Below are 128,153 nucleotides of genomic sequence, written 5' to 3' on the forward strand. Positions count from 1 at the left end.
GTTAATTTAATAGCCAAATTCAACAATTCCAAGGAACCAACTAAAAGACATTGGAATGATGTCAAATATGTCTTTCGATATTTTCAGAGTATGAAAGAATTGGGAATGTTCTACTCAAAGAGTTTTATTGAATGATATAATGGTTCAAGGTTACATTGATGCAGGCTACATATCTGACCCCCACAAAACTCTTTATCAAAATGGTCGTGTCTTTACAAATGGTAACACAACTTTCTCATAGAGATCTAACAAGGAAAACATGGTAGCTATTTCATCAAATTATGCCGAAAATAACATTACAAGAAGTAGCTCAAGAATGTTTCTGGTTGAGATCAATTGTAAAACATATAAGAATAACAAATGGATTGCCAGCTAGTACAGACAAACCGACCACCACATATGAAGACAATGCAACATGTATATCTCAAATGAGAGAAAACTACACCAAAAGGTGACCACACAATGCATATCACGAATTGCATTAAAAAAGCATGTCTTCAACATTGGAATTAGAATAGTATGGAATCAGTCTTATTAAATTCAGGGGGAGTATTCATTTAGAATATTGTATCAACTATACGGATTTAACGCGTTCTACTCTTTTTCCTTAGTTCAGATTTTTCCCAATGGGTTTTTCTAACAAGGTTTTAATGAGGCAACATTAAGTGTGTCCAAACACCAAATCTAAGACCTAAAGATTGTGCTCTTTTTCCTTCGCTCATATTTTTCCCACAAGGTTTCTGCCTTTCTGGCAAGATTTTAATGAGGCAATATACTTAGAAATGATGGACATCCAGGGGGGAGTGTTATAATCTATAGGCTCTGCCCAATATGGCTGCCCACCATGAGGTCCAATATCCATGAAGAGAATTGGTTACGTTTCCTAATGTAACTTATTTATATCTTGATGAGGAGGTTACGTTTCCTAATATAACTTTATATATTGGTGATGAGGTTCCCTCATCTATATAAATGTAAACCTCCTCTCATTATTTGAACACTCATAATAAGAAAGATTTTTTAGTATTATCCCCCTACTAGATGAGCCAATTAGGATTTCCCCCAACTAGATGGGAAAATTAGGGTCTCCCCCCTGAGTACACACAAAAAAAAACACCGTGTTTTTTTTTGTGTGTACTCAGGGGGGAGACCCTAATTTTCCCATCTAGTTGGGGGAAATCCTAATTGGCTCATCTAGTAGAGGGATAATACTAATTAACCCTAATAAGAACTCTTCTCTTACTCTCCTACATTGAACTTTACTCATTTAAACATGATATCTCTCCTAATAAAAACGAATTATAGTGTAATTGTATCTCTGCATCTTTTGTACATCTCTGAATAAATGTGGTTTTTCTTAGGGTTGATGTTATTTGTTATCTTGTACAAAATGAGTTTTCTTCTCTCTCCAACCTTAGGGAAAAGGCAGATAAGATTACCTCATTTAAAGTTTCTTTCCCCACATTTTCTCAACAATCTGAGTCTTGCTAACCACTACAAATAGATTAAACGATGTCATTATCGCATTTTTTTTTATATTATTTATATTCTAAATAAATTATTGGGTGAAGTAGATCCAAATATGTATTTATGAATCATTATCTTACATAGACATTCCCCTGAGCAACCTCATTATATGTACCTCCACATTCATACCGTTGCTAATGGATTTCATTGGGGACTCAGTCCTGATCATAAATTCCATGTGACCAATTCCGCTCATTAGTATAAATTTAGAACGTTTGTATCCTTTCACACTTTTTATTGCGTATAAACCTTTGAATTTGGTAAATCAATCTCACTTTGTAGTGTCTATCACCATGTTCTAAAGAGTGGCAACATAGTTTATTATATACAATCATTATTCGTTTAGATTGTTTAAATGAGATCTAGCTGGGCAGCTCTGAATCCCCGTGATTTTTTTTTTTCAAAATTAATCACATAACTGACTATCTTAATGAAATGACTATTTTATAACACTAATGTGGCAAGTCTCTCCAATGAAATATGTTAAGAAATATTAATACTTTCACAACAGTATCTTGGAACATACTAACCTATCATAATGAAACACAAAATCTTGTTTTAAAATGGGATTCAGTGGCCCTGATTCTTGCACTGCTCTTTTACCATCTACTAAACCAAAAACCACAAACTTTCAAAACATTCCTCGCATCCATTAAACTTATTATTACCTTACCTTTTGAAAAACACACTGTATATATAAAATAGGACATTATACACCATAAAATATATACATATTATACATAAAATAGGTTGCAAGCACACAACCTCTTTCAATCTCCAATATCTATTTTACAACATTATTGCATATCTAATTATATATTGATATTGTTAGAAATACATTTTTTTTTTTGGCCTCACATAACAAAATTTCCATTATGAGGATGAAAATGGAGATGTGATTTAGAGGTTTAATCTTTAGAGTGTTGAATATGGCAAGTATAACCTTGCACTTTGTGAACACTAATGAAACTGAAGTGATTGATCAGATCGAGACAATAGGTGGTATGAAGTTGTATATTGAAGAGAATTGTGACGATTATCCATCTAGCTAAGAGCAGATATTGTTTTCGGAATATTCTCAAAAGATATTTAAGTGTGGAACTCTTGAAGTTCATTGTAGCATTGACAAAAGGATGGGTTTGCCAACGCCTTTATGTCCACACAGAACACATGCTCGACAATCAATTCATCAATGAGTATGTGATTAGTCAAGTTATAAAGCTTATACTTAACAAACATGTGCAAGAAGATGACATTGAATGTGATTTCATAGATGGTAGAGTCGTTCACGGCGGGAATTCCTCCCCTAATAAAAAAAATGAAATTTTAATATTTATAATTTAAATTATAAAACGGGAGTCATTCTCTTACTAAAATGAGAAACACACTTCTAAATTAAATCAACTATTAAATCGAGATCCTTTCCCCCAATTAAAAAAGAGGTTTCAAAACACAATTAAAACGATTTGTTAGGAAATTAAAATAGATTTTTAACTAAAATAGGATTTTTTTCATTCCCAATTAAAACACATGATTTTAGCACAAAATTTGTATATGTCATTAAACAAGTTTTTAAAAGAACACATTCCTACTTTCTAGTCTATTACCATAATATCTCTACACTATATGATAGCCGGGTATTTAGGAACCACTCTCCACTGTCGAGTAAACAATTTGTAATTCCCATAGTTGCTCAATTTTGAAACACCTCCCTCACAAAAATTAGAACAAACCCTCTATTTATTAATAATTTAGAAAAGCCTCCATAATATCACTTAAATTATATAATTATTCCCAATTTTCCTCGCTAATATTAGAACAAACCATCTATTTATTAAAAATTTAGAAAAACCTCCCTAATATCACTTAAATTATATAATTATTCCCAATACAATTACCAATTACAATTAGAATCTAAAAAAATCATGTTAACTATCGAACTCGAATGACGGGTTTTAAGACTTTAAGACTTTAGAAAAAAAGAAAACCAATGTGCAGCATGGTTTGCATACTTGTATTATTAAAAGTTCGAACCCATTTCCGAGCTCTATTAAAAATCTATATTTTGAGAACCGGTGTCGAGGAAGTGACAGAAATCTATATTTTGGTACACTTAAGACTGGGTCCTCATCCATTATCCACAAACTTCTCTTGACAGACACACACAACCCAACCCAAGTTTTGGTCGGGTTTTACTTTTTCTAGCCCAAGACTCAGTCCAAAGAAATTGAACCGTGGGCCGTGGCAAACTAAGCCATACCACCATATCTGAATTTTTTTGGACAAATATCACAAGATGCGTGCGAAGTTCACAAAAGATGAAAACATGACTCAACTCTCCCGTTTGTTTGCTTTAGGAAATTAAAAACAAGCAAATCCAAAACTTAAACAAACTTTTGTTAACACCTTTGATCTTTGTACAGCTATGCAAATCAACGAAATTCATCCCCCATTATTGTTTTTTGTGTATTAATGTTCTTGTCATCTACTTTGATTTATAAATGATTAGTTAGGCGTACCAACTTGGGAGAAAATGAAGGAATATGTACATATAGCTTGCAGTCACGTGTAACCCTTCTTATCTTCATTGCCCAAACAAAAGTACAAAATTCATTCCTATAAATAATTTTTACTGTATTTGATTGATGTTCTACTGACAGCAAGATGTGAGCTAGTATCAGCTGGTTATGGGACATTATAAGAAGATTCTACCCCAGTTTTTTGACATTTGGAGAATTCTACGTCCAGCGCCTCAACCCATGCTCCATTTCAAAATGCAGGCGACAGAGATGCAGCTGGACGTACTGGCTCGTCTTTCTTGGAGTTTTTGATGTTTGGAACTCAGATGTAATCATGTATGCACCTTTGAAGTAAAATAAATGAGCCTGTCTGCGTGCCCAATGGTTGGAAAATACTTATTGAAACGCGTGGGAAATGAAACTTGTATTTTTAAAGCACACAAAAATCTGCATTTCTAACGGCTGCAAAATATTTATTGACCTTTTCAACATGTCAGGCTTGAATAAAGTAGAGAGTGGGTATATCAAGTTGAAAATTTAGAATATTTTTAAACCAATCTTAAAACAATTTTAATTTATCTCTTATTCTAAAATTTGTGACAAATCATGTAATTACTACAAATTGTTCAGCAAACCATCATTTGACTACTCCAAAAAATCACACTTTCGCAGCAATCCATTTATCATAATAGATAGAGTTGCTGGTTCAAATTGCATAAAAATAAGGGTAATTTTCCAATTAATAACCCATAATGTCAATCTGTTCTCAAGTAGTAACCATTCTTCAATTTTGACTTTTCAACCTCACTTTTTACACTTTTGACATTCTCCTTATTTTCAAACAATGCCCACGTGGACATGCAACACTCTCTCTCCTTATTTGAAGTGATTTGAAGTGATTTGATGGGTGTGTGGATAAATACCACAGATTATCTTAGAGATGAAGATATGCAAATGAACGGTCACGAACGCATCTGTGGTTTAAAAGCCTCGAGATTCGTAAACATTAAGATGGACGGTTATTGACATTAACACTGTCCATATACTATTTTTATTATAAAAAAATTATTTTTAATAAGAAAAATGTAGAAATAATAAGATTCTTGTAAAAATAACAAGAATAATGATAAAAAAACATGAATAATGGATAAGATTATTGTAAAAATAACAAGATAAAAATCATGAATTAAACCAACCCATGTATTAAACCCTTAAAACTAAGCAAAATCTACACAAAGATTATTCATGACATGTTTTGGTTCTACAACTATCATCAAAAAAATTGCAAAAATACCTTAAACTAAGACAAAACATAAACCCCAACATAAAACCCGAATGAACATAACAATGTAACATAACAACCCTTAATCTTCATCGCTCTTCATCTTTCCTCGTCTTCATTTTCATCGCTTCATCATCCATCATCCCTTGAACCGAACTATCATCATCATGTTTGTCTTCCCACATGTAATGTCGGAGAGGGTCTTCAACAAAATAAGGATCATGCATCTATTATTCTTCTTCATCTTCTTCTTCGATTCGTGTAGTAGTCATCGTGATTAGAATAACTATCCCACATTTTCTCGTATTTTCGTCACTTGAGTAATCGATTGGTTTCACCGCTTGAACATCCATGAAGAGGCATGTTGATAACTTTTGGTAGATTGTAGATTGTTTGGTAGATTGTTGCTAATGAGAAAAAGAATATTATAATGTGAGAGAGATCAAATTTTAGATGACTATTTCAAAGATAAATGTTTGCGGGGAAACGAGGCATTGTAATTATGTGGGGTGGTTAGTTTTCTTTCCACCTCACCGTAAATGGTCATCATGACACACAAACAATGAAGGGACATGCAAGACCAAAATTAATTTAGAAAATGAAGTGAATTTTGACCCTTTGTCAAACCCAATGTAATTCGTTTGTTGCCATATTAGAGGACATGCAAGTATGCAACTTCGACTAAATTACCCGAAATTAACCCATAAATGGACCCAAATGGATTGAATGAATAATTTGGGTACCCATAAATAATTATCAATGTACAAGAAAGTTCTCGATAGTCTTAAGACCACAATATAGTTATTCATTGACGCATCGAATATGAATATCATTATTTTGGCGGGAAATTTGAGGATTGACATGTGTCCCCAATTTAAAGGCAATCAAACCTTTTTTTTTTTTTCAAATACCCATGTTTATTTCATGATATCTAGTGGCAAGCATGCTTCGGCATGTTAAAAAGCTTCATGTAGAATGTTAATCTTTATCTTGAATTCTATGAATTTTTTTTTAACCTTATTAGAATTAATTATTTAGACAATGTATAGTAAAGTTGCTGATAGTTCTAGGGTAGGAATATGTTTGTTCATTTGATAGAGGAATCAACATGGACATCAGTATTTTGGCGGGAAATGAAGTTGGGTACCCAATGAAGTCTGACACGTGGAGGGAAATGACCTTGGAACGTACGTGTCACATTAACCGAAACTTAAAGAAATCAATTGGGAATTAGGGGGGAAAACTGTCCTAGTGAAGCTTAATTAAATTTGGAAACCCTAATTTTTAGTTTCACTTCAATCTCCATATTATAACCCCACCCTCATTTTATCTTTACGGTTCGAATTATTGGTGGAGAAATGAGGAAGCTTAACCTGACATGTAGAATGTCATTAGATAAAATGTAGAAATTATTTGGTGAATTTAGTAAGGAAGAAATGGAGGATTTTGAGAATTCCTGTTTTCGAAGCTTTTTGCAAATCCAAAAAAATATGCATGCAACAACTACTCTAGTTTGTGTCATAGTTAACCATAAAGTTGGTAGACTTTGCTATCGGATTGGTAACAAAGATTTGGTATTCAAGAAGAGTGATGTTGCATTGATTATGGGTCTTAGTGTAAAACTCTTTGTTAACTCATTCTACACCATCGACGTGAAAACAACACATCAGAATTTCGTGCTAGGTTTTTAAAGGAAGCACGCATCGTTAGTGAGACGACGAAATATTAGATGCTTTAGTGGTGGCAAAATCCGATTGGTAGTGAAGATAAAAGTGATACATTTAGGCTCAATAGGTTGTATGTCTTTGCTCCAAGTTGTGTTTCCTTAATCTTCTAGGATTTGTAGATGGAAGGTATGTTGATCTTCTTGAGAGGACCTAGCTGCTTTTATCGGTTTCCATGGGGCACACCTTGCTTTGAGATGTTGGAATCTTGTTTGGATGATATTTACAAAAATGTGTTAGCCGAGAAGGACTCCTTTGCAGTTTATGGTTGTGTTATTTGTTTTGATATTTGGGCATACCTTCACATCCCCTCTTGGGGCTCGTAGGGCATTGAATGGTAAATTCCCAAGAAGAATACTATATTGGTCGGGGTTGCCTCCCAAGAACTTACATCTCGGACACGGAAGAAGAAGCTCGAGCCTCTTAAGCGGTAAGGTTGTTGCCTTTCACACTTTGGATATATTGAAGAAGAAGAAATGAATGAAGAAGTAATGAAGGTGGCTTTCAACCAACAAAGCCCACAAGCGCCGCCGGTTCAGAGGAGATGCTTGAGAGGCAGACAGCACACCTACTTGAAAGGCCTTGTAAACATATGATTGAAACTCTGCATTGTTGATTATAAACTCTACATTGTTGATTATAAACTCTGCATTGCATTGTTAATTATATTCTCAAGAATGGATACATCAAAGAATGCATTTGACATCCTGTTGTATTTATAAGAAAGGTTCTTAAACTGAAAATATCGGGGAAGTATATATTACATTTGTGTGGACTCACATGATAGGTTCTTAAACTTGATATAATAAAACTCTATGGTAGTTTTATGTTAACCGATAAGATAGGTTCAGAACCGGATATATCGGGAACTTTATGTTAGTGCTCATAAGGTAGATATGACTCATAAGATAGGACTCTATGATACACCGGCAATGCTTACTCAACTAACTTTTGAATACAAGGTTAGGGTGGCTCGGAATGACATCAAGTCTGAAATTAGGATAGGTATGGAGACAATATCGCAAAGGGTTTTTTACAGGTGGGAAGAAAAGTGGATTGGGTGAACCATCATCATCCCAGGGGGTTGTGAAGGGACCAAGAACAAAGAAAACAAGGGGAAGAAGCTGTGCCTACACCAATGCTGATGCTGTTGTCAAAAAACCTACTACACGGTTTATTAAGAATAAGGTTAAAGCTGTTGTGGAAGAATTTGTGTCTACCCCACCTTCTAAGAGGAAGTCATCATCCTCTAAGAAAGTAACATTTGATCTTTCACATAAGGTTGAAGAAAATAGAAAAAGAAGAGTGAATGCGGGGTTTAAAATGGTAAGGAGGAGGGCTGAAGAGAAACATAGTATGCAGCAAGTGAGAGTCCAGCCACCAAGGTTAAGTAAAGTAGAGGCTGTAAAGGCTAGCAAAAGGCAAACAATTTTGAAAAGAAGTCAAGTCGATTGAGAAAGAAAAAAAGACATGGAGGCTAAGAGCAAGGAAGCTAACAAACCAAAAAAAAGAAGAAATTTGATTGGTTTAGGTGAGGAAGAAGAAGAGGGAGAGGGAGAGGGTAGTGAAACTGATCTTGTTGCAGCAGCTGATGTTTTGAGAGATATTAGTGAAGAGTTACCCAAGACTCCTCATGATGACCAGGTGATGGGGGAAGACCATGTACATGGTTTTTTTCAAGAACCAGAACATGAACATGAAGGCCCTTATGATAATGATGAGGGTGCTCCAGAGTTTTTAGTTGAGGAGGTTGAAGAGAGGGTTATAAATACCTACAAATGTCAAGAGAATGTGGTTCAGGAGTCTTTGAGCAATGAAGTACAGGAAGAGGGTGTGAAAGAGTCTGTTGATGAGAATGTGGTTGGCCAAAGTTCCCTAGTGGAAGTCTATAATATGGATGTTGTTGAGCATGTGCCATTTATTAGTCCCTTGGACATTGCTCCTGGTGATGGTCCCTGGCCTACACCTAATGTTGATGTTCCCTCCAATGATGATGTTGATATTGATGGGGAAGAAGTCCTGAACTCAGAAATGGAGAAGGTCACATTTTCTGCTTTACTTTCTTGCGAAGATCGACATAACCGATTTGTTCTGTATTGTCACCCACAACCGCTCAAACCTTTGAGGTAGATAGTCGCCTAAAATCTATTGTTGTTATGAAATCTAAAATGATAATGTGATGTTGGGAGAGCGTGATAATGATGTAGATGATGATGATGCCGTTTGTGGGGAAATGGTGGTCCCCCGATGTGAGATGCGATCTGAGTCAAATGGCAAGTGAAATGGAAAAGAAAACTGAAGAAACACACCAAAGAAGAAAGAAAGATAAGGGAAGGGATGCAAGGTCGGGTCATGGGAAGAAAACATTAGACGGGGAATGTGATGAACTAATCAAGTCCGCCTCGCCAAAACATTTATCAAGAAAACTACCACCAAAGGTGACCTCCTCGCATACTACTGTACTATTGGAAGATGTTCACAAGGTTTATGCAGTCCACAAAACTGTTTAGATGCTAGAGTGTTTGGATACAACCAAGTCTATTTCAAAGGCAAAGTTTCCATTCATTGCATGGAAGAGAGTGGGTAGATGGGGAGGTCAAGATTAACAACTAACATATTATCTTACATATTAACTAGCAAAGAACACAACATATTAACCATCAACTAACATATAACCTGCATAATAATGTTTAAAATTCTATGACTCGGTGTGATCACCATATATGTGAAGTCGTTGATCAGGTGGTACATCCAACATTGTAAGGAAAATGACATTCGAAGAAGAAACATATACTATCATTGAGGATGTATACTTTTACGTAAGTTGTATCTCATTAGTTGATGGAATTTGTTTTGTATAGTTCACCCTTCGATGAAGTACTTTATGATTTTGTTGATATAGAAATTCATGAACAGAGAGTATACAAACTTTAATAAGAAGATGGAAGACCAAACCCGATTGGTGCAACTCCCGATGTGAGTAGATAGTGGTGCGTATCATCCACATGAAGTTGTTAAAGAGTACTTAGACCCTTATGAAGGAAGAATTAGAGATCAAGCACACCCATCCAGGGGCAATAGGTCTTATCATTCCTCTTCAAGTTGAAGGTAGCCACCGGGTTCTTGAAGTCTACAATTTTGGAAAGAGAAAAATCTACAACTATGATTCTCTTGGTCTCAAGAAAGTTCGATGAGCAACTTGCTATAGAGACTTGTCTTACTTTATGTCATGGTGTCTTTGATCCATCGCCACCTCATGATTTGGGAGCCCCTTGGGCTCGTAAGTTTGTTACTGTTACTCAACAACCCGGATACAAATAGTTGTGGCCTATTTTGCCTAGCCTATCTAGACGCATCCGAGGGGTGTACCGAGGAAGTAAACAAAATAGATATGCAACCCCATCGAATGAGGAAGAGGATTGGAATGGATATAATTAATTGTGGGTTGAATCCAGATCTTCGTTTCAAAAAAAGCGCACAAGAGCAATTGGAGAAGAGTTTGGAGGATGCTAAAGAAGTCGGTACGTGAGCAGGGGAATCACTATAAAACAGCTTGGTGGATGCTACTTCTTCTATTTTGTGTTTAGTGAAACAAATAACTTATTCTATTTTGTGTTTAGTTGTCTAATTTTAGTATGGTAATATCATTTTGTGGTACCGTTAATATCATCAGCTACGAATTTGTGATGATGGAATTTGTCATTCATTGCTTCATGCTTTCATGGAGTGATGAGTTAAGTTTTTAGTGAAGCATTTTTTATGGAATTAGTTGTTGATAGGTCCTGCAATGCAATATGGTTATTGGAATATAATGTTTCATCAAACATTTGTGTATAGTTTAGGTGGGAAATGTTTTGGGCGGGAATAGTTTGGTGCCAACACCACTTGGGTGGGAAAATAGTATGTTTCCTTTATAAGTACAAACTGGGTTGCCTTTCTTGGTCCATCCCATTTCTCTTTCTCTTTTTTTTCTCGTTCAAAATGGGTGGGGTGAGGATTCTACCAAGAATAATACAAATGTTGGTTCATCATCAACTAACTATAGCAAATGTTTTGAGTGTGGGAAACTGGGCCTTTGGAAGATCAACCGTCCATGGGCACCACGACCGTCCGCTATGCTCAATCTAATATGAGGTATGGTGTAAAGTACAAAGCCACATAGTCAGGGGAAGAAGGTTTCTCTCATGCGGGGGCGATCCATGCAAGGGTTTTAAATGGATAGATCTAGAAGGTGAAGGGACACATAATGCTAAAGCACGCTGCTAGTGAAGCAAAGGTGACAAAGGAAAACCGGTTGCAAATCACCATTGATGGTCCTATTAAAATGAAAATAGAGGCGTTGTTGATGATGTTAGCCTACTTGTAAAGAAACTATCCATTAGAGATCGATATTAATAGTTATCGGTGTTGATGACCATGTCATTGTTATAGTTACCGATATTAATAGTACAAGAAGATGTCCGTTCAAACCAAATTAATTCTGAAACCAAAATTGCCAACCAAAACTATCCAAAATATCAACCCCAAGTAAAAGTTCAAGTAAACTATCCAATTTACCACTAACATATATGCAACTGCAAGTGCCAATTTCAAACAAACAAACCAAAGCTGCCACTATTGGTGATTGGTTAAAAGAAAGATCATATGTACTCTTCATATGCAAAATCTGGTGGAATCCCGCTGAAAAATCAATCCACTCAAATCATCATCATCGGCAACCGTGCAAGTTGCCTTATTGTGTCCAAGACCACCACAACGCTGCACCTTCTTCTTTTTTGCTGGGACTCCCTCTCCTTTAGAGCTTTCTCTTTTACGGGTGGTCTTAGGGCATCACCCTCATCAACGGGTGGGACGGACGATGATGCCATCAAAACCCAAACCCATTTGTTATTTTCCTCTTAATGGTGTCCAGTTCTCTCTATATGTATCCATCATCGTTTCTTTTATGTACCAATGCAAGCAAAAGTCATATGCACATAGTTTACAGTGATCGATTGCCTTCATAGCATGGCTACAAGGAAGACCAACCTGTTGAAAGAAACCACATGTGCAAGTCCTCTCCAAAAGGTCTACGGTGTCAGTACGGTCTAGTGATTGCACAGAGTAAACGTGCTCACTTGCCTTTGTTGCTATGAAACGTCTACTCGAATATCTTGACGAGATGAGCACTTCCTCAGCTGATTTGGTCAGTTTTCTTCAGCTTTGACGCCATCACCCGGTAGTCATAAAAATGTTTCATTATGTTCAACCCGATACCATTGACAAGAGATGTCACGGCATAGCTCTCTCGGAAGTATCATCTTGTTCCATTCTCTCTATGTGATTTGTGTAGCAAATGTCATACCTTCTCATTGGAGCAAAAACACAACACCACGACTCTTTCGAATCTTTACAATCTTTGCATAACCTTTCTCGCCAAGACAATAAATTTGGCTCATAAGTCTTACAAATTCTGCCTGTTCATAAGTTTCAGCAGCTCTCTTCACCTTCCCTTTTGTCTCTTGCTTAGTCATACAATTTGAAATGTGTTGTGCACAAAAGCAATGGACCGCGATTAGGAAGTATTTTAGGGCACGGCTTGAAGAATGCTTAGATGCCTATCGAGAGAAGAACAAAGTTTTGCTCCGTCCCAACAACAAGGTCTCTTAACTTTTCTAAAACCAATCCCAGTGGTCATTATTTTCCTTTGGGACTATGGCAAATGCAATTGGAAACACGTGGCTATCGCTATCCCCGCGATAGCAGTTAGTATGATTGAGTTGTACCTACCTGTCATGAAAGTGCCATCAATCATAATCAATGGGCGAAGACATCTTTTGTAAGCTCTCGGACAAGGTGCCAGAGTTTTCACAAACAAACGTTCAAACTTGTGCTCGAGGGTCGATGACGTTTGCAGCTCGGTGAAACAATTTGAATCCACTCTTTTAAGTTATTTACAATAATTTGGCAACATTTGGTACGACTGACTAAAGCTTCCCCTTATCTGCAAGCAAAAAAGCGGAACAAACATAAGTTAGTTGTTGCTACTATTGCGTTCATTAGTTGCTGATATAACCAAGGTATCCAGCTTGTTTATTAGTTGCAATTGCTTTATCTTGTGAACATGTATGTGCTTCTCTGAAGGTTATAATAACCCATATATCAGAACCAGTGGTCGGTTTTGCAAACAAATGAAATGTGCAACCAGGAGACTTACACTTCATATAAATTCTCTCAGGAGAAGTGCTCGCACGACGCAAATCAAACATGTTTGCTATTGCGTATGACTTCATGTCTTTTATAAGATCATCCCGAAAGTAGGATAGTGTTGTCTACTTTAGGAGGAACAAACTTCGAGTTCACATGAGGAGGAGTTACATCCACTTTAGCATTGGTGTTTTCGGACTATGGGGAGAGCGAAGAGGATCATATCCTTGATGTAAGTCTTACGAATTGAGATCTTTCGCGACCGAATAGCAGAAGCATCAACCATTCCATTTGTTTCAATATCGGGTTCACTTTGGCCTTCCTCATCATTAGCAAATCATAGGCGTGCCTCCCCAAAAACTCTTGACTACGGTTAGAAGTAGACCATACATCACAATCATCATCCAATAATTGAACTTCATCATCATCATCTTGATTACCACCATTTACTACTCTAACTTCATCATCATCACTCCATCCTTTACTTGTACTACTTCTTCTTCTTCAAAATTAACTTCATGTAGTATTTCAACTTCATCATCATCACCCCTCATTATTGTCAATATTTTGATTCATGAAAATTCTATATTCCTCGGGGACGCCCTCATATCACCATATGGATTTTGGGAATCAAAGTCATCATAATCGTTGATCAAGATCCGTACACCATCTTGCTCATCACCATCATTGACCCGTCCTCGTATTATATCGATGGTAATTAGCTCCCACTACCAAAGAATCGAACTATATGTTACCTTTGCAAGGCTATAGAGTGTACCTTCCACAAAACGAGAGAAGGCGGTGACCGTTTTTTTTCTATCTTGAAGGTTCAGTGTAACCGGAGGAAAAACACCCTCGGACAAATATCTATATTTCAATGAACACTTAGTAAGTTCCACACCACTATCACCGACATGTGTAAGCTATCATCTATCAACATATCCCATTGATATCGAAGACTTACCGCCATCACCTTTTCGAGCGATGACAAAGGCGTGAGGTTGAATGTGTTCTTCGACGTCGTGAATCTCCACATCTTCCCATTGATGAGTCCCCACTCTCCCACTCCGGGGTTGGTCGAGGGACTTTTCGAAAACCAAAGATTCATAACTATCGGGAAATAAAGCATGTACCCACCCTCACTAATAATGACCTAACCAAATGGAACTACATTACTTACCAATTGCTTCATCGACAAGTTTAAATTGGTTAATGGGGACAAACCTCGACGAGCTAGCTCCTTCGTTTCGAGAAAAGAGTGTTTCGGGAGAAACAATGCTTGAGAGTCGCGTCTTTCTTAAAACAACTCAAGAGTAACTTCTTTCTTCTTAACATTAGGTTGTCCATTGCTTACCACTTCTACTTCGTTGATAACCCAAACCATCATTGTTTTTCTTGGAGACTTTATTTGTTTCATAATCATGTTCAAATAATCTGTTTCTTCATCAATTCGACGGGGACTTATTCGTCAAGTATCTTATAGAAAAAGTAGATCTCTTTTCGACAACACACCTTCCACGGTAGTCATAAATCCTTCAAATGAAATACCCCCATCACAAACTCTCAATTTCACCTCGCCACCAACATACTTCATCCGGCCATACTTGTCCTTTCATCTCCCCATTGTAATAAATAAGAACATCCAAAGAAGTACCTAACCAAGTAAGTATAAAAAAAAACAAAAAGCGATGATGGTTACAAAGAAGTACCTAACCATAAACCATAAAATGAAAAGTAAATTCAAACATTTAAGCACAAACTAGTTAAACTAACACTTTTAGGACATTTATGACAAAATCTATCTTAAATGCCTTAATATTAAACCCAACATTAAATATAAAATCAACATGGAAACCACCAACATTCTACCACAACTATATAATCAACAAGCATTTATGCGTGGAGGCGTCATAATTTGTCTTCAAAACCCTCTTCCTTGAAAGATGAAACATCAAACAAACAAAACACTAAACTACGTGGAACAAAACCGTAGACCCAAGGCCCTAAATAGCTTAAAAACAACAAACTATACCTTTATCATGTGAATGTGTCATGTTTTCCATGTCAAACCTTAAAAATACAAAAAGAGGAGGGACAATGACGAGGAAGAAGAAGAAAACAACCAAGAAAAAACGAAACTTTGAGCTTTTGTCCTTATTTTTTAGGTTGGCTCAAAATATGAGGTAAAAGTTTGTAAAGATACCGACAACCAAAATCACCGAGAGTTGCCGATAGTTTATTAGTCGATTGCTTATTCATTATAGCAAACACAGATAATACAACATGTTTTGATTAACGTGTTTTCTTGATCAAGATCCAACGGTTGTCCATCACTGTAAAGTCAAACTCATCGTCTGATATGACAGAGTTATCTTGCAGATAGATAAAAGGGAGAGAGAGTGTTGCATGTCCACGTGGGCATTGTTTGAAAATAAGGAGAAGGGCAAAAGTGTTAAAAGTGAGGTTGAAAAGTCAAAATTGAAGAGTGGTTACTATTTGGAAACAGATTGACATTATGGATTACTAATTGGGAAATTACCCTAAAAATAAAATGAAAATCCCTGGAAAACCATGTAAGAATATCCAAATGAAACAAATGAGGCAGGTAAAAAAAAAACAATCACATATTACCTGGATAAAGTATGCTACACGCCTATTAAATATTTTAATACAAGTTTTTTGTCTCCATTAATTCCTTGATTGGTGCTCAAAAAGTGAAAAAAAAGCTGCAGCTGAAACTCAACTCTGTCTTCGAGTATAAGGCTTGTTTCTCTTTATTCCAGAATCCACAGCACACAACACTTACACCGACATGTTTCTTTCCCCAGAAAACACGTTACATTTCTATTCTTCTTCTTCAACTGAACAGTAGTAGTAGTAGTAGTAGTTAGACAGCTTTGATTCAATATACCAGTTGTAACTTATGACTTTTTGCACAAGGTTTTGTTGCTTAAGAGGTTTAGATCGGTGTGTAATTCTATTAAAAAAAAAAAAAACTTTTACTATTTTGTTGATGGGGCTTCATATATTTTTGCTAATTTGAGGTATTGTGCAGGAAAGATCAAGGGAAGAAGAAAAAAGCATCATGGAGAATATTTTCATTGAAGGAATTGCATTCCGCGACGAATAATTTTAATTATGATAATAAATTGGGAGAAGGAGGTTTTGGTAGTGTTTATTGGGGGCAGCTTTGGGATGGATCTCAAGTAACAATTCTTATCCTCTTTTTGGTTTCTGTTTATTTAGTAAAGTTTTAATCTTTTTCTGAAATTGGTGTCTAGATATTTGTAGTTAAATAAATTTTCTGTTAAAATGTTACTGTCTAAGTTGGTAAATGTAAGCCCTATGAAGTGCAAGATGCATAGTTCCTATTGAAAATTTTATGAACGAGTGGTATATGAAGTATGAATAGGTGTTGGATACAGAAACATGTGTGGAAATGGAGTGTCTAAGAAATTTTGCAGCCTATAGGGGCATAGGGGTGAATTCAATTGGAATTCATGAGCTTCATGATGTTTGCCGTTGATTTTTAGATTAGAAATGTTCTAAAGATACCTAACATCTTTGATCCTCTAATCATAGTGATACACAGTAAAGGATGACATAAGTGACATGGTATATGATTATGTATACGGACGTGCTCCCCTGTTTCTTCAGTTCTTGTGCATAGGAACCACATATTGTTGGTTTGCTTATTTAGCAATGAATAGAATGGTTCATTTACAATTTAAAAGGCCTTTTGGTAAAAGACAGGTGCTATGATTCACAAAAAGGAACTCCAATGACGTGCCAAGACGAACCATAAAAACAATACAGATTTATCACGTTGAGGAGCTTTTTCAACACTAAGGCATTTAGGGCCTTACATAATTAAAAAAGCTCTCATTACCTTATCAGAAGTTTTGGGTTAAGTTTTGTTTGATTATCAAAAGAAAATTGGAAGTCATTGGCAAGGAGTTGAACATAACATCTACTCTTTCGGTCTAATAACTTGCTCGTCTGCTCATGGGAGTTCTGGTCTAGATTACACACGTTGTCGTTGGGGTACATTGATGGTACATTGGATTGTCTGACATACATCTCAGATTACTAAAATTTCTCTTAACCTTTTTTCTCAGAAAATAATGGCACGCTTTGGGTGATTGATGACTCTACATCTTTGAGTACAAATGGCTAATGGATTTAAAGAATAAATCAAAATTTTTATGTGGATCATTTTTTGTTTTAATTTGATGAAATTGTTTACAGGAAGGCATATGCTAAGCCGTGGTCTGGAAAAATGTTTTTTATCTTTGTGTGCATGTCTTCAGTATCCATTCTATGTCATTTGGCTCCATCGTACTGTAAGATGAATTTGGTGCTGTCTACTGAAACTGATTTTTGCAGATTGCTGTTAAAAGGCTCAAAGTCTGGAGCAACAAAGCTGAGATGGAATTTGCCGTTGAGGTTGAGATATTAGGCAGAGTCAGGCACAAGAACCTTTTGAGTTTACGTGGTTATTGTGCTGAAGGGCAAGAACGTCTTATTGTATACGACTACATGCCAAACTTGAGCTTACTCTCACATCTTCATGGGCAGCACTCAGCAGAATGCCTTCTTGATTGGAACAGACGGATGAATATTGCAATTGGATCTGCTGAGGGTATTGTGTAAGTCTGAAATACAAAGTCCCTCTACTTACACAAATTGTGCAGGCCCCATTAACCTGTTATCTACTGTGTCCAGGTATCTTCATCACCATGCAACGCCACACATAATTCACAGAGACATCAAAGCTAGCAATGTGCTATTAGATGCAAATTTCAATGCCCAAGTTGCAGATTTTGGATTTGCAAAGCTCATCCCAGACGGGGCAACTCATGTCACCACAAGGGTAAAGGGCACGCTTGGCTACCTTGCACCTGAATATGCCATGCTGGGGAAGGCATCAGAGAGCTGTGATGTATACAGCTTTGGCATTCTCTTGCTAGAGCTTGCTACTGGCAGGAAACCAATAGAGAAACTCAGTCCAACAGTTAAGCTCACAATAACTGACTGGGCTCTGCCATTGGTCCGTGAGAAGAAGTTTAGTGAAGTGGCAGACTCCAGGCTGAATGGACAATATGTGGAAGAAGAATTAAAAAGACTGGTGCTTGTGGCAATCCTGTGCTCACAAAATCATCCTGAGAAAAGACCCACAATTCTTGAGGTGGTGGACCTTCTCAAGGGGGAATCAAAGGAGAAGCTGTCCGATCTTGAAAATGAAGAAATTTTTCGATTAAGCCCAGCTGTAGGTTCTCAAGATGGGCTTTCAGGTGTGGAAGAGAGTTCCGAGTTTATCTCAGATGAGAAGGATTCAAAACGTGAGTTGGAAGAAGTGTCTGGGTCTGGAATAGAGTTGGTACAAGGAAGCTAACATTCGTAGCTTTGAATGCCAAACATCCGAGTGATGGAGTATACAGGGCTTATATATTCAAGAAGGCTCATTTGTTGGTGGTGGAACTGGCAATCCATACAGAACCGTAGTGGTTGGTTTGAGCACCTATACAGTTAAAAGCATGGATGGAGTGGAGTGATTTTGCGTGTAACTTTTCTTTTCTAGTGTGTTCAGAAAATCTAAACTGTATCTGTGTTTTTTTGTGTGGTTTTTAGATTTCAAGCTCTCTCGCATAGCAGTCATCTAGGGTGATTGTAGTGTCCATTTTTTTTTTTTTTTTAATATCGTGGACTGCTGCACTTAGAATCAGCATGTGAGAGGGGTTTGTTTGAATTTGTATTGGAGGTCCACACGACCTCTTTTGTCCCCCCGTATATAATGAATTCAGTACAATTTCATTCATTGGCCCGTCAAACTCTGTTGCTGCATGGTTTTGTGAAGATGAATCGCCATTTTACCATTCACGCAGCGATTAGTATGAAGCATCATCTCAACATCCTTCACAGTAATCCACCAGTGTTTGGCTAATGCCGTTCAAAGTCTGTACGCAATTCACACCAATCTCAATATAGAAGGATTATCTGTCAGGCCACTTTTGGTTAATTTGAGAAAGAAAAAGCCTTCGATACCCCTTGACCAAAGGGCAAAAGCCGGCACTAGAAAGGGCTTACGTACAGTGAATAGACAAAGATTTTGGTATAAAAAGAGGAGAAACCAAAGTATAACTTGGTACTTGACTTGACTTGTCTTTTTTTTTTTCTTTTTCTCTTGTGCAAATACGAGAAAATTGGTCATGGAATCATTCAACTCAACATCAAAAAACATGAAACTCCCGATCTCTGATCCTCCACCACCTTCTTTGAAACACGATGACGATGAGGATAACAAAGGTTCTGTTATGACTAAGCGTGGTGTTTATGCCGCTATCTCTTACATGGGCTGTGCAGGTTGCTTTTTGTTTATTTTGCTGGAAAATTTTAATTCATTTTCTACCCGTAAAACTTGGAAAATTCATATGAAATTATTGCTAGTTGGATTAAAGTTTGCGCCTTTGCATATGTTCTAACTAGTGCTTGTTATAATCATCGTGACGAATGTTATTTAGTTATTGTAGTTGAAACACTCATAGCTTTGACTGATATTAGTTCAACCTTTGAAATTGCAGTACTTTTGGTGATGTTCAACAAAGCTGCTCTTTCTTCATATAGTTTCCCCTGTGCAAATGTCATTACACTCTTTCAGGTATATTCTTACTATACTTTGTTTTTTACCCTATTGTGTTGAAATACATTCACACATTAAATTTGTATGTTAAGATTTTATTTTGAGGGTTTTCCAAATTACTGGTTGAAAGCTTCACCACTTCATCTTGCTCCTGGAATTCTGGTTTCTGGGTGCAATTTATTTCACATTATCATTTAGTCAGTGGTCTGGGATCTTCTGAATTCCTTTCCTGCAACTGAAATGCCATGTACAAATTATTTTGTGAAGATGGATTTTGTGACTAATTCAATAGTTTATCACTCAATAATCTTTCATATATTGCAGATGATATGTTCATGTTCATTTTTATATGCAATGAAACGCTGGAGGATTATTTCTTTCACAGCTGGTGAACCTTGGGCTGTTTCTGATAACTCTGCTGGTCTTGTTCCATTTAAGACATTGGTTCATACCTTGCCTCTGTCACTCTCATATCTGCTATACATGGTATGCTCTTACTATACATTAGTTTGTTGTCAGTTTCTGGAGAATTATAGGTTGTCCTTACATCTGACCCATCTTTTGATTTCTCCAATTAAAGCTTGCCTCTATGGAATCTGTACGCGGAGTCAATGTTCCAATGTATACTACTCTTAGGCGGACAACGGTCGTAATCACAATGATTGTGGAGTACCTTTTGATAGGTCAAAAGTATTCATCCAAAGTCATTGGCAGGTAAATGGCTCTTTTCTGCTGGTTGATTTTCTGAAACATTTGTGTTGTAATAATGAGTTTTAGAATATCTGCATGTGAAACATTTAAATCAAATGCACTAAGGTGTGAAATACTTGACTGCCTTAAATATATTCATTATAAAGAAGCAAACACTTAATCAACTTCAGAAACTTGATCGCTTTGAAGTTCATCTGGTATAATTCTAGCTACGTTGTTTTTCTTGTACAAATTTGTGAGGTTTTTTTTACCTATGGACCATGCATCCAATTCTTTTCTAATAATCTAACTCTATCTTAATGAATAATTCCAAGGGTCTCATCAGTGTGGCGTTGATTGTTCTTGGTGCTTTTATTGCTGGAGCTCGTGATTTGTCATTTGACTCTTATGGATATGCAATTGTCTTTCTAGCAAACATTACTACAGCCATATATCTTGCTAGCATAGCCCGTATTGGTAGTTATTTTCTCTCGACATTATCATTTTGTATAATGAGATTGATTGATTGCATTGTTGTGTAATACCTCTCCATTTTTGGTTTTCCAGGAAAATCTAGTGGCCTCAATAGCTTTGGTCTAATGTGGTGTAATGGTAAGATTCATGTATAAGCTGAATATGCATGTCGATGGTTGATTGCTTTCTAAATTCCTTTGGTGTGGTATGGTGCTTGGTTGTGCTGCATATTGTTTTCCCCTATTTAGTACCTTCGCCTCCATTTTGGGCCATGTTACCATTGTATATTGAACCCTATTATTGAATGGTTTGGTAGGAAACTAATGGGTGGAAACTGGAAAGCAATGTCGTTGTCAAAGGGGGGCATTTAAGTGGTGAATTGAGAGCACCTATTCCATACATCTTGTCTGTAATATGTTCCTCTTATTATGCCTATGACTATATGAGTGTCACGCCCAGGGGTGATTTAATCTTTAAAACCTTTCTGTTGGACCAGTAGTTGGGAGGAGCATCATAGGTACCATCTTATTAGTTGGGATTTCTTGTGCTTGTCTAAGAAGGTTGAAGGCTTGAGAGTTGAGAACGTCTTCACCTTTAGTATGAGGTTATCAGGGAAAGGGGTTGGAGGTTTCATTTCGTGAGGGAAAGTTTGTGGAGGAGAGTAATTATTTTGGGGTTTGGTGCATCTCATCTTGGTTGGACAGGGTCTTTATGAAACTTTTATCAACGTGTTTTAGTTTAAAGGTTTATAAATAGCGTACACACTATGTTACATGGAAAAACCATATTTTGAAAATAATCCGTGTCGGACACAACATGGACACATATTGTATGTGATATACCTCAACTTTTGATATTTCTCCGTGTTAGATACTTCGCATCCGTGCCGGATATGGGCACATGTATCCATGTCACTATAACTTAGCGTACACAGGGTTAGATCGAATGGTCGTGAGGAACATTCCTTCCGATCACTTTGTAGCTAGTATTATGTGTAGAGATTCTTGACTCGAGGTATATGTGGTTTTGATGTTTTGGTTTTGTTTGTTCGTGTGCTTTGTTATGTAGTATCTAGGTTATCTCCACCTACTTTTTATGAGCTATAATAATATATTAGTGATAAAAGTGAATTCCTTCACCTTTTAAACGAAAAGGTTGTTTTGTTTCAGTCAACTAACCAGCAGGGGTTACTAGACCTATACATAACAGTGGACTCTTTGCCCGTTTTTTGTAGGAATCATATGCGGGCCAATTTTGCTGTTTTGGACATATATAAGGGGTGACTTGGGGATGACATTGAACTTTCCTCATTTATATTCCCCTGGATTCCAGGTACTTCATGGTTTTACAGGGCTAGTTGTGCCAACTGCCGATTGAAAAAGTAACTTGTACATTCTGGAATGGTTTTCTTTTGGCTTAATTTACTACTTTGTTCTTTTTGTCTTCAGTCTCATATGAGTACACAGCTGTTTTTCAGGGATAATATCTGCATATCATACTTATTATGGTTATTAGTATTATTGTTGTTGTATTATTACTGTCATCATGTTCGTGATGATCTATATTGTTATTGTTTTTATTCATATTGTTATTACTTTTACTACTATTAGTATTTCGTAATGTACTTCTGCTGGCATGCTATTTACTCCATATTCCTTAACTTATGCTCCTTTTCGTTTTATTAATCCTATGTATTTCTTTTTCCTTTTTACATTTCGAATTGTTTGTTATCATCTTTAGTTTTTCAGTTCCACGTTTCCAAGACGACACTGGCATGTTTTCTGCGGTACACTGACAAAATCAGTTCGCACAGTATAGAATAAGAAACTATGCTTACTGTTTTTTTTATATGTAAAGCAACTTACTGGGTCTAACTTGAAATTTTGCAAATGTTTCCAGGTTGTGATGCTTTTTTCCTGCATAATGGCTTTCTTTTTAAATTATAGTATATTTTTGAACACAACTCTCAATTCGGCACTCACCCAAACGATGTGCGGTAATATGAAGGTATGCTAGCGAACGCTTTTGATCAAATTCTTGGACATATATTTTGTACACTTTATATTTATTTATTTATTTTTAATAGGATCTGTTTACAATTGGGCTTGGTTGGCTGCTCTTTGGTGGACTTCCATTTGATCTTGTAAGTGAAATCATATGTTTATTGATATACACTTTTTCTGCTTATCATTACTTTCAAATCGCTGAATGCAACTGACCACCATTTTATGTTTGCAGCTGAATGTTATTGGGCAGTTTCTTGGTTTTTTGGGTTCTGGTTTATATGCTTACTGTAAACTCAAAGGAAAGTAGCCAGCGTTTTTTGTTGGAGCTATCTTTTTGGAGGTTAATGCTTGGTGAGTTTTGCTTATATCAGGACTCTCTTGCTGAATTTTGTCTTACTAGTTATAGAGATCTGAAGTCTTGAGTGTCTGACAGTCTTAGTGCAATTAGAATGTTAGTCGGTTACATAATACGAAATGTAAGTCGTGTACGACATTCAAAGAAATTATGTGAAATGTTATCATTTTAGTTCAAGGGACATCTACCAAATTTTTAAATGCTACCTTGGTTGATTCTGGCTGGGTTACTAGTTGCTTGTTAAAGAGATCTGAAGTCATGAATGTCTGACAGTCTGACTGCAATATGAATGTTAGTCAGTTACCTAATACAAAATGTAAGTCATGTACAACATTCAAAGAATTATGTGAAATACTGAAATATAATCATTTTAGTTCAAGGGGCATCTACCAAATTTTTAAATGCTACCTTACTTGGTTCTGGCTGGGTTGTCTAGTTATTTAGATGTTGGCATATACCATATGAGCTGAATTGGGGCTTTTAGATGTTGAATTCTTTTAGTTTAACTCGATCAGTCGGTGGGTTCTTAAGGTAGTGACAGAAAGGAATACACTAAAACATTAAATTGATAAAAATGCATAATACAGACAAAAATGACCGCAATAGAAAGATGTAAGATAAGGTAGGATTGATAGAGGTTATAATTCACCTAAATTTCAAGAGGCCTTGAAGATAAAAATTTCAGGATGGTGAATGTAGTCACTCAGACGGACTAAGTGGAAGTTTTGAAGCATAATTCGGTTGGAGCAATATTTGAGTATTTGATGCTAAGGACCACTATTTTACTCAGTTGATTACGTGACATCAAACTGTTTCTTTTCCTACATTTGGTCTTCTGCAGTCCATCAACCATGCCCTTCAATCCAACTTATCATATTTCTGCCAATCTGTAGGACAGACCCTGTTTATTTCTCCGGAATCATGAAGATTTTTTGTGTTTGACGTTGAACTGCACCTGCAATTCCATTATCTGTGGACGATAGTCTATAATGGAGAAGGTCCTCTAACTGTCATGGAAACTAATGAAGGAGAAAGTTATACAGGGAACTTTATGGTAAGTTCCACCGTACCACATTATTAACTAATGTCATTTCATTTGATTTTATGCCAAGTGTTTGGAAGGATGAATATCCCCTCAGATATTCAGGGTATTTTTGATGCGCCGCGTCATTTCCTTCCTTTGCAGTTTGATGGTGGAGGATGAAAATGCAGGACACAGACTTACACTTGTAGTACTGGACGCAGGCTTTTTTGAAGAATTTTGTTGTTAATTATGATTAACAAATAATCTATATTGTAACCAATAAGGACTGATCGGCAGGTAAGTCTCATTTGGCTATGCTTGATGACAAAACTCGTTAATATAAATGAATGAATTTCTTTTGGACCAAAAGTTATTTTCCGCTTTTTTAGGACGTGGTTTATTTATATTGAATTATTGAGTTGTCTCAACTTTAAGTTTGGGTGATTATTACTGAATAGGAACAATTACATTGATCCTAACAGGGTCAATATTGCACACTGAAAATATGGATTATCATGGGAATTATAATGATGATTATTATTATTTATTTGTTTTTCGACTTGTATGTATTTGTTATGTTTTCTACAGTTTACCTTCGGCTTTTTCTTGATTGTAGATAGATTCCCTGTCAACTCAGGCCAAAATGAAATTTTGCTTTTCCTAAACTCATACAGGTTACAGATAGACAACCTCCCCCCACCCCCCATACAGGTTACGAGCGCCTGGTAATCTACTATTTTCTTTATTCAAACTTGGCCTTCTGCTCGGCTCTTCTATCTCGCACCACGTTCCAGAGTCCAGACTTTACTATCATAAGCATATCCATTCTCTGTGAACCGCAAAAGCAGCATCATCTGGCTTATTAAATTGAACAAAATCAACACATTGTGAACTCCTCGGCAATCCCTCACAACCCATGCACATTCAATGTCACCACTCCTTTTGAAAAACTTTTTGAAGAAACAAATGTTAACCTTATCAGACAAATTCCTTACTCGAACAAGTTTCCTTAATTTAGATGCTTCCAACCTCTCTTGTTTGGACGCAAAAGAAGCGGCAGAGAACTCATCCCAATCAGTCAAAGGATGCATATTAGGCATTTTAATTATTTAATATCCCTTTGTGCTTTTTTGAACGCCCTTTGCGATCAGTTGTAACCTTGTATTATAAGATTTTACCGACTTCAGGACACATATCCCTCAAGTCACTGGTCCCCATTGAAGAATCAAACTTCTGACAAATAATTTAGTATTACCAATTTTCGGAGGAGTACTAACGTCTCCACTTGAGAACACAATCCCGATAGGTTTCCCACAAAGAGGTTTATGATTAAATCTAGGTAACTGTAGCATCAGCTAAGTGCTTGTATATGACAAAACAAGAACAAAGAGAAACAAAGAGAACAAATATGAACAGAAGGGCAGGTGCAGAAAACTGAGAAAACTACTTGAAAGTGGATCGAGAAGCAGCAGCAATGTGATGACATTGGCGAGCAACGCGAGTGCTTTTGAGGGGGCCTTTTTCAGTGGTTACGCTCCATTTGGGCTTTGCCAGTAACTCCTCCTAAGTCTACCACTCAGATGCCAATTGCAACTAGCATTCATCCCATTTCTCACATCACAAGTTCAAAACAATCACTCCTTGTACTCTTTGTCGTGACACTTCATTTCTTGGAAAACATCTTGTCATCTAGGCTGTTTGCCTCGGTTCAGGACTCGAACTCATTTTCGGCTCGCAAGAGCTGAACCTGGTTGTCTCAACTCTCAACATACTAATTGGTTTCACTCGAATACCATTCATGTTCACGTTGCAAATATGAGTCGTGCATCAATATTGAAGCTCTACCAGCCCTGGACCGGATGTGAATCTCGGAGTCATATTCTTAAAAACCAAAATATAAAACCGATTTTTTTTTTTCACAATATTTTGTGTTCATTGTTGATGGTTCACCTAGTCACCTCGAGAATATCCTGTATCAAATAAAATGGCTTTTGCAACTTGTCATTTTCACCCGACCATATGAGAAGCACCCCTGTGCAACTCAAATATAGAATATCTATGACATTTTGACATTTTGACTCAATTCTAAAACTCAAATATAGAATATCTAAAATGAGAACTCAATTCTATATTTCTATTTGACATTTTGACTATCTAATATCTATGACTGAAAATAATGTCCCTGACAAAAAAACAAAAAGCAGGAAAAGAATTAAACAAAGCAGCTTCCCAATAACTGTTTCCCCACTTTTCATGCCTTACCATCCAACTGACAAAAACACCCAACAGTAAAAAAAAAAAAAAAAAAAAAAACATTCCTTTCTTCTTCCTTTTCTTCCTTCTGTGAATCAAAGAATCTATCTTTACACCCCACCTATAAAACCCAAGCTTTATTTTCACCCATTCAAGTCATTAAAGACTTCATTTTGTTCTCAAGTGTTGAAACTTATTAGAACAAATTTCTACTATGCCAGTTGGCATAAGTAGAGAGGTTGTTGTTGATGTTGAAGATGGTTTTGATAGCCCAAGGTGTGCTTCTCTTGAAAGAAGAAGAAGCTGTTCATACCCTTTTAATCCATTCAGTGATGGAGGTGGAGGTGGAGGAGGGCTTTCTAGGCTGAGTTTTTCTTATCACAAGTTACCACCTCAGATTATCAAGCTCAATATTCTTAAATTAGATGGTTCTTCATTTGGTATGTTTTTTTTTGGGATTTTTGTGTGTTTGTTATTTTGTTTTGTTTTTGGTTTAGAAGTAATAGGGTGTTTTGGTTTTGGTTTTTATTGTTGTAGATGTTCAAATTGCGGGAAATGTGACGGTTGGGGAGCTTAAAGAAGCTGTGGAGGATGTTTTTATGCAATCACCAAAAGATGGTGAAGGGGATATATCATGGTATGATGTGATTTTCTCTTATATAAGTTTGATTTTGATGAATGTAGTACATTTAAGTTCTAGACAATATGATAAAATGAGAAATGATGAGTTTGTTGATGATATTGTTTGGAAAATACCCGATTGGCCGATTGCTACATTGTCTATGTTTCATTGTTGCATACTTGCATGGTCCTTTACAAAAAAGAGGCACAATCAGGACAGCATTTTAGGCATTAACACGTACTGCTCTTGTATTACTTCGTGATTTTGGTTTCAATTTTTAAAATTTTGTGTCTTCTTATTCCAATAAAAAGTTTTTCTTCACAAATATATAGCTAGAAGTATATATATCCTATTGGTACATGTTTGAAGCATATCATAGGTTGCTTTGTAGAACAATCCATAGCATGATATAGAAAAAGGTTTTGTAAATAATATTGCTATCAAGTATGAAAATGTTTGGGCTTTGCCAATTCAGAAGCTTCATACCGGAGACAGACTCTTAATGCTGTACTTAAAATATTGGGTTTTCTCCAAGTGGAAGGTTTTCTTATGATATTGGAAATGATAATTTTTTTTTGTGTTTTATTTAAAGTTATTGAAACAGTATTAGCTAATATTGAATCTCGGTATGCAGGTCGCATGTGTGGGGCCATTTCTGCTTATGTTATGAAGGTCAAAAACTTACTAATGACAAGGATTGTGTCAAAATCTTTGGAATCAAGGATGGTGACCAGGTCTGTTTATTTTATCTTTCATTTTTGGGCTATCAGTCATTCACTATTGAAGTTCTTAGCGCACTCTTTTTATTTTTTCCTTATGGAAGCATTTAGGGACCAATTAGCATAGCAGCAGAACTTCTGCTTTCTGTTAAGCTGTATTATTGTCGATCTGTCGATGTATAACGCTATAACTATAACCTCTGCAATCAACACGGCTATTTAATATAAATCATTAGCAAACTATTTTTATCTTTTGCTCGTGAATCATTAGCATTTAGGGACCAACTAGTATAAGCAACAGAAGGTCTTCTTTCTGTTCAGCTGTATTATTGTCGATGTATAACCTCTGCAATCAACGCAGCTATTTAACGTGATTTTAACATATTAGAGAGTATTGTTAAATATGTTTCACGACTCATGTCCCTTTAGGATGCCTTTCCCACCATGTTAATCGTCCTCACAAAACATCAGCTTATTCTAACATCTGTAACCCTGTCAAATATGTGGTCAAGATAATTTGAAAAAATATCGACGTCAGCAGGATTTTTTCTTCTTCGGTGTGTGTGGTATTATGTCCCTAGAAACGAAATTTTGTGGCAGATGAAAAGAACTAGCTTGTTATTTTTTTTTATCTGTTTTGTAGTTAGTTTGTGACTAAGAACTTTGTAACTGTGGAAGTTTTCTCTTGGTTAGTTGATAAACATATATGTATGCTTCTTCCACCTGTTGTTGTTAATGTTCTTCCTCCATTTCATTGATGGACTTGTTCATGTTTCTTTAAGATGTAAAATTTGCTCGAATGAATTTTGAGACCTGTACACTAGGGACATAGTTGCATCTGCATGGCTACTGCCTAGCCCTTGTGGGTGCTAATAACTTTTTTTTGCTCTTGCATGCAGCTTCATTTTATTCGGCATTTGTCAATCAACTACAATTTGGTAAAGAGAAGATCAAGAAGGGAGAACGCCACATGCAAAGAGCAACCATTGTAAGTTCTCTTTCTACATTGTATATGGATTGCCGGTTGTAGAGTATGCATGATCACGATTAAGTGATTTTGGCTTGCACCCTAGACCAACCTGGCCCACCCTAGTTGGGGTAAGTCTACCACATAAAAGTAAAATCTCCCCATCATATCCTTTATTATTTTGAAAATTTATAACAGTTTACACCAATACACACTATTTGGCTCTTTCATAATCTTGGGCAGCACTCTTTCTCTGTTGGATCACTGGACCACACCTTGCAGATTTTTGTTCAAATCACCCAAAATTGGATTACCTAGCTCCCTAACCCCTTTATGTGGCATCTTGAGAGATGTTGACATTATCTTTTGACTGAAAAGATTAGTTTTTTGGCACATTGATTATTTAAGTGGAGCCCTGGCATGTGTGCCATGTTGTCTCTGGCTATACTCTGATACACAGTTTTATGGCTATTCCTGCCATTGATTTTTTGTGTCAATAGGCCTTTGTCAGGTTCCGATATCAGTGAAAAAGAAGAGAATGACGATGGTTATGTTGGTGGTGATCAACATGATGAAGAAAGCAAATACTTTGACTACAATGCTGGAGGGGATCAAGATTTCATTGGCAATCCGGAATTTAAACTAGCTCACTTCTTGAAAGGGTGGCTCTCGTACTCCACACTGTGGTTTGTTGGGAGAACAAAATCGGAAGGCGAGCTCCGACCTTCAAGGTTTTCCGGGCAATTTTTAAAATTGGGATCGAAGATAACACTTACACGGTTATAAAACTCAGGCCTACAATCAGAAGGAATCATAGAGAGTTGATGGATATAGCATCTCCTTGCTCACTAATATGTGCAGTCAGAAGTTGAGCCACGTCGATATTCGAGGTTCTGGTTTTTTTAAGTTTCCACATGCTTTTATAGTGTGTTTCAGCTTTGAGAAACATACAGTGATACAACTTCATCAACGTGCTTTGGAGACCGCATCCTGATGGGATGCTGTTAGCCCCAGGATTAGTTGTAGTCTTACTAGTTTTTGCTACCTCTGATTGTTATTAGTGGTGGTTCTTTTTATGAACCCGTACTTTCTGCAACGGAGTAAATACAGGAATGTTCGTGGATGCCATCGCTCTTCATTTCAGTTCAAAATCTTTCAGTTAATTAGCTCCTTTAGAAAGTAGCAATCTCAGTTTGTTTTAACTAATGGCAGTTAAGAGCAGTTTGTTATTCAGATGCATAGAATACTGGCGAGATCTTTGTCTTGTTATATTTTGAGTGTTATCAAAGTGCAAAATACCTACTAACTGATTTAGAAACCCTGACAGCTTACAAAATGCATTTGACATCCTGATACCCAATTTAAATTTTTATGAGCTCAAAAGAGCCGTTGTGCCTTCCAACAAATTTGGTAACTACTGAAGCAGTACTTTTACTCTTCCCCAAATCTAAAGAAATTATAAAATTGGTCCAAGACTCCAAGCATTGATCTATGAGGCTGCTTTAATTTTTCTAAATGCCCACAACAATTATAATTATCGCGACTTTCCCTGATTTAATAATAATCTACATAAAATTTTTCAACAAGACATTGGTAAATTTGTGTGGTACACAATGAGATAGCCCATTTCATCCACTCCACATAACAAAAATCCACAAAAATTTCCCATCACAAAACCAAACACTGAAACAACCAGAATCACAAGATATCATTTTGAGGTCAATCAAAAATTCAAAATAAAACTGATTGATCTAACAAAACAATGGCAAACATGATCATGGCTTCAACCAAAACCCTAATCCCAATCTCCTCACCATCCATCCCAAAAACACCAAAATTCCAACTCCCAATCCTCAAATGTCCCAAAATCACAATTATTTCCTTGAATTCCCTCAAATCAAGTGGCACAATGGCAGCAGCAGCACTACTAGCAGCAACAACAACGCCCTTACCATCACTAGCAGCAGAAATTGAAAAAGCAGCATTATTTGATTTCAACTTAACACTCCCATTAATAATGGCAGAGTTTCTATTCCTAATGTTTGCATTAGACAAAATATACTATTCCCCATTAGGTAAATTTATGGATGAAAGAGATGCATCTATAAAAGAGAGCCTAAACAGTGTGAAAGACACGTCATCTGAAGTTAAACAACTTGAAGATGAAGCTACAGCGATAATGAGAGCTGCCCGAGCCGAGATTTCAGCGGCTTTGAATCAAATGAAGAAAGAGACTAGTGTTGAAGTTGAAGCCAAGCTGGCTCAAGGTAGAAAGAAAGTTGAAGCTGAGCTGGCTGAAGCTTTAGCTAAATTGGAAGACTCAAAGGAGGAGACTATTAAGTCTCTTGATTCTCAAATTTCTGCTCTTAGTCAAGATATTGTTAACAAGGTTCTTCCCATTTAATAATGTTTTAATAATGTAATAATTATATTTCTGGTCTTTTGTCAATTTATTCTATGTTTTTCTTTTCAACACTAAATTTATTCATAGACGAGGAATTATATACATTCACATACATAAGACCATATGAAACTATTACTCAGACTCTCAGACGTCCTTCTTGACAGCTGCACTGTATCCGGTTTGATCATCATAGTATTTAGACCATAACATTATTCCTCCATACTTGTCAGAACCTTTGATTGCAGGAAGCACGTCGGAAGTGAGATCGGTGGTAGGAATGAAGCCACTGCCAGCTGCATCTGGAGCTGCTGGTAATCCTAGAAAAATTTGGGTGGCAGGGATGGATGAGGTCCATTGCTTCCATGCTGCTTCAAGGTCACTGATACTTCCTGAAGCATACTGGCAAGGGGGATTGTTGTAGAATTGAACCCACACGTAGTCAAACAGACCCGTGTTCAGAGCACCTCCAACCCATGCATCAGGAAATGGGCATTGTGGTGCAGCTGTTAGGTACACCTTCTTGCCTTTCTTGCTGTAACCTGAGAGGTACCTGGCAAGGTCATCCCAATGCAGGGGTGTACCTCCTTCGATGTCAAAATCAACTCCATCCAAAACTGCATCGCCAAGTGGGCGAGACGATGAATGCCCTCCTAAGTAATTGTTCCACAAGTAAGTTGCTACCTGCCTAGCATCCTCTGCTGATGCAAGGTAGTAACTTCCAGCACCACCACCTATAGAAAGTATCACCTTAATGCCTTTGCTTTGACATGTATGAATGTCATCACTCAAGCCAGTGCACCCATTAGAATATGGATCACAGTGGCCAGCCAAGTTGATCATTGGAGTCTGACCATTACCAAATGTGGCGAGGAAAGCTAAAATAACAAAGTCATAGTTCCCTGTTCCACAAGTTTCTGCCAGAGTACCCTCATTCCCATTTTGACCCCAGTAAATTGCAATTCCTCCACCGTGACTGGTTATGATGGATGCAAACATGAGGGAAAATAGTAGCCAGAAAGTCGGTTTCACAGATGCCATGCTAGGCTAATTCTGTACTTGTCCCCTTTGTCTATGTAGTGGATATAGAACAAGGGCAGTTGTTAAAGTTTCTATGCTTAAGAAGCCATGACAAGCCTCTTTTTATAGAAGAATTCCCTTTAGATAGTGACCCCTTTATTTAATCCTTATTATTATTATTATCATTAGAGCAATCATAACTGAGAGTGGCGTTTTGGTCACATTTCTCTCTAGTGTCTTTATGTTAATTACAAAGAATGATTACTACATAAATTTGTACCCACGACACGACGTTTGATTTTAATAGACCATTCAATATGGCAATATGATATGATTATATGAACTCTACCATGTCTTCACTGTGTGTTTTACTCTTCTTATGCATGGTCTTATTGCATGGTCCATTTTCATTCCAAAAGAAAGAGATGAAATTATTAAATATTTTTGTTCTCAATTTCTGGATATCTATGCTGCAATTGAACAAATCTCATCCCTTTGATTTTGTTGGATAGTTGAGGATATATATCCTGTGAGTGATAGTGAATATTTTTGGGTGGTCCCTAGGGTGTTCTTTTTTATCATAGTTCCTCTCTCGTTCTGAGTAGGAATGGTCAAGTTTCAGGAAAAAAATGGGCGTCATGCTCAGTAAGCAGGCAAGTGTTAAAAAAAAATCTCCAGCCTGATAATTACCAAGTGAAACTTTGTTTTGCGACTTACATAATAGTTTAATGCTGTAAACTATATTAAGGTTCAAACTTCAAACTACAGAGGGAGTAAAGAAAACGATTTTGGTTTTATTTGGAGCACTCTGATAAAGTAAAACCAAATTATCCTAAATATTCAATTGCCTGTTACACACTCCTAGCACTGTAATATCTTCTTTTTACTATTTGTTTCCCTTTTTTCTTTTTTCTTTTCTATTTTAATTTTTCATATTAGGCATTTTTTCTTTGTTCCTTCTGTTCTCATGAGTTACATATTGTTTTATTTTATTTTTTCGGAAGTACGCACTTAACAAACTACTTAAAGGCCAAATTCCAATCATTCATAAACTTTATTTCTTCATCGTCACTGTCACAGCCTATTTTCCCCCAAATTCACCCTCATTCTCCACCAACATTATATTACTGTCTAGGTAGGCTCCGTAATTGAGTATGAAACAAGAAATTTTGCTGAAGAAGTTTTGAGTTAGTTAGTTGTGGTGCGGTGTTATTTAGCTGAAAAGGCATACAAGAGACATACTAATTAGAAAGAAATATTGTAGAGTGAATGGAGTTTTATTATTGATGAAAAGTCTAAAATGACAAAACTCCGGTATGGATATCCGGAAAACATCAAAACCAAAACGAATAAAACCATCTTAACATCTCAATTCTTAGACAGGGGGTTGTTGTTGGAAGTAGTAGTGTTCTGGTTCATGCCTAAAGTGTTCTTGACTGCATCAGCAGCTCCGGTTGCCATGCTCTTCACTTGCTCTCCAGCTCCTTGAGCCATGCTCCTCACTTGTTCTCCAGTCTAGAATAATACAAGTGTTGTAATGGAAATCAATAACATAATCTTCTTGTGAGGACAATCGTTGATAATGTACTATATCTAGAAGCACTTGAATACCATGTTAAGAAAATGGTAAACCAAAGTTCTTGTGCAAGCCTAGCCATTACAACGTCGTAATTGACTAATTGTAGATTAATGTACCTGTTGGAGGATGCCCCCAGCTTGGTCCTTAGTCTCATTAGCAGAATCCTTGGCTGACTGGGCCGCATTAGAAGCCTTGTCTTGAGCAGAACTCTTGGCAGACTGGGCGGCATCAGCAGTATTAGAAGCCTTCTCATTAGCACAATCCTTGGCCGACTGGGCAGCATTAGAAGCCTTATTCATCACATCATCCTTCTTGGCCTATACATAAACAAAGAAACTGACAAGAGTTTTAGATACCTGGAAACAATGAGAAAATCTTCTCAACACGACTTCTGCATCTCAGCATTGAATATATGAATTCATGTACATTCTATACAGTATACATTATTGAAAAGAAGCATTATACGATATCACCTGAGCTTGACCAGTGACTTCTCCAGCCTTGTTGCTGATATTCTGACTAGTGTTATTGCTTGCCATTTCCTTACCTTCTTTGAACAACAAAAACAATCTGTAGTTAGAGATAGAGATAGAGACTTGAAGCTTCTTATAACTTTGATGGATTGAGTTGCTCCTTTTCAAGGGTATATATATATACCTTTTTAGAGGTATCCTCTTTACGCCACGTGTATAAAGTTAAGACAATTCATACGGACATGTGGCATGATAGCGTAGGTTTGTAGAATAACTGTTCCCTGTGACTTGGGCTATGAACACATGCTGTCGAATTGTGGTGGTAAACAATAAAAAGAACGAATATAACTCCTGATTTCAAGTGGACAAGATGAAGATTTCTTAGTCCATTATTTCTGTCTATAGATTGCACAGATGCAGCGAAGGCAGACGTTGATATGAACCTATTTTCATTTAAATTCGATTATAACATGTTCCAAGGGCCAATTAAAAGGGATATTTTATGAGAAACATAACCATTTGTTGAGTCATGGTAAACGGAATTACATAATAAGCACAACTGACCATTTTATCTAATATTCCAGTTCAAATGGGAAATCTGAAATAACAGAGAATTCTGATATTGTCCCGTTTGCTGCCAGCTTATACCATTTATGGAAAAAATGTCTAGGAATATAATTTTCTTTGAGTTAATCCTTGAAGTTGTGATTATAAACCTCTTTTCTAGTCATCGTTGAATTTTTAAATTCAAGTTTAATCATTCCAAACCACACAATATCTTGAATTTTTTTACCATCTAGAATATCATGATACCGATACTAGACGAGTTCGATACCTGATTAACCTTAATTTAAGGGTTAATAGAGTGAGGATTAACCCATTAAACAAGTATATATCACGTGGGAATAATTATCAAAAGATATATATATATATATATATATATATATATATATATATATATATATATATATATATATATAAATAAGTACCAAATCTAAAATACCTACAACTTCACCTACAAAAATGATTTAAACCCTAATCTTTTTTGTTAAGATATGATTGCTAACTATAAAAACATCTCTACAAAAATTCAACTCGTTTGACAATTTTTAACACCAAGAAAAGATGAATGCAAAAACTAGACATTTTACGGACCTTTTATATATATATATTCAAAAGTGGAAAACAATTTTATCTAAGTTAGAGGATATCAAACGAGTTGAATTTTTGTAGAGATGTTCTTTATGGTTAGTAGATCATATGTACAAAAGATTAGGATTTAAATCATTTTGTAGGTGAAGTTGTGGGTGTTTTAGACTTGGTCCTTATTTAAGGTCCTTTTAGGAGAAATTTATATATATATATATATATATATATATATATATATATATATATATATATATAACTCGGCTTTGTGAATGACGTCCTTAAACGGACTTGACAAAAAAAATGAATCTCACATGGGAAAGAAACTTAGAAACCCACGCAATAAAAATAGGGAAATAAAAGGAAATAACTAACCTCTTATTTTCTCTTTCTCCCTAGTCCTTAATATTCTCTATTATGTCTTTCTCTATCTGGTTCTCTTTCCTCTTCATATTAACAACTCTATATTCAAAATAAAAAGAAAAGAAACAAAATTTAAATTGCGCTCGATACCATTTAGAGATACAAAAGGTGGTAGTGTCATATGAATATATTGCGCTTGCGCAATGCCTCAATACTGTCCAGAACTAAAAAATGATCAACTAAATAAATTTTAAAGCATTAATATGTGAATCTTTTTATTATTATGTCAGCTCCAACATCAGTTAGTGTTGATTTTAGATTAGTGAAAAGTAACAAGATCTGATGGTATTTTATGGAGCAAAGTATAAGTTTTGGTAAACTCTAATTGAGTTATTGAATCTACTTTAGCAGCCACTGCATTCTTTTATTCAGTCGCTGCCATTGTTCTTCTCTTCAAATTTTCAAATTCAATCATCGTGGTTGTTTGCCGCGCCGCAACTCCGATGTATACTCTTGTTTTCTCCAGCCACCATCACCGGCGTTTTCTTCTTTATTTTGTTGCTATTGTGTGCGACCGTTTTGTTACTAAATAGTTGTAGTTGTAGAGGAATCTCTTTTTCTTTTTTGATATTGCAATTGGTTCGCTGCCTACTTGAAGTTTTCTGCTTGGTTCACTGCGTGGAGTTTTGTGCTTGGTAAATAATTGAGTGAGGCTTCATTAAATAAGGTATTAAAGGTCTTGATTGATTCTTTGCACTTAGCTCTTTTGCTTGAGCGTTGGCGCTAATTCTTCAAGCCAACTATATTATTTTCAGTCTCAATAATTCCAAGTTTAGGCAAACCAAACCCAACGAAACTAACAAATCGAAGTCATCCAATAAATCATGAGCAACAAATTGCCATTAGTGAACTAGCTCAACTACTTTGAGGTACTTGAACCAATCGAATTTTCTTTGTAGAAATGACACCCCAAACGCCTCTAAGTGACCACCACCATCTATAAATCCTCAAAACACGCTCAATTCTTTCGAATTTTCACAGTCTAATATATCCACCTATCAACATCAAACACCATTATTTCGTATTTCATGTCAATTTTGTTTGGTAAAAATAAACAATCACGAGAGAGACACGTTATAAAGGGCAAAACTTTCTTTCTGGTTTTGTTAATATGGAGCAAGACAGGAGAGACGAGAGAAAACGGAAAGAAAGAACTAGAAGAGAGAGAGAGAGTGGTGAGAGAAAAGATAGAATATTGGGGGTTTATTTCCATTTTTTTTTTACTATATTCTTTCTTTTTTAGTGCCGCATAGGTTTTTTCAGTTTCTTTCCTCACGTGACATTTCTTTTTGAGTGTGAGTCGTTCAAAATCTGTAGTTCAGAGTCCACTTAAGAGCCAACCTATATATATATATATAAAATCGGGCCGATCTTAAAAATACATACTTATTTTAAGTTAAAATAAGTACGTAACTAAAACTCCACTTAGAAAATAAATTCAAATGTAATTTTTTGTGGATATTCACCATAAAGTTCTAAAATAGACAAAAATTGATGTTATTTTTAAGAAGAAATCTAACGGTCTAGAAATGTCGAGTTTTTGCAATCATATTTTATCTAGGTTAGAAGTTTCTAAATGAGTTAAAATTTTGTAGAGATGATTTTTATGGTTAATATATCATATCCACAAAATATTATGTTTGAATTGATTGTCTAGATAAAGTTTTACTTACATACTTATTTTAACTTAAAATAAATATGTACTTCTAAGATCGGATATATATAAAATCCGACCAAAACCAAAATCCACTGACAAAAATAAAAATAAAAATAAATGAGGGAACGATTCAATACAAGTTCCAAAACAGTGTTCACCTTGTGACAAAAAAAATGGCTAACTTATAAGAATGGAATTCAGGGGATCTCGTATTCAATTTTGTTGCATACGAGTATTTAACATCACTACATTAGTTTGTTATTTGCAACATTATTATAAATTTTTTCCTTTTGCAGATCCTCGTACTCGATATAATTACTTTTTCGTTGTTACAAACTCTGCTCAATTGAAGTAACTGGGGAGGAAAATCAGGAAATGAAATTTCATTTGCAAATAGTTACAACTTAGATCGATATGGTTTTCAGAAATTGCATGGGTAGATAAACATATGCGGGATTAAGAGAAAACTTATTGGACCTGATATATGTATTTAAGACCACATGATACTATGGATCAGACATGATTCTTGATAGCTGCACTATACCCACTTTGATCATCATAGTACTTAGACCATAACATTACGCCTCCGTACTTGTGAGAACCCTTGATTGCAGGAAGTACTTTGGAGTTGAGATCGCCACTTGGAATGAAACCACTGCCAGCTGCATCTGGAGCTGCAGGTAGTCCGAGAAAAATTTGAGTGGCAGGGATGGATGAGGTCCATTGTTTCCATGAATCTTCAAGACCAGCAATACTTCCTGAAGCATACTGGCAAGGAGGATTGTTATAGAATTGTACCCAAACAATATCAAAGAGACCGGTTTTTAGTGCACCCCCTACCCATGCATCAGGGAATGGACATTGTGGTGCAGCTGTCAAGTACACCTTCTTGCCTTTCTTGCTATACCCTGAGAGGTACCTTGCAAGGTCATCCCAGTGTTCGCTTGAACCTCCTTCGATGTCAAAATCAATTCCATCTAAAACGGCATTTCCAAGTGGGCGAGAAGAAGAGTGTCCGCCCAAATAGTTGTTCCACAAGTATGTCGCAACTTGTCTTGCATCGTCAGCGGATGCAAGAGAGTAGCTTCCAGCAGCACCTCCAATGGAAAGAATCACCTTAATACCTTTTCTTTGACATGCATGAATGTCTTCACTTAAGCCAGTGCAACCATTAGAATATGGATCACAGTGGCCAGCCAAGTTGATCATTGGAGTCTGACCATTGCCAAATGAGGCAAGGAAAGCTAAGTTAACAAAGTCATAGTTCCCTGTTCCACAAGTTTCTGCCAAAGTGCCCTCATTTCCATTTTGACCCCAGTAAATAGCAATCCCTCCACCATTTGCGTTCAAGACCAACGCAAACACTAAGGAAATTAGTAGCCAGAGAGTTGGTTTCCCAATTGCCATTATAATACAAATTCTTAGTGAAGCAAGTATCCTAGTATCTCTAACGATTTTGGTGGAACTAAATGTGTTGATGAGTCCCTATGCCTGGAAAGCATTCTTTTATATATAGCAGAAGCATTCATTTGAGATGGCGACTCCATCTTAATCTAACGAAAAAAATAATTGCTGTAGCGTTTTCGTCAAATTGTTCCTCTAAAATCCGCAAGTTAGTGACAAAGAATAGTTGATAATCTATCTAAAACCAACGTGGACGATGTTCATTGCATTATTTTGTTAAAAGATCGACTTGATTTCACACCAATATGATATGAGTATTGCTATGTCTTTAATTTATGTCTCCAACATTAAGGTCTATATAACTGATTGGTACAGACTATATAATGAAATAATATGCTCTCTAAATCCATGTCCCTCTTGTGTTTTTATTAGCAATACAAAATTGTTCCATGACAAAAAGGCTATGCTTGGTATAAGGGAGTAATATTCTCATTAAAGAATATTAATCACGCGTTAAACATAAGTAGAGATTGTAACGAACTCAGGACATCGTCATCCAAGATCGACTTGCGAGCAACTCGCTTCATGTAGGTGATACACTTCAGCTCGCTTAAGAACGCTCCAAGATGACTAAACGACCTAGCGCAGAACGCTTCAAATAAAGACACTTTCCCTAATCCAAGGATAATCATTACCAAAGCCTTACCTGTACTTCTAATTACCGGGAAATATGAACTACTGCACCCACTCCCAATGATCACCGCATTCCTACCAGAACCAACCTAACACACATTCATAATCTCCACCCTACATATGTACAAGAGAGTACACGTGTCTCGAAGATCAATACTCTCTTATGCCTATAAATACCACCTACATGAACTATGTGAGACCTGATTCTTCTCTCCCCTAGAATCGAGAGAAGATACGTAGGCAGCTCGCTCCTTAGTGAACTCGGTCTTCCCAAATCCAAACCCCTTCTTCTTCCTCCTATATATGTGAAGGAAAAACACGCCTTTACATTGACGCCGTCTGTGGTCTTGATTACTTGAGAAACCACTTTCACACAAATCAAAAACCAAAAATCTCAAGCCCACAAAGCATGGCAAGCCTCGAAGCTCAAGTTCAAAGCCTCGCAAACCAGCTAGGTTTAACAAATGAGAGCATTTTCTTGCTCCGGCAGGAAAACACTGCTATTCGCACACAAGTAGACACACAACAACAACAAGCTGGGAACGTCGTTGAGAACGACATCAATGAAGTTAATCAGCAGATTAACGAACTATCGCAAAGAATCGGCCAAAGTGCAGTAAGAAAAGATGCAACTCAGATCGTCTAGAAAATGCTCAAGACGTACCGCGTATCGCCATTCACTACGGAGGTACTAAATAAACCCTCTCCTCAGGATTTCGTTCAGCCACGTTTTTCGATGTACGATGGTAGCACGTTCCCTGGTTAACACGTGGCTCGTTATATTCAAAGCTTGGTACTATATAGTGCACTAGAGTTCGATTACCTCCACTGTCGTTTGTTCCCCGCCAATCTCAAAGATGGTGCACTTGATTGTTTTTTCTCACTTGAGCAAGACTCGATAAAGACCTTTGAGCAACTTACCGATTCATTTGCTAGCCAGTACGTGCATAATAGACATAAAAAAGCTGATATGCATTCGATGTTCCAACTCTTACTTGGCGAAGACGAAACAATTCATGAATTTCTAGGTCGGTTCAAAGCCGAACTACTGTGCATGGAAGCAGGGCAGAAAGAGTCTTTTGCTACCTTGGCATTCTATAACGCTTGCCGTGTGTGCAACACGGCACTAGCTAGATCGCTGATGAAAGAACGCCTTGAGACTTTATCCGAGATGTACGCTCGAGTCGACAAGTATATAAAGTTACAGGAAGGCCTGAAACGTCAAGGCCTACCAGAAGAAGAAGAGGTCGCAGCAATATCAGATGACCCCCCAGCTTCCAAAAAGCATCCCCGATAGCAAGAGCGGAAGCCGGGAAACAAAATGAACAATGACCGAGAGTTCGCCGTCCTGACATGCTCTCCCAGTTACATCTTAGAAAAGATCAAACGAGCTTCATATTTCCGACCTGATGTGCGGCAACCAGTGGACCGACCTGACAAACCGTACTGCGCGTTTCACCGAGCCAAGTGTCACGAGACCGATGCATGCTGGGGGCTAAAGCACTACCTCCAAGATCTCATCGAAACATGGCATATTAAATAGTATACCAACATTGCCGACGGCGACTTACACCATAAGCTCATGGCTCGCCGAGTGCGCAGTAGATCCCCACCTTGCCATGACCACCACAATGTTCAAGTTTGCTCCCGCAGCAGAGGACGTCCCCGAGACCGTGACCGTTCTCGCCATGAATGCCGACAACACTCATCAGATCGCGACAATGCCAGAACTATTCATATAATCACTTTCCCAGATTATTCCGTGACATCTTCCAGAGAGAAACGAAGGCGTGTCGGCACCCTTCAAGAAGTTTATCATTTTTCTTCACAAGTGGCGTATGCCCTGCGAAGTTTAGGTTGCAACGCAGGAGATATTATTTTCACAGAGGCCGACCTCAACAAGGTTTGCCTCCCTCACAACGATGCACTTGTCGTCCATGTCAAAATCAGCGACTGGACAGTCAAACGCTTCCTTGACATTCTGTTCTATCATACAATTCAAGAAATGAACTTACCTAAGTCAGTCTTTATAGATCTGTTTGCTCCTCTTTACGGGTTTAATGGCTCAATGGCCGACCCAATCGGCGACATCATCCTCCCAGTTTCGGTGGGGTCTAGAGAAGACAAAGTCAGCTTCAATACACGCTTCAGCGTCCTAGGCATCAAGTCATCCTATAATGCTATTCTAGGGCGGCGTTGGATTCATCAAATGCAAGATATACCATCCTCGTTGCATCAAGTTCTCTGCTTCCCAGGCCCAAGAGGCATGATAGAGCTTCGAAGCAATCAGCTCGAGGCTTATCATTGTAATCAAATCCTCTCAGTGAACAAGACTGCTGACTTACATACCCACACAAGGAAGGAGCCCACCAGTTACACAATGGCCAAAGACACGTTGTTGAGAGGTCGAGCCAAGGCATCAAAAAAAAGACTGGGGCTCCAAAGAAGAAGGTCCAGTCATCTGTTCCAACCCCAGAAGTCAATCAAACCATTGTTGCTCCACCAGGCAGGACCCCAGAGGTCGCATCAGTTGTTGTCGATCCATCAGTCAAGACCCCAGAGGTCGCTTTCGTTGTTGTTGCTCCACCAGTTAGCACCCTAGAAGTCGCACCATCATGTTTTGCGCAACCAATACCAATTCCAAAGGTCACTCCAGACTCTGTTGTCATGACCACAGAGGCCACCCTAGCCCTTGTTGTTGTCGCCATAGAGATCGCTCCAGCTCATGATGCCAGTTCCACTCTCCCTCAGATCGACAAGGTATCGCCAGAGATTAATCCAATTGAGGAAGCATCAACGTCAAAGACAACATCTCAACATGCAGACCGAGAGCGAGTGAACCTAGGAACTGAAGATGATCCTAAGTTCGTATATGTAGGGGCTAACCTTGACCCCACACTCAAGGCCCAGCTTATAAACTTTTTGGCCATGAATAAAGATGTTTTCGCTTGGTCGTATATTGATGTGCCTGGAATAGATCCTAATGTTACATGTCATAGACTCAATGTGAACCCTAATGCTAGACCAGTTCATCAACGACCTCGCCGATTATCCCTGCGATTCCAGAAAGCCATCAATGATCGACAAACTTAAGCAAGTCGGTTTCATTAGAAAAGTAGACTATCCAGACTGGATCGCCAACATCGTCGCAGTTCCAAAAAAGAACGGCACAGTTCGTCTTTGCGTCGACTTCACGAACGTTAATCAGGAAACGCCAAAGGATAGCTTCCCTCTACCTCGCATCGACAGACTCGTAGATCAGACATGTGGCCATGAGCTCCTCTCTTTCATGGATGTGTACAATGGATACAACCAAATCCCACTCGCTGAAGAAGATCAAGAGAAACCATCATTCATCACAAAACAAGGAATCTATTGTTACAACGTTCTCCCCTTCGGCCTTAAGAACGCTGGCGCAACGTATCAGCGTCTCATCACTGACATGTTTCAGGACATGTTAGGTGACACCATGAAAGTATACATCGACGACATGGTCGTCAAAAGTAAGAAAGCGGAAGACCACCTCACTCATCTCGAGAAAGCGTTCTCTAGGTTGCGCCAAACTCGAATGAAGCTTAATCCTGAGAGGTGCCTCTTTGGAGCGTCCTCCAAGAAGTTCCTTGAGTACCAAGTATCACAAAGAAGGATCGAAGCTAATCCAGACCAAATCCGAGCGTTCTTGGACATGCCCGATCTCCAGACAAAGAAGCAAATTCAGAAGTTGTCAGGAATGGTCGTGGCACTCAACCGATTTATATCAAGGGCACATCAAACAAGTGCCGACCTTTCTTGCAACTTCTTAAAAAGGGTGAGCAGTTCTCATGGAACGATCAATGCCACCAAGCGTTCTCCACCCTCAAAGAGTACCTGACTACACCCCCCGTCCCAACCAAGCCTAAGGATGGCGAAACGCTGGGGATATATGATAATCATAAAAAGATAAAGTTTACCTACGAAATGAACGGTGAAACTCAAAATGTAAGTAAACTAAAACTTGCTTATGTGCCTAAGTTTATCAAAGATTGTTCTACTCTCGATCTATTGAACAGATATAGTGGAGTAGGAAGTTCGTTCCACTCCTAGTCCTTCTGCATGCTGTGTTTTTTAGTCTAATTACTCTACTTTAAGTCTAATGAGAGATTTACGAAATGATAACTAGACTACGATGCAACTACCCACAAGATGCAACTAATCGACTATTTAAACAACTATGAGAATACTACGTCGATTCTATGATAAGGAGTTAGGGGATTGATTCCACCTTAGCTCAACTTAATCCACTAACGAATTTAATTGTCGTAATCCGAATCGAATCGCCCAGAACAACTGGTTATTCCTAATCCCTAATTACACATGGCATTTCTACCAATTCATAACTAGCATGTGAACGATTACACCCATTCTCATGGTGAACTAATCATTTCTAGAGTGGAAAGGAAATTACGACGACTCTACGATAATCGGAATCAAGCTCTCATGAAGGCTTCTCAACCCCCTCTAATGGAGGTTTAGCCGAGAATCATCACGCTATCATTCCCAATCAAATTCGAACAAGACATGATATAAAGATTGAAACTTTACTTGTTTAAACTCAATTCGAAACTACTCATGCAATAATTGAATTAAACTAATAATGACAAATAAGTAAATCTAAGGATTTAAGCTAATAAATAAATAAACATGAAACTAGATTATGGAGAACTAATTAACTTTATTTATCTAATGAATAGCAATAACAATAATTTAATACTAAATTTAAGGCAAGAATAAAAACTAATTAATTAATCTAAAACTACATCTAGAACTAAGGTTTAATGACTACTTTTCTTATCCTAACCTAATTTATTTTCTAACCTAACTATCTACCATTAACAAAGAGCTAAGCTTTTGTTTTTATACTTTTAGATCCAAAAATCGTGCATGGGCTTAGAGCCATGTTTTTGGGCCAGAAAATCAGGCCCAAAACCCAATTCTTTCAGTCCAAAAAGGCCTCTTCAGCTACAGTTGGCTTCAATAGACTTTTCGTCTACTTTTGCTCATCTGATTGGGTCAAGGATTAGACCGTTGGAAAGATTTTTCCGAGCCAGTCGTTTTGACATAAGGTAGGCCCAATTCCGAGGTCTGAGTCCAAAGATCTGACGCCCGGAAGTTCTCGCTTAACTTTGTATCTTTGTTTTACGCCCAGCGTCGACTTTTCAGCTTTTAACCGGGCTTTATAAAGGCTTTGTCTTATTGAATCTTGGCCTTTAATCACGAAACTCCTTAGCAACTGACCTTTGCTCCTTTATCTCGCTAAAGTGGCACATTTCTGCACATCATGGACTTTGAAGCCTAAAATGCATAAAAAACACGTAATCAGTATTAACTCTTAATTATTACTCACATAATTGGTTTAAAAGTATGATGGTTAAAGGGTTAAAACTACAGTTTTGGGCTCTTATCAAACCACCCCCAAACAGCATTTTGCATGTCCTCAAGCAAAGATGAGAAATAAGAATAAGTGAGCAAAAATGGAGTTCTATCTACTCTCGTTTCGCTGAGTGCGATTGCATTGACCATATGCAACAAGGCCTTAAACCACTAGGAATTCCCTAGTGGACGAGTTATAGCCTCATGAGAGTTTTCCAGTGAAGGTACTCACAAACTTCATCTATACTACAACGACTAAGAAATAAAACTATTGTTTCCTTATTCCTCCGCTTCTAAATTAACTATACCTCTCACTAGCGATGCATATAGAGTAAGTAATCAAGTCTAAAACCTAAGCTAATATATGCATAATAATTAATCATCTATAATAAACATATATACAATGAGTAATACTATGAAATGCCTAGCGGTGTTCGTTTTGAAACTTCGGAATAGCGCCCTTAAGTAGGTTCTCACAATAATAGTCAAGATACAACACTGATTTTTCCACTCAAGTTTTTTACTCCAGGTGCAAGTGGGCACACTTTACCTTACAATCTCAATGACAACAAAGAAGCCGGAGTCGATCAAAATCATCTGCCACTTACTATCACACTAACCTATTCCTAATTGAGCTAGAGGTCTTTATTAGGTGTTGCGGGGATTAGGAGATGGTTTAAGAAGGAAGAAAATGGATATTCAAAAAGGACAAGTCTGAGATAATAGAGTCTTCATATTATGTAACTAGAGAAAACCTTGTTATTTACTTTTGCTTCTACACTTTGTTTCCATCTCTAGCCATATATTTTTTTTTCTTTTTCTTTGGCTTTTGACTTCTTTTATTCTATTTTTTTGGAGTTTTTATTTTATTTCTATTTCTATTTTTCTTTTCTTTGAATGGAAACTTCTTTTCTTTATTTTCTGAAACAATTAACTAACTTTTGTTTACACAGGTTTTTCTCTTCTTCTTTTTTCCTCATTCTATTCTCAGACTTATCTAAATTGGGTAGGTTGAATTTTTTTATTTTGTTTTGTTTTGTAACAGGGTAAAGGATTTGTGGTTTATGAAAGGCTAAAGAAAGGCTCAGAGGGGCGACTAGCGGAAAATAATTCATAGGGTTGAATTTCTGGCTATATCGATCCAAAAAGGGCCTAAAATCTCGCTTAGGATATGGCATAATAATCAAGCAAATGGACGTGTGATTTCTCTATCCGGATTTTACTTCTCCCTTGTGTCATTTATCAAATGTTTCGCTCAGATAAGGCTTTAGGCTATATTCTCATAGGATTTGTAGAATAAGTACTCTAGCCTAGATTTCAGAAACTTACTGCTAACAATCATAGATACTCATGTAATATATTTATAGATAGATGCAAAGATTATTACCTACATCTTAACCTAAGTTTCTAACAATTATTATAATGCAAAAGCTACGTGAGACTTCTAGATTATTAAAAGCATAGAGAAAGAAAACAATACCAATATTCCTAAGTGTATAACATAACTTATTTATTTATATTTTTGAATTTTTGAAATTTTAACTAGAAAACAAATGCACATTATACCTATCTATATCCTAACAGATGCCTTAATTACACGTGTTTCTATGCCCCCCCCCCAAATAAGAAACATGCTTTGTCCTCAAAGCATTTAAATAAAGAGGGTAGAAAAATACCATGGAAACGCGTGAAATTCTGGAACATCTGCAAAACAAGGTTAAAACATACTAATATAAAACCGACGAACTCTATAAGAGTTCCACCCATTATGGGGTTAACAAGAATCAAATTGCTTGGGACATAAGCAGACACTAACTAGAATTAAAACTTACCTTATCTCCCGCTTTATTCATCATCATCCTCATCCTCTTTTTCTATAAAGAAGTGAGGTTCCTTCGCGTCCTGCCATGCCATGATAATTTGCCAGGCTTCCCGCCATTTATCATCTATTATTGCTAACCTATTAAGCGCCACTTGGTCCGACGGGTGTAAGGTGCAACCTGATGAGGTTGTATCCTCCACCCTTGCCAAGTCATTGCACGGAAAGATCGAATAATACTATTGGTGGGTCGCACAGTGTTGACCGTAATCCAATTCGTGAAACGTGTACAACAAACAGGAAAGAAACATAACATAATACGGAAAATTAGAACAGGCATAAGAAGGTACTTATGCCTCATGCTATGGGCTCGAGCTAAACTAGACATCAAGGTTCGGGAAGGTCGTGACACATACGTCGATGGGCTAAAGCAAGGAAGACGCTGCAAGTGGCATCATTCACAGAAGAAAAACGCCATTCCCCTAAAATGTTTAGCATGATCCAAAACATAACAGTTCCTATGTTCATGGACAGGCTACCAAAGGCGACGTTATATTCCCCTTGGTCCTCGATACGGAAAATGCCCGCCCCATACGACTCATGCAAAAACTCATAAGTGTAGACATGCATATTATCTACCCAATAGCACCATGAGTCTTGTATTTCAGCTGGCATAGCAAGTCCAAGAACAAATGCTAGCAAGAACCTGGTAATTTCCATTGGTTCCTCATTAATGTTGATGGAGAACAATTGTTCTCCATCCGGTCTCTCAAAGAAAATACAATTATCATAAAAATAAGATGCAAGTCTTTGGAGAATAAAGTTCATCGTCTTACCATAAGCGGTTCCCGGCCCTACGTATGTGATCGCCTCACAAAACCAAGCACCATAAGTAGTGCTTTGGAACAAATCTTCGAAAAGATCGTTCGATATTATTGTAGGGGATGTCATCTCAAAACGATGCTCTGGAACAGCTGCAAATGATCCGGGAACAACCCACAGAAAACTGGAAATTGTTGTGTTTACGGAGGTCAGGGCGCAGGTGCGCTCTGATGATTTTCGAGTTCCAGTGTTTGGCTGAAGTCGCGATCACCTTGGAGTGCAAAGCTTCAGTGCAAAAAATCTCGACGAGACTAGAGCGCAGTGCGCTCCATCAGCGCAGTGCACTCGAGGTGCTGATTTTTGAAAATGGTGAAGAACAACCGGAAACGTGGGAGTGAAAGGTGAGTGATGAAAGTTAGGTGTATTGTGGGTTGTGAGTGTAAAATGAATGAAGTTTTTATAGGTTTTAAGTTGTTAAAACGGATCGGGAAGTTGCCAAAAAGTTTTTACGGCAATTTCTGGAAATACTAAAATTTTCAAACCCGAAACGGAAACAACTCATATTCTTATCGAGATTTCATCCTACCATGATATTTATTTATAGATATGCCTAATCGGCAATATTCTCACCCTGACTCCGAAATAACTTCTAAAAACTAGGGTCATATAGAAATTATGATGGAATAGATAATACCACCCCCAAATAATTTGGGAAGGTGGGATCAATATTAAACAACCACGCACAATGAAAATAGCCGCATTATATTAAATTTTGGCATTAAATGCCCTTTCACTACAAAATTCAAATTACGGAATTAAAACTTACATTAAAATAACTAACAGTAATAAAACTACAAATAAAAATCATCAAGCTATACTATCCCTAAACACGTCGGTACTGGTAGAAGAGGGCACACGCTCAGGAGATGGCTCCCGAAGCTCCCGATCGGGCCGACACCATTCGATCTTTCGGCGACGGACGCCTCGTGCCTCGATGATGTATCCTCGGAAGGAGAATCCTGCCATTGAGGTGGAAAGCGTGCAAGCATATCGCCCAGAACCGGCGCCGAAGCTTCTAGCTCGACCCTCATCACATTCCCACCGCTCATCTCTCATTTGGAGTGCGAATCTCGGTTATGGTGGATAGTAGCCCTGTCGAAGTTCGGAGGTCTTCGCAGATAGTATTGAGTGAACGCATGCCCCGATGAATCACAGCCATGCGTTTTGCATCTGACCAACACCTCTCCAAAGCATCAGCATCAAAACAAGTCAAGTCCTCCTCATCCTCCGAGTCATTCTCATTTCCACCATCCTCCTCCTCCTCTACCCTATCCTCAGGCAACCTCCAAACTCGTTGGACACAATCCTTATAAATACGAGGATTTCGGTGTAGGGTGAGGTAAATCCTATCAGACGTCAGAGTCGCTCTCAACTTCAGCATGATCTTGGTTATCAACACAGGAAGAGGTGCAATAGACTTCCCTACTCCCCTGATCATGTTAAGCAAAAACTCCAAGATACAGAATTCATGCTTCTACTCCTGGAGTATCCATAGAATGTGGAGGCAGTTCAGACCGATGTCGCTGACCTTCTCCTTCCCTAGGATGTTCAACCAATCCACCGAGTCAGAGCCACCGGTTGGTTCGAGGATGCATGGCGAACACAATGTGAGCTTGTATTGTAGTTCCGCCCGGTGAATCAGCGTTCATCAAAGGCTCTACCCCATTATATTGGGACCCCTGTAACGTGGCATCAAGATGGATTCTAGGCGGAATGCCTAGAATCTCAGCCAACAACCCAGCAGTTACTTCTTTCCTCTTCTTTGCCACCGTAACAAAAATTCTACTCCCATCCAACTCTCTCGTGTTGTAAAACCGTCGGACTAACTCTTCGTGGTAGAAAGCGTTGGTGGAGTACCACAAGCTATTCCAATATCTACTAATCATTTCGTCACCGTAAAACGGCGCGAAGTGGTCGCCAGTAAATGCTTGCTCCGGCAAAATTCGACGTTGTTGAGCCATTGGAGTGTTTGGAATGTAGTGGGGAAGCAATGAGGGACAACCTCACAAAAAAACGATGGTGGTGGTGGTGTGATGGCGCAGCAGCGTGAATTTCTTTATTTTTTAGTGGTTTTTGGTGATTTAAATTGGTGGAGGTGGTGGTGGTACGGTTTTGAGAAGATTTGGAGTGGGTTTGGCGGGTGTTTTTTTTTTTTTTAATTTAGGGTTTAAAGCTTTGTTTTTATTGTAATGGTTTATTTTGTCGATTTTTAGCGACTTCAAACTAATTTTTTGTCGATTTTTAGCGCGACTTCAAACTAATATTGCCGCTTCGTTACCGGTCTGATTTTTGCGAATGAGATATGGAAATGATCAGGAGAGAATTTCCAATCCAATGATCCATAAAACACTCTATTTCGATCGTGGATGACATATAAGATAGTGGAAAATACCTCGAAGTGCATGCATAACGTACGTTATGCGAACGAATGAACTCTACATTCATAGATTATGTCAACCCGAATCAGAATACAATTAAACGACCTAAGCAACTCTAATGGGACATAAAACATTCTAGGACGGAAACACGAATACCCCACCCCCAAACAAATTTTTTTTACAACAGAGTTTAGAAAATTTGTTTTTTTAAAAGTGGGTCTTTTAAAGTCATATTCCCGAGACTTCCTAGATTACTATGTTTATTATTTAATATTTTTTTACTTTTATAAGGAAAAACAATAAGCAATAAGGACATAATTCACCCCATAGAGAGACATGACTCAAAAATCCGAGAAAACATGCAAGAGTGGAAAACGTGAATTATGTTAAACGTGGACTTAGGATCCGTACTTACAGCCACACACTCCATAGGGAGGGCCCGGTTACCTTAATGGTGCACTCACCAATATCTGGAAATGAAAGGAAATACACCAAATACAAAAACTGAGTCGTTTATAGTCAGATACTCGAGACTTTATCTAAACATATGTATGAATATGCAGTTTATCATATATCAACAACCGAAATAGTTGTGGATCATTCCATAAATAAATATCACAGAAAATATATCCAAACACAATCAAGCACCAAGATTTCCTATGACGCAACCTAGTGAATTGCAAGCGAAGTCGGATAGACCTATAACGTAACCTAGCATGCACCTTCTTTTTCATTTTTGAACGAGAGGGTGTCCTAGTGAATAAGTGTGGAAAAGTGAATGGTTGGGGAAGATATGGTGGATATAGATAAGTTGTAGAAGAAAAGCATGTAAACAATGAGGATGTGGGTTTAGCACAAAACTCATTCATGGTATAGGTAGGGACTGTCTCAAGTTTGAAAATGAAGGTGTCAAATTGTTTGTCCTTCTGAAGTATTTGTTTACTAGGTGGATTTAAAAAATTATGAAGCACAGGAGAAACAAAAGGATCGAGTGCAAACTCGAGATTCCTTTGAAAGGGTGGAAGGAAGAGAGTCGAGGTGGATGTTGTGCAAAGTAGTTCTTGATAGGGTGAATCATCACCTGCTCTAAGAAACTCATAGAATTCCTCATCTAGATTGGTCATATCCACATTACTATGGTAGTCCTCTATATCTTTGAGAAAGTCATCTATCTCGTCCTCATCCATAATATGTGTATCGACTAGTGTAGGGATAAAAATGTTGGAGTCTGAACTTCCAAAGGAAAGAAATTTGGGCATATGATTATCAGGGAACGTGTTGTTGAAATAATCTCAAGCGAAGCTCTCGATCATGCTAACCTCTCCATTCATAGACGAATCGGGTAAATGTATCTTTGTTTTAAAAACATTTACTTCAACAGCAAGATGGCCAAAAGACATGGACATTGAACCATCGCGGCAATTAATGAGCGTTGGTAGTTGCGAGAAAAAGGACACCCTAAGATGATCGGGACAGAGTCGTTAGCGACTTCAGATCGAGGATGACAAAATCGCGGGATAGTAGAAATCTGAACTTTTACCAAAGACATTTTCAACCACACCTTTAGGATACTTAATAGACCGATCACCTAATTGCAACGCGTCATTTTAGTGGGTTGTATCTCGTCTAGACCTATTTGTCTATACAAATAAAAAACGGGAGTAAGTTAACACTAGCCCCGGTGTCTAATAACGTAGTCGTCGTGATAGGAATCTCCTAAGGTGCATTATGCGATGGGGCGACCGTGGGGTCCTTGTACTTAACAATTCCATTATGTTCAGATAGAGTTGGGAATTGTTATGTTAAAAAGGCGTCTTTTGGTATATTGGTCTTACGCCTAGTAGTACACAACTCCTTAAGAAACTTAGCATGGTGTGGTAGCTTTTTAATAGCTTCGAGGAAGGGAAGGTTTATAGTTAGATTCTTGAAAACGTTCCTAATCTCCTTATAATTTGTATCCCTAGTTAACATGGCTAATTTTTGTGGAAACGGTGGTTTCTCTCTATATTTAGCATATGTATCACCTGGATGTTTAACCTTGACTTTCTGTTTCTTAGGTTGTGTTGTAACTGGTACCTCTACAGTGGTAGGTTCTTGAGTTTCTATTTCGTATCTAGTAAAATAGCAGGTGTAGGGGCTACTGGTGGGGTAACTATAGGCATAGTTACTTTGTTATTAACCACTCTACCAGAACGGAGAGTGGTGATGACATTTAGCTCACCTATATTTTCATATTCATTACTAGTATTATCGGTTACCTCAAAGGTTGTGTTTGTTGTTTTAGGATTAGGTATTGCGTGACCTGGAAACACACCTTTGGGTTGGGCTTTATCTTGGGCCAACTGTTGGCTTAAATTATTAACGGATTGTAGAAGCTATTGGTTAGATTGAGCCATGGTTTAGAAAAGTTTTTGGCTCACTTGTATGAAGGTGTCAAGACGATCCGGTTGTGTGGGTGTAGTAGTCACGGGAACTATCTCGCGTGAATTATTTATGGGCGGATTTTGATAGTTATTATTTACCGGAACGATACCTCTATTAGCATTATAATTATTATAACTACCTTGACCTTGTGCTTGACCTTGTCGAGGTTGCACTTGGTTGTTATAATTATTATAATTACCCTGACCCTGTCCTTATCGTGGTGGAGCTTGGTTATAACTGTGCGTTGGCCTAACATATTGATTATTCTACCCTGGAGGTGTGACGTGTTGGTTATTTCTCCAACCGAAGTTGGGATTTTGTCTCCAAGGGGCGTTAGGTTCACTATTAATGGAACAAGCATGTTCATAGCCTATAGGACGATGGGAGTCGGGATGCTTTCGGGACTCAATGAAAACTACATGGATTTGAATTTACATTCATGCGAGGGGATAGACTTTTGTTGAGCGAAATGGCCTCTACCTTTTTAGTGAGTGATTCGATTAGAGTTTTAAGCTCGGGATCGTGTTTAATTTCAAACATACCCGTGCCTTAACTGCTGTATTAGAAGAACTAGTGGAGCGTGGATATCGTCACTACCCCCGGTTGTTATTTCGCTTAGTTTGATCCTCTAAAATTTATAAGCCTTTGAGGCTCCTTTACTTAAGAAACTACCCCATTTATTATGTCAATGACTTCTTTATGGTGGTGTAGAAGTCCTTTGAAAAAGGCGCGAACTAACGTGTCTTTCGCTAGGTTATGATGTGGACACTCTATAAGGAGATCGGTGAAACGATTCCAAGCCTCCGAAAATGATTCATGAGATTTTTGTCGAAAAGAAATGAATCTTAGAAAGCATCTCATCCGTCTTTAGGGGTGGGTAAAAATGTTCCATAAACAGGTGAACAAGTTTAGCCCACGAGTCCTGAAATTAGGGTTTGGGCAGTTAACCAAGACGCCTTATCGGCTAAGGTGAAAGGGAATACCCCCGGTTTAATTTGTTCGCACCAACCGTAGGATGGTGGAATGTTGTTAGGACTTGTTCAATCCTACGATGTAAGCCGATAAGTTTTTCATGGTCTAAACCATGAAAAGCGGGTAACAAATTAAAATATTTGGGGATTTGAAAATCTCCCATAGGGTCCGCTAGAACGATGCAAGATTTGGGGCTATCGCTCAAGGCTTTGTAGAAGTCGAGAGAGAGGAGTCTCTCATTCTTGGAGAGCATTATATCGGTGGTGTGTGTGAAATAGTAGCTAGAGGTGTAGTGGGTGGTATACTAGATAGACTTGTTTGTTGGCGTTGTCGCGGTAATTACGTTCGGTGTTTTGTTTCGACCGGACCTTAATCTCATACAAGGCTAAGACCAAACTTAGCTAAACATGACAACACTCCAAACAATCGATATACTAGTATAAACCTCTAACAAGAGATCGCGAGGTGTGGAAGAAAGGAATACCTGATTGCGTCCTTGCCCGGCTTATGAATAGCGTCTTTGTTTCTGGCGTGTTCGGTAATATATAACAAGTTAGAACACCGAAAAACTTGAAAAATCGAAGTTTGAATCAAACCTGTGGAAATCCGGCAAAATTCATTTCGGTGCGAGTCGCTCACTTTGAAGCAGTGCTCGGTGTAAACTTCGAAGTTACAGATGTTTGGCGTGGGTCGCTTCGGTTTGGGAGCAGGTTGCACTCGGGGTTCCAGCGTTTGGCGCACAAAGTGCGCTCCGTTTGAAGCAGTGTGCTCGTGTAATTTTTCGATGAACTTTTCAATGCTGAAACGGACAACCACAGTATGAATCAAACAAGGGTGGGTGGGGTTAATGGGACTTTAAGAAGAGTACTTATACTACGAAAATAATGCGAAAGTAAACTAAGATGGCAGTGGCGCCATTTGATAAATCATAAAAAGATATAGTTTACCTACGAAATGAACGATGAAACTCAAAACGTAAGTAAACTAAACTTATTTACGTGGCTAAGTTTATCAAAGATTGTTCTACTCTCGATCTATTGAACAGATATAGTGGAGTAGGAAGTTCATTCCACTCCTAGTCCTTCCAAGATCTTTGTGTTTTCTAGTCTAATTACTCTACTCTAAGTCTAATGAGAGATTTCTTGAAATGATAACTAGACTACGATGCAACTACCCACAAGATGCAACTAGTCGACTATTTAAACAACTATGGGAATACTACGTCGATTCTATGATAAGGAGTTAGAGGGGATTGATTCCACCTTAGCTCAAACTTAATCTACTAACAACTAATCGTCAGTAATCCGAATCGAATCGCCCATGAGAACAATCAGTTATTCCTAATCCCTAATTACACATGACATTTCTACCAATTCATAACTAGCATGTGAACGATTACACCCATTCTCATGGTGAACTAATCATTTCTAGAGTGGAAAGGAAATTACGACGACTCTACGATAATCGAAATCAAGCTCTCATCAAGGCTTCTCAACCCCCTCTAATGGAGGTTTAGCCGAGAATCATCACGCTATCATTTCCAATCAAATTCGAACAAGACATGATATAAAGATTGAAACTTTACTTGTTTAAACTCAATTCGAAACTACTCATGCAATTATTGAATTAAACTAATAATGACAAATAAGTAAATCTAAGGATTTAAGCTAATAAATAAATGAACATGAAACTAGATTATGGAGAACTAATTAACTTTATTTATCTAATGAATAGCAATAACAATAATTTAATACTAAATTTAAGGCAAGAATAAAAACTAATTAATTAATCTAAAACTACATCTAGAACTAAGGTTTAATGGCTACTTTTCTTATCCTAACCTAATTTATTTTCTAACCTAACGATCTACCATTAACAAAGAGCTAAGCTTTTGTTTTTATACTTTCAGATCCAAAAATCGTGCATGGGCTTGGAGCCATGTTTTGGGCCAGAGAATCAGGCCCAAAACCCAATTCTTTTAGTCCAAAAAGGCCTCTTCAGCTGTAGTTGGCTTCAACAGACTTTTTGTCCACTTCTGCTCCTCTAATTGAGTCAAAGCTTAGACTGTTGGAAAGCTCTTTCCGAGCCGGTCGTTTTGACATAAGGTAGGCCCAATTCGGTGGTCCGAGTCCAAAGATACTGACGCCCGGAAGTTCTCACGACTTTGTGTCTTTGTTTACGCGTCGACTTTTTAGCTTTTGACCGGGCTTTACAAAGGCTTTGTCTTCTTGAATCTTGGCCTTTAATCACGAAACTCCTTTGCAACTGACCTTTGCTCATTTATCTCGCTAAAGTGACACATTTCTGCATATCATGGACTTTAAAGCCTGAAATGCATAAAAAACACGTAATCAGATATTAACTCTTAATTATTACTCACATAATTGGTCTAAAACTATGATGGTTAAGGGGTTAAAACTATAGTTTTGGGCTCTTATCAATATATTTAGCGATATCAGACTTTGCCATTAGCTCGGTTCTTTTCAAAAGGAAAACAGCTCAGAGAAACCGATCTATTTTACAAGTAAGACGCTCACTCCAGCTGAAAAGAATTATTCGTACATTGAAAGAGCAGTACTCGCATTGTTATACTCGGCAAGAAAATTCAGGCCTTATTTTCAAGAACATCCAATCAAAATACTGATCTTAGCACTTTTCAGTGTTTTTAGAAATTTACTTATTACGTGCTAAAACTTAATAATTCCTTACTCACTGTTTTTCTTTTAGAATGCCAATCTAGTTTGAGTCGGAATTTCGTTCCAACTTCTAAGACAAGAATATAAATGATCACAAGTGAAATCTACACCTTGGAGAACTAAGTGAGAAGGATTTGATAGATTTTTTTTTTAACACAAGTTATCTAAAATTTGTAAGTTTGTTTTGTAGTTAAATGAAAGAAAGAGAAAGATAGGGAAGGATTAATCCTACTCATGCAAGGCCTAGCTACAAGTCTTTTAGAAACAGGTCACTACCATCTCAAATCCCTAACATAATATACCTATCTCTAAACATATCATGCTAGCATGTGGAATTGAAATGATATTTCATCTCTGAAATATCATTCCAACTCCTAGTTCTACTCTACAACAGTTGATCAGATATTTGTCAATCTCTATCATTTTGGGACAGGATGAAAAATAAAACCTAAGTCTTTTAAGTAGTGATTTTGGAATCCTAAATTTGTAGCCTGATCCTCACATGAGCATCATTAACTCTCCCCTTGGGAGAGTTTTAGCTCATGATCCTAGGATTTGATTAAAACTACAAGTAAAATAAGTAAAAAGAGATAGAAAGAAGAAATGAATACAAAGCCAACTAATTACCTAAGGAAAACAGAAGTTTTTATTCAAGAACTAGAAGGTATAGTCCTCCATTAACAAGTTACAAGATTTTTTTTTTCTTAAAACTAAAAACTAAAAACTAAAAGTAAAGACATGGAAGTAAATGAAAAGTAAAAGTCAAGGAAGTAAAAGCTAGCCAACTCCCAAAATCAACCCCCCTTTACATAAGAGAGCCTTTTTCTCTTCTCCCACGTGAAACACTCTCCTCTCATTTATTTTTCACTTATCCACAACTAACCCCCATTTGACACCTTTCATTTTTTTAGATAAACATCACCTAAATCCAACCAACTCATTAACTTCATCCAAGGTGTCAAATTTGCACCAATTATTTGCAGCTTTTTCTTGAATTGCATGATGACTCATCAAATCTTATGGGCCCGCCTAGTGGTCCCGCGTCGCGATCGATGGCAGTCCGATCTTTTGGCATTTTTACAACTTCCTGCCTATGCGTAGAGTTCATCGCACTGATCGTCGGAGCAGCTCACTCGTCGCATTTGGAGTCCTGGTTCAAGAGATATGAGCTTCGGAAGTTTGACGCTTACGTAGCCGCGTAATCCCGTTTCGATTTGGATTACGTACTATTTGAGTCTTTGGGCTTTAGTCCGGATTTGTTGGGCTTCACATGGGCTTGATCGGAAGGCATGTGTATACTCCCTATTCCGTGCTTAAATATTGGCTTTATCATAATATTTACATTAGTTGCTCCAACCTGCAAAAAACACGAAGATGCGATTATTTCATGATTATTAAGCACAAAATTGACCGAAATGTTATGTCTCTACAGGTTTTTATAATACAGTTTTGGGTGCTTATCAAATACTCACCGACCTTCCTTTGAAGAAAATTCTTCACAAAGAAAACAAGACAACCCGCATGGCAGTATGGGCCGAAGAACTCGGAGAACATCACATGGAGTTCGTTCCTCGCACTTCACAAAAAGGTCAGGTCATGGCAGATTTCCTAGCAGATTTCTTTGTTGATGACCCAAATTGGGAACCAGAAGCAGAGGTCGCACCCACAAAGGAAACTACCAAGTCAGTATGGTCTCTCTTTGTCGACGGTTCTAGTAACCCTGGAGGAAGTGGAGTCAGAGTCGTCTTAGCATCCCCAGATGGAGCCATGGTCGAAAAATCAGTTCGCATCGACTTCGCAACCTCCAACAACGGCCGAAGTCTGGCGTTAATTATGGGCCTTCGCGATGGCATACCGCAAGACTTCGATGTCAAAGAACTTCAGGTCTTTAGTGACTCGCAACTGGTTGTTTGCCAGATTGCAAAAGAGTACACTACCCACGAAGGTAACCTTTCTAAATATCTTCAAGTCGTTAATCAGTTATTTCCTTCTTTCAAAAAAGCCACGATACACCACTTCTTGCGTGACGAGAATCGTCATGCAGACAATTTAGCTTATTTGGCCACTCAAACACCGAACTGCACCCCTAGACAATTACTCATTGAAGTAGTTGACCGACCTGCTTATCAAGTAGACCATGTATTAGAAATCAGCGACCTGTGTCGCTCTCTGACAATCAGATGAGCCAAACATGGATGCAACCCATCATTGAATACATCTAACACGGCACGCTCCCAGAAGAGCGTACCAAGGCAAGACAAATCCCATATCAGGCGCGCCGTTACTGCATGCTCAATAACAAGTTGTTCAGAAAGTCCGCTGGCGGCCCTCACCTGAGGTGTATAAGCCCAGAACAAGGCCAACTGATTTTTGCTGAGATTCATGAAGGAGAGTGTGGAAACCATGCGGGAGGTCGCTCTTTGGCTCCCAAAGCGATCTCCCAGGGATACTTTTGGCCTCGTATGCAGATCGACGCTAGAGCATATGTACTCAAGTGCGTCAAATGCTAGACTTTTGGCCACCACATCATATAACCAGCTCGTGAGTTGATTAACATCGTGAGCCTTTGTCCATTTCACATGTGGGGCATAGACATCATGGGACCATTCATCCCACAAAAAATCACCGGCTTCCGCTTCGTCTTAGCTGCAACTGATTATTTTACTAAGTGGGTCGAAGCTATTCCACTAGCAAATGTCAAAGAATCACATGTCAGAAACTTCATCTGGACCCATATCATCACCAGATTTGGTTTACCGCACACACTGGTGATTAGGGCAGGGATCGGGTCGGATATGGTTATATCCGAATCCGAATCCGACCCGAACCCGACCGAATCCGACTAACCCGATCGGATAACACTAAAAATTCAAAAAAATCCCAAAAATTATATCCAAATCCGAACCCGAACCCGAACCCGACATACCCAAATCCGAATTCGACCCGAATACATAAACGGATACAAAAATCAACTCGAACCCAATATATTCGGTAATCGGGTTGGGTCGGATTTGGTCTACCCGACCCGATTCCCTGCCCTACTGGTGATGGACAATGGCTCCCAGTTCAAAGGCAAAACGGTCAAAGAATTAATGGCCAAGTGGAAGATCGTTCATGCATTTTCCACTCCCCAAGACGCTGGTAAGTAATGGTCAAGTCGGGTTTCAAGAACAAAGCAATCTTAGAAAATTTGAAGAAAAAGATTGAAAAGAACAAAAGCCAATGGCCAAATCAGTTAGAGAACATTTTGTGGGCTCATCGCACCACAGCTCTCTCAAGTACAGGCGAATCGCCATTCTCCTTGTGTTATGGCACAGAAGCCATTATTCCCACCGAACTGACAGTCACTACTACTCGGTCAGAACTTATCAAGTCTGGAGGCAACGACTCCATCTTAGCACGAGAGGTCGATCTGTTGGAAGAACGACATGACCTAGCCGCCATCAGAGTAGCATCCTATCAGCAAATTCTAAAAAAGTCATACAACAAGCGAGTGCATCCTCGATCTTTTCAACATGACGATCTAGTTCTGAAAAAGACTCAAGATGACTCCAAACTAGCACCAACATGGGAAGGCCCATACATAGTGGAACGCGTTGTAGGCAATGTAACGTACTTGATCAAAACCCAAGAAGGGAAATTATTACCACGACCTTGGAACACTTACTTGTTGAACAAGTTTTATCAATAAAATTACATCGTTGTATATTCCATGTTTTCTTTTGCTGTAAATTCAAGATTAATTTACTTATGTTTATTATCTACTCCATTTACTCGCAATGGCAAGTCACGCAATTCGCACCGCAAGCACGACCAGTACACTTGCACTATCGACACTTTTTGAAGTTTCAATGCTCTCAGTGAACAATGCACTTTCAAAAGCCAACACGCTCTCCGTGAGCAGAACGCTCTCTGGAGCTTACAGGCTCCACAGCCTCTCCGAGTCTCGCTAGTCGAGGACCTATACTTCTAGGATTGACTCAGCGAGAACGCTCTCAGTGAGCAATACGCTTTTATAAGCCAACACGCTCTCCGTGAGCAGAACGCTCAATACGCTTTTATAAGCCAACGCGCTCTCCGTGAGCAGAACGTTCTCTAGAGCTTACAGGCTCCACAACTTCTCCGAGTCTCGCTAGTCGAGGACCTATACTTCTAGGATCGACTCAGCGAGAACGCTCTCAGTGAGCAATACGCTTTCATAAGCCAACACGCTCTCCGTGAGCAGAATGCTCTCTGGAGCTTACATGCTCCACAGCCTCTCCGAGTCTCGCTAGTCAAGGACCTATACTTCTAGGATCGACTTTCGAGAACGCCTCGATGAAGCAATACGCTTTCATAAGCCAACACGCTCTCCGGAAGCAGAACGCTCTCGGAGCTTATAGGCTCCACAGCCTCTCCGAGTCGCGCTAGTCGAGAACCTATACTTCTAGGATCGATTCAGCAAGAATGCGCATAGCGGGCAATACGCTTTCTTAAGCTACTACGCTCCCCGTGAGCAGCACACTCTCTTACGTGCACAGGCTCTAGCGCCTTCCCAATCCACCTAGTGGAAAACTCTTAATTTAAGGCTCAGATCAACGAAAATGCTCCCATCAAGTTTTACATCATAACATCATGACCACAAAAGAAAGTGATAATTACGAGCGAAACGCTTCTTTATGCTAAGTCTCAGGCTCCTTAGCCCTTTAGCGAAACGCTTCTTTACGCTAAGTCTCAGGCTCCTTAGCTATAAGCATTCAAACAGAAACATGCACTCCATACACATTCAATAGAAATACTTGGCCAATGCCAAACAACTAGGTCCCTCGATCTACTGGGTCTACCCAGGAAATCCAGATCGGTATTTCTACAATTTAACAAAACATTGAATTGCCACTTTCGTGGAAACCAGTTCTCTATATCAAAATGGCGAACTGCTTAGGCAAGCCTGAAGACACAGCTCTATTGTTAACTCTCATATAAGAGAGGAGAACTTACAAAATATTCATAAACTTTCAACAACTGACAAAGACAAGAGGAGAATTCACAATCAAGAATCAGCCACAACATGCTTATCTTTCGGGGCAGCGCTAGTCGAAGGGGTGTGCCTGGCAGATCTCAACACCACAAGCATACCTGGGTCCTACTCCCCACCATCACTCACCTTTTTCAGCTGGTGATATTTCTCGTTCAGCCCGGCATATTGGACACAGGCCATGGTATACGCATCTTGCACCTTGCGCGCCACCCCCTGACATTGTTTGGTATACTTAGTCACTTTAGTTAGCTCCCCCTGTAGCTCAGTCATAGCAGTAACCAACACAGCGTTCTCGTTAGCAGCATCCCGATACTTCTTGGTCATCACCTCCAGTTTCTTCTTGTCAACTCCCCACGCAGCTCGCATACATCCCAACTCGACATGTGGGTTAGCGTCAGTATCAGTATGCTGCATAGCGTTCTTCAATTTGTCATACCCTGTAAGAAACTACAAGTACAATACTAAAGTTAAAATTGCCCAAGTAACAGAAACAAAAACATAACGCATGAAAAGCTCACCAAACAAGCAGCCATATCCATGGTCCCCAACAGCGTCTCCACATCTTCATCTTCCACCTCAGCCTTGTCACCATCCAACACGATCCCCTTCAGAAGACTGGTCGCTATGGGTGTCGAGTGGAAGCTGCAGTCAGAGCGTTTCACCGCACGCTTCTTCCTCGTCTTCCCCATATAATAGAATTCGCTCCCCACATCACCGAGACGCGGGGATGAGCTCTCACCAGCGACATGGTGACCTTGCCCCAGGTCGCTACGCTCCTCAACATGCCGATCGGTATCATCCACTCGTCGGGGCGACCTGAATACAATGCCCCAGTTGAACGACCTGATCTCCTAGGTCGCTTGTTACCTTTGGCATCTACAGCAATAACTTTTCTTTTACCACGGTCACCATGCACATGGGGAGGGAATTCAATTTCTTCCATTATCAGAGGAGAGGTCTCCCTCAAGCTTCCTTCTCCCCTAGTATATTTGCGGCACCTGGCCGTAGTGCAATCTAGGAGCGAGAATGACATTACGCAAGTTAACAACCAAAACACAAGTTTCTGTTCAAAAGCTGTAGCTAAAAAAGGAAGACAGACATACCTGAATAAGCAGCGAAGAAAATGAAGCACCACAGTTTGAAGAAGAGGAGATACAGCAACAGGAAGAGCAAATGGGAACAAATGCCTTTGCTTTTCTACGAATAGTGTTACTTATTATGCAATAATGTATCTTCCCTAGGTACATCATAATTACATCGAGACGCCAAACGTCAGACCACCTGGCAGCCATCATTGCACATCTCTAACCTCTCACTTGCCTACACGTGTCACGCACGTGCAGAAATGTTTCAATTCTCCAGAACGAAGAACTCGACCTACGTCCTACTATCTCTGCTGTTCCTCACGAGTCGCCAACCCTCGTTACATGCGACCTACAACGCTAAAAGACCTATTACGGATAGGACACTCATTCAAAGACCGCAGGTTACTTAAAGTCAACTACTTTCACAAGGAATCGTCTACGCAACCACACAGATATAACAATATCTCCATTCATACATTCAACCATACAAGATTCATACAAAGCAGATAAGCAAGTAATAAGCATAGCATATAAGCAAAAAGTGAGCTGCTAGGGCAGGCCCAAAACACAGTTCACATTTTAGCCGAGCTGCTGAGTCTACTAAAGAAATCCAACTCGGCTAACCAACATTTATCATCATATGGTCACCCCAGACTGATACAGGATACCAGGTAATCCAGTATTAACAAATAGAAATAAGAAATGCGAACTGCCCAGATTACCCCGGGACACCAGTTCTATTGTATCACAGCTTACAACCGTTTAAATCAACAGCCCTATATCACAACTCGCTAGTTCCAGGTATGACAACCAAACCTCCGGCCACCAGCGAGTCTTCAACTTCAGCTTCTTTCCCCTCGACCACTATTGACACACCATCCAAATCTAAACTCATAAGTACATCAGACACAGCAGCTTCAGCGCGAGGCACAACGACCTCCGGAGCAACTATGGAAGAAGTAGGCGCACCACTGGTATCTCCCTGTACCTGTGCCACTGAGGTACGAGGAGTCCCGCATTCATGCTTCTCTTTCAAAGCTTTATAATCAGCTTCTAGCTCAACAAAATCAGCATCCAGCTCATCATAAGCTTTGGTAGCGTCTTGAGCAACTCCCTTGCAGTGCAGGGCGTACTCATTCAATCTACCAATTTCCGCGCCGTGATTAACGTTCTTCAAAGACTGTAGTATCAGCTTCAGATCTTCCGCCTCAGTATCCTTCAGCATCTTCGCCAAACTAAGAGCTTGGTGCATTTTCTTCAGCTCTTCAAGCTCCTCGCGTTCCATCTTAACAGCGTCCTGAACATTCTTTAGCTCATCGGTCAGCTTCACCACAGTTTCTCTATCTGTCTCAGCGAACTGGGCAATCTCCTTCAGCTTCTGAAATCCACTCACAAGCTGCAGTCGCACACATATACTAATAATCAGTTCATAGCAAGTTTCATAAGCGAACATATAAATTAAAGCGGGACAATTCCACGTAACAGACATTGCGCGACTTCCATCCGCTTTAGGTTATCCCTTCTCATCCAGCTCCTTACGGTTGCCATCCAAAGCTATATGTTCAAGCAGACAAGCCGATACCTTACTCGACCTGAAGCTGCAATCAGTCCGCCTCACAGTTCACTGCACCCCATTGTCATCCAAATACACAAGTTGTGCTTCCAAGTCATCAGTAGTCATATTTTACTTCCCACTAGCCTTACGGGGACCCTTCGCCTTAGCTAGCGGACTAGGCTCTCGCACCACAGGGGATGAGCTCGGCCTAGCTCCAAAAGTAGCCAGGTCCAAAACCTGCTCCGGTCTCGCTCGAGTCTTGCGAGTGGCGATACCACCAATTCGACCACCACCAGAACCGCCCCCCGTGTTAGAACTCTCCCCCAGAACATGCCTCGCAGCTTTAGCAACCCTCGCAACGTCTTGCTTCGACGCGATCGGCTTTCCTCTTTGACGACCTGCTCCTTACACGAGGGTTGAGACCACCGACTCCAGCTCTACAAGAGCATCAATCGACCCACCTTCAGGTCGCCAGCTCGACCCACTTGCCCCTGAGGCACCAGCACCTCCTGAGGGTCGTCTAGAACTACCCAACCCTGGTTCCTATCCTCCCTGGTTACCAAGTCACTTGTACGTTTCTCCATCACTCCTCTCCTAGCTTGACCTCGAGCCCGGTCCTTTTGAACCCTTCTTTTCTCCTGGATTGTTGGACCCCCCTTTTCTACAAAGAAATGAGCTACTTCAGTAACTTCGCTTTGTTTTCAAGGCCGATTCAATTCAACAGCGAACCCTCTATCTCCCTCCGTCGGTTAAGTGTTTTATAGGAAAATCTACAAACAATGCAAAGACACAGGTCAGTTAAAATAATAGTAACTCACCCATTAAAACGACATGTACAAGACACTCCCACCCACCAGAGATATTGAAAATCCTAGTTTGCAACCTACATCTGCTAGAACAGTAGTTGCCAACTAGCAGCAACGGCCTCTTTGTCCAAGCCTCGTTGCTTACCCAGTCAATCACACCAGAACGCGTCGTCATAGTTTGCAAGCTAAAGTTGAAATTACTAGATTGCCTTACAACGAAGTGCTCAGTAATATCAGATACCCCTATGCGGTATTCGCCACTTGCATTCAGCAGGTAGAACACCTTGAACAGCCGCCAGGTGTTACCAACAAACTGACAAGGGGATTTCCAATAATGAGCTAGAAAGTCACAAACCAACTTTGAGAACGATATTTGCATATACACTTTCAACTGGCCCTCACAGATTATTACCCCACCATTCGGTGGGTTGTATTCTTCACTCCGCACATTTTCACTCGACCTTGGTTTGTATATCTCAGTCTGGTATATTTATCCCATAAGCTGCCCTCAGTTCGGGGAACGCACTCGCTGCAAAACGATTCACCGTCCTAGGGGGCAACCCACTTGAAGACGACCCTTCACTACGACCTGACGTGCTAGCCACAGCACCAACAGAGCCAGATCGTACACTACCCTCATCTCCCCTAACTTCCTCACCATGCTCAGATTAATTGCCAAGACTCACTGAATCTTCCTTATCATCCTCATACTCGCCACAACTTAAAGAGACCTCCCGAACCTCTTCAGATCGAGTATCGTCAGAGTCAGACATTTTTACATTTTCTCCTTACCAAATACCCAAGCTTAAACAATAAAACCTAACACCAACCTATCTACTAAACACACAACACTTGACTAAGAAGAAAGAAAATGGAAAACAGAAAGGCAGCAGCAGCAGAAATACTCACCTGAGAAACCTTAGCTTGCGGTTTTGCTGAAGAAGAAAATAGGAAGTAACTTTTTAGTTGTCCCAAGTTTGATTTTGTGCAACCCCCATTCAGTTACCAAGGAGTTATGATTACAACCTACGCCCTAGCCCACACACGTCTCTCAAGGACCTGTCTTTTCACGATTTCGGAAAATGCGGCGACACGTTTCTCTACCAGCTGTTACAATTCTGTCACGTGCTAACCACGTGACAACTTTTGTTTTTAATTAAATCGTCATACAACACAACTCGAACTTTACGGCGTGCCAATTGCTCCATTTACACCAGCCGCTTTTCCACTCATGCTCAACACGTATTGCCGCTTTTTCTCAGCAGATCGCTTCAATGTACATCACAATCTACTGAGAGGGGGCTGTGTAAGGGAGTAATATTCTCATTAAAGAATATTAAGCACGCGTTAAGCATAAGTAGAGATTGTAACGAACTCAGGACATCGTCCTCCAAGATCGACTTGTGAGCAGCTCGCGTCATGTAGGTGGTACACTTCAGCTCGCTTAAGAACGCTCCAAGACTACTGAACGACCTAGCACAGAACGCTTCGAATAAAGACACTTTCCCTAATCCAAGGGTAATCATTACCAAAGCCTTACCTATACTTCCAATTACCGGGAAATATGAACTACTGCACCCACTCCCAATGATCACCGCATTTTTACCAGAACCAACCTAACACACATTCATAATCTCCACCCTACATATGTACAAGAGAGTACACGTACATGTCTCGAAGATCAATACTCTCTTATGACTATAAATACCACCTACATGAACTACGTGAGACTTGATTCTTCTCTCCCCCCAGAATAGAGAGAAGATACGTAGGCAGCTCGCTACTTAGCGAACTTGGTCTTCCCAAATCCAAACCCCTTCTTCTTCCTCCTATATATGTAAAGGAAAAACACGCCTTTATACTTGGCCAAAAGATTGTAAGCGCGACTTTGCAGTTAATTGGAGTTCTGAGAGACTGTGAAAACAAATTTGTATGAACGAAACCTTATAGATTCAGAAATTGTGATGTAAATAGTCAAGTGAAGCATAAGTAGCAGCATCGACTTCCAAATGTTGGGACCCTCTTCATAGATTTCTCGAGATACATCTTTATGACTTTATCTTGTACAGCTTGATCACATGAAAGAGTAGAAGTTAGTTAATATGAAAGTACCTGGCCTTCATATGTCAAGCCTATAAAATAAGTCGGAAATAAAATAGAAGAAGAAGAAGAAGAACAACATCTTATATATATTTTTTACACGCTAGAAGTTTGTAATTATTAGTTTTGTTACATAAAAGAGTACATATAACAATAGAGATATCATAACAATCTATTCTAGGGAAGAGCAATGTGGGGCCACCACAATCCTCTCCGGGAGGGGGCTAGGGTACACCCGGGCATACCCTCAACTTTATTAAAAAAAAATAAAAAATATAGTTATCACTTAACTTGCTCTTACTTTAATCATTGAACCTAAGAAAGGAAACCTAAACAAAAGGGTGCACAGGTACTTGATGTATAGACATAGAATACCCTAAAAAAAAAAAAAAAAAAAAACCACCACTCAAACCAAAAAGCCCACCCATAACCGAAAAAACACATATATAAACCCAAACAAAGAAACCCCTCTTGTATTTATCAAATTAAAAACAGAAAGAAATAAAAAAAAAATGCCTCACGTACTCTACTTCTCCTGTCTCCTCCATTTTCTATTATTCTATATTAAAATTTAAGTCTTCTACTCTGCTTCTACCCAAACAAACACCTTTACACCTACTGATTTTGTGGAGGTAACTAGGTAGCCCTTATATTATTTAATTTTTTGTTGTTTTTTTTAATCTTTTTATACTGATTCCTTAACCATATTATTTAGATTTTTATATGTTTATGATTATTATTTTATTTTGTGAACATCATTGGTGGTTTATTTTAATTCTTGCAATTTCAATTAAATTGATTGGTGGTTGATTTTAATTGTTTAAATAGCTATGTTAAAGTATTTGATAAAAGTAAAAGTTGTTGCCCACTCAACCAACTAGAAACACAAATCATGTTGTTAGTGTTGAACTAAGATCCTCTTCAAAGCGAAGTCACCAAGAAACTGAGGATGGTGGTGTTGATCGAACAACCTATGTCAAAGCGGTTTCAAAATAAAAATCGTGAAGAAATTGACTTGTCTAGTCTTCCGGAAGACCCTGAATTGAGGAATAAGATTTCAAATTATCATCCTAATGATCATGACTCGGTGAGAAGAACATATTTCCTTAGGGGTCCTTGCCAGCCTAATCATATTTTTCCTCCAAGGACAATAGGCAAGAGGAACGGTCGCTTTCAGAAAGAGTGGTATGAAGAGTTTAGTTGGTTGGAATTTAGTATTCACAAAGATGTCACATTTTGTCACTATTGTTATCTCATTAAACCTGATCAGGGGGTGATAAAACATAAAAAGATAGTTTACCTACGAAATGAACGATGAAACTCAAAACATAAGTAAACTAAACTATTTTATGTGCCTATATTTATCAAAGATTCTACTCTCAATCTTATGAGATATAGTGGAGTAGATGATTCGTTCCACTCCTAGTCCTTCCGCATGCTATGCTCTCTACGCATAAGTAATCTACTCTAAGTCTAATGAGAGATTTACGAAAAGGCAACTAGACTACGATGCAACTACCCACAAGATGCAACTAGTCGACTATTAGAACAACTATGGGAATGCTACGTCGATTCTATGATAAGGAGTTAGAGGGGGGGTTGATTCCACCTTAACTCGACTTAATCCTACTAACGATGAATCGTCGTAATCCGAATTGAATCGCGAGAAAACTGGGTTACTCCTAATCCCTAATTACAGATGACATTTCTACCAATTCATAACTAGCATGTGAACGATTACACCCATTCTCATGGTGAACTAATCATTTCTAGAGTGGAAATGAAATTATGACGACTCTACGATAATCGGAATCAAGCTTTCATCAAGGCTTCTCAACCCCCTCTAATGGGGGTTTAGCCGAGAATCATCACGCTATCATTCCCAAAGGAATTCAAACAAGACACGATATAAAGATTGAAACTTTGTTTGTTTAAACTCAATTCAAAACTACTAATGCAATAATTGAATTAAACTAATAATGACAATTAATTGAATCTACGAATTGAAACTAAACAATTAATGGAAATCAAACTAACTTATGGAGAACACTATTTTATTAATCTAATGAATAATAAAACAATGATTCAAATACTAAATTAATAATCTAACTAATCTAAGTCTAGCTATCTACGTAATAAGGGAAATTAGATCTACACAATTGTAAATGACAAGAATCGAAATTGACAAACTAGCTATTTTATTAATCAAAGTAATTAAGAATAATGATTCTAAGAGTTTAATCTAAAACAAGAATTGAATTTAAACTAAACTTAATTTTATTACATGAAAACTAGATTTATAATTATCTATATTTTTAGGTCTAACTAGCTACCATTAACAAAGAGTTAAGCTTTGGTTTTTATGCTTTCAGATCCAAAAATCGTGCATGGGCTTGGAGCCATGTTTTGGGCCAGAGAATCAGGCCCAAAACCCAATTCTTTCAGTCCAAAAAGGCCTCTTCAATTGCAATTGGCTTCAACAGACTTTTCGTCCACTTCCGCTCCTCTGATTGGGTCAAGGCTTAAGCCATTGGAAATCTCTTTCCGAGCCGGTCGTTTTGACATAAGGTAGGCCCAATTCCAAGGTCTGAGTCCAAAGATACGGCCTTCGGAAATTCTACTGACTTTGTGTGCTATTTCGGCCCGCGTCGACTTTTCAGCTTTTGACCGGGCTTTAGAAAGGCTTTGTCTTCTTGAATCTTGGCCTTTAATCACGGAACTCCTTAGTAACCGACCTTTGCTCTTTTATCTCGCTAAAGTGGCACATTTCTGCACATAATGGACTTTGAAGCCTGAAATGCATAAAACACGAATCAGTGTTAACTCTTAATTATTACTCACATAATTGGTCTAAAAGTATGACTGTTACAGGGTTAAAACTATAGTTTTGGGCTCTTATCAGGGGTCACAAGGAGACGGAGATGATTTTTTCTCACACTAATTGAGAAAGGAAATCCAAATTAAAAGAGCATGTTGGAGGACCAAATAATATAATGCTCATAATATTGCTTACAGGGCAGCATGGGCATTGCTAAATCAAGAGCAACATATCGAAACATTTCTTGAGAGATAATTTGACCAAGTTTGAAGGGATTATCAAATACATCTAACTGCAATAATTGATTGTATTAGGCTTCTTTTGAGACAAAGTTTAGCTTTCCATGGCCATAATGAATAAGAGGAGTCAATCAATAAAGGCAAAAAAATTCATGAACTTGTACGATTTTTGAAAAATCATAATGAAGTCATTAAAAAAGTTCTTGATAATGCAAGCTTCTAAAAATCGGAAATTGACCTCGCCTAATATACAAAAAGAGATTGTGAATGCAACTGCTGTGGAAACTGTATGTACCAGTGTACTTGTACCCCTACGAACGACCATCATTGGGTACTACTATAAGCCGCCCACTAATGAGGCGTGCTTGCTTGCCCACTACTATGGCATTCCCGTTTGCCTACTAGTGAGGCGTGCTTGCTTGCCCGCTACTATGGCATTCCCGCTTGCCTACTAGTGTGACATTCGGGTATGCCCTCTATTGGAGCAATGACATTGCCCACTAATATAGCACCCAAGTTATATACAGCAGGTCCGGAGATATGTCAAGGGATTTTTTCCATATAAAGCTTTTGAAAAGATTTCATACAAAGAGGGAAATATCTCATCAAATAAGGAAAGAGTATTTTAAGCAATAAGAAGCTTAACATATTCATTTTCCTATAAATACCCAACAATCATTTCAAACAAAGAACTACGTGCATTTTTGAGACTTAATTCCAGAGAACGATTTGGATATGTAGGCAGCCATTGGTGGTACAGTCTCTCTCACTTCATATCAACCTCTCCAACAAGATCATTGGTGTGTTTGCGTGAGTTCTCACCCAAACATAATTGGCGCCGTCCGTGGTCTTTATTGACGGGCCCTCTTCCACATTACTTCTTCCAAGCACCATTAATGGCGAAAACTACAAGGTCCCAAGCGAACAAGAATGCAAGAACACAACAACAACAACAACAAGAAAATCCGGAAGTGCTAATGGATCAGGAAGTGATAGATCAACCTGCTGCAAAAGATCTGCAAGATCAGCCTTCGCAACTCCAAGTGCCACGACAACCCAGATCTAGATGTCTGCCACCTCAGGCTCCAGTAACTCACCTTCAAGATCTAGATGTTACAAATGCAAATGAAGTAGACCCAAAAAATATGGAGATAGGAGATGAAGACTTGCCTTTAGAAGTGCCGCGTCAGAGGTTCAAAAGAGAGAAGGAGCATAACAACTACTTGCAGAAGCAACTGGGCAAAGGGAAGCAAGTACAAAGGGATAACGCCGATGCTGCATCTTCCACACCGACAAGATCCCCTAGATTTGGTGAAAATTAGAGTGTATTCAACCGACTACAATTTAATTACGGTACATCCCATCCATTGGAGCCTGTCCCTGAGCATCATCAAAATCACTCAAGGTCAAGCAGACATTCATCCCATTCAAGAAGGCGATCCATATCTCGAAAATACCAACAACACTAGGCGTAGCCGTGGTCATAACATGACAAGATAATTAAATGTTGATCATAGCGCATCAGAAAGGTGGACAACATCCACCATAAGATGTAATGTTAGACGCCAAGATCAAGACCTCAGAGACGAATTGTAACATGACCTTAGACATGGATTGAATGCATCAAACCGATACAGATAGGTTAACGACGGTCAGCCTAGAATATGGCGACACCAAAGAAACGGCTCCCCAGTTCGACAACCTAGCCCGTTTTATCGGCATAGGTCTCGCAGCCCAAGGAACCAGCAAAATCTAGAAGTAAGCAACAACTGGGGGCGATCACACCGTAAGATGCAACATAGTGAAATCACTCCTCAAGTCGAAAGTCAAGAGGCCGTAGGAGCAGCATTTACGGAAAAACAAAGTAGAGACATTATCAAGAAAACAATGACTAATGCGGGTGTGGCTAAAACTCGATGGAAAGACCTTGCAATGAACGAAGATGTCGTTGGGCGATTTTCTCTGATTATACAAAATGCAAAACATCAAGACGGCTTCAAACAACCAGATCTTCCTAAGTTTGATGAAGCAGGAGGTGGCCCGAACGATCATGTCATGGAATTTAAAAGCAGACTCATTCTCTGGCATGGAGATGGTCCTCTCTTATGCAAACTTTTTCCATCGACATTAAAAGGAGAAGCTCTCCGTTGGCTTTCTGGCCTGCCAGCTCGTTCTATCACATCATTCTAAGAATTAGCAAGTCAGTTCATAGATCGGTTCAAGCATAATTGGACACATCCTAAGGATATCAACATCTTGCTAAATACTAAGCAATAAAAGGACAAAACTCTGGCAAAGTTTGTAATTCGTTTCCGCCAAGTGTATGCAGAGGTTACTGATGTCCCTGACATAATGATCGTTCATGCATTTAAGGAAGGAATACATTTCGATAAAAATGGAATTTACAATTCCCTTGTTCGAGACCCCTCGCAATCCAAGTCCGATTTGTTTACACGAGCACAACAGTTCATTAACGTCGAAGAAGATGTTATAGCAAAAGCCTCAAGAGACAAAGATTATTTTTGAAGTAAAGATTCAAGCGATAGTAAAGCCAAATAGAAGCAAAACACTGCGGAAGGACAACAACAAAAATCAGCCACGGTTCGCGAAGAAACGAAGCTCACTCCATTAAATGCCAAATATGCAGCAATATATGAGAAAATTAAAGGACACAACTTACTTTTTCCTCCAATGCCCTTACCTGAAAATACAAAGTCTAGGAGTGACAAAAATCTTGGGTATCACTTCCATAATGATTTTGGTCATGAAACTGAAGATTGCAGATCGCTCAGGGGAAAGATACAGAGGTTAGTTGAAAAAGGATAGTTAGACGAGTTTTTACTTCCAAAGACTATGAAGCAAAATTTAGCAATGACGGGCTACAATGTCATCTTAACTGGTTATGCCAAAATTAATGACATTTCATGAACAAGGCAGAAGTATGAGCAACGAGCCAAGTTTGGTTTCTTGCGTGAATTCTATCACGTAAATAATATTGATTTTGCATAAGGAATTTGTTCAGAAACTACCGAACCTGGTCCCTTATGCTTTAGTGATAAAGACCTAATGGGTGTCCATCATCCTCATTATGATGTGGTCATCATCTTTGCTTTCATTGGATTATGGTGAGTTCAGCGTATAATGATAGACACGGGGAGTTCTGTCAGCGTCATTTTTGCAGGTTAATACAAGAACATGCAGCTTTCAGAAAATTTGGTGGTTGTAGAAAATAATCCAATAGTCAGTTTCGATGGAATAACAACAACCCCAGTGGGCAAAGTTTCTTTACCAGTCACACTCATGGACAAGATGGCAGACATTGAATTCCTTCTAATGAATTGCAAATCCACTTACAATGCAATCTTAGGAAAGGATTGGCTCCACAGTATAGGGGCGGTAGTCTCTACTTTTCATCAGGCAGTCAAATTCCCATCCCTCGGCAAAATTTGTAAGATACAGAGCGGCCAAATGGCTTCCCATAGCTGCCACGAAAAAGTCTTGGAGGAGTATCGTCAGTCTGATATGCGAGGAAATACAGTTTTCAGCAATTCGCAGGAGGTGTCTAAGTTAGAATCAATACCACACAATATTTGTATTGCTAGTTCACAAAATGAAGGGCCATCCAACTATAGACCGCCTCTTAGAAGTGCAGATTGGGAATTCAAGCGACGAAACAACTTTCATATCGGCAGAACTGTCAGAAAGCGAACAAGCGGAGATGATTGTCCTCAGAAAAAAAAAAGACAATATTTGGTTAGTCAGTAGAACAAATGCCTGGACTTAGCCCATATATTGCATGCCACACGCTTGACATTGATCCTACAATCAAGCCAGTGCGACAGAAACCTAGGCGTATGACACCAGATAGAAAATATATACAAACCCAAAAGTCGTGGAGTTTGCATTTTCAACACCTCTCTCCACGCACCAAAAAGTCATAGAGTTTGCATTTTCAACACCTCTCTCCATGCACCAAAAAGCCGTGGAGTTTGCGTTTTCAACACCTCTCTCAATGCACCAAAAGCCGTGGAGTTTGCGTTTTCAACACATCTCTCCACATACCAAAAAGTCATAGGGTTTGCATTTTTAACACCTCTTTCCATGCACCAAAAGTCGTGGAGTTTGCGTTTTCAACACCTCTCTCCACGCACAAAAAATTCATGGGGTTTGCGTTTTCAACACCTCTCTCCATGCACCAAAAAGTCATGGAGTTTGCGTTTTCAACACCTCTCTCCATGCACCAAAAAGCTATAGAGTTTGCGTTTTCAACACCTCTCTCCATGCAAAAAAAAAAAAATCGTCAAGTAAGCAGTGGCAACACCAACAAACACTATGCTTAAAGCACAAATATTATTCATGCAAGAAGTGCATGAACCAGCATACCCTAGGTTGCAAAGGCAAAAATGTCTTACGGTTCACTAAGCTGGAATCGAGTCATAGTCTCAACCCCCCATCAAATAATACGCTTCGCAACATAGCGTATCATAAGCAAAGTTTAGTAGTCTTAGCCCACACAAGTGCATCCTATTACAAGTCCTTTTTCATCGACTCATATCCCTATAAACAAACATATAGTTCTTCTGCAACTTGAACCAAATTGTCTTTAAATTGGGTAGTACAACAACCACCTACGAATTAAGTCTTGTGGTTTCAACGCAATCATAGTTAAATATATACATAAAAGCTCTGTACTAACTTCATTATACAAGTTATACAAATGGCTTATTTATTATAAATTATATCAAACAACAAAACAAGGAGTATATATCTGTATATGTAGTTGTTTTACTTCTTGCAATTTGTGTATCCCAGTAATACACATGTCTGAAATATCCTCCATGCCTTTCGCATTATTCGAACTCATCTCCGTTACCAATGGATTATTCATATACTCTTCGACCATCTCGATAGAGAAAACTATATCATCTGTCGGCTTCAGCACCTCTATCACATCATCATCAAAAAATACAGTGGGAATGTGATCCGTGTTGTGGATTGGTATACCATTTGTGGCATACAAGGAGACATCAGGTGTAACGCCCGTATTTTTAAATACATATTTTTCTATTTATTAATTAATTAATTATTTATTTAAAAATTCATCGGATTGGACTCGGGATACGTGGGCTTGGTTTTTGGGCCCGAGTCTGTGTTGGGCTTGGGTTTCGGACCCAAATATATAAACACATTTTTCTAGAGAATAGGGTTTTTTAAAAGATAATAAAATATTAAAAATGGAGGCAGAGCTTGAAGCTGGATTTCTGGAGGGTGGAGCGCGACGAATCGGGCTAGGAGGATTCGTCGAGCTGGTCATACAGGTGAGTAGCTATTTTGCTATTTCACCGGATTTGTAGTTTACATATATCGGCGTATACTCGTTTTTTTTTTTTTTATACTGTTCATCATCCGGTTGTATTGGACTTCGTGCCATTGGTTTTATTAAATTTTGTTAAATTTCGGATTTGTATTAAACTGTCGAAATCTTGTTGATTTTGGATAAACTGTTCGAACTCTGGAGGTTTTAATGGCGGCGCTGAGAAACTCGCCAGTAAACCTTTATGGGTGGACTGTTAGTGTGGTTTGTTGTTGGTTTGAAGATTGGCGTTAGTGGAAGCTTGGTCGGGTGCTGTCGAAGCTTCGACAGGCATTAATGGCGTCGGTGGAGAGTTTGGAGAAAAACTCGGTTGGTCTGTTTTTGGGTTGAATTGGAGTGTGGGGTTTTTACAGAGACTAGCTTATAGTTGATTGGAGTGTGTGAGTGCCGGAGAGTGTTGATTGAAAGCTTGAGCCGTCTTTAATGGCGCCGAACGCATTACTGTGATACTGAGGGTGTGGGTTTTTGATTTGTGATTTTCGGGTTTGAACTGTGTTTTTTGGTGTTGTGGGTTGTTGATGTATGTTAGAAGGTTGGAATTTGTGTGGGGCTGTCGATTGGAGCTTGGAGCCAGCTTTAATGGTGGCCAAAACGATTTCCAGATATAGTTTTGGTGATGTTGGGATTTAAGAATTTGAGGTTTTAGTTTTTATTAAAGTTGTAGGGGTTTTTATAGGTATTAAAATCGGTGGGTTTGTGTAGGGTGGTGTGTGGAGGTTGTGGTGGCCGGATTTTGGTGGATGGTGGAGCTGCTGGAGGAAGGAGATGACCGGCTGGGCTTGGGCCTGGGTCGGTTTCTCCTGGGCTTGAGGCTTGGGCCTTAGCAAATTTTGTTGTGGTTGGGCCCGATTTTATTTTAAGTTATTGGGCCGGTTTTGTTTTAAGTTATTGGGCCGGTTTTGTTTTAAGTGGTTGGGCCATTTTTCTATATGTTTTGTTTTGGGCCAGTTCTATTTTGGTTCTGTTGGGCCAGTTTTAATTAAGTTTTGGGACCAGTTCTAATATTAGTCTATGGGCCGTTTCATTTGTATTTTTGGACCGAACCACTTAACTGTTTTTGGGCCCTTTTCTAATATTGCTTGGGGCCAGTCCATTGGACTTAAAATAGATCTATTTGTGTCTTTCAACTTTTAGACTTTCGGGTTCTAAGGTTTGGGCTTGGCCAGTTGGGTCCGAACCATTACCTTAGTCATGAGCCCCATGAGAGCCACGCCTTTTGACTTTAGCCATGAACCATGGCTATGACCCTGGACTTGTCGAACACGAAAACGACAATTTGACTTTGACCATGACAGTTTGACTTTGACCATGATATGTTGACTTTGACCAGACTATGTTGACTTTGACTTTGACCATGACATGTTGACTTTGACCGGTGATTTTGACTTTGACCGTTGACTTTGACTTTGACTGTGGAAATGTTGACTTTTCCAGTTTTTCACATATTTGATTTATATGGACAAATATAGTAATAAAATATTGTCGATATTGTATAACTTGGTTTGTCATTATCTAATTTAAATTTGACGTGAGTAGGGTGTAAAACATATATATATTGGGCTTTGATTGTAGATTGTGGACTGTTTATTTGTGCTACGTTTTATGTGTATATTGTATGGACAATCAAATGCTAAAATGCTGTGGAAGCTTGTATAAATTTGGTGGTCATTATCTAATTAAGATTTGACATTGATGTTGTGTATTTTTGACACGTGACGATATTGAGATGTTAGGAGACTTTATATTCCTAATACGTTATAATAAAAATGTATGTGATACGTTGAAGCATTGTGACATGATATAATATGCTGGGATAGTTATATTAATGCAATATCTTGGAGAAATGTATATACACTCCATTATTTTATATGTGAGATGCTAATATAGTATTGAATAATTGCCACCGGGAGTGTGGTGTAAGATAATAATATATTGGCACGTGAAAGAATGAAATTTGGTTATGAGATATAATTGTGATGTTTCTAGATATTGTGGCTTAGTGCAATAAGGTAAGTGACACCGACGACGATATAGTGGAATGTTTATGAGTCATTAATGTATGACACCGAATAAATTACATAACGAAAATCCCGACTAACCCCAACTCATGTGATTGGCCAACTCGGGCATTTGAGCTTAATGGCCCTTCCCCCTTCCGGCGTTCAAGAAAAATTTGAATGGCTCTTCCTCGGCAGAAACCCGAATAGTGGTTTGATTATTCCGTTCGCGAATATAGAACGATGATGCGCAATATTTTATGCCGAATAGTGGCGGTGCTTACATAGATTTGGCTTCCGTGTGAGAATTTACGGTGTCGCGGCATCCCGGCCAGTGGTGGTTACGCACGGAGTGGCTCATTATGTAAGGGAGGCATGTGGATGTACATGTTCGGGCGTTGGGTAGCGATTGTGGTAGCCAGGGAAACTAGGTAAGACATAGATCTGACGTGATTTTAGGGACACGCAAAGAAAACCTTAATTAATATAATTATGGTAATATGTTTGTTAATGATGTATCCGTAGATAGATGATCATATATGGTTTTGCGTAAGGGTGGGGTCAAACTAATTACTTGGGAAGAGACGACCCACTCGTGATTGAGCATGAAATGAGGAATGCGATATAATATGTTTGTTTGGTTATTTGTTTAGTTGAACCTAAAAGGCCTCGATGGAGGAACTACATGCCTTATTTATTATGTGTATAGTTTGTTGTGTGGTTAGTGGGAAGTTAAAGGTTTCAGTGGATTGGAACTACCGCCTTTAATTATTATTCTTAAGGATGTTATATTAGTTGTTGAAAGTTAAAAGGCTCGATGGAGGAACTAAACTGCCCAGATGGTTTTTGTATATATATATATATATATATATATATATATATATATATATTATATGTTGTATTTTAGGGCTACTCACACCAAAGATTGTTTATAATGTTGACCCGATTTGCATGTTTGTTTATCGGGTGTGTTCATTAAATGAACATAGTTGATAAGTCTTGACAGGTTTAGTGATGAAGAAGATTGGTTCTTTGCTTGTGGTTTTCGTTAGCATCAGATCTCGTGGTTGTGTTTTGTTTTTCCTCGAGGTGATATAGATTTTTCAGTTAAGATAATATTATTTGCATTTTCATTTGTAAATTGTTTTATAATGAAGAGGACTTTGTTTAAGTTAAAATTTTTATTGGTTTTAATTATCCGCATATTTTAAACTGTTTATGGGCTTTTGGGAGTGGAGAGTGCGTCACACCTCGGAAATCGAAGAGTCGGGAACAAATTATGTTTTTTTCGAATTCTGTCGAAATTCGGGGTGTGACACCAGGCACACCATTTTTAGTCCCATCTTCAATAACACGATTGGGGGCGGCCTAGACCCGTTCGATTTCCATAAACAGTGGTTGTTTCTCCATAGTTTCAACGTCCTTTTCAGAAACAAGAATATCAATAATCATAGCCTTATGGTTTAAAGCAACATGATGTGGCTGATACTTAACATCCTGGGTAAATTGCCCCTAACTAGCTCCTTTGGCATCAATACCAACACTAGCATTAACAGATGCCATGTCAAATGGGTGGTTGCTACTATCAGCTTTGTCATGCACTTGCATCGCAGATATTTCAATCACACTGTTCATTCTTTTGCAATAATATAATGTTTATTCTTCGCTGCAAGGAACGAATTCCATCCGACGAAGAGGAGGTGGTGTATGTACCAGTGTACTCGTACCCCTACGAACGACCATCATTGGGTACTACTATAAGAGCCACCCACTAATGAGGCGTGCTTGCTTGCCCACTACTATGGCATTCCCGCTTGCCTACTAGTGAGGCGTGCTTGCTTGCCCGCTACTGTGGCATCGCTTGCCTACTAGTGAGGCGTGCTTGCTTGCTAGCTACTGTGGCATTCCCGCTTGCCTACTAGTGTGGCATTCGGGCATGCCCTCTATTGGAGCAATGACACTGCCCTACTAATATAGCACCCAAGTTATATATAGCAGGTCCGGAGATATGTCAAGGGATTTTTTCCATATAAAGCTTTTGGAAAGATTTCATACAAAGAGAGAAATATCTCATCAAATAAGGAAATGGTATTTTAAATAATAAGAAGCTTAACATATTCATTTTCCTATAAATACCCAACAATCATTTCAAACAAAGAACTACGTGCATTTTTAAGACTTAATTCCAGAGAATGATTTGGATACGTAGGCAGCCATTAGTGGTACAGTCTCTCTCACTTCATATCAACCTCTCCAACAAGATCATTGGTATGTTTGCGTGAGTTCTCACCCAAACAGAAACTACATATGCTATTTTAAAGGATTATAGAAATTCATTGTTTGCTATTTTAGTTGATGAAGCACGTGATATATCAATTAAAGAGCAAATGATAGTTGTTTTGCGTTATGTCGACAAGAAAGGTTGCATGATTGAGAGATTTTTTGGAGTTGTGCATGTAAAGGAAACTAATGTAGTAACACTTAAAAAGGCAATTGATGAGTTGTTCTCTAACTATGCACGGGTTAAACATATCTAGACTACGTGGACAAGGATATGATGGGGCCAGCAATATGCAAGGTGATTTGAATGGTCTAAAAACACTTATAATGAAAGAGAATGAGTCTACATTTTATGTTAATTGTTTCGCTCATCAACTTTAGTTAGCCCTTGTATTAGGTTGCAAAGAACCATGAGTCAATTGCTAACCTTTTTAGTGTTCTCTCTAATATGGTAAATATTGTTAGAGCATCATGTAAGCGATGTGATATATTACGCGAACCAATGAAGGGTAGAGTTGTTGCAACCTTACAAAACGGAGAAATTTCAAGTGGCAAAGGGTTGAATAAAGAGCAAATGTCGAATCAAGAGCAAATAAAGAGTAGTCTTAAACGATCTGGTGACACTCGATGGGGCTCACACTATTATACACTTCTTGGCATGATAAACACTTATGGTTCAGTACTTGATGTTCTTAATTGATAATGTAGCAAAATATGGTTCAAGCTCGGAACAAAGAGGTGAGGCTTACAAATGATTGAGTTCAGTGCAGTCTTTTGAATTTATCTTAAATTTACATTTGATGAAAGTGATACTAGGAATTAGCAATGATTTGTCAAAGGCTTTGCATCGTGAAGACCAAGACATTGTCAATGCCATGACTCTTGTTAAAATAACAAATGTACGCTTACAGATGATAAGAGATGATGGCCGGGTGGGATAGTCTCCTAATTGAAGTTTCTTCACTATGTGCTAAATATGATGTGGTTGTTCTAAATATGGAAGAGAGGTATATGGCTCGAGGGAGGTCTCGACGAAGAGCGGAAAGAAGCGTGAAGCACCAATTTATATTAATATCGTGTTTGATTATTCTACCAATGTATTGATTTGCAATTTCAAGAGTTAAATGACCGGTTTAATGAAGCAAACACAAAATTACTTCTTTGCATGATATGTCTTGATCCTTGTGAGTCATTTGCTGCTTTTGATAAGCAAAAGTTGATCCATTTTGCTTGACTTTATCCCGATGATTTTTCATAGATAGATCAGATGGAATTAGCAGAGAAACTTGAGAATTATATCATTGATGTGCGTTTCGATACTAAGTTTGGTAAAGTAAATGGAATTAGCGGCCTAGCCAAAAAAATGGTGCGATTGAGACGAAGAAAGACATTGTGTACCCACTTGTGTATTTGTTGATTAAGTTGGCGCTGATTTTACTTGTTACTACTGCTACCATGGAGAGGGCATTTTCTGCTATGAATATCATAAAAAATCATCTACGCAATCGAATGGCGGATGAATGGTTGAATGATTGTTTAATAACATACATTGAAAAAGAAGTTTTTGATAGCATTGATACCGAGTTGATCTTGCAATGCTTTCAAAAGATGAAGAAGCTAAAGATGACAAAATAGAAGGCCGCCGAGGACAACTATGAAGAAATACTTGTTTAGATTGATTTTTTTTTTTTTTTTTTTTTTTTTTTTTTTTTTTTTTTTTTTATTACATTTATTGTCATCATTTTATATGATTTTTTTATGTTCAAAATATACTTGTTTTGTGATAAGGTTTGAATTTTCAGTTAAAAAAAAATTAGTATATATTTTTTTTGTATGCTTGGTTTATTGGTGGCTCACCCTTACTTAAATTCCTGGCTCCACCACTGGCCCTCTCCTATCCCTTGGTTCCACTTATGACGTGGCGGATCCAAAGACTTATAGGGTATGTGTAGTTTATTATATAGGCACAAGAGTACTAGATCATTGTTGATTTGATCAACAATGGCTACCTTATGGGCTGGGTTTTTATCGTTCGGTGGGTTGGAGTTCTTTTGGGTCTAATTAATTTAAAACAGTGTTGTAGTCGCGGGCTATATACTAGTAACTTATATAGAAAAATCACTTTCCAAAATAAATGTACAATTATGCATATGCTAAGTTTAAATTTTGTATCGATATTGTATCCTCCATAAATAATATTTTAGCCTGCCATACACAAACCAAATGGCTCGGGGAAAAAAAAAAAACAAAAAACAAAAAACAAACAACGAAGACTGAACAACAAAATTTTCAATTGTCTGTAATATCAAGTTGATTCAGTGAGACAACATTACAGTAAGTACAATAGATTGTATGGTGTGAAGTGAATAATTCACAAACTTTAAATACAATTAATCAAAGAAAGGCAATCAGAGGTGTAGCCCTACTAATTTATCTTATATCAAGATGTTGCGGTATTGGATAATCAGGATTCGAATCCTTGCATCTCCATTTTTCATTGACAGCATTTGGAGGTCGATTTTTGGGATTAGAGGGCTTACATTTGGATATACAGGCACCAAAATATATCTGTCATTCTATCTTCCACTATTTTTTCGTCTCATTCCTCTTCCTCTACCCAAAATCAACCAAATGAAGTTCTAGAAAATGAAAATCCATTCGAAATCATCTCATGTCAACCTTTCACCAACTCCATGCCATTAACTTTCCAATAAAACGTCTTTAACTATTTCCTCGTGCTAACTAGAACAACAAATTCTCTTTTCCCATTAACATCTAATAGAATATAAGCTTCACTTCTAGATTTTTTTTTTTTTTTTTTGGATAATGAGAACGAGTTGTACAAATAATTAGGACAAACGTGCAACAAGCTGCGTCGCAAGTTTGTTCTGAATGACAAATCATATCATATTTAATACAAACTCGTTAGATGTCATTACGTTACAGTCTATAACTTTCTGCAATCTCTTAAGGAGTTGTCATTATAGGCCATTTTTTTTCCTACCCACTCACTTTCAACCATAGTTTTCTGAACCGGAGTCGGAGCTCTCCGGGTCAAGTTTTGTATGTTGAACTTGTAATACCCCATGGGGGTATACTGAAAAGGGCCTATCCCGTGGGGAGAGGTTGCATCAGGTATCTACAAAGGCACATAGCCGGCCTGTGGGGTAATGGTTGCGCTAGCCGCCAGGTATGCATTTTACCATCTAGGAAGCTGTTTGAGATATGGGGCATAAGTAATTGATCCACCAAAGCCTAATGTCGAGGCATTTTCCAGATTGTTTGGCTTACAGAATCCGTAGTTAAGCATGCTTTGGTGGGAGTAATCCAAGGATTGGTGAGCTCCTAGGAAGCAATTGTCTAGAGTCAAAACCTCATACTGTCGGATGTTTACACTCTGCAGTGACTGAATGAGGATAATATCGATGTGGTAGGATGCGGATAGTTACAGAACTGGTTCAATATAGAACTAGTTTTAACACCGGTTTGAACCGTTCGATTCAAATTAGAAACTGGTAAACTCGACGGTTCAACTCAGTTGAAATATGGTTAAAAAATCAGTTCAACTTGGTGGTTTTTACTCAACTCGGCTGAGTTGAGTTGACTCAACCTAAACATTAAATACTTTAATGAATTAACTTAAATATATAATGTTATTTAAGAATTTACTTAACAAATAATCGATCGGGTTTTCATTGAACCAGTTGTTTGAACAGGGATCGGTCTGACCTGATCGGGTTAAAAAAACCAAGAAATTGGGCATAACACCCAATTTTGGAGAAAATGAAGTCTAGAGGACACAGTTTTTGGTGAGTAACTCACAAGGACAAATTCTAGCAATTAGTAACTCACGGACTCAAGATTTCAAATTTAGTAACCTTCAAGGACAAAATAAGTTGGCCCGGCCATTTTATTTTTTTTAAATGCCAGTTATACCCTTTCGTGAAAATAACCCTCAAGGACAAATGACCCGGATTTAAAAATAAATATTTTCCAATTTTACCCTTTATGTCATTTTACTATGAACAATGAGTGTTTATACCTTCTGCTGGTGTATGAACAATGATTGTTCATATATATCCAAATAGATGAATGTACCTTATACAATATATTGATGTATAAATATTGAATGTTCATACCCAAAGACTATGAACATTGAATGTTCATACCTCATACCCAAAGGACCAATGACTATGAACATCGAATGTTCATACCCAACGGACTATGAATATTGAATGTTCATACTCAATCAATGTTCATACCCAAGGAACATCGAATGTTCATACCTAAAAGACTATGAACATTGAATGTTCATACTCAATAAATATTCATACCCAAGGATTGTGAACATTGAATGTTCATACCCAAAAGACTATGAACATTGAATGTTCATACCCAATCAATATTCATACCCAATGACTGTGAACATTCAATGTTTATACTAAATACACCAGGTCATTTCGTTTGGGCCGGGCCGTTAATTATTTCGCGTCAGGGTATACTTGACATTTCATTTACCCGATCCGTTTTTTATTTCGCGTTAAGGGTATACTTGACCTTTCATCTACCCGGTCATTAAGAGTTACAAAAATAAAAAGGTGTTCTTGAGAGTTATTTTTTCGGCATTTTTGTCCTTGAGAGTTACTCCCGGTAAAAAAAACTCACCTTTCTTGTACGATACATGGGCTTCGACCCATTTCTTTATAATAAAAGCCCATATCTGAATATATTCTTGCACTTGATTAATTTTCTCTCTCGTTACTCCGTTACTCACCAGTTAAGAAAACAGAGAAGTGAAAAAAGAAGATGGCAATGGCAAGAACACCGTCTCAAACTACACTGTGAGTAAATTTTTACATCTTCTTTTTAATTTAATAAACTGAAAGAAATGATTACAATGTGAAGAAACCTTCGTTAATATGGCTTGGGTTTTGCAGGATTCTTGATAAACATAAGGAAGAAAAACAGAATGAAGAAGAGAGTGTTAATGAAGAAGAAGAGAGTCATGAAGTTGTAGAGAGTTTCAAGTGCTTAACACTACTTCATAAACGTGATTTCATCAAAAGAGGTAACTCTCTCTTCCATTTCTTGTTCTAGTTTTGTTTTCTTGGAAATTCACGTATACCACATTGATCTTTCATGTTTTTTGTCCTTACACGTTTCTTGATCTTCGTTGTTTATGTAGTGTAACTCAGCACAGTAGTTCCATTAGTTCTGTTATGTTTTGTCTGAAAATTTAAGTTCAACTCAAGAACCTCATTCTTCTTTCTCATGTTATTAACTCAGTGACTCAGCTTGAAATCACACTTTCCGTATCAATCTCAAGAATGTGTTTTCTGTTAATGTTACAGTTACTCTCATGTTTAATCAGGTAAACTGTGTTCTTCCTATTTTTTTGTTTGTACATTATTGTCTCAAGTATGTGAGTTGAATGATTGATAACAGGAGAGAAGCTGTATGGGCAGTGGAAGCAAGAACAGAAGCTAAGAGCATCAAGAATGGAACTGCATTTAAGTGAAGAATGGGCCTTAGACAAGCTAATAGAGGAGCAACTCAGTCGATTTGACGCGCATTACAGTGAGACTATGACCCAATGCACACCCAAGGATGTATCCCAACTTCTCATGCCAAAGCACAGACTCCCTTTAGAGATGGCGACATTGGCATGGTTTGGAAACTGGAGGCCTTCTGCGATACTCATACTGCTCTATTCGCTCTCTCGATCTTTATCAGGGTGTTTGAAGTTGGATGCAAGGGCTTATCGAGTTTTAGTACAGATGATTCGTCAGACGAGGATTGAGGAGGCAGTGCTTGATGAGGAAATGGCTGAGGTTCAAGCCACTTGTATTCTCCACCTTCCATTCTCACCAACAAAGAACAGTAACAACAGTCGTGGTAAAATGGCCTGTATTCATTCGGAGTTCAAGAAGATTCACAGAGTCATAACTCAGGCTCAGAAACTCAGGTACGTTTTCATCTTTGCAGTTAGCTAGGTGGTTATTTTTATTTCTAGCTCATGTATGTTGTGAAGAAGCTTAAACATGAAAAACAATGTAACACAGGTACAAGACATTAGAGTTGGTGGTGAAGAAACTGCTTAGTAAAGCACAAGCGTCAGAGTTCCTGGTGGCCTTTGCAGGGATTCAAGACATGGTGCATGAGTATGCTGCCTGCCAGAAGCGACAGAAGGGTCCTGTCATAGTGACCATCAAGCCCTTTGGAATGTCTCAGGTGGCACAGTAGGTATCAGCAAGCACACAAAGAGATGCTGAGAATTAACAGAGCTACAGAACTGAATGAATCACACAGTCCAGTCTATGGCATTGGTACATAGAGACTAAGACTCAATTGCATAATAGTTGTAGTCTGCATAGTTTTCAGAAGATGTACATATCAACAAGACTCAATTGCCTTAGAAGTTTCAATCTGTAATCTGTAATCTTTAATCGATGGTCAACATTTCACATGCATAAAAACAGATAAGGCTACGAAGTTACTTCTAATGTTGGTCAGAAGCACCCATATCATGACCATTCATCACCTACATGTTACTATTCTATATTGCAGTTTCAACACCTTCTGCTTTTAGTGATTATACACACAACCCAATATGTAAAATTGTGTCAGCATCTCGTTTCTGGCTCTTCATCCGGTGAACTCTGCTTACAACCTTCAGAGTATCCAATTCCTCAAAAAGCATCCCAAGAAACGACATTGGTAGAACAAGATCATCCATGATTCTAAAAAACTCATTGCGATTATCTGTATTGTTGCTTACCACTATTTAATGGGGAGGCCCTGATGTTTTTTGATTGGGTGTAAGTGAATTGGAGGGCTCCATCTGATTTCTTTTTACGTCGTGCTTGTTGAGTTGAGCGGGAGTGATATGAGAAGACGGCGAGATCATTGAGATCTTGCAAAGAAATCAGACCCTTAACGATTTCCTCCATGGTAGGACGAGATTTGGAATCTCTGCTGAGGCAGTAATAAGCTATCTGGGCTACCTTTTGCACTCCTTTAATAGAGTAGTTGAGCTCCAAACGAGGATCCACCAGCTGATAAAGCTTTCTTCTGTCTCCCAGATATGGACGGGCCCAAGCAACAAGGTTTTGCTCTCCACTTGGTCGTTTCTTGTCCATTGATCTCCGACCAGTTAAAATCTCAAGGAGCACAACACCAAAGCTGTAGACATCACTCTTAGATGTTAGGTGACCTGCAAAAAAAAATTGTAGTTGTGTAATCATTACTGTAGTTTGTACTTCACACTCTCAAGACAGTACACAGAAACTAGAGGGAGCTCAAATATGAGATTCTATATTACATTCTTAACAAGAAATTGCAGTTGTGTGTTGTTGCTGACATGAAATTTTGTTATATTAAGTTCTCCTATACCGTGAACTTAAAGAGTTATGTCCATATTTTTCTCGGATTCCAGTAACTAAAATAGTAAAATCTCCTAAATTCAAAATTTTATTCGCACATCATATCATACCACACTTTTTCATCATGTGCCACCTTTCCAAAGTAATCCCTTTATCCTTAACCATATGTAGGTTTCAAATCTTAAAGATAAAACATCTTCAAATAAATCAAGCAAGCAGTTAGGACTGTAACTGCGTACCTGTCATAACATACTCTGGAGCAGCATAGCCATATGTTCCAACAACCCGAGTAGAAACATGCGTTTTGTCCCCCTGTGGCCCAGCTTTTGCCAGACCGAAATCCGAGAGCTTAGCATTATATTCCTATTAAGGAAACTCCAAATCATTAATTCAGAGAAAACAAAGAAGCACTGGTATATATGGCCAATAAGTAAGAAACATACCGAATCAAGCAAGATATTGGAAGTTTTGAAGTCTCTATAGATCACAGGCTCGGTACCTGCATGGAGAAAGGCTAACCCTTTCGCTGCACCAAGTGCGATCTTAATCCTATTGGGCCATGGAAGAGGCAGGGACCCTTCAAGAACCACCGCATACGTGTAAGAGTTAATCTAACTAGCTCATTTATTATGGATAAATGATAATTACCACTTTTAACTTTGAGAAAAATTTCAAGTACCAAAAAACATGCACTATTCACAAACTTTAGAGTATAAATTGATAAATGGTGGGAAGAAAAACTCGGGGAATAAGTAAGTCCCTGAGAAATGTTTGGGGGCATTTTATTGTGTAGTTTGTGCCTATATATATATAGGCACAAACTACACAATCAAACAATGGTAATAAGTGCATATCGAATAGCTCCACAAAAGAAAAGGCAGAAATATGGTTGACATTATTAGGATTTAAGATATATGCTATTGGAAAAACAAGAAATAGAGTCTCAGCCAGAACCACTACAAACTCTCAAGTAGTTTTAACCATTAGTTCAAAATATTGGGATATATATTTTCAACTCTCAACTATTAGAAGATAATAATAAACTCGTCCAGGCCAAATGTCATATTTAGTCTCTTTTGAAGGAAGTCGAAGCAGGTAGCAATTCAAGTACATGTGTTGGCAGCCTAGTAAATCAGTTGAGTGTGTAAAAGTGTTCTCAACTGCCAATTTTGGGTTCTCAAGACCAAGATTTGCTGACAAGAGAACGCGCGGAAAGTGACTATTAACTGGCACATCCTATATCAGGTTATCAGCAGCATTAAGAAAGATAAATAGAAAAGGAAAGAAAATGCTTACTTCTGAAAAGATGATTTTCAAGACTTCCCCGAGTCATAAACTCATAGACGAGCAGTCGCTGATCATCCTCATTACAGTATCCAATGAGCTTAACTAGGTTAGGGTGGTGAAGCTGCCCAAGGAAGTCAACCTCGGCCTGCATTTAGGAAGTTATCATCTCCACCATGACTATCAGAGATAATTTCGCTTTCTCCTTCATTATAAAATCAACTACTAACAAAAAGACAACATACTAACCACCCACTCTCTGTGGCCTTGAAGAGCATCTGGCTTCAAGCTTTTAACTGCAACTGTGACACCTGAACCAGGTTTTGCAGGGGCAGTGCTGTTCTCCTCTATCCATCCTTTGAAAACAAATCCAAATCCCCCTTCCCCTAGAATACTATCAGGTCTGAAGTTCCCAGTTGCCGACTTCAGTTCCTGAAAAGAAAACTGCAGCAATTGGCGAAAAGCTTTCTCTTCAGTTGGCGGTGGGTCAGCATTTTCCAAGGGGAGCTGAACTTCATTGGATGCACTGAGCTCTCGATTGCTAGCATTCAGGTATCGAATCTCAGTAGCTGCACTTGTAAAATTGATTACTGTTAGGTACACAGTCACTCCAGAAAATTTGCAATGCATGAGACCAGGACGGACAAGATATTAATAGAAACTGATTGATCATATGGTGTGAACATAAAGGACTTGGATCACAAATTCTCCTGATTAATAAACAATGAATGCATAACCGAATAATTCCAGGAGGAGCGAGCACACTACAGGGAAGGTTTTTAGTCAATGAATCATCACTTTTTTTTTCGAGATCTCTTTTTGGATTTCGTTGGGAAAAATAACTCAAATAACTTTGTTTTTCTGAAGGAGTCGTAATTTTATCAGGAACGCTAGACAGTTTTGTTAGTGAAAATAATTTAACTCTGCAGATGGCGCAAAAATCAGTTGAAGCATCAGGTCACAGCGTTTGCATTGTCAGCAATTGATTGTGAAATACCTTAATAGGTGTATATAGGACTACAGATGACTACGATGAGTTCACAAATTCGGAAAACATGAGAAACTAGTCACAGAAGAAGCTTAAATTACTGTTTTTTGTAACAACTTTTTTAAAGCAAAATACATCACACCCTTATATTTGGCTGGATTCTAAACTTTGCAAAGAGACAACAAATTTAACTTTGCTGATTTCCCAAAAAGAGGAAAACAAAGAATCTGTCACCACATAAACACCAAATAGTTAGTTATTGAAAAAATCCCATCTATATTACCCAGTGCCCCAAGTATCTGTCACCACATAAACACAAAACGTACAGTGTGATGACTTCATCATAATTGAAGGCTTGAAGCTAACTTCGAAATGAATTGCAATAACTTTCTTTAAAAGATGAAACATTAAATTATGAGGGATAAACAAAAGAAACAGAGATGGCAAAAAAACACAAATTCTGACTACTTGGAAACAAAATATGCAATAATAATTGAGAACAGATAAGAAAACAGCCATTCAAACGCCCACATAACAACCGACAGCTAGATTTCAGCTTCAACATCAAACAAAGTTCAATTCCATACGACAGAGAAATTCAGAAAACAGCCATTAAAACAAAGAGAACCCATCTTTCAATATACTTTTGGATCCCAAATGACGTTTGAAGCAGGTAAGCAACCAAAAAAACATTTAAAAAACAAATTTTGAAGACAACCATCGTTAGAGTTGTAAGTTAAAAGCATATTTCAAGAAGAAAAGCATTGAATACCTGCATCATAAACTAAACTAGTTCGAGGAAGTGCATTAGCTGTGTCTCTAGATCCAGAAGACTTGCAGTTTCCTTTAATACCACGCCTCAAAACCGCCCAACACCCACACTTGTTCTTGTCCATATATTATAGCTCTCTATGAACTTGCTCTTTTGAGTTCTTTTCCCTTCATGAAATGCTCAAGTTGTTATTGCTTTACATGAAAGGAAAGTGAGATGAAGAGATACACCAAAGAAAGAGAAAAGAGAGTGTGTGTGTTAGTGGGGGAATGAAGTTGCTGAAGAATGTAAGCAGCATCATGATGGTGATCACTTTGAGATCACCCAGTATGTACCAAAAAGAGCTTTTTCTCCCACCACCTTTTTTTCTTTCTAGGAGGGAATGGTATGTGCTCTTTTTTTCTCTCTCTCACATGCCCCCAACTTTCCTCTATTGTTGTTTAACTTTCAAGGGTCCCTTCACTCTCTTGTGTTGAAGACTTGAAGTGACATTTTATTTTCATGTTTTGTTTTTCTATGATTCATACTTTCATAGTAAATACCCTTGGGAAAAAAAAACTTGGAGCATCTCCTAGAATTTTTTTTTCGATAAACATCTCCTAGAATTTTAGTAGTGGTGTGAACTACATTCTAATTCCCAATTTTTAAATCATGATTCAGTGATTTAATTTTGTGAATAATGAATTCATGTGTGAATGAAATCAATCCCTCGTCCACTAACTTTCATTTTTTTTTTTCCAATTGATTCGTGTATATTTTGCTAACACCTGGAAGGCCAATAATTTAGTAGGGCGGCCTCAGAAACTTATACTTAAATCAGCTTGGTTTCCTATATATGTAATTAGTTAAGTATGAGTTTGAATAATATATATAGAACATGACCAAAACTTAACTGTGGTCTGTGTATAGATAAATAAGCACTTCATTGGGCATCTTCAATATACTTTTTTTTTCTGGTAAAAAAAAGTTAACAAAAAAAGTCTAAAACGTATAATAAGTTGCCTAATAAAGTGCTGAGGCCCCAGATAAAATCACTGGACTTGCACTGTTGCCAGAAGGCGGACTTCTCGTTTGAGCCTCTGCCTCTGTGCATTGGTTAATTTGTTCCCCAGTATTGAATTTTTGCCTTTAAAGGTGGACTTACAATTTGGCTTTAGGGATATTGGTAATGATTTTCATATTTCAATTTTTCAGTCTCTAATTGTGTCTCCTAAGTCTTAACCATTCTTTACTAGGCTTTTTTTTTGAGGGGGTACGGTAATATAGACCTGAAGCGTTGAATGTTGGGCTTATTGAGAGATGCCGCTAACGTCCATTTCAGGCATTCATTTCAGCATTCTACGTCTCCACTTTGTAGCAGGTCGTTTTAGACTTTTAGACGATTGTGGTTTGTGGTCTTTAATTTCTTTTAATTCCTAAAACAGAAAATCCAGGATCCACCCACGCATGATGATCTATTTATCTTTTTCCACGAAGAACACTAACGGTTTTAGGAATATGCAAGTTTATCAAATATTAAATACCAGAAACACAGACTCGTCTCCAAACTGGTCTACCATATGAGATTTATCTAGCTTGATCAGATTAGCGTGTGAGCGTGTACATATATGCATGGACCAAAATATCGCCGATATATATCGGTATTTTGGTACACCGATATCGATATTTCCGATATATATCCACCGAATATAGAACTCTTTTTTCCGATATATATCGGAATTTCCGATATGAAACTTTATATCGCAAAACGACAATATAATCAAAATACAATATTTCGATATAATCGATATATATCGGTTGACTTTTGACCATTTTAAAATATAAATCCGATATTTCCAATATATTTCCGATATATATCCGATATTTCCAATATTATATTTCGATATATCCAATATTTCCGATATTTTAAATAGTTTGGATTTGATTGGTTCTTTGTCTACATAATAAAAGCATGTATAGATTCTAAGTAATAAAAAATGGATATATCCGATATATTTGTTTAATATATATCGGTTAATAAAAATTTTGAAGTACAACCGATATATTCATCGATATCGATATTTTGGGCTTTGCATATATGTACTCCATCAACTCCCCCCTTTATGTTACTGTGATTCATTGATTTGAATTGACTATTCAGACCAACTTGATAAGTTGGACGTATTTATGTTTTATAAGCGCATCTCTAATGGGGGTATAAAATTACACCTCCACATAGGCGCCATCTACGTGCCATAAGGAATTTAGTAATCCAGTTGTAAATTATTGTAGAGTCTATAAATATCCACTTTCTATTATTTCCAATAGAAAAGTGTAAAAGTTCAACTTTTTGATTTGAAGATCATTATGGACCTCATCTTTTAATCTAGCGCCCATATTTAAATTAAAGTGGGACGTCATTTCGACTTTAAAATTTTTAAATTGTGACTTTAGAAATAGATAGAGACGACACTCCAAGTGACGTCCGAATTTGTTTTTATTCAGACGTTTGTTCGAGTGTCGCTCTGGCTTTTTATTAGCTGATAGCAAGAGAGAGAATTCCCCATCCTCTCTATCAACAAATACTCTATTACCTACAGTATAACACCCCCATTGAAAAGTGTTTTTTGACATTTGGGGTGTAAAATTTCCACTCTATACTGTTTACACCCCCCATTGGAGATGCCCTAAGGAACTAATTTTACAAATTGGATATATACTTCAGTTTTTTGACTAAAAAAACTGAATTTCGTCCAAAACCATAGATTATAAGAAAGTATAAGTTTTTTATGCAGTGCAACAATATATTGTCAGCTGATTTGAGTATTTGACTAAGAAAAAATAATTAAGATGAACCATTTAGAAACATATCCATGCTAAGTTGAAAGATGATAATGACAACTGGCTGGAAGGTAGGGGGGACAAACACAGTACAAAATATCGCAATATATCGCGATAAATATTGAGATTTCAGTAAAAAATATATAAATATCGCGACATGCTTAGAGATATATACAACTGTAAATATCGACGATATTTACGATATTATTAATATTTTAGGATATATTATGATATTTGGAGATATTTGACGATATTTTGTGTATATAGTAATTTTATTTAATATTTATCATTATATTTCAAATAAATATAAATTATATATCATGATATATCAAAAAATATCTACAATATTCATGATATTTATCGATATTTTGGATATATCCACGATTTTGCATATGAAACAATGTCAAATATCCCCAAAGAAGGGGATATATCCACGATACATATCCATAAATCAGTAATCGATATTTTACCATATCCTGATATTTTGTACTATGGGGACAAGATTGGTAAGAACATAAACTCTTTCTTTCAAGACTTATTTACATCTGATATGCCTGTGCATAATGCTAATATAGACTCTTTTTGTGCCATGCATCACTGATATAGAAAATGATATACTTGTTAAAATTCCTTCTGGTGAAGATATCTGGATGGTAGTTAAAAAAATGGGCTCCCTTAAAACTCCTAGACCTGATGGTTTTCAGTGGTTTTTTTTTCCAAAATGTGTGGGATGTGGTTGGACAAGCAATTATTGATTGTGTCCAAGATTTCTTCTGTAATGGTGTCTTAAATCCTAAATTCAATGAAACTTTTATTGCTTTAATACCTAAAATTTCATCTCCTAAACATATTTCAAAATTTAAAACTATCAGTCTTTGCAATTTTGTTTATAAAATTATTTCAAATTTTTTAGCTAATAGATTAAAATGTCATATACATAAAATAGTGTCCCATTTTCAAGGGGCTATTGTTAACGGTAGGAATATAGGGGATAACATAGGCTTTGCTAGTGAAATGTTTCACAGCATGAAGAACATGTATAAGAAAAAGGAAGGCTGGGTCGCTTTAAAACTTGATATGACAAAAACTTATGATAGAGTAGAGTGGTATTTTCTAAATAATATTTTTGAAAAACTTGGTTTCTGTGAAAAATGGAGAACTTTTATTAATTAGTGTTTATCTTTTGTCTCTTTTAAAGTGCTCTTTAATGGCTCTCCCTTGGAACAGTTCTTCCCTCAAAGAGGATTGAGACAAGGAGATCATTTATCTCCTTATCTTTTTATTATTATTTCGGAAGCTCTATCTTGTATGATTAATAAAGCTGAAAATGATAATGTTATACATAGTATTAAAATTAGAAAATATGCTTCTCCCATTGCTCATTTACTATATGCTGATGATTTACTGCTTTTCACTAAAGCTTCTTTATGTGAAGCAGGTGTTCTTAAAAATATTTTGCATGAGTACTGTTTGGCCTTCGGTCAAAAGATCAATTTTGATAAGTCGAGTATCTATTTTAGTAGGAATGTCCATGCTAAACATAAAAAAAAAAAAATTTAAGAAAATTTTGGCATATGAGAGAATTCTCAAATAAAGATAAGTACTTAGGGGCTCCTATTTTACTCACAGATAGCAAGAAAGCTGATTTTGATTACTTGGTGGATATTGTACATAATAAAATAAAAGGTTGGAGAGCTAGGTTTTTTTTTTTTTTTTTACCAGTTAAGCTGGGTTTAAGGCAGACCCCCACCTGTATATAACTAAAGTTTGAATTTTACATCCACTCTAAAAGTATGGTCATTAGAGGGCGCAACATTACAAACTTGAATACTTACTAATCCCCTATTACATACTATATTGTATCCTCATTAGGAAACCCCTCAATGAGGAATAACCATTAGCGAACCAAATTAATACATCCCAACATATCCATAGCTCAACATAGCCATAGCCCATCATAGCCAGGCTCCAAGTTTGTGCACAATACATTAGCTAGTACTATCAACCCACCATGCAGGCCTGATAAAGAGCCTGGAACCGAGCCCAGACATTTCAACCTGCCTGAAAAGTGGATCTGGTTCGAACCAACCCGACACTCTCCATCTCTACCCGTTTTCTAACAGCCTACCATCAGCTTGACATCAGCCCAATCCCAACGCAACCAGCAATCAAACATCCCCTTCCAGTCCTTCGCCCTATCTCCATATAGAACCCCGATGTCACCAAAGCTTCCAAAAAAACCAGCTGCCAAGAAACAGACTTCGGACCCAATCCCTCAACAACCCGCTCATAGTGGTTATACAAGGCCTTCCCTTGCCATCACTAGCCTCCAGAGATCCCCTCCAGCCACCGCTATGTTCAAGTTCCAATCTTTAGCCAACAAAATGTATCGAATGTCGTCCCAAGATCACCCACAAGAACCCAACCGCTACACAACGAAATCTCTGGAACACACACTCTTTTCTCCAGAGATCCCCTCCAGCCATTGCTAGGTTCAAGTTTCAATCTTTAGCCAACAAAACGTACCGAATGTCGTCCCAAGATCACCCACAAGAACCAAACCGCTACACAACTAGACTCTTATCTCAAGTTGGCAGAACAATTTTGATCCAAGCGGTAGCTCAAGCTACACCCCTTTATGCCATGATGACGTACGTCTTATTCCCTCTTTGTAGCTGTGTGTGACAATATGGATAAAGTGTGCAGAGAGTTTTGGTGGCATGGACACAATGAATCAAAGAGTATCCACACTATTGAGTGGGATAAACTTTGCAAGCCTAAATCCCTTGGAGGGCTAAATAGGGTTCAGGAAATTTTCTGATATACACAAAGCTCTTCTGGCCAAACAGAGCTGGTGAGCGTTAAAGGATAAGAATTCTATTTAGTTTAAAACTTTTCTTGCTGCTTATGGAAAAAAAGGTATGGGGACAGACAAAAGTTACCATCTAATGTCTCTTACTTATGGAGAGGGCTCAATAAAAGTTTTGATTTGGTGCATAAAAGGTCTATCTGGACTATTGGGGATGGTGCTCATACATCTGTTTTTAATGATCCTTGGCTTATGTTCCAAGAGCATCTTATACTGATAAAAGATTTGTACCCACCAGTAGGGATCCAGAAAGACTAGAAAGTGAAAAATCTCATGAATCAGGAAGGATCAACATGGAATGATCAGCTTATTGATGAAGTTTTCGATCCTATAGTAGCAGGGCTTATCAAGGGAACACACATCAGACCACAAGAATGAGTTAACTTGGTGGCCTGCTACTAAAGGACAGTTTTTTGTCAAATTTGCCTTTCATATGCTCAAAGCAAAGGAATGGGAGGGATGCGACTATACTTTTCAAGCAAAAACTATAAGAAGAATATGGAGAGCTAGGGTGGCAGCTAGGGAACAAGTTTTAATGTGGAAATTATACATGGATATACTGCCAACTAAAGAAAAGATATAGAAAAGGATCAGGAACAATGATACTATGTGTGGCTTTTCCTTCAAGAATAAGGAAACGGTGGAACATATATTTTTTGAATGTGATTGGGCAAAAGCTTTATGGTTTGCATCACCACTGGGGTTAAGAACATATGTCAATAAAGGATGGTCCATTAGAAGATGGGTGGACGAGATCATAGAATGGTGTGAAAACAAGGTCCCTGACAGAGCAAATTTGGGTGTGTATGCGTGCACCCTACTGCAAATTATGTGGGATAATAGGAATCTGGAGAAATTTGACAAAGGAGCAGCTGATAGGGGGGCTATTCTAATAGCTACAAAGATTCAATGGGAAAAAAGACTCAAAACTTTTGACAGGGAGAATCTAAACCCTACTTTTTCTGTTAACTCTAACACTACACTTAGGAATATAAACACTAGTCATAGTACACATGCTTCCACATCAACTAGTAATAATAATAATATATCATCTTTGCAACAACATAAAAGTAACCTATTTAACATGCCGGATGTTGTAAATATTAGGTTTGATGCTACTTTTAATAAGAAATCTTTATCAGGAGCTGCTGCTACTATGACTTGGAATGAAAAAGGAGGTTCACCTTTTGTTGCAGTGAGAAGATTCTCAGCAAAGTCAGCAGAAGAGAGTGAACTTCTTGCAGTTGAGGTAGTAGTGCAGCTGGAAAAACACTTAGGAGGAGAAAATTTTCTTTTTGAGGGTGACAACATCAATGTTATCAACAATTTAAGCTCCCAAGATATCAGTATTGCTTGGTCTTTATAAAACATCACTAAAACAATTATCAAAATGGCTAGTAAATTTAATTTTTCTTGTTTTCGATGGCTAAGAAGATGTTTTAATGGTGAAGCTCATGATCTAGCTAAATGGCCTTACAGATCGTCTGACATGAATACTCTACCAAAATGTTGCTCAGACTCCAATGTACCCTATAATTCTATATATATATGTGGTTTAGTAGTGAAAAAAAAAAAAAAAAACATATCCATGCATGTTAGGGTCATTATCAAGGAGGTATGGACTATTATATGGTTGTAAATTTGTAATATCTAACTGGTAGGTCATTATCAAGGAGGAAGGGACTATTATATTCTTGTGAAATCTAATTGGTAGGCTGATAGATATCCTCCAACAAATATAAAAAGGTGATTAATTCGTTATCAAGTTCAAGTAATTGGGACTACTATCGCATATTGCCACGCGCACCTTATTCTCACTTTCCTTGCTGCTTATGTCCAATCGAAGACCACTTACTCTTCTTTACCTTTCATTCATAGGCATTTTGGTTGAACATGGCATTGGGCTATTTCTGGTTTCATATTGTCTTGCTTTGATCCCAAATTCCCAATAGTTAACAAAAAAAAAAAACTTATGAAAATGATTTTGTGGAGCTATAATGAGTTAAAGAGTGATATGCATTTATCTCAACACATCTTAGTCGAGATTCAAGAATATTTAGTCAAAACCTAATGCTGTTGGTAAGATGTTTGACAAATAGGTGTATAGTTTGACAAATTTCTCAGTTGATATAAGTAGTTCATGGAGAATTGTGTGTCGGAAGATAACAAAGACAAAATTGTAGTATTGCTTGATATAGACATTAAAATATCAAATGTTTTAAGAGACCCCATTTCTTTTATTTCTACAAGTAGAGGGCACGTTAGGCAACTATAATAATACGCCTAACGATTGTAATAAGAACTCTTTCTTTTGCGGCAGGCTCTGAAAGATGTTTGTGTTGGCTTTTACAAAAATGGAACATTTTGTTTTCAGGACTTTGCCCATCTTCTATTTGATGCCTCTAACTGAAATAGCATTTCCCCATCTCCACTTACAACACTCGTTTGTTGGCCACGTGCTATCCCTTTGTCTTCCATGTAAACTGGTTACAGTCCGAAGTAAATCTATTACACTAACAATATATTAGTTAAGGAATGGAAAAAGGAAAAAAAAATGTATTATTATCCGAAGAGAACAACTTCAAAATTAAAAAATGCCTTCCAACTGTTGGTATACATAGAGACATAGGAGCATGCCTGCATGGGCTACGGGAAAGTTGTATCTTCTATGTTATGTGGCATATTGGTTATGCCCGTGCCTACGGCCCGCGAAACCTCGACGCGCTTGCGATATTATCCCGACAACTCATCGCTTCGTCGTAAGGCGCATAACGATCTTAGGCGCGAAAAATATTCGCACAAGACCAAATAAACAACTCAATTTATAAAACATACCGCAAGGCCATCCCAATTACCTATTATCTATAAGCCCAAATCAATTGGAGGCGCTAACAGTTTATGGGCTAGCCCAACAATTTATAAGTCCAGTTGCAATTGTTGACTTTTGGTTGATTTTTTGATAGATCCCATAATATTGATTACACTTAATAAAATTACACAAACTCTCCAAACACTTGAATCTGCCATGTCACAACTTAGAAAAGACAATGGTAACCATTAGATGGAGTCTCTGTGGGCTCCACACCATTGCTTTTTATTAGATAGATTTGACAAACTTGCATTATACTTATATCTGGGCCGGCCTTCAATTTCCCCTATGCAAGTTCTCAAAAACTGGGCCTATTGGTTAGTAGAACAGGTTTTTTGCAATAGATGTTTGTTATGTATTATTTTATTAAGCATTATAGTGGACTTTTTTTAGGGAGAATGAGGCCTTTATTTTCGTTTATATTTGGGCCTATGCAAACAGTTAGGCAACATAGCCCCAGGGCCGACCCTAATACTTATCCAGGAGGTTCTAAGTGTTGGTATACGCTAAGAATAATAATAATAATTGCCGATGAACATTTTTCTGCAGCGGTAAAAGTGTTATCATCATCAGGGGTTGCCTCCAGTATTGCGAATGATGTACATACATTAAAGGAGAAACACCCGATGCGACAACCACCCAAGAGACGAACTGTTCTTTTTGTTGAGCCCCCTTTATTAGTAGAGAGACACATTATTATCATGTATTAGGTCATTTCCGAAAGACACTTCTTGTAGTTGTGATGGTCTCCGTGCTCAGCACTTGTTAGATGCCATGAGTGGTGCTGCAACAGCTATATCGTTTGATTTGTTATATGCATTGACTCCTGTGGTGAATCTATGGTTACAGGGGTGATGTCTACAACCGTTGGTAGAATTCGTAACGAATGCTCCGCTTACTCCAATTCTTAAGCCGGATAATAGTATTTGTCCGGTAGCCGTGGGTATGGTTTGGCGACGTCTTGTTTCCAAAATTACAATGAAAGGAGTTTCCAAAGAGGTGGTAGGGTACTTGTAGGATTTTCAGTATGGGGTCGGTGTCCCTGGTGGAGCAGAGGCGATTTCAAATGTTGTTAATTGCATGGTACATGCTAACGGTGACAGTACATCTCTTTCTATGTTGCCAATAAATTTTTAGAATGCTTTTAATATGGTTGATCGGACTACTATGTTGAGAAATGTTTGCATTCGCTATCCCGCTATTGCCCCTTGGGTTGAGTATTTGTATTGTCAGCCTGCAAGATTATACTTGGGGGATGATTACATATGGTCTGCTTCTTGGGTTCAGCGAGGTGATCCTTTGAGTCCCCTGCTCTTTGCACTGGTGTTGCACCCTCTGATTCTACAGATCTAGTCAAGTTGTCAGTTATTGCTCCAGGCTTGGTGCTTAGAAGATGAGACTTTAATTGGGGATACAGAATAGGTGGCGGCAGCTCTGCGTATGACTCAGGAAGAAGGACCTTCTTATGGGTTAGTTCTTAATGTGGCTAAGACTGAGATATTTTGGCCATCATTGGATCCATGTCGTTCCACTCCTAGTCTTTTTTTTCAGATTTATCTTGTCCTCAGCAGGGAGTCAGGTTGCTTGGAGAGGCAGTCAGCACTGATTCTTCTTTTGTCATGAGCATTGCTCGTAAGCGTGTTGAAAAAACTATAACTTCAATGGACTGTTTAGTTGTATTGGAGGATCCATATTATGAGTTAGCACTCTTACGAGCTTGTGTTGGGCTCTCCAAGTTGGTTTTTGCAGTTCGTACTTGTCCACCATCATTTTTTAGGGAGGCAGCTAATAATTTTGATCAGCAGATTCGCACAGTTCTGCAGGGTATTATAGTTTCTGATGGTCCTGGCTTCGGTGATATGCAATGGCATTTAGCGACGCTTCCATTACGCTTTGGTGGGTTAGGTATCTATTGTGCCTTTGATGTCTCTGCTTTCGCTTTTGTGGCCTCCCATTTTCAGACTTTAGAACTTCAGAACCACATTCTTAGGAGTTGTGTCCAGTGTCTATGGGTGAGATTTTTGATGATGCTACCAGTGTATTGTGTCTCTGTCTTCTCGATTTTGACCTTGATTCACTGGCTGTGAATGTTACTGTCCCCTCAAAACCACAAAAAGTTTTGGCGGAAGCTTTCTACGGTAAGACTGTTGCTAGTCTTGAGAGGGAGTTTGAGTTATCTGCTAGTAATAAAGCAGTAATTGGATGTTTGCAGTCGGAACATGCAAAATATTTTCTACTTGCTATTCTGATGAAAGGACTTGGACAGCGTATGTCACAGGTGGAGTATCGTGCCATTCTCTGGTATCGCCTTATGATTCATCTATACTCTGATGGGGTCTTTGCCCTGTATGCAAAAAAAAAAAAAAAAAAAAATTAGATGTTTTTGGGGATCATGCAGCACATTGTAAATATTTTCCTGGTTTTAAATACCGACATCACTACAAGAAAACAAGTTATTAGCCACGACCCAAAACCGTGGCAAAAAACTTTTACCCACGGTTAAAATCCGTCACACGACCGTGGGCTTTTTGTGCGTCGGTAATAGTGTGCCCACAGTCATGACCGTGGCAAAAGCCAACCAATAGCCACAGTCATTGCGTCGGCCTAAATCCGTGGAAGTCGCGACGACACTAGTCAGTGGAAAATGCTGGTTTTTGCCTACGATCGCACAATATTAGCCACTGCTTTGGACTGTGGGAAAAGACTTTTTTTTATTAAAAAAAATTAGGGCCAATGTCACATTTCAACCTGTTTCTACACATTTTTTTCTAATTAAATAACCACCAATTGTCCACAAAACTTTCTACAGATTCTTCATTACACAATTATCAACAATTATTAAAAAATAGTTAATAAGGAGAAATACAAGTTGTTCAATTGAAAAAAAAAAAGAAAATATAAATTACGTTTTACTCTAAAATAAGAACATGGACTTGAACACACCCATCTTCATCATCTGGCCTTCACGATACCGTTAAGGCAAGTCTAACCCTTTATATTCTTCAGGCACTTCATGCTTCCCACCATCATCACTTCCATATGGGAAACTAACCTTCACAGCATACAAAAAATTCTTATTTAATTGAATAAATTCCAAAATAGTTGTTGCAAAGAATGACCATGAAAAGAAAAAAATGATTCGTCAATGTACATTCTCACAATCAAGTTGTTTTAAAGTAAGGTCCTTGTTTTTTAAAGTAAATTCTCACAAGAGAAACCATTTATATAGGAAATTCAATGTATCAAAATAAACTAGCATGCATACCACAAAACACAAAAGTAAAATGCAATCAACCCACGTGTGAGTAGCAATTATAACCCAATAAACACAGAACAAATCAACCCCTATGCCAAGTATGTGACCACTAAACAACATGTCGCCAATAACCAACTTTGAAACATGCACCTCATGTGGCCAGTAACACAAGCCAACTTTGAGAGTCACCATGTACCAATAACCTTACATAGATGCAAGGTCTTTGCTATGTATACCCCATCTTAGTATACTCATGTTCATTAAAAATAAAAATAAAAATAATCTTAATAGACTCATAAAAACTTCATCCTTAGAAAACAAGGACCAATGTATTGAAAATCTGAAATCTATTAAATATTGGGGGCAACAGAAATATTTTGTAATTCCTTGACAATATCATATCCTTTCTAGCCTATATGACATATATCAACCTCATGTGTCTACAAAAGATAAACATGATACATAATACATATCAAAGGTCACAACTAAAAGAATAAGATGTGAACTTCAAAGAACTAAGTAAATTTTAAATACTAGCTAGCTGCTTGTCAATGTATGAAAAACTCCAAGAGATTATACCTAGCACGAATTTAAGCTCCAACGAATTTCCTTGTACTTGTCAATGTTAAAGAACTCCAAGAGTTTTCCCAGGCATCTGCTAGACAAAGGAAGAATGTTTACATTAGAACCCTAATTATGATATTCCAAATCCAATCATATATAAGTACCTTTATCTATTGCTTAAACACAACCTCATCAAGTTCAGCATATATAAAAAATCAAGTTAAGGTCCTTTGTGTCGTAAAATAACTCTTATTTCAAATACACATACAAAAAAAATATCTCTAGCTTTTTGTACTTCTGATATAATGATATCAATTCAAGTAGTTTTGTTAACCTAATCCCTAAACCCAAATTACTTGGTTGAAGTGCATGTTCACATACTTCCGGCAGTATACAGAGTATTGATCAGTAAAGAAGTTAACCAAATATTGAACTATTAAATTAAATAGGTCATGGAATTGGTCAAATCAATCCATCGTACAGAGGATGTAGAGGTATCATCCATTAGAAAACCTATTTAACCATCCTTAACAATAAAAGTCAACAAAATCAGTCACAATTAATACTCGTGGTGGGAATAGCTCCAATGCCAAGTTACAATACTCAAGGTTAACCCAATATATTGGGAGCCTAAGAGTTGGGCCCTTTTAGAAGTCCAAGATAACTGCATACACACATTATCGAAAATCAATATATACTAAAAGAGCTAAACTTACCAGGTAGCGGAACAATGAGAATATCACCAGCCTTAACAACAATACTACCCATAGCACTAATATTCATAAGATCAAAAACAGTAGTAGAATACCTTGCTGCAATACCTACCAACGAATCCATAGGCATAACAAGATACGACGAATAAACAACTGGCAGAAAATTATCAGAGTAGAGTTATAAAAAGTACAAGACAATAAAACAACTAAACTCTCCCCAACAATCAAGTACAGTAGGATCCGGTATCGATTTGGCATCTCTAAATTGATAAGAAGAAATAAACAAGACCAGTTAGAGAATACCAAGCCAGCAATAGATGAAATTGTATATCCGAAGGGCATGTTTTAAAATGCGTAGAAACAGATTTATGGATACCATCTACCCAAGAACAAGTAATGGGGATCATTAAAAAGAGATGGGAAGGAATGATAAGGCATTCGACATATGAGATACCATTTGCATTGGTAGTTAAAAAAGATATTAGGTCGATTCCGAAAAGGGCAACGACTTCGGAGACTTTGAGGTCAGTGTAGAAAGTGTAACCAAACATTGCATTGCAACAATCGAGAATTTGAGCAATTGTTCAATTGTTGATTTTGAGTGGACTAGTGTATTTAACCAAAAGTTTTATCAAGTTCTTTGACTGTAAGTAAAGAGCTTTTAGAGTAACGTAAATAGAGAGCTTTAAGAATATGTGTACAAAGAAAATGAAGTGTTTGATACATTACATTTAAATCCGAACATAAACAAGTCAAACAACAAAGATTGAGTTTTTCACCAAAATTACCAACAACTGCATTACATTTAAATGAACACCTTTGAGTTCAGAGAAACCCCAAATCGAACAATCAAAGTCTATAGCCGAAATAAAACATTCAATACCAGTTGGTGGAGAGAGGGAACCCAAATTTATACCCAATGCTCGGAAATTTTCCTACCAAAATAGAAAAGCTTTTAAGAACAATCCCTAAATGACAACCTTTGCTCAACTTTTTTGGTTTTAGTTTCTATTCGAAATTTAGTAATCTTAAAATCAGTTTTCTTTCCAAACACTCAAGAAATTAGGCAACAATTTTGATGAACTGGGTTTTGGGAAACCAAAACTTGGAAAATAACTGCAATTAAACTTGAAAAGTGAAACCCCAATGAACGAAAATTATCAAAGTTTGGAATTTTTAGATTTACCTTAAGGAAGAACAAAAGAGATTTTTTTCATCTTTGACTGTCGAACCAAGAAGAGATGCGTCCGCCCTCCACCTTCAAATCCCAACGACTTAATTATAATTCTGATTCAGGCTGTCACAAAAAAATGGGGATGAAAGTTCATCTCGTTGTGTTGAAGAAGAACAGTTTCGCTCTAGGGCTTTTTCTCAAGTTCATTTTTTTTCGTTTCAGAATACGTATGTTATTATGTAGACCTTTGCCTACGGTTTTTGACTTCACAGCAGCCGTCGCTTAACAGTGGCTAAAGGATGCAAAATTGGTCCACGGTCCTTTTAGGAGTAGCGACGGTCACAAACTGTTGGGTATCTAGCGAGTGTAATTGACCGTGGGTAAAAAATCAGGGTATCCATGGCCAAAAGCTCATTTTCTTGTAGTGCATGATTATGTTAGAGACATTTTGTGTGATGCATTTTGGAAGGCTGAGGTACAAGTGAAGAAAGAGGCTCTTGTTAACTTTCTCACTAATCTGAATGAGGGAAGATCGACACTTCGGCCTGCGAATGACTTGATTTACAGTTAGTCTAAGAGAAAACATGCACGTGTTGATGTAACTGGAGTCTCTCCGTTGGTAGGGTTGGGGAATGGTGACTTTGAGGTGGGAGAAACTGCTACGAGGGCAGCAATATGAAAGATGGAGAAGCATGGGGAAGCTTGTATGACTAACCAGTATTGTTTTATTCCGTTAAGTTTCGACACTTTTGAGTTCTTGGAACAACAATTTGTTGAGCTCCTCCAAAGACTTTAAAAAGTTATGGACAATAACGTTATGATAGCTAGTTCTAACGAGTTTGTTTTTCGAAGGATAGGATTTCCTATTCAGAAAGAACTTGCAGCGTAGCTTGTTGCACGTCTGTCCTAATTATTTATAAAATTCGTTAATAATAATAATAATAAATAAATAAATAAATGTTGGTATACATTCTTATCCAAAAAAATAAAATAAATGTTGGTATACATGGACATAGGAGGTTACAATACTTGTCCAAAAATCCTTTCAACAATACTATTTTAAGAATCAAAATGTCTTTTAATCCATTTGAGGAATGACCTATATTTTTTTTTTGGAGAATGGAATTGCTAATCTAAAAAGTAGAGTGATATTCCTATATTAATGCTTCGGCGCATGAGTCTGCTTCCTGTTATAGGTCCAGCAACATCCTCCTCCTGAAAGTTAATTGTTACTTAGATGTAAGCCTCTTCCAAACATAAATCAATACCGGCATGCAAGAGCAATAGTGACTACTAAAACACCACACATGACAATGTTCTTCCCAGTTTCATTGTTAATTTACCGCTGAACCCATGCTAGGAATCACTGGATCCACAATGTTTCAAAGGTGTTGGAGACTTTTAATATTGCTAACACAGTAAGAGCATAAATCAAAGCTTTTACTAATTAATAGCTCCTAAATAAAGGTAGCATAATTTAAAACTACACAAAAACAACAAAGAAATATGGGAGAAATACATGTGTAATTGTAAACTTGTTCTTTCCATATTGTAATTTGAAACTATAAGTTTTGCAAATTCACATAATGGAATTGCTACCAGGGCTCGTGAATTTCCCTTTTCCCCTGACCTAATTAATGAAACAGAAGTAGTCTTAAATGACAAGCAAATTAGGTATACAATTCAATCTAAACATATCTTGAATCAATTTTCAAACATTTTCCATCTCGGAGATGTTCTAAGAGCCTAAAATCTAGAGGGACTTGTTCTGCACAAAGATTCCAATACCACACTTGGCACTATTAAAACCTTCCTAGAGTGCAAATGTAACACTGCCAATTATAATCTTCACAATAAATATCTTCTGAACAATGCAATTCTTCTTAAGAGTTCGGACAACATGGTCTTTGCTCGTTGGGCATAATATGGCATTTGTTCTCAATCACCTTCAGGGCAGTCGGTAATCAATGAGTTCTCATAAAGGGCTATCGGTTATGTAGTGTTCGGTGAAACTAAACTAAGATTAACAAAACTGAAGAATTGAAGATGAAGAATGCCACAGAATAAAAGTAAGGTTTTGTTATTGAGTAACAATGGCGGTTACAAGTTTATCTTTTTTTTTCTCTCTCTCTGCTCTCGTTTTACAGTTTTTTGTGTAATGAAAATGGAATAAATCATTTCTTCTCTTTCCGGTCTTTATATAGTGCTCCGATTATAGTCTTGCCCAATCATTTCCTGCCACGTGTCATTTCTCATATTCTTCCTCCTTTTCCCGCTTTAAACCTGCAATATACAAACTATGCGCGAAATATCGACATCTAATTAATCATGATATTTGGGCTGAAATATTGGGCTGACGATATTTTCCCATGACATCGCCCTCTCTCGAAATTTTTAAATTTCTATTACGAAAATTTAAATGTTTCGAGACAACCTGGGAAAAACCCAAAATTCAAACTGAAAAAATTCAAAATTCCACTTTCAAGCAGTTACAGTTGTAATTGGAAAGTTAGCTCAAAATATTAACTATAAACTTTTTTCCACTTTCTCTCTCTTCAGTTATTCGCAAAAAAGTTTGAGACATTCAAACCCCACCACCATTAACGATACCTGAAAAGCTTCATCTTGGCTTTATTCGCTGTCTTCTCACCAATTTTCTCTGCACACTTGTCAGGTTAGTTAAAATCAACCTTCAATATACTTCTTATTATCATAAACACACATATCTTTCCATCTATTTATTGTGAAACCGTATCTGTTCCACTTTTTTAAATTTCGAGGGTAGGGTTAGGATTAGGGTTTGAACTTAAATATTTTATATGCATGTACAAACACCTATACTAACTAGATTTTTAATTATAATCTTTGATCTGTTTTAGTATGGCTAGGAGAAAAACTTGTGTTAATTTTAGGCGAACACTCTCGAAACAATCCTGGCTTCGACGTCAAGAACGTATGCTTATGGACACACATCCTCCCCTCGAAACTCGACATTGTCACCACGAAACCTCAATACGAGTATAACAAATAAAATATTCTACAATTATACTGAGTATATCGATAGTAGTACCGATGAAGGATATAATTATAATAAAAAATTTATTGTTTCTAGTGATACCAATATGTCGAATGACGATATCGAGTCTGCAACTCGAATAACCATTTCTTCCTCAGCCTCAACATCACAACGTATTGAGACTGATGAACCCGTTGGGCCCATCATATCTTCCTGATGGCTTAGCATGCCATCCTTTCGAGACTGTGGCCTCGGAGTCAGAGTGTGACATTATGGACGATAACAACATATGGAGTGGTGGTTTGAATCCATACTTTCCAAAAAGACCCAACCTAGATATAATTAGAGCTGCGTATCAGATACCAAATACTATCACTCTTCGACACTATGTTGGATGTAGGAGAGGGACCAAATGCCAAAGTGGTGATGCCCAGACAATCATCATCACTGTTGGGCAACTAGCTACTGGTTTGCGACTCCCCTTAAATGACCTCAATCGAAAGGTATTGAACCACCTGACCATCTCTCCTGGTCAAGACACTGGCAATTTCTGGAGGCTGCTACATATTTACAACTATTATAATTCTCATCTTGAACCCGATGTGCGGAGATCCCAAAAATCCGGCTTATCGACATTCAAAACCACTATACCTTTGTCGAACGCACCGAGAAAAACAAAAACGATCAACTTGCGCCCAGTGGATATTTATATCCCAAGAAACAAAGCCATCGACTACGTATCACTAGAGTAAATCGAGATAGTGACTTTAGATGACCACTCTAACCTATCATGGTATCTGGTCAATGGGAGTCATCCGCTTCAACCGCTGTTCCCACCCTGGCACCATGTTTTTAATCTTAGAGGAACGTTATTCACGACCCCCTCTCTTGAACCAATCTTTCATCTCGGTTCTTTTATATGATTGGTCTACAATTGTGACCTTATTTCAGTACTAAAACCTGCAACACTATACAGTCGTGGAGAGTCTTCTAGAGTACTAGATCTTCTGAGAGGCACTGATGAAGAAATAACTACTCGAACTGGTGCTGATAATTATGGAAATCCAGTCTCGAATGTCGATCTTCCAGATGTCGATAATTATGTTGCTCCTTTATATGTCTTAAAAAGTAACGTTCTTCGAGATCAAGATCCTTCACTTCCCCAACATGTTATACCATTCAAAACTACTCCATGTTCCTTACAGCCTTGTTCTTCTGAAAAAGGATTTATAAAAAAATTTATTTCTTCAGAATTGCCTGTTAATACGCCTTAATGTTATTTTGATTATATGATAAATTGTTTTAAAATGACTGAAGATCTCTTTCCCCAAATCAAACAAGAAATTCCAGACTTCTATAATTATCCACTTTTACAAGATGTGTTTGATCACCACTACTTGTTGTACACAGATATGACATCTCACATTCCTCGTGGTCAAGCCAAATCCACCAAATCTGTGCACAAATTCCTGAACTCGAAACAAACAACAGGTGGTAGTTCCTCCTAGGCTCCCACCTCTTCCAAAGAAAAACATGTCGATACTGGCGCTCATTTCAAGAAAAGAAAAGAACCTTGTACCACTGAAGCACCACCAGCTACGAAGGTATCTAAGAATGCAAAAACTACCACCACTGCTGCACCTGTCCTAGTGCCTTCAAAATCTTCAGCTATTTCAACTACAACTCAACCCACTGCTCCATCCACTACATCTAGATCTCCTTATTCATCTGAAGTCTTTGTTGCTGACTTTGTCCTTCGTAATTAGACAAGCGTTTTGAAATCTTCTTCTCTATTTTGTGAACCTCCGACACCTGGACTCGGAGAAGCTCTAGTTATGAACATAATTCTTCCTCGAGATCGATTAGCAATGACTGATGAAATTTCCATTGCTGAACGATTTGAAATCTTGTGCTCTTCCCTTGAAAAAGTAAATATATATCCTTTACTCTATTCTTATATTGGTTTGCCCATTATTTATACTGTATTCATCTGCTATACCCTTGATTTCAGGCTAAAGTTGTTGCTGTCAGTCAGTTTGAGCATGATATGATTTCCTTTCGCCTTCTTAGGGAAGATAATGAAAAATTGACAAAGGAGAAAGAAAAACTTCGACAATCATTTGAAGAAGAAAAGAAACAACATGCTCTCACCCACTCCGATATGAAGAAGTTTATTGATGAGAATCTCGAGTTGATTAAGAAACTGCAAGGTTCTTATGTTGATATGGAGGCGAAACTCACACAAGAAAGAACAAATTTTGCCAATGAAAAAACAAAACTGGTGGCCCAGAAAACTGATCTTGAGATAGAACTTCAAAAAGCTAATCTCGAACTGGTTGCTGCTGAGGACAATATGGCCTATTGTGTCTCCACCATGAAGAGTTTCAGATCCCATCTTCCTAAAGCTATTATTAGTCAATATAATCTTGAATCTGAAAATGAGCGTGATATGCCGTCCGACACTGCTGACCCTAATGCCGATAGAGGAGTTGTTGAATCTGCTACCCCGTCACTGAGGCTATCGAAACCGAGACCAATCTCACCGATGTCACGACTACCCCACCGTTCAATCCTGACACCTTTACCGTTAAACCCAGCTGTTTGGAGGGAAGCGATATGCGCGCCGATCTCAATACGCTTCTTGACGCCAGATGCAGTGATACAAATCAAAACAAAAACTTATCCCATCTCTAGTCTTGTTTCTCTGATTGTTCTAGATTGTAATATTGATACCATGACTTTGTCTATTTACATATGAAATAGATCTCTTTTGCTCCTTTCAGTTTGTTATATTCATAAAATATCTGTTAGTAACATTTATCTTTGGCATATAAAATTCAACTTTCGATACCACTTCAACTAAAAGCAGTATCAATTGATACTTAGCAATATTTTGAAACATAAATTTGAATTTTGATACCACCCCACTTAAAAGCAGTATCAATTGATACTTAATAATATTTTGAAATAAAAATTTGACTTTCGATACCACCCCACTTAGAAGCAGTATCAATTGATACTTAATAATATTTTGAAATGAAAATTCGACTTTCGATACCACCTCACTTAGAAGTAGTATCAATTGATACTTAGTAATATTTTGAAATGAAAATTCGACTTTCGATACCACCCCACTTAGAAGCAGTATCAATTGATACTTAGTAATATTTTGAAATGAAAATTCTACTTTCGATACCCAACTTAGAAGCAGTATCAATTGATACTTAATAATATTTTGAAATGAAAATTCTACTTTCGATACAACCCCACTTAGAAGCAGTATCAATCGATACTTAATAATATTTTGAAATGAAAATTCTACTTTCGATACCACCCCCACTTAGAAACAGTATCAATCGATACTTAATAATATTTTGAAATAAAAATTCGACTTTCGATACCACCCCACTTAGAAACAGTATCAATCGATACTTAATAATATTTTGAAATGAAAATTCGACTTTCGATACCACCCCACTTAGAAGCAGTATCAATCGATACCTAATAATATTTTGAAATGAAAATTCAACTTTTGATACCACCCTACTTAGAAGCAGTATCAATCGATACTTTATAATATTTTGAAATGAAAATTCGACTTTCGATACCACCCCACTTAGAAGCAGTATCAATCGATACTTAGTAATATTTTGAAATGAAAATTCAACTTTCGATACCAACCCTCTTAGAAGCAGTATCAATCGATACATAGTAATATTTTGAAATGAAAATTCGACTTTCGATACCACCCCACTTGAAAGTAGTATAAATTGATACTTAGTAATATTTTGAAATAAAAATTCGACTTTCGATACAACCCCACTTAGAAGCAGTATCAATCGATACTTAGTAATATTTTGAAATGAAAATACAACTTTCAATGCCCCATTTAGAAGTAGTATCAATCGATAGTTAGTAATATTTTGAAATAATGAAAATTTGACTTTCGATACCACCCTACTTAGAAGCAGTATCAATCGATACTTATTAATATTTTGAAATAATGAAAATTCGACTTTCGATACCACCCCACTGAGAAGCAGTATCAATCGATACTTAGTAATATTTTGAAATGAAAATTCGACTTTCGATACCACCCCACTTAGAAGCAGTATCAATCGATATTTAGTAATATTTTAAAATAAAAATTCGACTTTCGATCCAACCCCACTTAGAAGCAGTATCAATTGATACTTAATAATATTTTGAAATAAAAATTCGACTTTCGATACCACCACACTTAGAAGCAGTATCAATTGATACTTAATAATATTTTGAAATGAAAACTCGACTTTCGATACCACCCCACTTAGAAGCAATATCAATTGATACTTAATAATATTTTGAAATGAAAATTCGACTTTCGATACCACCCCACTTAAAAGCAGTATCAATTGATACTTAATAATATTTTGAAATGAAAATTCGACTTTCGATTTTCGACCCACTTACTTAAGCGGTATCAATTGATACTTAGTAATATTTTAAAATGAAAATTCGACTTTTGATACCACCCCACTTAGAAGCAATATCAATTGATACTTAGTAGTATTTTGAAATGAAAATTCGACTTTCGATACCACCCCACTTAGAAGCAGTATCAATTGATACTTAGTAGTATTTTGAAATGAAAATTTGACTTTCGATACCACCCCACTTAGAAGCAGTATCAATTGATACTTAGTAGTATTTTGAAATGAAAATTCGACTTTCGATACCACTCTACTTAGAAGCAGTATCAATTGATACTTAGTAGTATTTTGAAATGAAAATTCGACTTTCGATACCACCCCACTTAGAAGCAGTATCAGTTGATACTTAGTAATATTTTGGAATGAAAATTCTACTTTCGATACCACCCCACTTAGAAGCAGTATCAATTGATACTTACTAATATTTTGAAATGAAAATTCGACTTTTGATACCGCTCCACTTAGAAGCAGTATCAATTGATACTTTGTAATATTTTTGAAATGAAAATTCGACTTTCGATACCACCCCACTTAGAAGCAGTATCAATGATACTTAATAATATTTTGAAATGAAAATTCGACTTTCGATACCACCCCAGTTAGAAACAGTATCAATTGATACTTAATAATATTTTAAAATGAAAATTCTACTTTCGATACGTCCCCGCTTAGAAGCAGTATAAATTGATACTTAATAATATTTTGAAATAAAAATTTGACTTTCGATACCACTCCACTTAGAAGCAGTATCAATTGATACTGTCACACCCCGAATTTCAACAAAATCGGAAAAATAATATTTGTTCCCGATTCTTCGATTTTCGAGGTGTGATGCACTCTCAACTTCAAAAATCCATCATCTTTTTAATTATTCTAATAATTTGTAACCAATAAAAAATTTAAATAAACAAAAGTCTTCTTCATTACAAAAATTCTCAAATATGATTAAGTTATAAATTTCCTTTCAACAACTCTTTAATTATAATTACAACGGAAAATACAAAAACATTGTCTCAATTAAAAATCTATTGCACCTCAAGGGAAAACAAAACATATCCTGTAATGAGACGCTAGCACAAACCACAAGCAGCAATCAACCTTCTTCAACATTAATCCTGTTAAGACTTATCAACTGGAGTTCATTTTATAAACACACCCGATAAGCAAACATGCAAATCGGGTCAGTATTATAAACAATAATAGTATAAGTAGCCCTAATTAAAATACAAAATATACTTATACATATATATATACACAATCCATAAAGCAGTTAGTTCTTCCACCGAGGTGCCTTAACTTCGAACGACTAATACAACATTCTTAAATATACTAATTAAGGCAGGTAGTTCCTCCACTGAGACACCTTAGCTTCCAATCCGTACTAGATCAACTGCATCCAATAATAAAATAACAAAACTAAAACTTACTCTATATTTACGATGGTGTAAGCCTAATCACAGAGTGGGTTACACCTACATAGATAATCAATTCAACCCACCTTTCTGCAAAGCCATTGTGAATGCAACATAAATTACAATAAATCATTTATTATAGATTTAATGTACACTTTGATATATCATTACAATTATTGTTTAGAGTTTCTTTAAGGGTCTCTAGAATCACGTCGTCTCAATGTTTTACCTAGTTTCCCTAGCTACCACAATCGCTCCCCAACGCCAAACATGTACATCCACATGCCTCCCCTCACGTAATAAACCATTCCGTACGTAATTACCCTAAGCGGATATCACATACCAGGTAACCCCCACACGAACGTCATTACGTGGGTACTGCCACTATTCGGCATAAAATATCGCGCGTCTCGTTCTAATTTTGCGAACGGAATAATCAAGCCACTATTCGGCTACGTCAGAAAGGGCCATTCAATTTTACTAAAACGCCAAAAGGGCCAATCAAATCACATACGCCCATCACAAGGGCCAAATCACATGAGTTGTGGTAGCTAGGTTCTAGGATTTTCGTTACGTAATTTATTCAGGTATCCTACATTTATATCTCATAACCATTTCATTTTATCACGTGCATACCAAATACATTATTGTACTAAGCCACAATATTTAGAAATATCTCAATACATCTCATAACAACTTTCATTCTTTCACGTGCCAAATAAATTATTGCACTAAGCCACAATCCCTTGGGAAATATCTACAAATATTATACTACCTCATAGTAGCATCTCACAGATATAATAATGGAGCATTTACATTTATTTCTCCAAAAATATTGCATTTAATATACATTCTAACATATCATCTCATTTAACAGAACCACAATTTCAACATGCCACATGATGTCACAATTGCTCCAAACGTACCGCATAATATTTTTATAGCGTTTTAAGAATATCATGTCTCTTAAAATTTCACTCTTGTCACGTGTCAAAAATTACACAAAATCAACGTCAAATCTTTCTTAGATAATGACAATCCAGTTTATATCGGCTTCCACAACATGCTACCATTTGATTAGTCCATAAAATTTAATATATAAAAAGTAACGCAATTAAACAGCCAATAGTCCACGGTCAAGGCCCAAAACCCAAGCCCAAAAGTCTAAATATTTAAAGACTCAATTGGATTTATCTTAAGTTATATGGATCGGCCTAAAACAAACTTGAAAATGGCCCAAAGAATTAATAGATTTCGGCCCAATAGCAACTAAAAAAAAAAGAAATTAAATTGGCCCAAAACTTTAATTGGTTCAGCCCAAAGAACTTAAACTAAACCGGCCCAAAGAAAACTAATGTGGTCCGGCCCAAGCCCAACCAAAAATAGAAGCAGGTTCGCCACCTCCTCCTTCTTCTTCCTCACCACCTCCACCGATCAACCACCGTCAGTTCTTCTCCTCCTCCACTCTCATTCCAGCGGTTTGACTCCTATTGAAAAACCCTATAACTTTAATAAATGAAAAAACTCGATTCCTCTCACCCTCACCAGCGCGAATTTCGACCACCACCAACCTTTCTTCCTCCACTCATCCCACCGATTTCACTCCTGGACAAGACCCTACCCCTTTAATAAAAACAAAAACTCAATTCATTAATCCAACAACCCTTCCTCCAAATTGGATCGACATCTCGTCCACCATTAACAACTATTCAAAGCTTCAATCGCACCACTCTCCAGCACCCAATCATCCCCACTACCACTAACCATAACACAACCAAAACAATAAGATTATACAGGCTCAAAGAAAAATATACCAACACAACAACAGTATCGCAGTTCAAAATAGTATACTGGGACAGGACGATGTTTGGGGCACGTGCCTCCATTAACATCCCATAAGGTTCAACAATTCACTTTGAGTTTCACAGTTCAGTGAAACAATATATACTAACCTTTAACAGTTTATCAATTCGACAAGATGAGAAAAATAACGATAGAGGAAAACAGAACAAAAATTGAGCGAAAAACTTTGATAGTAAAGTTATCTCTGTATACACTTGAAATGACGTGAAATAGAAAAACTAAACTACTCACCTCTCGTATCGCCGAAATAGAGTACATAGAAAATTATGCGAGAAAACCAATCCCAAACTAGCTAGAGAACGCACGAATCCGCCCCTTCTTCTTCTTCTTCTTTGTTTTAGGCTGTTTAGTTTTTTTGTTTTAAGAAAAACCTTTTATTTTTCTTCTTTCTAGAGACCTTTCTAAATAATATTACCTACCATATATTATGTTTAACTTTTTTAGAAACTTTCTATTTTACCAACTATCTCTATTCCTAATTATAGAATATTATTTTCTATTAAAAATATTCTATTTATTACATACCTTATATTAACATCTCTTTTAAAAACTTTCCAATTATTAAAAATCTCTACACAAAATTCAAAATTCAAAATACTTGTTTTCCCTCTTTTCTATTTTCTATCAAAAAGTCAAGCCCACATTTACTTGCCCGTTGACCAAGAAATAAATATCAAATTCCAAAATACTAAATATTGTTACGAAATAATGGAAAAAATAATTGGGGTCTTACAGATACTTAGTAATATTTTTGACCTGGTATCGAGATGAGGATCTACAGATCACCAGAATTTTCTGTTTGACCTGGTATCGATACCAGGATTCGAACCTTGTAACCTTTGCTTGAATCCTCTTTAGTAAAGACCCATGTAACATTTACTCAATGTAAACATTCAAAAAAGCAATAAATAAATTTAACCAACTGGCTCTGAAAACCAACATGCATTTAAATTTTATTATCATTTAAACCTTAAACTTTCCCGTGCCCAAGAATTACTTTTTCATTAACTTTCCTTGTTTTCCTAATAATTATCATTAAATTCCCTCGTTTTCTTGCTAAAAAACATGAAATTACCTTGGTTTTTTGCTAATCACCATTAAATTATCTCGTTTTTATAATTGTTACTACTATAAAAAGACCATTATTTGCATGATTCTAAAACATCTTTTATCATCCTCTAAAAAAAAATATCTCTCACTTCCCTCTTCCTTATTATTTTTGCCATTTAAATGATTCTTCCCGACTGGCCTCATTGGTCAGACTGTCCTACCACCGATTGCATTGATGATGAAGAAGAAGAAAAAGGAGAAGAAGATGAAGAAGAAGAAGAAGATGAAGATGATGATGATAATGATGATGAATGGCTTCGAGATCCGTACTGTTATGAAAAGGATAACAGTGGGTTTTTGACTGATGATGTAGACAAAGACAATGGGGAAGATGGTGATGATGAAGATGACGATGAAGATGAGATGATGATGAAAATGTTGATTAACATTTTCCTCTATGTTTTTAGTTTTTCCTGCACTGTGTAAAAGTCTTGTTTGGCATATGTTGTTCTTATTTTAATGAATTATTATCCGCCTACTATTGCTTCACCATCAAGCTTTTATTATAATAAAAGGAAACAAAAATGAATTTCGATACTAGTCCCTTGATATAATTGTAATTGGAACATACGAAAGAAAAGTATTCTTTATTGTGACATACCTTAGGCGTTTGCCTCCTTTTCTTTCGATCTGGTATCGAGCATACGATACCACATATGCAATAATTTCCATAACGATCTTGACCTGATATTGACATCGCTGCCACTACCAGGAGTTTTATCATGATCTTAACCTGATATCGATCCTCCTGTCAATACTAGGATTTTTTTATCCGAACTCGACATTGTTGCCAAGAACTGTATTTTTTTTATCTAAACTCGACATTGCTGCCAAGAACTAGATTTTTTGACCTAAACTCGACATTGCTGCCAAGAACTGGATGTTTTGACCCGAACTCGACATTGCTGTCAAGAACTGGATTTTTTTATCCGAACTCGCATTTCTGCCAAGAACTGGATTTTTTGACTTGCTATCGAGATGAGGATCTACATATCACCAGAATTTAATTTTGACCTGGTATCGAGACGAGGATCTACAGATTACCAGGGTTAGGATTGACCTGGTATCGAGATGAAGATCTACAGATCACCAGGGTTTAGGTTTGACTTGGTATCGAGATGAGGATCTACAGATCACCAGGGTATAGGTTTGACCTGGTATCGAGATGTGGATCTACAGATCACCATGGTTTTTTATTTTCCTACTATCAATATAATTCTAGAAATACAAGTATCTGTGGTATTTGCATAGATATTGCTTTTAGAAATAACAATCTCTTTATTGAATGTATAACTTGTGAGAAAAAATACATGATGATATTCAGAATATTCTTTATTGATAAAATGCTTTCAAATTGCTTACATTTTGAGGCTTTGGTAATATTACACATTCATCCATTTTTAAGTAGTAAGCTCCATTGATTCCTACTTTGTGAATGAGGTAAGGCCCATCCTAACTTGATGCTAGTTTGCCAGCCCCTTTTTCTTTAGTTGCTTGCATAACCACTTTCAAGACCAAATCACCTTCTTGAAAATGTATTTCTCTCACTTTCTTGTTGAAAGCTTTTCTAAGCTGCCGATGGTATGTGTCGAGCCTTAATCTTGCTTGGTCTCTTGTTTCCTCAAGATTGAGGACTTCTATTGCCATTACTTCATTGTTTCAGCCAGTCGTTAAGACTTTGGTTTTGGATGTCGATACCACCATTTCTGATGGAGTGACTGCTTCCATTCCATTAGCTAATGTAAAAGGAGATTCACCTATGGCAGTTCGAGGTGTCGTTCTATAAGCCCATAGAATGTTATTTAACTTATCCACCCAGAGACCCTTCTTGTCTTCCAGTTTTTTCTTGATATTATCCATGATGGTTTTATTTGTTGTTTCTGCTTGCCCGTTATCCTGAGCATAATATGTCGCAGATGTGAAGTGCTTCACCTTGTATGATTCCAAGAAAGCTTTCACCTTTCCTCCCTCGAATTGTGGCCCGTTATATGATATAATGGCATATGGCAACCCATACTGACATATGACTCTTTCAAAAAGAAAATTTATCACTTCCTGCTCTTTTATGTGCTGTAAGGCTATGGCCTTTACCCATTTGGTGAAATAGTCTGTGATCGTGAGCATGAATCGCCTTTTCCCTCTTCTAGGTACTAGAGGTCTTACAATGTCCATTCCCTATAAAGTAAAAGGCCAAGGGTTCGACACACAGTGCAACTCCTCAGCTGGAACGTGTATAGACTTTCCATGTATCTAACACTGTATACATTTTTTTTAGCATAACAAAGACAATCCCTTCGCATTAGAGGCCAAAAATATCCTTGCCTCGTGATTTTATTTTCCAATGACCTTCCAGCTGAATGGTTCCCACACTCTCCTTCGTGTAATTCTATAATGATTAAATGTGCCTCTTCAGGTGATATACATTTAAGATGTGGACCTCTAGGATCCTTTTGATATAGCTCATTATCAATCAATACATATCTTTGGGCTCCAGATTTGATTCTTCTGGCCTCATTTTTGTCTTCAGGCACTTTTCCCTCAGATAAGTATGATAGATATGCTTCCATCCATGACGCCCCCAGTGTATCAATTTCCATAATCTCTAGTTTGTCGACATCGATGCTTGGCCTTTCCTGGACACCGATGTGCAAAGTGCGACCCTCGATATTTTCTAGCATCGCTGCCACATAAGCTAGGGTATCTGCATGCCTGTTTTCATTTCTATTGAGTTGATGAAGCCTTATTTTTCCGAAGTCCTTCAACTTAGTCTTTATAAAACTCAAGTAATCCACCATGTTATCACATCTTGCCGAATATCCTCCATTAATCTGACTGACCACGAGAATCGAGTCACTGAAAATTGATAATTGTTTCACCTTAAGTGATTTGGCCATTTCCAGTCCGGCGATTAGAGCTTCGTACTCAGCCTCGTTGTTTAATGCATGGAAGCCTAATGTTACTGCTGTCTTGAGCTTTTGATTTTCGGGTGCAACCAATACAACTCCAATACCACATCCTTTACCCCCAGATGATCCATCTACAAATAATTTCCAACCATTTGTTCTAGCCCATAGATCATCTGAATTGATAATATCATCAGGCTCTTGCAGCGTTGAGAACTCCTCCTTTTCCATGCCCCAACTAGCATCCTCACATGGAAAATCAGCCAGAACCTGACTTTTCTCTGATACTCGGTTTCGATACTCGACACCAAATTCGTTTATTAGTACTAACCATTTCGACATTCTTCCTGATTTGGCAGTATTTGTCAGAGTTTGTTTTAACGGGAGATTCGTCATCACAATCACAGAATGTGATTGGAAATACGGCTTCAGCCTTTGAGATGAGAATAAAAGTGACAAAGCATATTTCTCCAGTGTCGAATACCGTGTTTCTGCCTCGAGCATTGTTTTACTTTGAAAATACACGGGTCTTTCAACACCATTTTCAACTTTTACCAACACTGAACTTATAGCAAATTCTGATACAGGCAAATAGAGAAGCAAACTTTCTCCCTCATCTGGCTTAGTAAGCGTCGGCATTTCTTGTAGATACTTCTTTAACTCAGAAAATGCTTCTTCAAATTCTTCATTCCAACAAAATTTAATATTCTTTTTAAACAACTTAAAAAATGGCTTACATCGATTTGAAGTTCTAGAGATGAATCTGTTGAGCACAACTATTCTTCCAGTCAGTCTTTGTATCTTCTTTCTAGTCGTTGGTGATGGCATTTGCTGAAGTGCTCGTATCTGGTAAAGATTTGCATCGATGCCTCGCTTTGTAACAATATATCCCAAAAATTTGCCAGAGCTGACCCCGAAAGTACATTTGTCTAGGTTAAGTTTCATATTAAACTCTCGCAATATTCTGAATACAGTGTCGAGGTCCTTCACATGTTCTTCAACTTTCATAGACTTTATGACCATATCGTCGATATAGACATCGACAATTCGCTTGATGAGCTTCTTGAACATCTTTTCCACTAACCTTTGATAAGTGGCTCCAACAATTTTCAATCCAAATGGCATTCGGATGAAACAGTATATACCTCCATTAACGACGAATGTCGTTTTTAATTAGTCTATAATAGCCATTAGAATCTGAAAATATCCTAAATACCCATTGCAGAAACTAATTAATTCGAAACCAGTTGTTCGATTAACCAACTCATCTATCCTTGGCATCGGATAATGATCTTTAAGACACTTCTTATTTACAACGGTAAAGTCGACACAAATCCGAACTCTACCATCTTTCTTGGGCACTACTACTATGTTTGCCACCCATTCAGAATGCTCCACTTATCTGATTATGCCATTATTTAACATCTTTTGTATCTCTGCTTGCATTGCTTCCTCGTACATCGGTCTGACCTTTCGATGCTTTTGATGGACTGGAATTGCATTGTCTTCCATATTAAGCTTGTGTGAACAAATAGCTGGATCGATACCGGTTAGGTGATAAGAGCCTAAAACTGTAGTTTTAACCCCTTAACAATATTGTTTTTTGACCAATTATATAATTAATAAGTAAAAGTTAGTACTGTTATTGTGTTCTTATGTATTTCAGGCATTGGAGTCGAATATGCGCAGAAATGTGTCCCTTTTGCAAGATAAAAGAACAAAGGTTGGTTGCTAAGAAGTTCTATGATCAAAGGCCAAAATTCAAAGAGAAAAACCTTTTTAAATCCCGGTCAAAACTGAAAAGTCAAAGTCAACGCGGGCAGAAATAGCAAACAAAAGTCAGTAGAACTTCCGAAGGCTGTATCTTTGGACTCAGACCTTGGAATTGGACCTACCTTATGTAAAAACGACTGGCTTGGAAAGAGATTTCTAATGGTCCAAGCCTTGATCCAATCATAGGAGCAGAAGTGGACAAAAAGGCTATTGAAGTCATTTCCAACTGAAAACCCCTTTGTGGACTGAAGTAATGAGGTTTTGGACTCGATTTTCTGACCCAAAACATGGCTCCTCAGCCCATGCATGAAATTGTGGATCTAGCCTCTTCTACATCAAGAGACTAAGGCTTAGCTCTTAAGTTATCTAGTTAGTTATCAAGAAATTAGTGGTTAGAACAAGAATTTAGTTTTTAGAATCAATACTTAGTTTATATTTCAAGTTTAGTTTCTAATTCAATACTTAATTCATAGATTTAGTTTGTCTTAAATTGATAATTAGTTATTCATAATCTTAGTTTTAAATTCAGTTTTAATTCATTTCGAATCATTATACTATTGTTCAATTAGATTAATAAAGTAATTATCATTTCTTCCATAATGTCTTGTTTTTATTGTTCTTATTCCATTAATAGTAGTTTAATGACTCAAGGCTAAACCTCTATTAGAGGGGTTTGAGGAAGCCTTGATGAAACTTGATTGTATTAGCATAGAATTGGTTGTAATGTTCTATTCTACTCTAGAAAGTAATTAGTTCATCATGAGAATGAGATTGATTGCTTCATATGCTAGTTATTCTACCATGAATAATTAGGGATTAGAAATACCCAATCTTTATGTGAAAACATAAAGATTAGGATTACAACGTATTCTATGTTAGTTTATTAAGTCGAATCAAGGTGGAATCAAATTCTCCTAATTCATTCTCATATTGTCAATTTAGTATTGGATTGCTGTCATTTCATTTATCACATCTTGATTAGTTAATTCACCATCGTAGTTAAATTCAATTCCATTACTCTCACGACTTTGTTAGCTTACACGAACTAGGAAACTTCACATCTAAACCACTAGGAGTGGAACGAATTCTCTACTCTAAACATATTGCATTGATAATGAGAGTAGAAAACTTTGATATATAAGCAACAAAATAGTTTTAGTTTTACTTACATTTGAGTTTCATCACTTATTCGTAGGTAAAACTATCATTTTTACCTTTTATCATTAGGTCCCATATTGACCAAGCAAAAACACCCTGATTCTCTTTCAAAAAGACCATTAACTCATTTCTGATTGTGGCATGCATTTCTGTACCAATGAACGTATGACGTTCACTTTCTCTTGTACTAATATTAACTTTCTCCACCACCTCAATTGTTTTCCTTTCGCAAAGGATTTTCTTCATTTTTCTTTAACTCTTGTGTGAACTTTACCTGCTCATGTATCAGCATATCGGTATCAACAGGTAAAGCTTGTTGTAACTGCTAGTTAGAACTGTCCAAGACGCCCTTAGTGTCTTGGCCTTTCCCCTTCATCATTCCCTTCACAGTGACAAAATTACACTTTTCTGACTCTGACTGATCCCCCCCTGATTTCATGCAAGCCATATACTGTGGGAAATCTGAGTACCTGATAAAATGTACTTGGAACAGCACGCATATTATGTATCCATTTTCTTCCAAGAATTGCATTATGGTCAGAGTGATGCTTTATGACCATGAACTTCATCATGATCGTCTGGGGTCCTGCTCGAACCGACAACTTTATCTTCCCCACTAGCTTGGTAGAGCTTCCATTAAAACCGAACAAGCTAAATTATGGTGGCTTTAGATGAGACTCATCAAGACCCATGCCTATGAATGCTTTTCGAATAGAATATTCACGGAACTACCACAATCCACAAGTATCTTTTGCACATCATATCCAGAAATACGCAAAGTGATTAATAATACATTATCATGCGGTAACATCATCTTGGAGAGGTCATCTGGTACGAACATAATTGCTCCTGGGATACTTGTCGATACCAGAGTTTGACTTACTGGAACAGGTTCGACATTGACCTCGTGCACCTCCTTTACTGTTGAAATCTTTCTTATTTTATCTCGAAGGATTTTCTTATGTGGTATATCCCCTTTGTAAATCATATTTATCACTCCAAGGGGTTTATCGTGTATCGTTGCTACTTCTGCGAGTCTGCCATCAGCTCTAAACTCTCACAATTTCCCATCCTTCATCAACCTATCAATCTCCTTTAATAGCTGTAAGCATCTATTAGTTTCATGGTTTTCAACCTTGTGGAATTGACAGAAAGGCCTGCCCTTCACCTCCCTGAGAGGGTACTTTGGCCAGGTCAGGAAATCTTCTTTCGCTATCCTCCTCAGTATATCTTCTGCTGTAGTATTGATGGCGATGAAGTTAATAGGCTCTAACACTTCTTTCAATGTTCTCTCATACTTCCTTCTTTGTTGTGGCTGATTATCTCGGTTTGTATACTGCTCCTGAGGTCTTTTGTTATCTAACCTCGAGGAGTCTCTACTCTCATGTCGATCACTACTATCTTTGTCTCTCTTCCCTGTGTCAGAGACTTCCAATACTGCTTGCACCGTGGCTGCCTTCAATCCTTCCTCTACTCGAATATCTCTATCAGCCTTAGCTTGTCATACAACTCTTGTAGACTTTTAACTTCTTTTCTCAAAAGATATTTGTGCATAAATGACCACGGTATCACACTAGTTTGGAAAGCCATGACAGCTATCATCTTAGACTCATCTAGCCTTTCCACTGACTGAATTTTGACCTTGAACCTAGCCAAGAAATCCTTTAATGACTCCTTCTTTCCTTGCTTCAGCTGAAATAAGACCGACACCTGCTTTGGCTTCACCCTCTGGTGACCGTAGTTGGTGAGGAATATTTCTTCAATTTCACAAAAACACGAAATGGTTCCCTCGGGAATTGTACAGAACCATTTTAGTGCTTTACCTTTAAGGCTTGAGGAAAATGATCGACATAGTACAGAATCCCAATACTTGGTACCATGATATATCAAGAACTGGTGTCGATAGCTAAACAGATGGTCAATGGGATCAGAAGTCCCGTCATACTGATTGAACTTTGGAGGTAATGTCACCCTCTCTATATCCTTTTTCAATGGGTTTTGACTCACATCGTCTGCTAGCTTCCGTATCGAGGCTGAAACATTTTCCAACAACTTGTCCCCAAATTGCCTCTGCATCATCTCTTACACCATTTCCTTCGTGATTGGCATTTTTACCTCTTCCTCTTGTATTGTCTTTGGCGTCGATTTCGCCACCGATTGCACCTCTTCGTGGTGGCTTTTCCTCCTTTCCTCGACATGACTCTTCCTAACCACTAGAGTGCCTGAACTCGACACCGACCTCACCCTCTTTCTCATACAAAGCGTCTTCAGCACACCTCTCATTCTCTTCCTTTGCAGCTTTATTTTCAGCCATTAGGATCTTGTTTTGCTTTTCCAAATCTTCCAACCTTCTCAACAAAACTTTCAAAGACACCTCCGCTTCTTGTATATCCTCTACTTCTTCATTACTCTACTTGCTGATCGTCATGTTTTTCGTTCCTCATTCTTAGACGCAACTTGAGAAGTACTCTCTTCATTTACCATCATGACTTTGCTTGCTGTAGCACGCTTTGGAGGCATCTTGATTACCTTTTCAACTTTTTCACTGATCTTACTGAAGTTTCTTGAACACAAACAGTTACTCTTAAACAAAAGGACTAAAATAAAGATAATTTTTTCTTATCTTTGAACCACAGACGACGCCAATGTAGTGTTCGGTGAAACTAAACTAAGATTAACAAAACTGAAGAATTGATGATGAAGAATGCCACAGAATAAAAATAAGGTTTTGTTATTTAGTAACAATGGCGGTTACAAGTTTCTCTTTTTCTCTCTCTGCTCTCACTTTACAGCTTTTTGTGTAATGAAAATGGAATGACTGATTTCTTCTCTTTCCGGTCTTTCTATAGTGCTCCGATTATAGTCTTGCCCAATTATTTCCTACCACGTGTCCTTTCTCATCTTCTTCCTTCTTTTCCCACTTTAAACCTGCAATATATAAACTATGTGCGAAATATCGATATTTCTAATTAATCATGATATTTGGGCTGAAATATTGGGCTGACAATATTTACCCACGACAGATTATTTTGGCTAACAATCAGTGACGCCCGTGCAAGCTGAGTTGGATGCTACCACTCCTCAGCTAAGCGAGTCTGAAACAACAAATAAAAGAATTAACATGATCCACTGCTTGATCAACAAACTTCAACGATGAGATAGGAATGGACCAGCTCATTCTAAACTATCCAAATAATTGGGCATATGTGCGTGTAATCTTTTCAGTGAAAGTCATTGCGACCTGTCTTTCCTGTGTCTATAAAACCTCCATTACCCATAAAACCTCCATTACCCATCAAGTTTATTATTATAATCACTTGCGAGAAAAACATATGAAAGCAAGAAAACAGAACACGTAATGAGGATGAACATTCAATAACCTAGACGACTGCTCGTTGCTTTTGGCATATACGGGTATCAAATCTTTAATGCGTCAGCCCGTCATTCCACTTCTTATGTAGGTTTAGCAACACCTTCTCGTAATTTATTTTTCCTGTCATGGATTGCGATTGCGTAGTAATACCTGTTCAAACCATGAATCAATATTGGCAGAGGATGTCACCAATGAAAGAAAATGGGTTAAGGTGCATTTAGAGATAAGCTCTTGGCCAAGCATCATAGTTTTTGGGTTGCACACCAAAAGCATCAATCACCACCCTTTACACCCTCTGAATTGGGTCCGCGGCAACTGCAACAACTATTTGATTGAAAGCTTTAAAACTCTACAAATCAAAGCCGGCTCATAAGAAAACTTTGCAAAACATGCATATTAAAAACGAAGAAACCTATCAAATAAAACGGTGAAGAATCAACATATTAGTAATACACTATATAAGATCATAAAACCTGTAGAGAAAAATGTGTTTTTTTTTTCTCTTTCACTTGTAGGGCGCCACCCGCGCTCACTTTTGCCTTGACAAGGGTGCACCCTGCGCTCATGCCTTTGGTGACCTCGAGGAGCTTAAAAGCGGCGACTTCGCTCATTTTTTGGCGGGTCGGCGGCGATCCGCTCCACCGTTTTCAAAGACGCGAAATTCATTTGTTTCGAAGTTTTTGAAACAGTATAAAATATAGGTTTTTTCTGTAGAAACCTAACTTTTCCAAAACCAAGAAAGAGAGAGATTATAAGAGAGCAATTCTTTGTGAGTTGAGTGTTCATTCTTTGTGAGTGAATTGAAAGACTTGTAATCTGTTACTCCGGACATCTAGTAAAGCTTGGAACTCGCAGTGTGGATGTAGACAAATTGCCGAACCACAATATATCTCGTCTTGTGGTTTGTTCTTCTTTTACATTAATTGTTTTACTTTATATGCTTGTTATTTGATATTGAGAAGTGTTGGGATATTGTTTGGAGGGTGTTGAAGTTTTGTCTATTGAGAAGGATCGATCCTTGCTTTGGATTGATCCGTTTGTTGTGGGTAACGTTGTTTCTGCAGTTATTTATGTTAGAATAGTTGTATGAACACAGCAACTAAAGTAGAACAGAAGGAACAGTAGCAATGAAGAAACAAGGACAACAATAACTGGGAATAACCAAGGCGCGGATTAGGCTGTCCTTAAGGAAAGATTTCGCCCCTTCCAATGGTGCGTAAAGGCAACGATGGCGTCTTCCTCACGAGGATTCAATGGTTAACAAAGAAACCGACTTTGCACTAGAACGGACTACCTCTAGAGCAAAAAATATAACTCTTTTTGGCGACGGGGAAGAAAGAAGAAGAAAAGGACTGGTTTTGAGTTTTACGTTTCTCGAAGTGAGTTTCCGATCAAGTCACTTCTCTATGGACTCACAGTCCTATTTATAGAGGTTAGGAGGAAGAGAGACCAACTCCTAATAGAACATTGAAACTTTCGCTTTCAAGAAAAAGGCAAAACAAGTTTAGGCTATTGGTCTAACCACTACCCACAACAAGAAGCCCAAGCCCCAAGCCCGAACCCTACCCGATGTGGTGGATAACCAATGTGGGACTATCTACTATGCACTAAAGTGGAGAGAACACATATGGTTCATCTCCTCCACTTTGCACACACTCACAAGTATTTGAAATACACTTAGAGATTCCAACAATCCCCACTATTTCAAAATACTAATAGTCCCCCACTATTTTGGAATAGGATATTAAAAAAAGAAAAGGGTTAACGAAATGCCGGAGAGAATCGAAAAAAACAATGCATAAGATCTTGGTGCTTTTCGGGCTTGAACCGGTCATAGGGTAACATGTCTTATAATACGTGAAAGTGGTGGATTAAAAATCTTTGAACCAACATTCCTTTGTAGTAAAATAGAGGACATGCACCCACATTGCTCTTTCATTATATGCACGTTTCGGGTGTTGCGCTTTTTGGCCTTCATACGCTGTGTTCCATGAATGCTCTAGAGTATTTGCCCGTATACTCATAAGAAGAACCTAGTTCTAGTTCTACATTCACGTAGGTGGATATCCATCAAGTGTACATTGCGGTTAAAATACACTATCTCATTATAAAATGGACTATGGATTCCAATAAGAGTAAAATAACTCATCCTTACTCATTGCAATTCAAGTTATACAAAGTATACAAAAAATGCTATCTAGTCATAGGGTGGGACGCGTCTCAAAGAAAGACAATAGCATACCAGAGCGGCGAGGTGACTTGTTTTTCCCTTTGAACCTAATTCATGGGATCTCCAATCACATGGGTGGGGTTGCCGTCGATTGTAAGCCCTCTATTTAAGGCAAAAGTCCCATCCCCTCGACGATAACCACTTGCCTCCAATGAAGTGAATGCGGTTAAACATGTGGCCAAACTAAGTCCAACCTAACATAATCTCTAGCAATTTGCTTGATTAAGTTATATCTCAACTTACATGTATTCTTTTCCCATTGCACATAAGATAACATGTCTTAGCTATTGCAATGAGGCGGTTGCAAAGCATATACACATCGAGGTTTGTTTAGAGCCAATGAGAAGATTTGCCAAGAGGTTGCTAACCCACTCAAATCATCATCACATGCCTTTTCTAAAGCGATTAGCTTGGATGATATCCAAGACACTCAATTTCCACCAAAGGTAAACACATAAACATTCTTGGATCCGGTTTATAACATATTACCCTTCTAACAATGATGGAAATCTACTAA

At 37.7% G+C, this 128,153-nt stretch overlaps 11 protein-coding genes, 1 long non-coding RNA gene and 1 pseudogene across 13 annotated transcripts; 6 read left to right on the plus strand and 7 right to left on the minus strand.

Annotated features, from left to right (window-relative positions):
- Positions 1-15,893: 15,893 nt before the first annotated feature.
- On the plus strand, positions 15,894-19,056 carry LOC147507812 (PTI1-like tyrosine-protein kinase At3g15890). Its single transcript, XM_086600476.1, has 4 exons — positions 15,894-16,205; positions 16,294-16,444; positions 17,625-17,887; positions 17,964-19,056. Exons 1-4 carry the CDS (start codon positions 16,162-16,164, stop codon positions 18,631-18,633), a joined length of 1,128 nt encoding a protein of 375 aa, XP_086456602.1. The 5' UTR covers positions 15,894-16,161; the 3' UTR covers positions 18,634-19,056.
- Positions 19,057-19,058: 2 nt separating this feature from the next.
- LOC147507813 (Nucleotide/sugar transporter family protein) lies at positions 19,059-24,796 on the plus strand. Of its 2 annotated transcripts, none has more exons than XM_086600477.1 (12): positions 19,059-19,601; positions 19,820-19,896; positions 20,203-20,364; positions 20,459-20,592; positions 20,915-21,045; positions 21,136-21,180; positions 22,277-22,374; positions 22,942-23,049; positions 23,129-23,185; positions 23,281-23,399; positions 24,297-24,457; positions 24,590-24,796. In XM_086600477.1, exons 1-10 carry the CDS (start codon positions 19,448-19,450, stop codon positions 23,353-23,355), a joined length of 1,041 nt encoding a protein of 346 aa, XP_086456603.1. In that variant the 5' UTR covers positions 19,059-19,447; the 3' UTR covers positions 23,356-23,399; positions 24,297-24,457; positions 24,590-24,796. The 2 variants fall into 2 exon arrangements, with proteins under 2 accessions (XP_086456603.1, XP_086456604.1); XM_086600478.1 differs by having other exon boundaries at positions 19,162-19,601; positions 24,302-24,457.
- Positions 24,797-26,546: 1,750 nt separating this feature from the next.
- On the plus strand, positions 26,547-30,111 carry LOC147507814 (Ubiquitin-like superfamily protein). The gene is made up of 5 exons (XM_086600480.1): positions 26,547-27,120; positions 27,218-27,317; positions 27,937-28,036; positions 28,921-29,009; positions 29,489-30,111. Exons 1-5 carry the CDS (start codon positions 26,895-26,897, stop codon positions 29,772-29,774), a joined length of 801 nt encoding a protein of 266 aa, XP_086456606.1. The 5' UTR covers positions 26,547-26,894; the 3' UTR covers positions 29,775-30,111.
- Positions 30,112-30,688: 577 nt separating this feature from the next.
- LOC147507815 (acidic endochitinase-like) lies at positions 30,689-32,430 on the minus strand. The gene has a single exon (XM_086600479.1). The coding sequence runs from the start codon at positions 32,428-32,430 to the stop codon at positions 31,537-31,539; it is 894 nt and encodes a 297-aa protein (XP_086456605.1). The 3' UTR covers positions 30,689-31,536.
- PDE334 (ATPase, F0 complex, subunit B/B', bacterial/chloroplast) lies at positions 30,751-31,461 on the plus strand. Its single transcript, XM_086600481.1, has one exon. It carries the CDS (start codon positions 30,751-30,753, stop codon positions 31,390-31,392), a length of 642 nt encoding a protein of 213 aa, XP_086456607.1. The 3' UTR covers positions 31,393-31,461.
- Positions 32,431-33,670: 1,240 nt separating the features above from the next.
- On the minus strand, positions 33,671-34,616 carry LOC147507817 (uncharacterized). Its single transcript, XM_086600482.1, has 3 exons — positions 34,462-34,616; positions 34,105-34,305; positions 33,671-33,924 (listed from the first exon to the last, which is right to left on the minus strand). The coding sequence occupies exons 1-3, from the start codon at positions 34,525-34,527 to the stop codon at positions 33,778-33,780; spliced, it is 414 nt and encodes a 137-aa protein (XP_086456608.1). The 5' UTR covers positions 34,528-34,616; the 3' UTR covers positions 33,671-33,777.
- A 3,439-nt stretch (positions 34,617-38,055) lies between these two features.
- Positions 38,056-39,168, minus strand: LOC147507818 (hevamine-A-like). The gene has a single exon (XM_086600475.1). The coding sequence runs from the start codon at positions 39,092-39,094 to the stop codon at positions 38,201-38,203; it is 894 nt and encodes a 297-aa protein (XP_086456601.1). The 5' UTR covers positions 39,095-39,168; the 3' UTR covers positions 38,056-38,200.
- A 14,279-nt stretch (positions 39,169-53,447) lies between these two features.
- LOC147507819 (small nucleolar RNA R71) lies at positions 53,448-53,542 on the plus strand (annotated as a pseudogene).
- A 30,849-nt stretch (positions 53,543-84,391) lies between these two features.
- On the plus strand, positions 84,392-86,837 carry LOC147507820 (seed dormancy control protein). The gene is made up of 4 exons (XM_086600485.1): positions 84,392-84,476; positions 84,573-84,703; positions 85,081-85,600; positions 85,698-86,837. Exons 1-4 carry the CDS (start codon positions 84,442-84,444, stop codon positions 85,876-85,878), a joined length of 867 nt encoding a protein of 288 aa, XP_086456611.1. The 5' UTR covers positions 84,392-84,441; the 3' UTR covers positions 85,879-86,837.
- On the minus strand, positions 86,023-90,521 carry LOC147507821 (serine/threonine-protein kinase PBL35-like). The gene is made up of 6 exons (XM_086600483.1): positions 90,062-90,521; positions 88,551-88,870; positions 88,314-88,449; positions 87,461-87,594; positions 87,257-87,380; positions 86,023-86,848 (listed from the first exon to the last, which is right to left on the minus strand). The coding sequence occupies exons 1-6, from the start codon at positions 90,183-90,185 to the stop codon at positions 86,394-86,396; spliced, it is 1,293 nt and encodes a 430-aa protein (XP_086456609.1). The 5' UTR covers positions 90,186-90,521; the 3' UTR covers positions 86,023-86,393.
- Positions 90,522-101,398: 10,877 nt separating this feature from the next.
- On the minus strand, positions 101,399-104,383 carry LOC147507822 (uncharacterized). Its single transcript, XR_015216240.1, has 4 exons — positions 104,339-104,383; positions 103,156-103,260; positions 102,455-102,530; positions 101,399-101,666 (listed from the first exon to the last, which is right to left on the minus strand). It is a non-coding gene; the product is annotated as an uncharacterized LOC147507822 (long non-coding RNA).
- Positions 104,384-117,858: 13,475 nt separating this feature from the next.
- Positions 117,859-119,741, minus strand: LOC147507823 (uncharacterized). Its single transcript, XM_086596467.1, has 2 exons — positions 118,605-119,741; positions 117,859-118,374 (listed from the first exon to the last, which is right to left on the minus strand). The coding sequence occupies exons 1-2, from the start codon at positions 119,739-119,741 to the stop codon at positions 117,859-117,861; spliced, it is 1,653 nt and encodes a 550-aa protein (XP_086452593.1).
- A 3,349-nt stretch (positions 119,742-123,090) lies between these two features.
- Positions 123,091-124,112, minus strand: LOC147507824 (uncharacterized). Its single transcript, XM_086596468.1, has 2 exons — positions 123,608-124,112; positions 123,091-123,530 (listed from the first exon to the last, which is right to left on the minus strand). The coding sequence occupies exons 1-2, from the start codon at positions 124,110-124,112 to the stop codon at positions 123,091-123,093; spliced, it is 945 nt and encodes a 314-aa protein (XP_086452594.1).
- Positions 124,113-128,153: the final 4,041 nt, after the last annotated feature.

Source organism: Coptis chinensis, chromosome 3 (assembly GCF_015680905.1).
Source record: "Coptis chinensis isolate HL-2020 chromosome 3, ASM1568090v1, whole genome shotgun sequence".
Classification (NCBI taxonomy): Eukaryota; Viridiplantae; Streptophyta; class Magnoliopsida; order Ranunculales; family Ranunculaceae; genus Coptis; species Coptis chinensis.

Coding starts and splice junctions, on each gene's coding strand:
- LOC147507817 (XM_086600482.1), bottom strand. CDS start 34,527: ATGGCAAGCAATAACACTAGTCAGAATATCAGCAACAAGGCTGGAGAA. Junction 34,306..34,461: donor AAGTCACTGGTCAAGCTCAG/GTGATATCGTAT, acceptor GTTTATGTATAG/GCCAAGAAGGATGATGTGAT. Junction 33,925..34,104: donor CTGGGGGCATCCTCCAACAG/GTACATTAATCT, acceptor GTATTATTCTAG/ACTGGAGAACAAGTGAGGAG.
- PDE334 (XM_086600481.1), top strand. CDS start 30,751: ATGGCAAACATGATCATGGCTTCAACCAAAACCCTAATCCCAATCTCC.
- LOC147507813 (XM_086600477.1), top strand. CDS start 19,448: ATGGAATCATTCAACTCAACATCAAAAAACATGAAACTCCCGATCTCT. Junction 20,365..20,458: donor TCTCATATCTGCTATACATG/GTATGCTCTTAC, acceptor CTCCAATTAAAG/CTTGCCTCTATGGAATCTGT. Junction 23,186..23,280: donor GTGGACTTCCATTTGATCTT/GTAAGTGAAATC, acceptor TTATGTTTGCAG/CTGAATGTTATTGGGCAGTT.
- LOC147507812 (XM_086600476.1), top strand. CDS start 16,162: ATGACTTTTTGCACAAGGTTTTGTTGCTTAAGAGGTTTAGATCG. Junction 16,445..17,624: donor AGCTTTGGGATGGATCTCAA/GTAACAATTCTT, acceptor TGATTTTTGCAG/ATTGCTGTTAAAAGGCTCAA. Junction 17,888..17,963: donor GGATCTGCTGAGGGTATTGT/GTAAGTCTGAAA, acceptor TACTGTGTCCAG/GTATCTTCATCACCATGCAA.
- LOC147507820 (XM_086600485.1), top strand. CDS start 84,442: ATGGCAATGGCAAGAACACCGTCTCAAACTACACT. Junction 84,477..84,572: donor ACACCGTCTCAAACTACACT/GTGAGTAAATTT, acceptor TGGGTTTTGCAG/GATTCTTGATAAACATAAGG. Junction 85,601..85,697: donor ACTCAGGCTCAGAAACTCAG/GTACGTTTTCAT, acceptor AATGTAACACAG/GTACAAGACATTAGAGTTGG.
- LOC147507821 (XM_086600483.1), bottom strand. CDS start 90,185: ATGGACAAGAACAAGTGTGGGTGTTGGGCGGTTTTGAGGCGTGGTATT. Junction 88,871..90,061: donor TAGTTTAGTTTATGATGCAG/GTATTCAATGCT, acceptor TTACAAGTGCAG/CTACTGAGATTCGATACCTG. Junction 87,595..88,313: donor TGAAAATCATCTTTTCAGAA/GTAAGCATTTTC, acceptor TGGTTCTTGAAG/GGTCCCTGCCTCTTCCATGG.
- LOC147507823 (XM_086596467.1), bottom strand. CDS start 119,741: ATGCCGACGCTTACTAAGCCAGATGAGGGAGAAAGTTTGCTTCTCTAT. Junction 118,375..118,604: donor AATGTATATCACCTGAAGAG/GCACATTTAATC, acceptor TTTACTTTATAG/GGAATGGACATTGTAAGACC.
- LOC147507824 (XM_086596468.1), bottom strand. CDS start 124,112: ATGATGCAGAGGCAATTTGGGGACAAGTTGTTGGAAAATGTTTCAGCC. Junction 123,531..123,607: donor TGTCATGGCTTTCCAAACTA/GTGTGATACCGT, acceptor TTGTATGACAAG/CTAAGGCTGATAGAGATATT.
- LOC147507814 (XM_086600480.1), top strand. CDS start 26,895: ATGCCAGTTGGCATAAGTAGAGAGGTTGTTGTTGATGTTGAAGATGGT. Junction 27,121..27,217: donor ATTAGATGGTTCTTCATTTG/GTATGTTTTTTT, acceptor TTATTGTTGTAG/ATGTTCAAATTGCGGGAAAT. Junction 28,037..28,920: donor GAATCAAGGATGGTGACCAG/GTCTGTTTATTT, acceptor TCTTGCATGCAG/CTTCATTTTATTCGGCATTT.
- LOC147507818 (XM_086600475.1), bottom strand. CDS start 39,094: ATGGCAATTGGGAAACCAACTCTCTGGCTACTAATTTCCTTAGTGTTT.
- LOC147507815 (XM_086600479.1), bottom strand. CDS start 32,430: ATGGCATCTGTGAAACCGACTTTCTGGCTACTATTTTCCCTCATGTTT.